This window comes from Cynocephalus volans, chromosome 5 (assembly GCF_027409185.1).
Source record: "Cynocephalus volans isolate mCynVol1 chromosome 5, mCynVol1.pri, whole genome shotgun sequence".
NCBI classification, from domain to species: domain Eukaryota; kingdom Metazoa; phylum Chordata; class Mammalia; order Dermoptera; family Cynocephalidae; genus Cynocephalus; species Cynocephalus volans.
In genome coordinates this window covers 52,486,604-52,628,937 of record NC_084464.1, presented here as the reverse complement: position 1 = coordinate 52,628,937, position 142,334 = coordinate 52,486,604, and the positions used below count along the sequence as shown (strand labels likewise).

The following is a 142,334-nucleotide window of genomic DNA, read 5'->3' as shown; positions in this document are numbered from 1 at the left end:
TTACCAGGTAAAGAGAGTTTGGCGCCTGTAGGGGTGCAAAGAATAACTGGGTAGGGGCCCTCCCACTTGGGCGTGAGAGGTCCTTTTTCTTCTGGGGAGTTGTAATATACTAGTTGTCCAGGGTGGAGAGGCAAGAAGTTTTGAGAGGAAGCAGGGTCAGGAAGAAGCCAATCTTGAAATTTCCAAAGTTCAGAGTGGAGATGGAAAAGGAGAGGTAAATTGAGGTCTGGCGGTATTGGACCCTGTGAGGGAGTGAGCCCTGGAGGTAAGAGGGGACGCCCGTACATTATTTCAAAAGGAGACAACAGAGAGGGTTTTTTGGAAGAGCCCTTATCCTGAGTAAGGCCAACGGGAGTAGCTGAACCCAGTCCAGGTGTAGTTCTAAGGATAATTTTGTTAAAATATTTTTAAGAGTTCTGTTGGATCTCTCTACCTTTCCGGAAGCCTGGGGACGATAGGGACAGTGTAAGTGCCACTGAAAAGAGAGAGCTTGGGAAACTTTCTGGGTCATCTGAGAGATAAACTCAGGACCATTGTCTGACTGTAATGAAGTGGGCATTCCAAATCTAGGGATAATCTGAGAGAGAAGGATGGACGCCACTGTAATAGCCCTTTTATTAGATGTGGGGAAGGCCTCTACCCATCCAGAGAAGGTATCTACAAACACTAGGAGATGTCTGGTGCGTCGTACAGGTGGCATGTTAGTGACATCCACCTGCCAATCAGCTGCAGGTGTGTGACTTCTGGCCTGGTGGGAGGGGAAAGGTTTAGGTTTTAAAGGAGTGTTGGGGTTAGAGCGATGGCAGACTTTACAAGTAAGGGAAATTTCCTGTAGGAGGGCTTTATCTAAAGGGGTGAGCGTAAAGAAAGTTTGTAAAAAGATGGTTAAAGTTTGGGGGCTAGTGTGGAAGAGAGCATGTAGAAGCTGGAACAGGGCCGTATTGCCCACGGGGTGTATGTCAGTGAGGGTGGCTAAAAGGCAAGCAGGTTTATGTTCGGGATTTATGGCCGCTGTTCGTGCAGCCGTGTCAGCCCTGGAATTGTCCTGTGTGATAGGGGAGTTGTCTTTCTCATGAGACTTGCAGTGAACTACTCCTAGCCGGACGGGCAGATGAGAGGCCTCTATAAGTTTGGTGATAAGGGATGAATTAGTGATTGAGTTTCCTTTTGTGGTGAGTAGGCCCCATTCCCTCCACACAGCAGCATGGGACAACAGGATGTGGAGAACGTATTTGGAGTCAGTGTAAAGCGTGAGGGATTTACCTTGGGCTAAAATACAGGCTCTTGTAACTGCTATAAGCTCAGCCTGTTGGTTGGTAGTGCCTGGGGGTAGGGGTTTGGCTTCTATGATTTCGGTGAGAGAGCTTACGTCATATCCTGCATAATGGGCAGAATCCTGTCTGAAAGAACTACCGTCCGTAAACCAAATGTAATCGGGATGAGAGAGAGGTCCTTCTGAAATAGAGGAGTGACAGGGCAGGAAGTTTTCTAGGGCCTCCGGGCAATCATGGGAAGGGGTGCCTATACCTGAAGGACAAGGTATGGGAAGTAAAGTGGCAGGATTTAAGGGGGAAGCATGGAAGAAAGGTGATGTCAGGGTTTTCAATGAAGGAGGTGAGAAGGGACAAAACCCTGGATGGAGGGAGGGATTGAAGTCCCTTGTATGTCAGGAGATCCTTTAAGTGGTGGGAGGAAAGGATAGTTAATGGTGCCCCGAAAGTTAATTTGTATGCCTCCCTTTGTAAGAGCTGTCCGGCGGCTAGGGCCCTTATGCAGGGTGCCCATCCACGGACGGTGGGATCTAACTGCTTAGAAAGGTACGCTACGGGAGCAAAGGTGGGTCCATAATTTTGTCCCAACACCCCGAGTGCCTGTCCGCCCTTCTCATGGACATACAAGAAGAAAGGTTTAGAGAGATCAGGGAGATGGAGTGCCGGCGCCTGTACAAGGGTCTGTCGCAATTTTAAAAAGGGATGGCAGGGGAAGGAGAGTAGGGGTTCATCAGGGGGACCCTTAGTTAGGTTATACAGAGGTCTGGCCAGGAGGGAATAATTTGGGACCCAGGCTCTGAAGTATCCAGCCAATCCCCAAAATGGCAATATTTCAGCCTTTGTTTGGGGAATGGGAAGGTCCATGAGAAGTTGTTTTCTGTTAAGTGTAATTGACTTTTTCCCTGGGGAAAGGAGAAAGCCGAGGTAGGTTACCGTTGACTGGGAAATTTGGGCTTTATGTGGGGAGACCCGATATCTTTTATTAGCTAAGTGATTTAACAGGTGAGCAGCATCTGTTTGAGATTGCTCCCACGAGGGGCTGCACAAGAGAAGGTCACCTACATACTGAAGAAGCATGGAGTCGGGGTGGTTGGCATAAGAATCAGGGAGATCCTGGGCTAAAACCTGGCCAAAGATGTAAGGACTGTCCCGAAATCCCTGTGGGAGAACAGTCCAGGTAAATTATCGGGAGTGTCAGGTGTGAGGATCAGTCCAAGTGAAAGCAAAAATGTCTTGAGAGCTTGGCGCTAGAGGTATAGAGAAGAAAGCATCCTTTAAATCCAGAACCGAAAAATCGGTTGTGGTGGCTGGGATGTTAGAAAGGAGGGTATAGACATTGGGCACTAAGGATAGGGATGACTGAGGAGTTAATGAGGCGCAAATCCTGCACCACGCGATAGGTCCCGTTAGGATTTTTACAGCTAGTATAGGGGTGTTGAAAGGCAAGTGAGTGGGCTGGAGATGGCCCTTTTTTTGTAAGTCCTGAATGATGGGGCAAAGGCCAAGAAGGACTGTGGTGGTCAGGGGATACTGGGCCTGGCATATAAACTTAGTGGGGTCCTTAAGCCTAATGTGTATTGGAGAACACTTTGCAGTGGAGGGGCTTGACGTGTCCCAGACAACTGTGTTGACAGGCTCAGTTAATGTTGGAAAAGGAGGCTGTGAGTCCAAGTCGTCGGCCAGGAGTGCTATAAAAAACTGTGTGGTAGGCGAGGCATGGGAGGTGATGCTGGTCATAACCCTGAGAAGGGAGAGAATATCTCTTCCCAGTAGAGGGATGGGACATTGGGGCATGACGAGGAAGGAGTGTGAGAAGGGTGTGGAAACATCTTGCATGGTGCATGATAATAGGGGGGTTTTACGAGGGAAAATTTGTTTACCTCCTACCCTGACAATAGGAGAGGTGGAAGGTGTAGTTGGGCCCCAGAACTCCCTCAGGACCGAAAAAGTGGCTCCGGTGTCTAAGAGGAAGGAAATGGGGCACCCATCCACCACAAGCCGCACCCTGGGTTCCTGTGTCATGATGGTCATGGTCGGGAACAGAGACCCAGGGCCCCATCAATCTTCTCCTGCTAGTCCCAACAGGTCGGGCCTAGATTGTGGGGTGATTGGCCCCTCTCCCCTTCGGGTGGCAGGGCAATCAGATCCCCAATGGCCCCTTTTGTGGCATTTGGGACAGGGAGTGGTTGGAGGCCGAGGAGAGGGGTAGGCTTTTGCCCAATGTTCCTCTTTTCCACATTTAAAGCAGATTCCAGGGGGCGGCTTATGGGTTTGTCGGCACCTGGGTTGCTGCTGTCCTTGGATTATTTGTGCAAGCATCTGAAAATTTGCCTGATCAGCTCTCTGCTTGCGGCGTTCCTTTTCCTCCTCTCTTTTATGAAAAACCTTAAAAGCCACCATAAGAATTTCAGTCTGAAGAGTAGCGGGCCCCTGCTCTAGCTTTTTAAATTTAGCCCTAATGTCGGGGTAGCTCTGGGCTAGGAAATAGGTCATTAAAACATGATAATCATCTGGGGTTTCTGGGTCTAGATCGGTATATTGTTGAAGGGCCTTGGTTAACCTGTCTAAAAATTTGGAAGGGGTTTCTTCCTTTTTCTGTATTACTTCCTGCACCTTTTGGAAATTTACAACTTTTCGAGCAGCCCATTTGAGGCTCGCTACAAGGCAGGAAGCAAAAACATCACAGGAATTTATGCCAATAGGGGTGTTATAATCCCATTGGGGATCCTGTTCTGGAACTGCATTGGGACCTGTAGGGTGGTTAGGATTAGTCCTGTGTGTTTCGTCTGCATGGGCTCGGGCCAATTCCCATACACGCCTTCGCTCCTCAGGAAGGAGAGTGTTAGCTATCAACATGTATATGTCATGGTGTGTGAGACTGTAAGCCTTCAGGATCCACTGAAACTCCCTAACATAGGTGGTGGGGTCAGTGGTAAAAGAGCCCAGTTTCTTCTCTAATTGTGTGAGATCAGAGATGGAAAAAGGTACATGAACTCTGATTACCCCTTCTGGGACAGCCACCTCTCAAAGCAGTGCAATAGTGGGAGGAACCGGAGGAAGCCCCTGTGATCTCGTCTGTGGAGGACTAAAAGGTTTTGTGTGAGGAGGGGAAACGGGGGGGCAGCTGTGGAATTGGAGTGGAAGGGGAAGCTGAAATGGAAGATGGCGGAGAGGAAACTGAGGCGGAGGGGGGAGTGGGAGTGGAGGGAGGTGGGTGGTCCGCAGGATCGAAGTAGGAGAGTCAAGAAGGGGTGGAGACTTACAGGCCAGGAGGACTTGGGAGGGAGAGCATGAAGAACAAAGATGGGGATTTTGTCTGAGGAGGCAAAAGGCCTCGACATAGGGGATCGATCTCCTTCCACTTTTTGAGGCACTGGCAATAGTTAAAAAGGTCACGAAGGAGGTCTGGGTCTAGGGATCCCTCAGAAGGCCAATGGTTTTGGTTGTCCAGGGGGTACCGGGGCCAATCTTGAGTGCAAAATCTGATCAAGAGCTTTGGCTTAATATCTGGTGTAAGGGAGAGTACAGTAAGGTTTCTGAGTAAGCATTTGAGGGGCGAGGTTTCCAGATGAGGAGGCTCCCATTGTGAAGTGGACAGAGATAAGGAAATCAAGAGGAAGAGAAAAAGAGAAAATGAGGAAATGAATCCCCGGGCCGGAAGTGGGTCAGCAAAATCCAGGAGGCATCCCCCAAGGAGTTTGTGAGCCACGGAAGTTCTATAGGAACCGGATTAGGAGGAGAGTGAGGGTCGTCACCCACACTTCAAGCTCCCAGGAGGCACAGTGCCAGAGGCCACGAGGAACCTAGTACTAGGATTTTTGGAACCCGTTTTAGCATCCAGAGATAGAGAGAGAGAGAGAAGCAGAAAGGAGCCTCCACCCTGAACCCTCACGCTCAAAGGCTCCTGGAGAGAAGAGAGTGGATAGCTGGAGGGCCCGCCATGACTGTAAAGGTCTTAATGGGGTGTAACTTTACATCTCTTAAGAGCGTCGGAGCCATGTTGATCAATAACTGCTCTGCTGTAGCCCAGAAGAGGGTGGCAGCCCTATAAGGGAGACTTACCCAAGGGTGGAAGCGGTGGTGAGTGCGAAGAGTCAGCACCTGAAAAGGTGGAGGAGGGCGAGCTGCCTTGGTTGAGACAGAGATGGGGCCCACAGTGGACAATCCCGCCTCCCGGGTTTCGGCACCAATGAAAGGAATAAAATTCAGCACCAGTTAAAGGATGAGACACAAATGCAAGGCAGCTTGCCGGAGAAGGTTTTTTATTCAGTGGGCACATCTGCTTTTATAGGGTTAGAAGAGAGCTGATAGGTTTGCTGAGGACACGGGACGTTCAGGGATTGGATAGATTGCATTGCTAAGGGGCCAGGAGCAGGGAGCCTGTGCTGATTGGCGTGCGATTCGCACCAGCAGGAAGGTATTGTGGGGCCGGCGGGAAGGAGAAGGTGGAAGAGAAGGGTAGCCAGTGCCATAATGGGGCGCAGCCGAAAGGGTACTCATACGACCTAATAGAACTCATAGACCGAAGGGTCCCAATGCCACATGGAATAGAAGGAGGAGTTCTGTCTATATCCTCATGCCTATTTTCCTTGTATCACACAAAGGGTGGGGATGGTGGGCTGACAAGGTCTCACCATTTAGGCTCCTGGAGGCTGTCCCCTAGGTGCTTCCCTGTCCCCCACTCTGCCTTCCTCTTCCTCTCCCAGTCTGCCCTGTGACTCCCCTTTCAGCTCCCATGCTCTCTCTGGTGCCCTCCCTGCCTTCCTGTGGAATAGGTAGGTATCCAGGCCCCACTGTGTCTTACAATCACTAACAGATTTAAATCAGGATTTTCCTGTTTGCTGCCTCCTTGGGCTCTAAAGGGGAAGGGACTCCATGGATAGGGAACGGATGGTGGGTCCTTCCGTTTCAATTCAGCAGTGGCCAAGGCCGATTTCTTCCTAAATTCCCCAAGAGCAAACATACCTTATCACATGCAATTTGTCTCACATTAGGAAAACATATTCCTATAATCAGCATAACTTTTCCCTACTCCTGTGAAAAAAACACCCTGATGCTAAGGTACAGTTCCCCCTTCCCGAGCCCACTTCCATCCCATAAGGACTTCCTCGTTAACATGAATACGGCTCTGTCTGGACCTGCCCAGGTGATGGCACAACTGATCCCACAGAGATTATTTCTGATCCCCAATTTTGAGTCTGTTAGAAGATACATGATGGGAATTCATTTCATGCTGCTGCTCTGGTGAAAGTCTTTGGGGAAGCACTTGATCCAGAAGCAGTTCATCTCAGCTGTCTATTTTCCTGTCTAAGAGAACCGAGGGCTCAGGCCATGACTGCGCAGCACACAGTGTTTGCATGCTGAGGTCAGTGGTCTGGGACCAGCAGGGTTATGGCAGTGTTTCTCAAACTGTCGTCTTCAACCACCTGCATCAGATTCTCTTGGGCATAAAAACAATGCTCAGAGTCCGGAGCCCCTCCAGACCTACTGAATTAGAGCATACAGTTCTCTTTTAGTGATTCTCAAGCTTCTTTCCAAAAAGTCATCATGCTCCTTACGGAACACCAGGACACATTCATATATTTATTCTGGAATAGCCAATTGCATAGTTTAGTGTGCTTGTATGAATAATTTAATAACAGATTAATGGTATTAAAGTTGCCTGAAAAATTACGTACTCTAAATTGGAAGACAAATGGTTTTGCTGGATACAATCCAGTTGGCACCTGCAGGCCACTCTCTATCCTTTTACTCCCTACTCTGTGCCTGGGAACCTGACCACTGTGGGCTAAATCAACAGGCTCCCTGGGCCACCAACTTCTGGGTAGCATGAGAGGAGAGCAGAGGGTGGGAAGAGAGTGAAGTCAGGGTTTTTATCCTCGGGCTTCCTTCTGGAGGGTGGCGTGAGTGGCTTCGTTCCTCTCTGAAGCTCCTTCAGGCCCCTCCACATACAGTGACTATCTCCAAGCTCACACAACTGCTCCACCTTCTTGCCCTGCGGGGCAGTGACTCACCCTGTTGCCAGCCTCAACGTATGGCAGCATCCCTTGCCAGTCTCCCCCAATTCTACTCACATCTCTATTAAACATTCCTTAATTACCCAGTTTCAGTGAGCCACCTGTTTCTGCTGGGATCTTGGCTGATACAGTAGTGTTGTGTGGTTAATTACACAGGCCTCAGATAAACCAGTGTCCAGGCTTGAGTCCCAGATCTGCTTCCTTGCAAGATGTCTGATCTTGAGTGACTCAGTTAATCCTAAGAACCTCTTGGTTCTCTAGCTCCAAACACCTTTTCCGTTCATAAGACATGCCCCAACGTGTGAGTCCCACTAGGATGCAGAGCTCTGCTTCCACTTCTATTGAGGATGGAAGAAGATATTCCTCCCACCTTCTCCTTGGCAGCTCTGATGAAGGCATGTGACTTGGTGCCAGCATGTGACTTGATGAAGCTGGGCCAAATGCCTGATTCTGATGCAGAATTCTGCATCGTGAGGGTGAGACACAAGATGCGGGGCCAGTTGGAGGTGACTAGGACAGAGGGAATTAGAACATTCAGAATCCAGGAACAGCATGGTGGCAAGAGATTGGCAGCTCCAAGTGTCTGGGGCAGGGCATCAATGGCAACATCACCACTGTCTCAGGCTGGGTCTGGTCTACGTGGAGCACCTGCCTCAGAATCACCTGGGCTGCTTGTGAAAATGCAGGTTCCAAGGCCCCTCACCAGACCTCCCAAATGGCATTTCTGGGGTGAAGCCCAGGCATGTGTCTGTGTCCCACCTTCCTGAGTGATTCAGCCAAGTGCCCACACTTGAGAACCGTGGCATGGAGAAAGGTGAAAGGAGGTGGCTTGTCAGAAACCAGGCGTGGAGGGGAGCGCAGTTTAGATGCACGCTATCATTTCCGATGAGCAGAATGGCAGGAGGGCTGTGGGACACAGTGGTCAGTGACCAGTGATGAGAATATCCTGGTGATCTGAGGAAGTGAGTGGAGTTGGGGGGGACCTCAGACGGTGGGTCTAGACTTGCTGTGGTGGGGAACGGGGAGCTACTGAGTGCTTCCCAGGAGGTCTGTGACATAATGAAGGCAGGAAGGAAGCTGTCACAAGGACAGCAATCGCTCTTTTCTTCATTTTCACCTTCTGCATTACCTGAGCTGATCCCTCTTGCCACAGTTCCCTCAGGGTTTCTCAATTGCAAAGCAACAGCCCAGCCTTTCCGGGAAGATGCAAACACTGATGTGGGGCAACACCCTCCAGCAACTGAGAGAGGGAGGCCCTGGCCTGGCCAGCAAGACGTGGATCCACTGTAGGGACAGAATGGAGGGGACATGGCTCTGGGGTGGCTAAGGCTGCTGCTGCTGCTGCTGCTGCTGCTGCTCGGTGTTTCAGGTAAGGAGAGGCAGGTAAAAAGGATGGGGGAGAGGACTCCAGGGAGAGCGATGTGGACAGCTCAGGGAGGTACGTACTGAGAGCAGTTTCCTCTCATCACTTTAGGGTGGACAGGAATGGGGTCGGGGTGTGTGCGAGAGACAGGAAAGGGAAAAGGCAGGTAATGGATGTGGACTGCGCTGGTCCACCGTGAGGCTCCTCTAGTGCATCTGGAAGCTGAGAAAATTAGGTGGAGTGTAGCGAGCAATCCCCCAGCACTGCACCGATGTCCTGGGAGATGTGAAGCAGTGTAAGACGAAGTCCCCCCTTCAAGGAATATTCTGTCATGGGGCGGAGGAGAAGGTCACTGACAACAAAGGACCAAGTAGCAGCACGAAGAGAGAATTTCAGCACGAGTCCCTCTGGCCAGGGGCAGAGAGGAGCGTGGGAAAGAGAGTGAGGGCTCTGGAACCAGACGGAGCTGGTTCAAGTCCCGTCTCTTCCTCTTTCTGCATATGTGACCTTGAGAAAGACCCCGAAACTCTGTGAGCCTCAGTTTCCTCCTTTTCAAATAGCATCTTCTCAAAAGTGTTCATCTGTAGATGGTACGTACTTCAGAGGGTTGTCCTAGAATTAAATCTCAGGTTGATGGAAGCTCTTGGCTCAGTATTTAGGGCAAAGTAGATGCTTAATAAAAGTTGTGGTGAGTGATGTTGATGGTGTTGAGGGGCAGGTGAAGCAAGAGATCAGTGCCCACTGGTAGTGTTCAGCATTCAACTTGGGGACACAAGGAGCTCATACAAAGGACTGTGTACCAGAAATCCAGGGACATGTCTGGGCAGCAAGTAGAATAGAAAGTGGGTGGTAAAACTGATGAAGTTGTTTTGTACCTCTTTTAAGTGAAAATTTTCCAATCTACAAAATATAGAAAAGATAGCCACCATAAGCTCATTGCCAAGATTACAACATTCAACCATGATCAGTTTTTTCTTGTTTGCTCCGTGAGTGTATATTGGTGGCACACATATACGAACAAACACATGATTGCTGAACCATTTCCAAATACAGACAGAAATCCTAGATCACCCTTAAATGCTTAGTGGAGCTATTAGTACTCTTCACCTGTGGTCCTGTGTCTGTGGTGGGGTCTGAGGCTGGGCACGCGGGGCTGATGGAAGAAACAACATGTGCTCAATGAATCGCTTTGACTCCTCATTCTAGGATTCCAAGCTGTAGGCGAACGGGAGGAGTCAATGTGTCTGCTAGAAGGAAAGAACATGACTGTGGTCTGTCCTTACAACACCATGAAATATGCCGCTAGCCTGGCAGCGGGTGGGGAGCCAGGGCTCCCCAGAGACTCTTGTGAGCACAGAGACTACAAACCCGAACCTAAACCGGGCCCACGTTGGGAGGTACCTGCTGGAGGATTTTCCCACTGAATCTGTAATCAGGGTCACGGTGACAGGGCTCCAGAGGCAGGACGTGGGGCTGTACCAGTGTGTGATCCTCCTCTCACCTCGTGACCCTGTTATCCTGCACGATCGGATTCGGCTGGTACAGTGCAAAGGTGAGCAGCAGTGACCCCGGTCAGGGAAGGGTCCTCTCAAGCACAGCCAGTGGGCTGGGACCCCATCTGCCATGAGCGACTGCTTTGGAGAGACAGTGCAGGGTAATGGGAAAAGTTTAGGACCACAAATCAGGGCACCTGGGCCTTCCTCTGTCTTGCCTTGTGACATTGAGAAAATCATAGCTCCTCTCTGGTCCTCTGTTTTCTCATTGTAAGATGAGGAGGTTGGACTAGGTGACCTCAAAAATCATCTTCCTTCGTGACAGAGAACCTGCTAGAGGAACCGGATAACTGAACGTGTACTATGTGTGAAACATTTAACTTGTTAATCTCCCTACTTGAAATGAGTTCTGCTGTCTCCACTGTACCAGGGAAGTCTCGCAGAGGTGAAGTTATTCACTATTTCATTCAGCAGATAAATGGTGCAGCTGGGGTCCAACAGGGGCTTGTCTGACTCAGTTGTCCCCGGTGAAACTGGCAAATGGACCCAATTTGGCCAACAGAAATCTGTCCCCTTTCTCAAGGGATTTATTTATTTACTTTTTTGTATTTATTTTTTTATTGTTTGTTTTATTATACATACATGTGGGGTACAACGTTGATTTTCAATAATTGTGTACAATGTGTGTGAAGGGATTTAAAAAGTAGTAGGTGAATGATAGATATTAACGAGCAAATAAAGGGCATTTCGCTGACCTTCACTTTGTGTCTCACTGGTGGTGCTAATTCCCCTCCTCTGCTGGAAATCCTGTCTACCCACAAGGGAAGATAGAACTGAGAGGGTGGAGCACACATTTGCCTCAAGTTTCTCAGTAAATGTTTTCTTCTGAGCTGGTCAGTTTGAGAGGTCCCCACTAGCACAGGGCCTTGCTCTGTCGCTGTCCATTATGTGACCTTGGGCACTGCCTGTCTACCCTGTCCCTTGGGAGGCTGAACTGGATGGTGTTGAACACTCCTTCTACCTTTGACTTTCTAGGACCCTGTGAACCTTTCTCTCCCAACTAGAGTGTGGGTCCTATGGCAATGAACTTATGACAGAGCTGCTTAGCCTGTAGGAGAAGAAAAGTTGTTCTAGGCTCCTTGGAGGTCTCTCTCAGCTCAGATTAGGTCAGCTAGGTTACATAGATGGCCTGGCAGGCTCCTGGTGTGCTGTCCCATCTTTGCCAAGCATTATCTGGCCCCCAAATAGGCTGGGCTAGGTCTCAGCCAAGACCCTGAAGAGCCTTTATCTCTTTTGGAACACGTCACTTACCAAACAGAACCAACCTGAAAGACAGTCTAAATGAGGGTTGCTGCACAGAGGCCAGAGCAAAGCAAAGTACTACTTTGGGATCATCTGGGACCGAGGCTTTCATCCCTGGTACAATCCAGAGAGCCAGGCTGAACCACACAGAGGACTGTCTCTTGCTGCAGCAGGACAACGGGGTCCTGAGCCCAAGTGGGCAGAATGACCTTCACTTTTATTTCTATCCTAAAGCCCCAATCCAAGGCTTGGATGTTACTACTTCAAGGCAGCAGAAGTCCCATCCACCAGCCCCCACAGAAGGGAGCTGGGGGCTGGGGTGCTGAGTGTATACAGATGTATTACACCCCTGCTGACAAGGCTTCACTACTAGAAAGTGTGGAGCAGTCCCAAATGGAAGCTGAGCAACCAGCAGCCTCTTCCTTGGAGTCAACAAATGGGACTGACAGATGTCCATCCCTACAGAGCAGCTCTTAGTAGCAAATGAACAGAGCAGGGTGACTCCCAGAGCAGCTGTCGGGAGTGGGTGTCAGAGAACACTCCCTGGAGGAGAACCCTTGGAGATGGATGAGAACTGACAAAGTGTGCCAGAAGGGTGGCATTTGTGGTGGCAGCAAGAGGGCATAGGTGGTGGAAAGGCCCACACATAGTGCATCATCTACACAGGTAGACGGTTTGGCTGAGTGGAGAGAGGAGATGGCAAGGTTAAAGCAGGACAATAAATCTTGGGTTATTCAGAGACTGGAATGCCGTGCAATCGTGTGCAGTTTGTGCTGTAGGCAGGGGGAGCATTAGGGTCCCCTGTGTCCCTTGGTGGAAAAGCTAGGGGCGCAGTGCAGACCCACTCAGTATCTTTGCAGGAGGAATAAGGTCGGCAGATATTAGAGGCAGGAGGCCAGTTAGAGTCCTTTGGGATGAGAGTGGGGGTTGAGATGGACTGGTGGAGGCTCCATCTTCAAGGGATGCAAAACTTGGCTTGGTTGCTCTCATGGCCAGGAGGCAGGGAGCAGGCTGGCTTCAGGGCAGAGCATTCAGCAGACACTCACCCTTTGGGATTCAAGAAGGTCAAACCCAGGGAGCTGACGCTCATTTGCCTTTGACCTCACAGAGCTGCCGGTGCTGGCCATTGTCCTGACGTGCGGATTCATCCTGAACAAGGGCCTGGTGTTCTCAGTCCTGTTTGTCCTTCTCTGGAAAGCCTGAGCCTCAGGTGAGTAGGGATTGGGGCCAGGCTTGAGGTGGAAAAGAATGAAGGAACAGAGGCACCTGCTGCAGATGCTGGTTAGAGGGACTGTCTCCTAGGGGATCCCAGAGCCTGTTGCCTGACTTCTCATGCCTTCTCTTCTCAAGAGGTCTTTGGACAGGAGCAGGGCCAGAACCTGGGACAGAGCGGGGCATGGGTCAGGATGCTGGGAATGATGAGAATAGGGCTGGGTTGGGTTCCCAGCATGGGATGACCTGGGGTGGGCGGGGCAGGGTGAGGTGTGGGCAACCCAGACTTTTCTCAGAGGAAGGAGGTAGACTCAAGCCTGGGCTGGCTGGGATTGATCTTTTTCCAACACTGTCTGTTTCCCTCATTCCTCAGGTGAGATTACCTCCTGAGGTGTCCCCAGCACAAGGTAAACCCTGGGCAACAGCAGAGTGTCCCCTCCAGGAGCCGAAGGGCATGCCTTCCTCCCCTAACAGTAGCACGTTCCCTGTCTGGTCAATAAAAGGCTTCCTACATTCCTCTCATGAGCTCTCTGCCCAGCATCACTCTGACCCTGAGGCAAAGAGACAGTAATGAGAATGAAAGTGTGGAGAGCCAGGTGGAAGGAGACCCGTGGGATGTCCTCAGAGATCACGGCTAGGGCCATTGATTTCGTCATTAACCAGAGCAACTGGGACTCACCAAGTGTAATTCAAAAGGACTTGATAACCGTTCCCCACTGCCTCCAGACTACCACTGCTGGAAATTTCTCTGGTCCTTGGATGAAACTACAAAGGAGCCATCACTCTTCTGGTAATTTACAAAAAATAAACTTAGTTTTAGAGCAGTTTTAGGTTCACAGATAAATTGAAGAGAAAAGAGAAATTGTTCCCATATACCTGCACCCTGTCCCCCAAGCACAGCCTTCCACACTATCAGCATTCCCACCAGTATTGGTCACCCCTGCCCCATTTGTTAGAGCAGATAAGCCTACACTAAAGCATCTTCATCACCCAACGCACATAGACTTCATTTGGGCTCCCTCTTGGTGTTGGACATTCTCTGGGTTTGACAAATGGGTAATTATATGTACCCACTGTTAGTGTCATACAGAGCAGTTTCTGTGCACTAAATATCCTCTGTGTTCTGACTATACATCCCTTCTGTTCTGGTCATTTTTAGATCGTAAAATGTTTATTCCAAAACTAGCGTCAGTCAGTAATTAGCGTAGAGAACACAAGGCTCCATTTAAAGCGAAAGCTTAGAACCCAAAGCCTTGGAATTTTGGCCCTTCGGAGGGACGGAGGGTCCAGGTTGGCTTTTCTTTCTTTGCTTCCCATCTCCGCCTTCCAGCTGCAGCTTGGGAGGAGTGCTTGCAGCAGTGCAGGGGAGAAGAGGAGGGAGCAGGAAAGGCCTTTGATGACTCGTGGGATTTAAGCTGATGTTCTCTCACAGGGCACTGCTGTGGGCTCTTCAAGCAACACCCTTGTCTATCATTTGCAGTCTCCTGGACATAGCAACTGGATCTCTTTCTTGGCTGGTTGCTCCTGGCTCCCCCTTCAGTCTCCAAGCACTTGGCCATCCACCTTTAGCTATTTCTCCCTGAGGTTCCTCCATCTCCAGACAGCCTTTTGGGACAGGATCAAGGATAAGCCACACTGGCTGCCTTGCATATCTGGTCCATGGACAACCCTCACCCACGTCCTTTAGCCTAGCACACTCATGGGACCCTGGCAGACCCCAGGCCGCCACTGCTCCTTCACTCTGTCATCAGGGCAGCTGGTCATCTGCAGCCTCTGCCTGCTGCCGTTCTTAGGTTTCAGTCAGACTCAGTCTGACTGCAGGGGACACTTAATAAGCTCCATAGTTGTAGCCTTGAAACCCCTCACCCTAGGCTTGAGATAAGGGGCAGGCATCCCTCTGTCCCCAGGGTCATAGCACACCAATAACTGTCTGAAAATCTTCCCCCAATCTTCAGACTCTCCACAATTTCATATGCCTGATGTAGATGAGGGAATAAAGGCAGCAGAAATGTCTTAGATAACTTTTTGCATATGCTACACACTGGTGTCCCACCTCACTCTGGAATATGGCATCTCTTTTTTGGGGGAACTTGCATCAATCAGTGTTCAGTTGCAGACAACAAAATCCAATCTACCTTTTTAAAGTAGAAAGTGATTTTTAAAAAATAGAATATTAAGTCATTTACAGAATCAGATCTACGTACTGGCTGTAAGTGACTCTCAAAGAGCCCATTGCTCTTGCCAGAGTCAGGGTCCCTGAAGAATCAGGAAACTTCTCAAATCAAGAAGCTACCAGCAAGGCTCTGGCTCCAGAACCTCTCCTTCTCAGCCACAGTCCATGCCAGCAAGATGGATGCCTTTTGACCCATCCAACTCAGTTCCAAATTTGTCTCATAAAAATGCATTTGATGGGTGAGGCCTAAAATATATCTGGAATGGTAGCTGCCAGGGAGTCTAAGAAATGATTTTGCAGACCTTTTACTATAGAAGGGCCCATGAGAAGGAGGTAGGAATGAAAATTAAGTCCACAGCATCTACCCAAACAATCTCAGCCAAAACGGAGATTAAAATAGTCCAAATTTTAAAGTTTTGTTGTTTCTTTTACTGACAATGAAAGACAGACATTATTAAGAGAAAAATAAACACCCATTCTTTGTTTTCATGTCAAATATACTCTATTATCTATTTATTATGAAAATTATAACAAGTTCCCATTTACCAATAACAATACCTTGGACATTGTGTAATTTGTGTAAAATTGATTTTGTGCTTTATTTTTATACAAATTTCACCCTATTGTATAAAAAATTTGGAATTCAGTAGAAAACTCTGCATTGTCTCTCAAAAACTCTTCCTTGTGTTTTCTGATTTTGATTCTATGAGAACAATTTTATAATTTGTCGATTGAAAGTAACTGACAGACAAATTTTGTTCTGCCATCCTTCCCCTCCTGTGGGGGAAAAATCCAATACTAGTTCTGTGGGACAAATGTGCCCTGCAAGAGTTCATGTGTTGGAAACTTGATCTCTACTGTAACCATGGTAAGAGTGTGGTAGATCTGATTATGATGTTTGAAAGGTGGGTCCTTTGAGAGGTGATTGGATTGTGAGAACTGTGCCCTCCTGAAGGGATTAATCCAAAACTATCATGGGGGTGGTTCTGGTGGATTTATAAGGAGAGCAAGTGAGCAGGTTAACTCTCTTGCCATTCTCCCCATGTGATACCCTGTGTTGCCATGGGACTCTGCAGAGACCCCTCATCAGGAAGAAGGCTCTCACCAGATGTGTTCCCTGGACTGTGGATTTCCCAGCCTACAAAACTGTAAGAAGTAAATTTCATTTCTTTATAAATTACCCAATTTCAGGCATTCTATTATAAGCAACAGAAAATGGGCTAATACAATTAGTTTGCTTCCTCCTGCAATTCATTTCATCATTTCATAACTCCACATACATTTGTGCCTTTTGACTTAAAAAAAAACACCTGGTTGTAACATCTGCCTGAGTATGAGTTATTGACTATTACTTAAATAAAAATTTTAACATGTGTTTATTTTTATCTGTATGAGAGTCAAGATTTAACCTTCTTTTTTGAAAATTATAGCTCTATTTATAAATTTTCACTCAATATTGTGCTTCTGAGACTATTCTTGTTGCTGTATGTAAATATAGGCTTTTTTTTTTTTTTTTTGCTGTTATGTAGGATTCCACATAATGTAACTATTTGATTTTACTTTTCCATTTTTATCTAGTTATGGACGTCTCAGGTGTTTCAACTCTTTGCTGCCAAAACAAACACACCACAAACATACCACACACACACACACACACACACGAACAGAAAAACAAAAACCAAAAATTTAAAATAAATATCCCCATTTGTGTTGCTGAAAGTCCTGTATAAGATTTTTTCTAGAGTACATACTCAATTGGCATAAAGCCAAATAGACCAATGAAACAGAATAGAGGGTTTGGAAATATACCCACACGTGCACAGTCACTTGACTGCTACAAAGATGCCTCCACGCTTTGGAGAGGAAAGAATGGTCTTTCCATCAAATGGTGAGGACCAATTAGATACCCACATAGAAAGAAATAGGCTCTTACCCCTTTCTCACACCATGCACACAATTAATTCAAAATGAATCATAGATGTGATATGAAAGAGAAAAACAATATAGCTTCTAGAAAATGTAGAAAACATGACCTTAGAGTAGGCAAATACTTTTATACTTTTTATGAGATTTCCTTTCTTCTGCTAGTTGATATTTAATAACCCCTAGGTTAGTTTACATATTAATCCATGGTCAGTTTTAGACATTGCAAATGTCTTCTCAGTCTGTTATCTGTTAATCTGTTGTCTGTTATCTGTCAATAACACATTGGACAATAGGACACTTTTAGATTCAAGCAGTTTATTACTTACAGAAACAATGAAAAAAAGACTATCCAAAGGGGCCAGCTCCTTGCGGTCCTTATCCCACACCCCAAAACAAAACGGGCTGGATAACTGCAGCGTGAGTTGTGCAGTATCCCATTGCGGAGGAGTCAACTTTAGACTGCAGCTGAGTGGTTTTATAGCCTGCAGCTCTATTCTACAGGATAAGGCAGAAAGCCTCTTACCTCACAGAACCCAGGAGATGAAGAGAAACTCTTCTAGGGTAGATAGGAGGAGACTGAGAGATGTTTTCACAGGCCTCACATCCTCTCACATTCCAGGAGGATTACAGGGAATTTTGTCATGTCTCAGATTAGTTGTAGTTCAAGTTATGATCAAGTCATCTGCAAATAAGAATAGTTTGACTTCCTCTTTTCCAATTTGGATGCTCTTTGTTTCTTTCTCTTTCCTTATTGGCTAGAACTTCTAGTACTTCATTGTGTAAGAGTGGGGAAAGTGGGCATCCTTGTCTGGTTCCACATCTCAAAAGAAAAGCCTTCACCTTTTGTCTATTCAATATGACATTAGCTGTGGGTTTGTTATATTGTCCTTTATTGTGTTTAGGTACATTCCCTCTATACACAATTTGTTGAATATTTTTATCATGAAACTGTGTTGAATTTTATCACGTGCTTTTTCTGAGTCTATTGAAATGATCATCAGGTTTTTGACCTTCATTCTGTAGATATGATGTGTCATATTAATTGATTCACATATGTTAAGCCATCTTTGCACTTCTGAGATGAATCCCACTTGATCACGGTGAATGATCTTTTTAATGTGCTTTGGATTTGCTTGACAGCATTTTGTTGAGGATTTTCACATCTATTTTCATCTGGGATATTGCTCTGTAGTTTTCTTTCTTTTTGTGTCCTTTTCTGGTTTTGGTATGTGGGTAATGCTGGCCTCATAAAATGAATTTGGAAGTGTATCCTCCTCTTTAATATTGTGGAAGGGTTTGAGAAGAATTGGTATTAGTTCTTTAAATGTTTGGCAGAATCAAGAGGCCCTCTGATCCTGGGCTTTTTGTTGTTGGGAGACTTTTTATTACTGCTTCAGTCTCATTACTCGTTATTGATCTGTTTATGTTTTCTAATTCTTCATGATTCAACCTTGGTAACTTGTGTGTATCTGGGAATTTATACATTTCTTCTAGATTTTTCAGTTTGGTAACATATAGATGTTCATGATAGTCTCATATGATCCTTCATATTTCTATGGCATCAGTTGTAAGTCTCCTTTTTTATTTCTGATTTTATTTATTTGAGTCTTCTCTCTTTTTCCCTTAGTCCAGCAAATGGTTTGTTAAATTTTTATCTTTTCAAACAATTAACCTTTGTTTCATTGATCTTTTTGATTTTTGTAATCTCTAATTCATTTATTTCTGCTCTGATCTTTATTTCTCTCCTGCTAATTTGGGCAATGATTTGTTTTTATTTTTCTAGTTCCTTGAGGTGTAATGTTAGGTTGTTTATTTGAAGTCTTTCTTTTTTTTAATGTAGGTATTTATTGCTATAAACTTTCCTCTTAAAACTGCTTTTGCTATATCCCATAGGTTCTGGTATGTTGTGTTTTCATTTTCATTTGTCTTCAGGAATTTCTAAATTTCTTCTTTGACCCATTCTTTGTTTAGGAGCATGTTGTTTAATATCCATGTATTTGTACAGTTTCCAATGATCCTTCTTTTATTGACTTCTAGTTTTATACTGTTGTGGTCAGAAAAGATAGTTGATAAAATTTCAATTTTTTTTGAACTTGCAAAGCTTGTTTTGTGGCCTAACATATGGTCAATCCTGGAGGATGTTCAATGTGCCAATGAAAAAAATATGTATTTTGCAGCTGTTTGATGAAATGTTCTGTAAATGTCTGTTAGGTTCATCTGGTCTATGGTGCCATTTAAATTCAATATTCCTTTGTTGATTTTTTATCTTGACGATCAGACCAATACTAAGAGTGGGTTGTTAAAGACCTAACTATTATTGGGTTGGTGTCTATCTCTTCCTTTAGATCTGATCTAGATCTGATAATATTTGCTTTGTACATCTGGGTACTCTGGTGTTGGGTGCATATGTATTTATAAGTGTTATATCTTCTTGCTGTATATCCTATTGCTGAGAAAGACTTTATTTCTCCTTCGTTTCTGAAGGATAGTTTGCTGGGTAAAATATTCCTGGTTCACAATTTTTTTCTTTCAATACTTTGAATGTATCATCTCACTGTCTCCTGGCCTGTGGGGTTTCTGCTAAGAAGTCTGCTGTTAGTCTAATGGGGATTCCCTTATAAAGAACTGGACACTTTCCTATTGTTTTTTAAAAAAATTCTCTCTTTGTCTTTAACTTTTGACAGATTGACTACCACATGCCTCGGAGAGGCTCTTTTGGGGTTTAATCTATTTGGGGACATCTGAGCTTCCTGGATTTGGATGTCCATATCTTTCCCAAGACTAGGGAAGTTTGCAGCGATTATTTAATTAATAGATTTTCTATACTTTTTTCGCTTTGTCCTTCTGGAATGCCCATAATTTAAATATTTATTCCCTTAATAGTATCCCATGAATCTTGCAGGTTTTGTTAATTTCTTTTTAAATTATTTTTTCTTTTTCTTTTGTCTTTCAGAGTTATTTAAAAAAAGCTGTCTTCAAGATCAAAAATTCTTTCTTCTGCTTGATCTAGCCTGTTGTTGAGACTCTCAGACATAGTTTTTTGTTAATTCAACGAATTCTTCAATTCCAAGATTTCTGTTTGCTTTTTAAATGATATCTACCTCTGTTAAATTTCTTATTCAGATAATGAACTTTTTTTTCTGATTTTGCTGAATTGTTTGCAAGTATTCTCGTATCTCAGTGAGTTTCTCTACCATTATTAATTTGAATTCCTTTTCTGGCAAGCTGGCAATTTCGGATACTTTGGGATCAGTTATTGGAGCATTACTGTGTTTCTTTGGTGGTGTCATGTTTCCTTGTATTTTTATGTTTCTTTTCCCCCTGCATTGATATCTGTTCATCTAGTTGAACAGTCACCTCTTTGATTTTCATAGGGTGGCTTGTGTGGGGAACGACTTTCACCTGCAAAAGTGTCCTAGGGTATAGATTCTGTAGGGTTCATTGATTTTTTTTCCGGATGGATGCAGTAGTGTAGACTTTGTGTAGTCTCTTCAGCTGTAATCCATGTTTGCTATATCTGCAAGTGCTTCAGTGGCCTAGGCTTGGGAGATTGTGGCAGTGGTGGCACGTCTTTGCTGAGGGTGGTCTTGCTGGGTTGGTTCTCAGGTCAGAGCTGTGTGCATGCACACTGTGGGTAACTCATCTCAGGAACTGGCTCACTGGGGATGAGGTTGCTGAGTTGTTTATCAGGCTGGGGATGTGGCTGTGTGGTGTGTCAGGGTCTCTGGCACTGATATGCCAGTGGCAGGGTCACTATGCTGATTCTTTGACTGACAGTGGGCCCACTAGGGGCACATCAGCAGGATTGTTTCTCATTTGGATGTGAGGGCATGCAATGGCTCAAAGACTCAAGGGCATGTCCACCAGGGCATGATAGCTGGGCTACTGCTCTGAATCAGGGGTGTGGGTATGCTTTGGCCCAGCTATCAGGGTGTGGGTCTGCTGGGGGTCAGTCCACTGAGCCACTTTGTGGGGATAGGTGTAAGTTCTTGCTTCCCTCAGCAGTTCAGGAGCAGGTCTCACAAGGGTGGGGCTGCTGAGCCACTTCTCAGGTAGTAGGTGGGGTCAGCATGTGGGCCTGCAGAGAGTGGGCTCAGTCAGCCACTACTGGAGCAATGGGTGAGGTCCCAAGGCAGGTGTGTGGAGGGCAAAACTTGGCCACTTCTTTGGAAAGGCGTGGATTGCTTTAGCTCTACCTGCTTGGAGGCATGTGCGTTAGGGTAGGGATCTGTGAATATTTTTTCCTGGGGTGGGGGCTGAGGCACACAGAACTCAGTTAACGGGTGTTGGTGGGGGGGGGAGGGCAGTCTGTGGGAGGCTGGTCTGCCTGCCTAATCTTGGGCCAGAGGCATGGTGGTGCATCAGTTCAGTCGGCCTGGAGTTGGCTTCCCAGACGTGCAGTACTGGAGTCACAGCTTCTCCTATGCCCAGGATCCAAGCCACTATGATCAGGGCATTGTAGCCCCTCCTGTGAGTGCATTGGAATGACAACAGAGCCTTAACACTGGGGAAGAACAGTGGCAACTGGCCCTCAGGGCAGGACATGCTTCCACAGTGGCTCTGGACTAACATCTTGCTGTGCTGCATCAGCTTGGGTCAGGAGGTTGGGGAGTGCACAGTGTGTGCTCCAGTTCTGGAGCTATGCAGTATGTACATTTTAAGTAGCTCCCCACACTTGGCTCCAGGCTTGCAAGGGCTGTGGAATCTTCCTGCAATAAGAACTGCAGCCTCTGTGGTGAGGATGGGGGTTGGTCTGGGTCCTCTGTCTACCTCTTTCCTGCTAGGGAATATCTTTTCTGCACTGATCCCAGTGGTAGAATTGTGGTGGCTGCAGCAGTGTGCCTCTCTCCCCTATCTAGGCTGCTGTCCTGGCCTTTTATACTCCACAGGGATCTTGTCAATTTCTTGCAGCACTCCGGTGCCCTCCCACCTAGGTCTGCTTCTTGACTGTCTGTTTTGCTTGCTGATTTGTATGTTTATCCTTTCAGCAATATCACCCTGTCTTGACTACTTCCTGTAGCTTTATAGTAAGTCTTGACATCAAATGGTGTTTCCTTTTCAATATGGCTTTAACTATTCTGGTTATTTTGCTTTGCCGTGTAAATTTTAGAATCAGCTTTTTAATTTCTACTCCCCACATCCAACAAAAAGCCTCCTAGGCCTTTGGTTGTTTGGGATTGCATTGACTCTACTGTTCACTTTGGGGGTGTCTTAGTCTGTTTTGTGTTGCTATAACAGAATACCTGAGACTGTGTAATATATAAAGAACAGAGATTTATTTGGCTTACGATTCTGGGACAGCTGCATCTGGCATGAGCCTCAGGCTGCTTGTACTCATGGTGGAAAGCAGCAGGCAGCTGGTGGGCAGAAGCAGATCATATGGCGAAGGGAAGCAAGAGAGAGCAGAGAGAGCAAGCAAGATAGACTCTCCTCTTCCTTTAAAGCCCTCAGAACCATGCCCCTGATCACCATTTTTAATCCATTCACTACTGCATGGTCCTGCAATCCAATCACCTCTTCAAGGCTCCACCTTTCAATTACCATGATAGGATTTCCCACCCTCTTAACAGTCACAGTGGGGGCTAAGTTTCTAATACATAAAACTTGGGAGACAATTCAAGCCTCAGTGAGTTTTGGGGTGACATAATTCAGTCCACTACAGGGGGTAAATAAATATCTTAACACTATTGAGTCTTCCAATCCATGAACAGAGTTTCACTCTCTATTTATTTCTTCTATCAATGTTTTCTACTTTTCAGCATACAAATGTTACACATACTTTGTTAAATTTCTACCTAAATATTTCATAATTTTAGGAGCTATTTAAAATATTTCTAGCTTTTTAATAAATCTTAAGGAGAAGAAACACTCAGAAGTTCTATAAATCGTTATTTTACTTTCTGGCCCATTTATGCTTTATTCTGGCCCCTTCTGCCTTTTCTTCTTATCTCTGGAAAGTGTCATTTTTATTTTTTTAAACCCCATATCAAAGGAGAGACACCACAAAATCTTTACCAATAACTAACAGCACATGGATATCAAATGCTCTTTTTTTGTACTTGTGCTAATTCATGGTTCAATTCCCTGACCCTCATATCTGAGCACGGGAAGATTTCTGCATCACCCCACTCCCAAGTGCAGAGTCCTTCCTTTTCTTTTGCTAAACCTGAGTTCAAAGCTGCCCAACACCTCACATTTGGGCACAGAGATTGTTTCCCTCTATCATCACAGCTGAACCTCATCATTCACTAATGTGTGCATTCATTCAACCACCACACATGTGCAGTCACTGTGCTAGAGAACTCAGGTCTCTTGGAGCCTCAGTGTTCCTGGCTATGATGGTGACCACTGCTGGGGAAAGCCCCAGATTCAGAGCATGACTGGACATGTGCCACACACCTGATGTCTAACTATGGCTGAGACCTCACAACTGCTGGGTAATTCTTTTCAGAATTCCTGGAGGCTGCTTAATAAATTCCCTATAGTAGCTGTCTAAAATCATCAAACACACTCTTCTTCACTCCCTCTCCTATTCCCTAGGAATAAATCAAGACTGTCAAATGTGAGCATCTTCACCCTCTTTCAGATCCTCCATTATCCTTCCATCTGCACTCTGGCCAACCTGAGCAGCCAGGAAGGCACCAGCCTCCTGTAGGACCATGGCCAGTGCTAGGCAGGGGTGAGGCTTTGTCTGGAACAGCTGGCACAGGAGCAGGCCTCTCAAAGCTGGAACCACTCAAACTCTACCAGGGCACACCATCAGCCCCACCTGGGAAAGCCCCTGCCCAGTCCTGCCTGAGAAGTGGTTTTTAGGGGGTGGTTGGCAAGGTCCACTCCATCCTGGTGTGTGATTGGGCCACCAACCCCATTAGTGGAGCCCACAAATGTCATTACTAATAAGCAGCCACTTAAGACTTCCCTTCCCGGTTCCCTCTTTGATTCTGTCCTGCTTTATTTGGTTTCACCTTCCTGGATCCAAACTTCTGCCTTCAAGTCCTGACCTTTATCTGACCTCTGACACCTTGTAGACTTAACCCCTTTTCTTACCTCTCCCTTTGTAGTTGTACCATCTTCCATTCTTAAGAATGGAATCTCATCTTTTATAAGTTGAGAATCTCAGACCCTGTTCAGGCCCATGACTCCCCTCTCCAAGGCAGGCCACCTCCTACGGGAGTGCGTGTATGTGTGTGTGTGTGGTGAAGCCAGAGGTCATGGGCAGGCAGACAATAGGCCAGTCTGGCAGCAGTTGGTGGGACCATGCTGAATTGTAGGTCCAAAGGGAAGATATGGCCGAGAACACAGGAGATGAGGGGCATTCTCACATATATCTCAGGCATCTTAGGGCAAAGGCACAGGGAACCTCACCTACTGCTTGATTGGATTAGAACTGATCCAGATTCTGACCAGTGTTATACTTTCCTCTGTGTAACTGAGACGGAGAAAAAAGAAAGAAAGAATTCACTCAAAGTACCATCAACGAGGCCTGGAGGGACTGCCACCCATCAGGGGAGTAGCCCCGATCCAAAATCAGCCTTCCTTTTTATTGACAAGACAAGTTTCACAAAGAAAATCAGTTGATTCAATCATCAAAGAAGGACATAAGGACAAGGGCAATGTTACAAAAGTATAGCTTAACAATGGAAACTGGTAACATCAGTAAAATAAAGTGACATTCCAAGGTGCAATTAGTAAAAAGCTAAGTTGGTCAAACTGGCTCATTATCTAAAGTATGACCTCTCCTTAAGCAAAAGTTGTAATGTATGTTCAGTCTTCCCTTTTGTTAATGAATTATCCATATTTTAAAAGTAAAGAGAAGGAAAAAATATCTCTGGGGTTGAAAAGACCTAACTTTGACCTGCTGCAGGCATGCAATCACTAATAGAAAGCCACCTGTGATTCTCTTACCGGGATGCATCTCCTTTATTAGGGAGTCCCTTGCCGGGATGAATCGGACGTCCTATTCTTCTCCAATGCTTGGCAGGCCAGCCTCCAATCCGTGGAGAATGTCCTCACATGGGGAACCATTTTGTTGTTTTGCCCCCCATGGATTTGTCACCCCACTTCTCCTGGGTGACAGAGCCACAAAGGATTACTCAAAGCCCATCTCTTCTGAAAAGTGAGAGACCCTGAAATGGTTAATCTCCCCCAGAACCCTCAAGCAAGAGTCATCCTTTCCTTGGGAAATTAACCCCCAATTGGGGTTCTCTTCCTGCATTTATTTTCTAGACCAGGAAGTTACAGGAAGGGAACACAGGTGGGGTTGTAGTTTAACAATATGGGCTAGTAACTTTCAGTGAAACAAGTCAGATGACATTCCACTAAACAATTAAGTGATCCATCAACAAAAGCTTGATCTTAGCAAATATTCCTTCTCCCTCCAGCAATTTTTCAGTATCTTCACATATCCATCAGTAACCTGTCTGTCCTTGAGCCAGCAACCTTGCTGTGCCACAAATCTTTATCTTACACCAGAGACTTTATAGCCTGGGGAAAATTTCCTGTTTCTTGCAAGGTCAATATTTGAAACTGCAAGGCTTTGGAAAACCAGGCCCTGTGAAGTACATATGCTTTTATGCATATTCCACAGACCAGAGTTGGGAAGGATGTCCAGCCTGCACATGGGGCAATCTGTGGGGACTGAAAGCCTTGGTGGGATGGAAACTGGAAATAAAGAGTAGGGGTTAAGCACACAGGCTTTGGCTTCTTACAGATCTGTGCTTAAACCTAGCTATGTTATTTACTAGCTATGTGGTTTTGGGCAAATTTCTCAACTCTGAGCTTGGCTTTACTATCTGAGTGTGGAAAACTATGGTGCATTACATGCTTATAAAAATAAGGTAGCTGGCATTATTTTTCTTCCTCATTATATTTCTCTCTAAAATCTTCCTCCCTTCCTCTTGCCTCTCTCCATACCAGGAGTCCTTTTCCTCTTCCAGGATGACCACTTTCTGTGCCCTGGATGATTTCCACCACTTGCTTTCTAACCTATGTCCTCCCTTCCAGTGTCTTTGATTTTTCCCTCCTCCCCGCTGCACCCCACACCTTTCCTTCCACCTTTCAAAGGCACAGACTTGTCTGTTCTAAAAAGCCCCTCATGCACCTCTGCTTCCCCTTCAAATGCTGCACTTTCATGGCCTGCCCCCATGAGGACTCTGAGTCCACCACGTCCACTTCTTCCCATTCACACACTTCTGCTTTTTAAAAAAATTTTCAGCTTTTAAATTATGAAATATTAAAAATAGATACAAAAGTAGACAGAATAGTGTGATAAACCCCAGCTACCAATCACCCATCTTCAACAATTTAACTCATGGACAATTTTATTTGGTCCGCCTCCCTTTCTCATGTATTATTTTGAAGCAGATCTCATACATCACAATCATTTCATCCATAACTATTTCAGCTAAAATTGCTCTTTTGTTAAAACTAAAATAAAACCTGAAGATTGCCAATTGTTTCAATAATGTCATATGTATTTCGCAGGTTAAAAAAAATTGGATCCAAATAAGTCTATGTATTACAGTTGGCTGATATGTCTTTTCTGTCTATTTTAATCTATAGCTTTCCCTTTCATCTTTTTCTTTCCTTTCAATTATTTGCTGAAGAAACCAGATTGTTTATCTTGTAGAATTTTCCACAGTGTGGAGTTTGCTGATTCATCCCCACAGTATTGCTTAAGTTTTTCCTCTGTTCTCTGCATTTTCTATAAATTGATACTTAGCTATAGAGGTTTTTCAGATTTTTTTTTCTGGCAAATACTTCATATGGTGGTGGTGTATTATTCTCAGGAGGCACCTGACGTAAGGGGATTCCTCTTTCTGTGATGTTAGCAACTGTTCTTGCTCAATGCCCAGATTCATTAATTCATCTGAGATTGCAAAAGTGATCATTTCTTCTTTCACGTGATACTGAGAATAGTTCAGTAAGTTCAATTCACTTACTTTCATCCATTGCTGAGCCTGTGAAAGAAAGGCAGGAGGAATACTTTATTGTTCTTTTCATTAACACATTTTAAAAATAGTGCATTGGTTCCTTATATATTAATCATTTTAATTATTTGTCAGATGAACAGTTTGCAAATATTTTCTCCCATTCTGCAAGTTGTCCTTTCAGTCCTTTTGACTGTTTCCTTCACCTTGCAGAAGATTTTTTGTTTGATATAGTTCTATTTGTCTATTTATGCTCTTGCTGCTTGTGATTTTAGTCTTACCCATAAAATTTTTTCCCTCACCAATGTCTTAAAACATTTCTTCTATGTTTTCTTCTGGTAGTTTCATGGTTTGGGGTTTTACATTTAAGTCTTTAATCCATTTTGAGTTGACTTTGGTAGATGGTGAGAGATAGGGGTCTAGTTTCATTCTTCTGCATATTAATATCAAGTTTTCCCAACACCATTTACTGAAGAGACTGTGCTTTCCTCAATGTATGTTTTCAGTGCCGTAGGGCTGGATCACAGACCCTTCTGCCCCATCCTGTACGGGTCCTGAGCCAGGTAGTTGAAAGAAAAACTGAGCAGCCACAGGAAAAGTGGACATGTTTTATTTTTAGAGGTTAGCTCTGCTGACCCATGGTCCAGAGCTGCTACTTTGCATACTGAAGAGTACACACAAGTGGCAACTAGCCAAGAGGTACACGGGCGTGCATGAGCACTAACTCTACTCCCACGCAACTTGTTTACCATGGATGTGCTGAATCATACCCAGCCGCATATGAGAGGAGTGGGCGTGACCAAATCAACTCCACTTTCCTCACAGGTGCCTTTGTTGAAAAGCAATTGCCTATAAATATGTGGTCTTAGTCTGTGTTCTCTAATCTGTTCCATCAGTCTATGTGTCTGTATTTATGCCCATACCATGTTTTTTGGGTTACTATAGATTTGTAGTATATTTTGTAGTCAGGTAGTGTGATGCCTCCAGCATTGTTCTTTTTGGCTGGGATTACTTTGGCTATTTGGGTTTTTTTGTAGTCTCATATGAATTTTATGATTTTTTTTTTATTACTGTGAAGGTGTCGTTGGTATTTTGATAGAGAGTGCATTGAATCTCTACATCACTTTTGGTAGTACAGTTATTTTCATAATATTAATTCTTCCAATTATGAACATGGGGTGTCTTTCCATTTTTTTGTGTCCCCTTCAATTTCTTTTTTCTTTTTTTCTTTTAAAGATGACTGGTAAGGGGATCTTAACCCTTGACTTAGTGTTGTCAGCACCATGCTCTCCCAAGTGAGCTAACCAGCCATCCCTATATAGGGATCCGAACCTTGGCCTTGGTGTTATTAGCACCACACTCTGCCAAGTGAGCCACAGGCTGGCTCTCCTTTCAATTTCTTTCATTAGTGTTTTATAATTTTTATTGTAGAGATCTTTCACCTCCTTGGTTAAATTTAATCCTAGGTATTTTTTTTTTTTTGTAGCTATTTTAAATGGTATTGCATTCTTGATTTCTTTTTTAGCTGGTTTGTTTTTGTTGTACAGAAATGTTACTGATTTTTGTATGCTGATCTTGTATCCTGCAGCTTTACTGAATTTGTCATTTCTAAGAGGTTTTTGGTTGAGTCTTTAAGGTTTTCTATATATCAGATCATGTTGTCTGCAAACAGGGACAATTTGACTTCCTCCTTTCCAATTTGGATGCCCTTTATTTTTTTCTTTTGCCTAATTGCTCTGGCTAGAACTTCCAGTATTATGTTGAATAAGAGTGGTGACAACTCAATGTCAAGAAAACAAATAATTCAGTTTAAAATGAGCAAATGATCTGTATAGACATTTCTCAAAAGAAGACATAAAAATGACCAGTAAGTATATGAAAAAATGCTCAACACCACTAAGCATCAGGGAAATGCAAATCAACACAACTAAATACCACCTTACCCCAGTTAGAATGGTTATTATCAAAAATAAAAAAAATAACAATTGCTGGTGAGGGATGCAGAGAAAGGGGAACTCTTATACATTGTTGGTGGGGTTGTAAATTAACACAGCCATTACGGAAAATAGTACAGAGGTTCTTCAAAAACTACAGATAGCGCTACCACATGATCCAGCAATCCCATTACTGTGCATATGACCAAAGGAAAGGAAATCAACATGTCGAAGGGATACTTGCACTCCCATGTTTATTGCAGCTCTATTCACAATAGCCAGGACTTGGAACCAACCTAAATGTCCATCAATGGATGGTTGGATAAAGAAAATGTGATATATATACACAATGAAATACTATTCTGTCATTATAAAAGAATTGAATTTTATCATTTGCATCAACATGAATGAGCATGGAGGACATTATTTTAAGTGAAATAAGCCAGACAGAGAAAGATAAGCACTGCATGTTCATACTATTTGTGGAAGCTAAACAAATTGATCTTATAGAAATGATGAATGGTATAGTAATTGCTAGAGGCTGGGAAGTGTAGGGGAAGAAGGGAGAGGGAAAGGTTGGTTAACAGACACGAAATTACAGCAAGGTAGGAGGAATAGGTTCCAGTGTTCTACAGCACTGTAGGGTGACTCTAGTTAATAGTAATTTATTGTATATTTTCGAATAACTAGGAGAGAGGATGTGAATGTTCTTAACACAAAGAAATGATAAGTGTTCAAGGTGATGGATGTGCTAATTACCTTGATACAATCACTACACATCATATACAAGAATTTAAATGTCACCCTGTACCCCATAAATATGTACAAATATTATGTGTCAATTAAAAAATAAATTAATTAAAAATAGCACGTTGGCTTACTAGTACTCTTCAATTGTGATAGATTTTAGTTTTTGGTTTAATAATAAATGAATGGTTTAAACATATCTGATACATTTTAATTCATTATAGTTATTATCCTTATTGATGTTCAGATTACTCTATTTTTGATCAGTGGTTTGTTCCTGGTCTTTTGGGTTGATCCAAGTAGTCTTTGACAGTTTCTTTGCCACCTGGCATGACAAGATATTCCAGGCATAATTTGTATATTTCTTGCTAGACCTGGGTCATTCATTTTTCAGAGAGCTTTAGTTTCTTTATAGCAAAAATTGATATTTCCCCAAAACCTCCCAGGTTCCTGAGCTGGGGCTGGGGGGTCCCAAGGGTCTCAGTCATGCTCCCCCAAACTGCGTTCGGCCCAACAACACCTGAGCAGATGCCAGAAACACCTTGGGCTCCCAAGCCAGAGTTGCGGGTGGCTGTGGGCCTTAGCCACCCCTCCCGCCTCTGCCCTCTGCAACCAGGCCAGAGAAGGAACCAGCCATGGGCCAGCCCTGCCTCCTTACTCCCACCTTTGTTTCCCTCTCCCCCTCCCCTGCTCCCTCCCACTGCTCCGCAATATCTTAGAAAGTAAAAAAATAAAAAATAAACCAAACCAACCAAACAAACAAAAAACTGGAATTTTGGGACCACAATTTGACCACTATGGATGCCCATTGCTACTGCGTTAGTCATTGTCTCTAGGCTTTTTTAGTGGGCAAAGGTATGAAATATGTTTTTGCAAAAATCAGTTCTTTGATATTTATCCTTATACTTCCAATACAAAATCAAAAGTATAGATAAAGCTATTATTTAATCTCTTGTATCTCAGATCTCCATCTTCTTTCTCTCACAGTGAGACTCTTGGTTCACAAGGACCCTGAATTGATAGAATTAGAATATCACATAATTACTCATTTGCTTTATCTCACAAAATGGCTCAACAGTCTCAGAATAATACTACCAATGCTCTCACCAACAATATGCTTACTGAAAACGTTAAAAAAAAATAGGTTTAGGGTTTACCCCTCTAGGGACGTACAGTTAAATCACTGTGTGAAGATGTTCATCTCTGTGTTATGCTGCCGACATGATATATAGTCAGGTTCATGTATTTGTTTTATTTTGCTTTGTTTTGTTCATTTGTTTTTAGGGATGGCTTTTGTGACATTGTGATATAATTAAAAATATCTATTTGGTCTCTGCTACTGGTTCCTGAGACAGAGCTCTTAATACCCTTGTAGATAGGGGTGCTAGGAGAATGTTTTGGTTCTAAGTTTTTCAAAGACTCTACTTTCTGACACAGAGATCCTAAATTCCTTAGAATTTCCTGGATGATAGGGGCCTCCTTTGGTCTAATGAGGCCACCCTTCGTGAGCTCCTAGATAGCCTCAAAATAGGTCTGGTGCCAGGGGAACCAACCATGTGATTAGAGTGTTGAAAATTTTAGCCCAACCTTCTGACCTCTGAGGGGAGAGGGGCTGAAGGCTGAGTTGATCACCAATGGCCAGTGATGTAATCAATCATATCTATGCAGTAAAGCCTCCATAAAACCCGAAAGGAGAGGATTCAGAGAACTTCCAGATTGCTGAACATGTGGAGGTGCCCAGAGTATGGTGGGACCAAAGGTGATGGGGAAGCTCCATGACCTTTTCCACATACCTTGCCCTGTGCATCTCCTGCATCTGGTTTTCCATCAGTGTGCTTTTAATATGCTTTATAATAAGTGGGTATTTTTCTGAGTTCTGTGAGCCACTCTAACTAATTAATCAAATCCAAGGAGGGGATGCTGGGAACCCTCAGTTTCTTTTCTATTTTTTTTTTTTTTTTTTTTTTTTTTTGGTAGCAGGAACTTTTTAATTTTTATTTTATTTATTTTATTTTATTTTTTAAATTTTATTTTGTCGATATACAATGTGGTTGATTATTGTGGTCCATTACTGAAACCTCCCTCCCTCCTCCCTCTCCCCCCTCGCACCCAACAATGTCCTTTCTGTTTGCTTGTGGTATCAGCTTCAAGGAATTGTAGTTGTTATGTCTTCTTCCTACCCCCCACCCCCTGGTTTTTGTGTGTGTGTGTGTGTGTGTGAATTTATTTATTTATTTTTAGCTCCCACCAATAAGTGAGAACATGTGGTATTTCTCTTTCTGTGCCTGACTTGTTTCACTTAATATAATTCTCTCAAGGTTCATCCATATTGTGGCAAATGACAGTATTTCATTCTTTTTTAGCTGAGTAGTATTCCATTGTGTGTGTAGATATACCACATTTTCCGTATCCACTCATCTGATGTTGGGCATTAGGGCTGGTTCCAACTCTTGGCTATTGTAAAGAGTGCTGCGATGAACATTGGGAAACAGGTATACCTTTGACTTGATGATTTCCATTCCTCTGTGTATATTCCCAGCATTGGGATAGCTGGGTCATATGGTAGATATACCTGCAATTGTTTGAGGAACCTCCATACCATTTTCCATAGAGGCTGCACCATTTTGCAGTCCCACCAACAATGTATGAGAGTTCCTTTTTCTCCGCAACCTCACCAGCATTTATCGTTCAGAGTCTTTTGGATTTTAGCCATCCTAACTGGGGTGAGATGGTATCTCGGTGTAGTTTTGATTTGCATTTCCCGGATGCAGAGTGATGTTGAGCATTTTTTCATATGTCTGTTGGCCATTTGTATATCTTCCTTAGAGAAATGCCTACTTAGCTCATTTGCCCATGTTTTAATTGGATTGCTTGTTTTTTTCTTGTAAAGTTGTTCGAGTTCCTTCTATATTCCGGATATTAATCCTTTGTCAGATGTATATTTTGCAAATATTTTCTCCCACTCTGTTGGTTGTCTTTTAACTCTGTTAATTGTTTCTTTTGCTGTGCAGAAGCTCTATAGTTTGATATAATCCCATTTGTTTATTTTTCCTTTGGTTGCCCATGCTTTTGGGGTCGTATTCATGAAGTCTGTGTCCAGTTCTATTTCCTGAAGTGTCTCTCCTATGTTTTCTTTAAGAAGTTTTATTGTTTCAGGGTGTATATTTAATTCTTTAATCCATTTTGAGTTGACTTTAGTGTATGGTGAAAGGTATGGATCTAGTTTCATTCTCCTGCATATGGATATTCAGTTATCCCAGCACCATTTGCTGAAGAGGCAGTCTCTTCCCCAGTGTATAGGCTTGGTGCCTTTTTCAAAGATCAGATGGCTGTAGGTGTGTGGGTTGATTTCTGGATGCTCGATTCTATTCCATTGATCACTGTGTCTGTTTTTATGCCAGTACCATATTGTTTTGGTTATTATAGCTTTATAGTATAGTTTAAAGTCAGGTAGTGTTATGCCTCCAGCTTTATTTTTTTTGCTCAGCGTTGCTTTGGCTAGGTGTGGTCTTTTGTTATTCCATATAAATGTCTGGATAGTTCTTTCCATTTCTGAGAAAAATGTCATCGGAATTTCGATGGGGATTGCATTGAATTTGTATATCACTTTGGGTAGTATGGACATTTTCACTATGTTGATTCTCCCAATCCAAGAGCATGGGATATCTTTCCATCTTCTTGTATCCTCTCTAATTTCTCTCAGCAGTGGTTTGTAGTTCTCATTATAGAGATTTTTCACATCCTTGGTTAACTCAATTCTTAAGTATTTTATTTTTTTGGTGGCTATTGTAAATGGGCAGGCTTTCTTGATTTCTCTTTCTGCATGTTCACTATTGGAGAATAGAAATGCTACTGATTTTTGTGTGTTGATTTTGTATCCTACAACTTTGCTGAAATCATTTATCAACTCCAAGAGTTTTTTTGTAGAGGCTTTAGGCTGTTCGATATATAGGATCATGTCATCTGCAAAGAGGGACAGTTTGACTTCATCTTTTCCAATCTGGATGCCCTTTATTTCCTTCTCTTCTCTGATTGCTCTGGCTAGTCCTTCCAACACTATGTTGAATAGGGGTGGTGAGAGTGGGCATCCTTGTCTAGTTCCTGTTCTTAAAGGAAAAGCTTTCAGCTTTTCCCCATTCAGGATGCTATTGGCAGTGGGTTTGTCATATATGGCTTTAATTATGTTGAGATACTTTCCATCTCTCCCTAACTTATAGAGGGTCTTTGTCATGAATGAGTGTTGAATTTTATCAAATGCTTTTTCAGCATCTATAGAGATGATCATGTGGTCCTTGTGTTTGATTTTATTAATATGGTGTATCACATTTATTGATGTGCGTATGTTGAACCAACCTTGCATCCCTGGGATGAATCCCACTTGGTCGTGGTGAATAATTTTACGTATGTGTTGTTGTATTCTGTTTGCTAGTATTTTAGTGAGGATTTTTGCATCTATATTCATTAAGGATATTGGCCTGTAGTTTTCTTTTTTGTTTATATCTTTACCTAGTTTTGGTATCAGGATGATGTTTGCTTCATAGAATGAGTGTGGGAGATTTGCGTCTGTTTCAATCTTTTGGAATAGTTTGTAAAGAATCGGTGTCAATTCCTCTTTGAATGTTTGGTAAAATTCTGCTGTCAATCCATCTGGTCCTGGGCTTTTCTTTGTTGGGAGCTTTCTGATAACAGCTTCAATCTCCTTTATTGTTATTGGTCTGTTCAAATTTTCTACGTCTTCCCGGTTCAGTTTTGGGAGCTTGTGTGTGTCCAGAAATTTATCCACTTCCTCCAGATTTTCAAACTCGTTGGCATATAGTTCTTTATAGTAGTCTCGAATGATTCCTTGTATTTCAGATGAATCAGTTGTAATATCACCTTTTTCATTTCTAATTTTTGTTATTTGAATCTTCTCTATTCTTTTATTTTGTTAGCCATGCTAATGGTTTGTCAATTTTATTTATCTTTTCAAAAAACCAACTTTTTGATTCATTGATCTTTTGTATCGTTTTTTGGGTTTCAATTTCATTCAGTTCTGCTCTGATCTTAGTGATTTCTTTCCGTCTGCTAACTTTAGGTTTGGATTGTTCTTGTTTTTCTAGATCTTGAAGGTGAAGGGTTAGGTTGTTTACTTTCCATCTTTCCATGCTTCTGAAGTAAGCATTTAATGCAATAAATTTTCCTCTTAATACTGCTTTTGCAGTGTGCCACAGTTTTTGGTATGATGTATCATTATTTTCATTAGTTTCAATAAATTTTCTGATTTCCTGCTTGATTTCTTCTTGGACCCAGAAGTCATTAAGTAGAATGCTGTTTTATTTCCATGTGTTTGTATAGTTTCCAGAATTTCGTTTGTTATTGATTTCTAGTTTTAATCCATTATGGTCTGAGAAAATACATGGGATAATTCCAATTTTTTTGAATTTGTTGAGACTTGATTTGTGACCTAATATGTGATCTATCCTGGAGAATGATCCATGTGCTGATGAGAAGAATGAATATTCTGAGGTTGTTGGATGGAATGTTCTATACATTTCTGCCATGTCCAATTGGTCTAGAGTATTGTTTAGATCTTGTGTTTCTCTGCTGATTCTTTGCCTAGATGACCTGTCCAATATTGAGAGTGGGGTGTTCAGGTCCCCTGCTATTATGGTATTAGTGTCGATTTCCTTCTTTAGGTCTAATAGAGTTTGTTTTATAGATCTAGCTGCTCCACCATTGGGTGCATACATATTTATGATTGTTATGTCTTCTTGATGCATCTGTCCTTTTATCATTAAGTAGTGTCCCTCATTGTCTCTTTTTATGGTTTTTAGTTTAAAGTCTACTTTGTCAGATATAAGAATAGCTACTCCAGCTCGTTTTTCTTTTCTGTTTGCATGGCAAATCTTTTTCCATCCTTTCACTCTTAGTCTATGTGAGTCTTTATGGGTGAGGTGGGTCTCTTGAAGGCAGCATATAGTTGGGTCCTCCTTTTTAATCCAGTCAGCCAGTCTGTGTCTTTTGATTGGAGAATTAAACCTTTTACATTAAGAGTTGTTATTGAAAGGTGTTGATTTATTCCTAGCATTTTATTGATTGCTGTTTGGTTGTCTTAGGTGTCTTTTGTTCCTTGCTTTCTGATTTACTGTTTGGTCTCTGTGTTTGTTGGTTCCTTAGGTTGTAGATAGCGTTTTTGTTTGTTTGTTTTCTCTTCATGAATGCCATTTTTATTATACTAGTGGGTTTAGATTTTTCTTGGGTTTTTATGGCAGTGGTAGTTATTTTTCAGGAACCAAACCCAGTACTCCCTTGAGGATTTCTTGTAAGGGTGGTCGTGTGGTGGTGAACTCCCGCAGTTTTTGTTTGTCTGAGAAGTATACTATTTGCCCTTCATTTCGGAAGGATAGCCTTGCAGGGTAGAGTATACCTGGCTGACTATCTCTGTCTTCTAGTATTTTGAATATATCATCCCATTCCTTTCTGGCTTTTAGGGTTTGTGTTGAAAAGTCTGATGTTAGCCTGATTAGGGCTCCCTTATAGGTGATTTGACGCTTCTCTCTTGCAGCTTTTAAGATTCTGTGTTTGTCTTTGAGTTTTGCCAATTTGACTATAACATGTCTTGGAGAAGACCTTTTTGGGTTGAATACGTTTGGAGATCGTTGAGCTTCCTGTATCTGAAGATCTGTGATTTTTCCTATACCTGGGAAGTTTTCTGCCACTATTTTGTTGAATATGTTTTCAATACAATCTCCGTTTTCCTCCCCTTCTGGAATACCCATGACTTGGATATTTGAGCGCTTAAGGTTGTCTGATATCTCTCTCAGATTTTCTTCAATGCCTTTGCTTCTTTTTTCTTTTTCTTTTTGTCTGCTTGTGTTATTTCAAACAGCCCATCTTCAAGTTCAGAGGTTCTCTCTTCAACTTTGACAAGCCTGCTGGTTTAACTCTCCATTGTGTTTTTTATTTCGCTGAATAACTTCTTCAGTTCGGCAAGTTCTGCTACATTTTTTTTCAGGGCATTGATTTCCTTGTACATTTCCTCTTTCAAGTCCTGTATACTTTTCCTGTTTCATCATGATGTCTAGCTGAGTTTTCTTCTATCTCATTCAGTTTCCTTAGAATTATCACTCGAAATTCCTTGTCAGTCATTTCAAGGGCTTCCTGTTCTATAGGATCTAGAGCTTGAGATTTATTATCTTTGGGTGGTGTGCTTTCTTGATTTTTCGTATTTCTGGTATCTTTTCTTTGATGTTTATTCATTGTGGCAGGGGGTTTCACAGTCCACAGGTTTGACACTATTGACTGAATAAGATGTTGCTGGGGTTGCCAATTTGGTATGGCTACCTCAGTGATTGCTCAGTTGGCCACTAGTGCCTTGCGTGTGTGGTTGCCTCTGGTCTTGGGCCTCTCCCGGGAGCCACCTCTCTGGTCAGCTTGGACTCTGCTGGGCTGCTGGGTGACGGGGCAGTACCGCAGGGTGTCACTCCTGCGCTGCCGCTTCCCCCGCTGCTGCCACTTCCGCCGCTCACTGCCGAGTTTCCAAAGCTTCTGATTCAAGAGTCCAGGCTCTATCTGCTGTCCCACATACTCTTTGGAGTGATAATTGCTTCTATTAGTGTTTCCCAAAGTCACATTTGACTTCCTCAGTGCCTTTCATGATGATGCCTTCTGTTCAGAATGCTTCTTCTGTCTCAACTTCATCTTTGCGCGTAAATCTTCATTGATGTGTCCCCCTCTCGGAAGGCGCGGGAACTCGGAACCGCAGAATGCCCCGAGAGGGTGCCCAACCGCAGTCTCAGCGCCAGACAACCAAGACCTGGAGGGAAGAATGGGGCCTGAACAGGGCCCCAGAGACTCAACCGAGACCTGAGGGTAACCCACGTGGCGTGCGGCACGCGCTGTCTCGGGAACCCTCAGTTTCTAGCAGATTGATCAGAAGTACAGATCACAACTGGGGACTTACAACTGGCATCTGAAGGGGGGCAGTCTTAGGGTCTGATGCTACCTCCATGCAGATAGTATCATGATTTAATTAAATTGTAAGACATCCAGCTGGGGTTGCTGGAGAATTGCTTGGTGTGTGTGGGAAAACACACTCATTTTGGTGAGCAGAGGTGAAGAATCTTGTGTTGAGTGTTGTGTGAGAGTAGGAAGAAGAGTTAGTTTTTTTTTTCCTATCTCACACTACTTTTTATTCATATTCCAGTAAGTCTGCTCCCTAAAAAGTCATGAATGGCCTTGTCCCAGCTCTCACCTTCCTTGGTTTTTCTGCTGCCTCGGACATTCTTGACCACTGTGTTGGCTATTCTCCATGCCTGCCTCCATCCCTGACTAAGCTCTGTTCTGCTCAGTCCTGCTCTGTCCCTGGGAGACTGACCCCTTGAATTCCATGGCCCAGGCTCCCAGCCCTCTGACTTCTTGCTGAGTCTGGCCAAAGGGAGACAATGGCAGGAGTATGGAGGGTAAGAGGAGCAATGAGTTGGGGTGTTTATTTCTCCCTATTTCCTCCATGCCTTGAAGTGGTTCATACAGAGGCTGATTTCCTCTATGGCCACAGCTCCTGTTGGTGGCTCCTCTTCCAAGGCTCCAGCTCTTACTTGGCTCCAGTAGGACAGCTCTCTCACCTCTTTCAAGCCTGTGGGTGTTAACAGCTCCCTGTCTTTGGATGCATCACCATCCCCTGCTGGTTTCTTTATTCTTACCCACTCCTGCATAAAAAGCCTCATCTAAATGATCAGAAGTTATACCTTTTTGTATGTGCATCCGTTTGGGAACTTGGCCTACAGCTACCCCTTTTTCTTGGCATTCCTTTCACTCTTATCCTAGGGACTGGGAGAGCCTGGAGCAGCTCTTCTCCAGGGGCACATTCATTCATTCCACAGATATTTTGAAAGCTCTTACTATCTGCCTGGCAACATGCTGAGTGCCAGGAAGGTGCTGCCTCTTTGCTGCTGGACATGGAAGTGATGTTAATGTTGTCATCTGTAGTGGCTGGATTCTAGAAGGGCAGTACTCTGAATTGGAGGAATGAAGGGAGGCCCTCAAATGAATCACCAGAGAGAAGTGGGACATGTATGGCCAGACCACCTCAGCCAGAAAGTCACATTTGGGCTTCTGGTCTGAGTGTGAGTTGAGAATGGAGCATTCCCATCAGGGTGGAAATGGGGACCCAGGCTTTGACCACAGAGATCTGCCAACTGGAGACTGGCCCTGCCATGGCTGGGTGCTTAATGCCTTAAAAATGATGAGGCTTATTACAGAATGCCTGCCTTTCTGAAGGGAAAGAAAACAGATCCTCCGGGAAGAGGCTGATTCCAATCGCCAGCATTAGTGGACCCCACAGATGGTGGCGCTGTTTGCCTGTAATGTCCTGGTCTGAGCTGGGTCACAGGTCCTTCCCTTTACACCCACAGCACACTGGGTGGCTTGGGACCAAATAACAAAATAAATCCTGAGACCAATGTGCATCTTAAAATTGTCTAACTATGAAACCCTTTTAAAACTATTCTAAATTTTTGGGACATCAGCAGAGGCTCTGGAGTTATAATTTGAGCCTGGATTAGAGTAGAAAGTAAAAACAGTCCTGCAGACAAATCAGTTGCTGCAAAATTTAATTGATTTTCCAAGAATCAATTTGGAAAAATTTAGAAAAATTAACTAATTTTAAAGACCTGTATATGGAAGTTATGACTTGAATTATGACAGTGCCTATTAAGTAGATGATGTATATCAATGACATGAAGAGTTGCTTGGTAAGTACTGTTTGTGCCATCAAAACATCAGACATTCAGGCACAGGCAATTCTCCCAGTGTCATCTGCTGTACTGAAATGGGGCACAGCTTTAAGAAGACACGGTGTCTATTACCTATACAAAAACACTTTAGCATTTTGAAAACCTTTTAAAAACTATTATAATAACTTCTTATGTAAAAAATACATAAAAATTTACTCTAAAAAGGTAAAAGTTGCCCGTAATGCCACCGGTTAAAACAATAGCATCTATTGCCTGCGTACTATGTGCTAGGCGTTATTGTAAGCAGTTTAGATTAGAACATCATTATGTATTCATGTAGTAATTATTATGTTAATGCTAATGAATGAATGAATTATGTATTATGCGTTATGCATTAATACATAAATAGGCAATATACTGCATCATTACTTATCAGGTAGGTAATATATTATTGGTTCAGGTAACTAAGATGGAAAGAAATTAAATATCTTGCCCAGGATCACAGAGCTAGTAAAAAGGTGGAACATAGATTTACAACCAGGTAGTCTGGAACCAGAGCCAGACTTCTTAACAATTTGATTGAGTGGAATTTTTCATTACTCATCTAATTCCATTACCCAGAGATAATCACTATTGATGGTTAGGTGTTATTTCATCCAGGCTTTTCTCTCTGGCTACACACACACAAATGAATTCATGCTAGGTGTTATTTTATGGCTTGCAGTTTTCCATTTAATATATCTGGGACATCTTTACATACCAACAGATACAGTTTTACTTCATTCTTTATAATGTATATATAATATTTCTTGGCAAAAATACAGCATAACTTATTTAATCAGTCTTATAATGGATATTTAGAGTTTCTAATATTGGCTATTGAAAATTGTGATAAACATGTCTTACTTTTCCTTACATTAAAACATTTGGAGAACACATGTTAACAACATGGATTATTTTCACATGATACTTATTAATGACTCTTAAAGCATTAATGTTTTGTGGAGCATTGGGAGGCTCATCTAAGTATGTTAGTAGACATAGCAAGCTCACTCAGCTTGGCTTGTGATCACTCCTCCTTATTCCAAGGCTACTGTCCTGTAGCAGACCCCACCTTTGGTCAATCTCCTGCTGCATGCCGCACATCTGCACAAGATCTCGACCACCTTAAACATGGCAATGCCTAAAAATGAAGACTTGGGATATCAGGGACCAGAAGCAATGCAGGATTAATATTTTCACCTACCTCAGGCCCAACTTGTTGATTTCTGAGGAGACTTGTCTTCTTTTGTGGAGACACTAATGACCTACCTGTGTGGGGGCAAAGGATTAAAGAGCCAGGAAAACTCAGCTGGAGGACACATTTGATTGGGAGATGCGAGTGAGAAGGTAGCTGTCAGGTGTTGACTACAAGATATGTACGAACTCTGACAACTTACACTTTGTGTTTCCTTGAAGGACAGAGTAAGTTTTAGATTATATTGAAGACTTTTTGTTGGTGTCAGCCTGGATTCCTAGAATGAAATTCCATGGAGGACAGCACTGTCATGAAGTCCAGCTGTACGTGGGTTACACGTGTGGTAGTTGCAGTAGGTGGAGGAAGGGGCTTGTTTGGAGACGGACAGTAAGGGCTGCAGAGGGAAAGCAGCTCAGGCAGGAGATGACTTAGCAGCAGTCAGGAAAGACAGGACAGGTCAAACTGCTGAACCCCAGGACAGCTTCCCGAAGGATTTAGAACTGACATTAACAACTTCTATTTCACAGTGTCTTGACTCTTGGAAGAGACTGAGTAGTTGTTCACCAAACTATTTCCTCCTGAGAGCTTAGCTGGGCTACATTGTCCAGCCTGTCTTGCAGTTAGAGGTGGCCACACGACTGGGTTCTGGAAGGAATCGGGTTCGCCCCTTCCAGGCCTGGCCCATAAAACCTCCTGTGCAATCTTCAGTTCTCTCTCCCCTCTCATTTGCTGATACAGAGGATCCAGTGGAGGGATCTGAGCCTCCTAAGGACAACCGTGTGTTTACTTGGAAGGAACCTGGATCCCTGAATGACTGTGTGGAGCAGAGCATCGTCATAAACCCACACTGTGCTGTGACAGGAGTGAGAAATGACCTTTTGTTAGGGTTTTTGTGACAGCTGCTAGCTTACCCTGATGGATACTCTGTGGAATACTGGTATTTCTCCTGCCTCTGTGGCAGCTTCTTTCTCTGTCTTATCTCTTGAATCTGCTGCTTTCTCTCATCACCTAAACAACAGTATCCCCAAGAGTCACAGCTCTTATGGCCACTTTCCTGTGGGTCAGCAAGTGACCCTGGTCCTGGTCTCTTTTGTGAGCTCCAGACTCTCATCCTCAGCTGCTTAAGCTCAGCTGTCCTGCAGGTGCGCACAGATGTAAGTGCTTCTAAACCTCATCTTCTTCCCTTCCTCCCTCCCCAAACTGGTTCTCCTCTAACTTCCCTTTCACTGTCACTCACTGGCCACTAGCTTCTCCTGTCAAACAGGCTGTATATTCCTCATGAGCCCCATTCCTCCCTCCCGTCCACAGCAGGCAGAGAGCTCCCTCCTCCTCCTCCCTCTCCCCATCCATCCCACGCCTCTGCTGTCCTCACGGCTTCCACTCTCCTCCCGCTGGGTGGGGGCAGCCCCAGGCCCCCTCCTCACTGCCTCTCCCTCTTCTTCAAAGCGCAGCACCCTGGCTGTGTCAGCTGTTGCTTGGACTTCTGCAAATGCTGTTTCTAAAAAGTTAAGAAACACTTTCAGTATATAGAAAAGTGTAGAGAATAAAGTGACTAACACTTGTGTCTATCACCTGGTTTGGTCAAACCTTAATATTTTGCTTTATTTGAAAATGAAGAAGAAAAAAAGGGAAAGACGGTTCAGATCTAGGAAATGAAAAGCTTATGTTATCCCCCCCCATTGTATAAGGTGGAATTTTAGAGTAAACTTACGTAACACTAAAATTCATATATAGTGCCATGTTTAAAGTTTTTCTCCTTTTCCATGTTTAAGTGTTGTTCTCTCCATGCTCCATTAAGTCTCTGATGTAATGCAAACCTGATAACAGCACAAACCCAAAGTGATTTTATGTGCTCATCTACAGAACAAATGCCATTTGAGCTGCTTCAACTCATCTATGGAACTATATATTTTTTTTTTCTAAAATTATTATCATGGACTATTGGAACTAGAAATTGTGAGGTCATCTATCTATCTATGTTTCTATGACTACATCTGTGTGTGCAAAAATAAAAAGTAAATATTTTAAAAAATAAATCATTACAGACGTATCTGAAGCCCCCAACCAGTCTGCTGGGTGTAAATGAATCCAGTACAGATTTGCATTTCCATGATTGCCTGTGAGGTTAATCATTGTTTGTGTGGCTCTGGTTTCTTAGGCTTCTTGTCTGTCTTGTTTTACCTGTATACGAGGTAAAAACGGTTTGTCCTTCTTATTGATTAGAATGAGCTCTTTATAAATTCTGGCTACTACTCCTTTTTCAGTCATGTGCTTTGCAAATGCCTTCTGCCTGTCTGTGGCTCGTCCTTTTCCTTTATCTCTGGTGTCTTCTTTCGTACCAAAGTTTTTCATTTTAACATAGTCAAATGTGGCACATAGTTTTACCCTTTACGGTTTGTGTTTTGGTGTCTTGCTGTAAAAAATCTTTCTATACTCTTACGTATATATCTAAACATTTTATTGTTTGGCTATTCACATTTAGGTTTATAGCCAATCTGGAATTTATTTTTGTGTAAGACACAGGTAGGATCTAATTTTACTTTCTTCCCATATGAATAGATAGTTGTGTCAACCCAATTACATATCCAATCCTTTCCCCCGATTCAGAATGCCTGCTCTGTCAAATGTCTCTAATTCTGACATTAACAACTTCTATTTCACAGTGTCTTGTCTCTCAATTCTGCTCCTTTTGCCGACTTTCCATGCCAGGATAGCAGTGTAATTATTAGAACTTTATTTTAAGTTTTGGTTTCTGGGAGGTTTAGGCCATGCCCTTCTCCGTGGCCCTGTTGTTCTTCCAATTCATCTTGGTTATTTGTTTTGATTGTTTGTTGCTGCACAGTGAACTGTCCCAGATTGTAGTGGCTTGAAACAACTACCACAAGACACAATATACAAGTCACGGAATGAAATCTTCACATATATTGTCATGTGCACACAGAGCCCTGGGAGGTGGGTGAAAGGAGGGCCTGCCTTGCACTGGATGTGCAGACTCTCAGGGGGAAGGTGCTGCTTGCACTGTGGGGAGCTCAGACATACGCAGTGCACCTAAACCTCCTGGGGCTGCAAAGGTCAAGGAGCAGCACCCTTCTGCATTCTGTCCTCGTCCTTCTCTTTGCATCACCTCCTATGGAGCCTGCGGTTCCAGGGTGGCTTGGTTGCCCTGGGAGCCTCAGGACTGAGACAGGGGAAGGGTGTATATTTCTGAGGTCACAACTGTGGAGAGGAGCCTCTAGGACTTGGGTGATAGCAGAGGCAGCCCCACTGAGGCAGGGTGGGCAGGAGAAACCCAAGCTGTCTGAGCTGGGGCCACTGGCAGTCAGCAGGCACCCATAAAGACCTGCCCACTGAATACAGAGCAGCCGTAACTCCAGGAGATCTAATCTCACCACATCCTTTGGGCTTGATGGTTCATGAGGAACCGGGTCCCTAGCATGGCTCCTGGTGCTATTGCCACAGAGTGTAGGCAAGAAACCAAGTCAGGGAGCACACGATGAAGATGGGCTCCCCCAGGGGTATGTGAAGAAGAAGATATAGACCGAGAGCAGAGGCAGTGTCCAGAGTATGGAACTATGGAGGGCTAGAGGTCAAGTGAGGCCATGGGTCAACCCCAGTGACCTCCTCAGAGCACGGCAGGTCAGTGGGAGGTCAGGGTGCAGCAATTGCCCAGCTACTAGCAGTCAGATCTCAACTGCAGGGGTGAGGACTCAGATGGGCAGTGCAGGGACCTCAGGAGCCAGGATGATATTCAGAGTGTCCTGTGCCCTCCCTGTTCCCGCCTCCTTCACCCCAGTGCCTGGCCTGGCAGGTCTGCATGGTCTATGTCCCCATGGAGTCACAGGCTGGGGACAGAACCACATCCTGGATACTGGGACCCTGGAAGGCAGATGATGGCAGCAGAACTGTCATAGTCAGAAGAGACAGGAGTTTACCCTCCTTCTTCCCAGGGGAATACCTCATCCTCACTGATCCCAAACCTTCCACCATTCTCCTCCCCAATTCTTCACTGCCTTCCTGGCCCTGGTGCAGCCTTGTCCCAGCCTGTGGAGAAGACTGACTCTCACTATGACTGAGGGCAAGCCAGATCTTGTCTGACAGAAACATTCACAACCAGCTTAGCAGGAGGTGGTGGCTCCCTGTCCCATGCAGGATGACAGCAGAGACTGTATGACTCTTACTGAGATTTGCAGAGAAGGTCCTGGCATCTCATGGGCAGTTGGATTCAGCAGCCTTTAACAGCACCATTGAGAACCAAGCAATCCTCTCATGATGTGGCAGGACACCACCCTTCTGCCCCCTTGGTCTGGAGTTCCCAGAGTTCAGAATTGAGAGCCCTTCCTTGGGGCATGTAACATAAAAGGGAGCCTGTCTCCAGAAGGCCCCGTGAAATGCACTTAGGCTAAGCAGGCGGCATCCCTTTCCCACTCTGCTTTACTGAGATGCACACGCAGAGCGGATAATGGTTTCCATAGAAGGCAGAGACGCCCAGATCAGTTCTGAAGGAGCCGGGTGGATGACCACTGGGAAGGAAGCTCCCTTGTCCCACCCTGCCAGGGAAGGCAAGGGCTGGAGCCTGCAGAGGCTCCCAAGCTGGGGGTGCTTGCCACACCTCAGGGATCCTCCTTGCAGGGTCGTGAGAAGCCCATGAGTGGGAGGGGAGTCAGCCAGGAGGCCAGGAAGGAGAAGAGGGAGCTGGGCTGGGGGGTGGGGACGGGCAGAACTTCCCAGCCAGGCTAGAGCCCTGACAGGACAGCTAAGGGCGGGGTTCTCCAGGAGAGATGCACTGCTAACAGTGTGAGAGGTGGGACCTTCAGAGGTGATAAGGTCATGAGGGCTCCTCCTTCCTGAGAAGATTAATTCCATTATCATTGGAGTGGGATCCTGGGATCTGAGTTCGGTCCCCTTTCTGTCTTGTGCTCTTGTTTGCCCTTCTGCTTTCCACCAGGGGATGACACAGCACAAAGGCCCTTGCCAGATGCTGGCACCATGCTCTTAGACTTCACAGCCTCCAGAACTGTGAACCAAATAAATTTCTCTTCATGACAAATTATCCAGTCTCAGGTATTCTGTTATAGCAGTAGAGAACAGACTAAGGTACCAATAGAGGAACTTGCACAGTTTGTCAGGATTTCATCGCCCCTGGTCAGGAAGGAAGTGCTAGTTACAGAGCAAGGCAAGAATTGGGTTACTCAGAGGCACTGGATACCAAGCCCCTGTCTAGTTGGACTCTGTCCTGGTGGCACTCTTCCCAGATCCTGAGAAGAGAGATGAAAGGTGTCCAAAAATTTTCTCTGTCATCCCCACAGCCTGCCCATTAAAGCCCTCAGACTCACAGCTTCTGCCCTCTGGCTTGGTGAGGACTTTCCTTTCCTTTGCTCCTGTTTCATCACCTCCCTTGCAGGAGGGTGTGGCCCCTGCTATTTAGCTGTCTGTGCCACAGGGAAGTCACCCATCTCTGGTGGAGCAGCTCTGTATCTGTGAGCATTAGTAAGTACTCACTGCCCACTGAATTCTGCCTTCAGTTCCTACGCTCCATCCTAGAGCAGCTGACTTGCACCCTGGCAAGGGTGGGGGAAAGCAAAGCTGGGGGCTGGGTACTCACAGGGGGAAGAGGGAGGGGAAGACAGGTACAGGAGGAGGTGGGGAGAGAGAAAGAGAAAGGGGAGTCTCACCCCACACCGTCCCCTCGCTCCCAGCTCCCAGCCTGCCCTAATCACTCCATAAGCCTTTGTGGGAAGATCCCCTATTCAAGCATTTTAAAACATCACTGTCATGAGATGACCTACAGAAAAACCATTGTCACAGGCTGTTTCTAGTTAATAGGTAAAGAAAAAAGAAAAGAAAAAAAAAAACGGTAAAAAAACCCAATGCAGCATGGCAGGTTGGGTTCTGGGGAACAGACTCTGAGGAGCAGGTGACACAGGAGGTTTAAAGGGCTCTGGGGACCAAAGTCTGGGGAAGAGGAGATAGGAGGCAGATGTGGCAGGAGAAGCCAGGCTGCAGCACAGGCCATAAGCAATCACAGCTGACCTTGGCAGCAGTCTGAAGACAGGATAACCCCTCACACCCGCCTGAGTGGGCAAGGGGGTGTCACATCAATCAGTCAGGACAGGTGGGGTGTCCTGGGAGGGGTCTGGCCCTGGCAAGGCGAATCTCTGCAGCTGCAGCAGCTCCCACAGAGGCTGGCACAGGAGGCCCTCTGCCGCCACTCCTCGCAGATCAGGGCGAGAAGTCCCTCAGTCCTGAAGGAGGAGCCGGCAGCCTCACGTGGCAAATGTCCACTCAGTTTGATCCACAGGGAAAAGCACACGTTGCAGCCACCAGGAGAACCTTACCAACGTCGCTTGCCGGGCTCTTCAGCAGGGTGTGTGCCTCCCATGGATTGACTTGTGTGTTCATTCCTCTGGTCAGGACGCTAAGCCCTTCCCAGGTGGGTTCTGTCTCCACAGCCTGCTGCTCGGGAGGCTTTGTCCTCTCACCCTAAAGTGAGCGGCAGCCCTGGGCCGCCTGATACCCGCCCTGCCCTGCTGCTCCCTGCCCTGCTGCTCCCTGCCCTGCTGCTCCCTGCCCTGGACCTGCGGTGGACCGGGGTCCCCTGGAGCTCCAGGAAGGAGGGTGAGAACAGGAAGGAGGAGGTGAGATCTCAGGGATTTGAGAAAAATGCCCAAGAGGAGCTGGGAGATGGGACGTGGGGTCTATGCTCCTTCTCAGCACCGTGTCCTTACCAGGGAGTTGACATGGAGCAGGCTCCTAGGGTCCAGGACCCCTCCTCTGGGCAAAACTGGACAGCTGGTCACCCTCACAGATGTTCTGCCAACCTCAGGACATGGTACAAGGCCTCTGCCTGGCCCAGCACCCACCACCTGGGGCCTGACCATGTCCCCTTCTGTCCATTCATAGCCCCTTCCAGTGGAACCTTCCCACGGCCTACCGTCAGCTCCCAGCTGCCATGGCGGAGCAGTCTCTGCACCTGCATTTCTGGAACCTCCTGCAGGGATCACTCACCTACCGACTCCAACCTGTGCCTCAGGCCTCAGGTGGAGCCCACCTCCTCCATGAAGCCTGTCTGGCTGGCCCGAGTCTGCAGGATCCCGGGTGCTCCCATTTCTGAAGGTCACGAGCACCTCCTGCCTCCTGGGCCTGGCATCTGGCCTGTGCTAAGTGTGGGGTGTCCCCAACAGTCCCATGTCTCCCCATCCCTCAGAGGCTATGAGCAGACTGAGCCGGTCTGGCTTCCTCTCCCTCCCCGCGTGGCCTGCCTCACTCGGTGCAGAGCTGTGCACATGAACTGCTGTGCACGTGCCGCTGACTCAGGAGGTGATGTACGAGGGACTTCAGAGCTCATCTCCACCCTCCTGGTCCAGACAAGGAAACAGGGTCAGGGAGGGACAGGGACTTGCCAAGATAACACAGAGATGAACCCACCCTGTACCCTCTCCAGAAACCCCCCCTCCTCACGAGAGGACCTCACCAAAGGGCTGCCTTCCTGGGTCCCCAAAGTCCATGAAGCCAGGACTGCTGGGGAGAGAGAGGACAAAGCAGAGATAGGAACCTAAGGTCTTCAGTGCAGAATGTGGGGGAACCGGAAGGGGCTTAAGGAACCACACGAGGCATTTTCTTACTTCTACAACGTTCCTGTTACTCTGTTTTATTCCGAAAGCAATTTGAGAGGTACAATTATTGTCCCTTTTGCAAGAGACTAACATGAGACAGGCCTGGTGACTTGGTGAGGGCGACACAGTGACAGAGGGGGGCACCCTGTCCCTGTTCCTGGTCCTAACCTGTGCTCCTCATCTGGGTACCTCGCTGTCAGGCAAGGCCGGCTGTCATGCTGCTGGTGCAGGGTCACTAAGAGAGGCGAGCTCCTGGGGAGCTGTTTGCCCAAGTGAGGTGAGCAACTGCTAGGCACGACCTGGGTGGTGGCCACACCCCCTGACAGGGAGAACAGCTGTCTTAGCAGGTTGCTGGCCAGAGAGATGTCAGTGTGTGTGTGTTATCTGTCTGTGTGTCTGTGTGTGTATTTATGTGTGTGTGTGTGTGTGTGTGTGTGTGTGTGTCTGTGTGCGTGAGTGTGTGTCTGGGACAAAATCTGTCAATTCCCCCACCTGAGTCTTCCCGCTACTGCCCCATTATGGATGCAGGAAGAGGTCCCTTCTCCCTGCTGTCCCCAGGAACTCCCTTGGCCCTTCCTCTCTCCTCCCATCCATCCTCAGTGGCCCTGACTGGCTGTCCAGCAAGCCCAGGCTGTGTCACTCCCCAGTGCGTTATGTCTGCTTTCCCACTGGGATGTCCTTGGCTCCTGGCTGAGAGTGCAGATGTCACCTTTATCCCCAGTGCTATTCCAGCCACTCCACGGTAATGGACACATCTCTCTTGGGGTGGAATCCAGTCCACATTCTCCAGCCGATGGGGTCTCAGCTTTCGTAGAAGGGTCCAGCAGGAAGGTGGCAGGGCTGGTAGTGTGGGCTCTGCAGCCTCCCAGGACAGGAGTGTCCAGCTGTCCTGTCAGGACAAGCCAGACAGGGAAGTTGTGGACAGCTCTGGGGGCCCCTGCTTCCGCCCCCTCTGTGGCCCATATCTTAGTCACTGTCTCTGCTTCTCTTCAGAAGGGGCCCTGGGACACCAGCTGTCTCTAGGGCTCATCAACCCTGACCCTGTCATCCCCAGCCTACAGGGAAGCCTGCAGGGAGCAGACGGAGGCTGAGGGCACAGTGGTCCCGGGTGGGGAGAGTGGCTCCAGCTGTCCCCCTTCCCTCACCTGGATAGTAAGGGGTCCCAAGGTAGATGGGAGCTGAGCCTCTCTGTCTGGAAACAGCACTCTCAGCCTTCTCTGCCATCATCCAAGGCCCTGGGGCTGTGGCTCTGAGCAGAACTGTCCAGGAGGCTCTCCTGGGACATCCTGCCTGGTGTCCTCTGCTCTGGGCCCCTCCCCAGATTCCTGGCAGCGCAGGAGAACTCTGTGGCTCAGGAAGGCTATGGGGGTGCAGCACAGTGCAAATCCTCTGCATGTCCAGCCACACTGCTCATTTCTCCAGCTCCTGGGACCCCCTGGAAGACGTTCCCTAACCCCTACTTAAGTGGTCTCAGACCAGGCAGGGTTCCACATGGGCTCCAGCCTTCTGGGTGGGTCCCTGCCGGGTTCCACAGAGTTGCTGCACATGCTATAGCATGCAAGCAGGGGGGAGAGAGGTGAAGAAGGGACACCTTTTGCTCATGGGCCCGATGCTCCTGTGCCAGCCCCAGCCCCTTCTCTGCCTCTGCCTCCAGGTCCTTCCAGCTCGTCCCCCTAAGGGTAAGGCTGGGTGCTCCCGGCCGGGTCACCCTCCTCCCTTGCTGGGGTCTCATGGTCATCTTGACTGGACACAGGCAAAGGACACAGCACCTGGGGATCCAGTGTCACTGCCCTAGTGCAAGTGCCGAGAGCTGCCCGTGGTGGCTGGGAGGCAGCTTTACTCACGTCGCCTGTGTTTCTTCTTCCAAAACCCATAGAGCATGACCAACATCACAGGCACGGGCAGGAGGGTCAGCACCAACACGAGCACAGTGGGGTAGGAATCCCAGTGCCTGAGGGGCCAAGACAGAGGGAAGGAGATAAGTGCCCACACCTCCCACCCTGTTCATGTATTTCTGCAGTTGCACTAGGGGATTCTGAGCAGGGGACGACGCCAGCCGCAGAAAACCTGACGGCACCCTTCTTGGCGTACATGGCCCTCCGTCCTTGGAGTCCCAGCTATAGGCTCTTAGAGTTCAGGGGAAGACATCCCTGGCTGAGGGGGCATCTCTCTACATTGGAACATCTCCTCCATTATGCCCCTAAATCTGTTTATGGGTGAGGACAAGGACTCTGAGAGACCCCACATGTGACCAAGGAGATAAAGATTCTTGCTCAGCTCACAGTGACTGAGGATTTCTCTTCCCCCTTGTCCTCTGTAGCAGGTGCTCTGGGCATCCAACTCTGCCCCTGCCTGTACCACTTCCCTGTCCACAGATCAGCAGCACCTTTTTCTTTTATTTGGCCTGAGGACTTTCTCTTGTCACTGGAGCCCCTGTGCCACATGTGGCTGCCAGCTGTCTGCCGATAACCCATAGCAGCAGGATACAAATACCCAGCTCCCTTGCCCTCAGAGGGTATATGACCTCGATTCCAGTGTCCCCAGTGGGATTCAGCTCTTGTTGCACACAGTGGGAGGTGGCTTGATGAAGGACCCTTTATGGGACCCTTTCTTCCCTGCCTCACTTCCCCACCCTTTTCCAGTTTCCAAATAAGACACTTGCTGGACTCAGAGTCTGCTTCTCCAGGGGAAGCCACGTTAAAGCGAACCCTTTCTCACCCCCTAATCCCAGAGCCACATCCTTGCCGGGTTGGGGTCCATCCCCTCTCCCGTCCACCCACAGATCTTCATGCACCCCATCCCCTGCCCCTCACCCATCACCACCGTCCCTGTGTCACTTCCACTCTCCCACGCCCCACTCAGCAATGGCCATGCTGAGTTCCTAGGAGCAAACGGGGAAGGTCAGATGTAGGATCTGCACTTCCAGGTCTGGTTGGGCACCAAGAGCTGGCGCCACATTGGTAAACATCACCTCGGGTACCTTGTGGCATCCAGGTTGTTGAGGAGAGAGGTGCTGGTGTGGCACATCCCTGTGGAGGGCCATCTGGTGCTGCGGTGCCCGGCTATTGTAGAGACAGAGTTTGGGCCAGCCCAGGAGGGTCTGGCATTGCTGGGAGATATGACTGCAGTCTGAGGTCCCCTGGTCCTCCTGGACCCTGTGGTGCTGGTGCTGGTACCTGTGTCACCAGAGACTGTCTTGAAGGTCAGCCTCGTGGCCCCTGAAGCAGTGGAGGGCAAGGGTCTGTCCATGGTGAAGAGTCCAGGAGTGAACACAGTGATGCTAGTGGTCAAAAGGGCATCAGGACTGGTTGTGGGAGCTGGGCCCGTTGTGACAGCAGTTTCCCTCCTGGGGACGTTGGCCAGGTGTGTGGGGGGAGTGATCCTCCCAGTTGTGAGGGCTGAGGGAACAGAGAAGGGGAGCATTAGACTGACACGGAGGCCTTGGTGCTGGGAGCAGGCCCTGGCAGACACACACTTCTCTTGACAGCTGGTGAGGCCCGTCCTCTTCTCCCCTCCTTGACCTTGGGTCTAGGACTCCACTCTGCTGAGTGCAGTGTGTGTACTGAGCAGGTGAGGTCAGGAAGGAAGAAGTAGGCATAGTGAAGAAGGGAGAGACTTTCATAATTTCTGTAGCTTCACTGTTAGGCCACCTGTCCCCACAGGACACCCATTCCCCATTCCCATCTCTCTCATGTCACTTCCCAGACTTTCCTCACTCCTGGGGGCCACAGAGATTTCTACAGTGTTGTTGAATGGGGACTGTTCCAGCTGCTTCATAATCAGCAAACAGGGTCTAGAGACGAACACCCTGGGCCCCAAGTTCGACACATCGCTGCAAAGAGTCGGAGTTGTGCCCTTTCCTAGGGGCCTGCTAAGAGACGTCTGACCTTTTCCTGCGCCCCTCATCCACCAACCCAGCCCTTTCCCACCATTTGGAGGTGCAGCCTGGAGGTTGGGTGGAGGATGAGGAGAGAGTCGTAGGAGTTGGGGGCCTCACTCTAGCAGGGAGTGTAGGTTCTGTCTCTGCAAGGGATGAGCAAATGGGAGAGAGGCTGCTGCGTCCCACTACTGTGCAGGACATGACACTTTCCTGAGGGCCAAGTCATCACCATGGGAGCTTGAGCCACTTCTCTGGGCAAGGACGCCCAGAACGAGCAGCACTGGCGAGGCTGGACATAGAGCAAGAGGCTGGCCTGGCCTGCCTAGTTTCAAGCTTTGGGGAAATTAGCCCACTAGGATGTGCTGTTTCTCCCTGTGCCCAAGAGGCCCGCTTCATTCTACAGTCTGCTGAACCCCAAACAATTTATTTCCGTTGGGAAGAGATGGCCAGGCCCGGCAGCAACAGTTTCATCTGGGGCTGATGCTGATGTCCGGCATCTTCTAACTCAGCAGAAGGGACACCCCCAAAGAACCCTTCAAAGAGCTCACACATCGGTGCCTTGGGAGAGCCCGCCTCACAGAGGATCCCAAAGGGGTGTCAGAAAAGGCCTGACCTCCTACAGAGCGAGCACTCCTACATCACATCAGTCATTAAGTTGCACGACCATTTCTCTGTCCCTCCTTCCTGCTCAACACATCAACACAGGTGTGTGGGATAGGGAGGACCAGGAGGAGGTGACATAGAGGAAAGCCCCTTCCCCACTTCAGGTGTCTTGGGCCATAAATCTGGTCCTGACCAGGTTGAAAATCATCTATTGTCAGAGGGTTAGAGTTTGTAACTGGGCTGAGGATTCTTTTTATTTCCAAATAACTGAAAAAGTTACACAGCTGCAATCTCCACAAATTGCCCTTGACAGGAAGAAAGAGAATTGACACAGCACGATTGGGGGAAGTTAGAGAAATGAAAACCGTTTCATCTTTGTGACCCAGAATGAAATCGTACCCTTATGGAAGGAGTTCAGTGAACTGGGTCCCATGAACCTTCCTCCTGACGTCACCTTCTGAGCGAACAGACACCTGGCACTCAGCAGAACCCTTCCCTGGTCTCCATCAGCTCTCGAGAGGGGAGGACTGAGAGTGGGCTCAGAGATGGCCTTTTTCCCAGTTCCCACCCCATGGAGGCTGGGACACACTTGGGTTAGGGGACAGGGAAGGAGGACAGTAAGTTTCATCATTGTTGGCTGCTGCTTTGAGACTGTGTTGCCGGCTCCTCGCCCTTTCCTCCCTTATGAAGGTGGGAGGACCTCACGGCTCGGTTCTCGGTCCTCCTCTCTTCTTCTACACTGAAGGGAGAGCTGTTACATCCTCTTGAGTCTTATGGCAGCATCGTTGAGATGTAATTCACATTCTGCACAATGCACCGATGTACAACGTAAAATTCGATGGCTTTAAGCATATCCACACAGTTGTGCAACCATCACCACAGCCAACTTTAGAACATTTCGTCAACTCGGAAGAAAACCCCTCGCCCTGAAGCTATCGCCCCTCCGTCTTCCTTTCTTCTCCCAGCGCTAAGCAACCACTAATCTACTCTCTGTCTCCATAGATTTCTGCAATCCCGTTGATGTTAATACTATCTTTACAGAGATACTTTTAAATATACAAGGGTACTCTAGAAAGATTGTGGAAAATAGAACGAAAACATAACATGACCCTTCCCACGAAATCTTTGAAGACCTTCGTACACCCAGGTCTGACCTCCCGCTTGAGCTCCAGGCCGCTAAGCCAACTCCTGGTCCTTTCTCCACTCGGGGCTCTAGGAGGTGCTTTAAACCTAACGTGGCAAAGAGAGCTCTTGATTTCCTCCTCCAATCTAGCTTACCCTGCGCAATAGCTGGATCTCCTGATGCAATACAAGAACCTGGAGTCGTCCTTGATTCCCACTCTTGCTCTCCTCCCACCCGAGCACATCCTGTCCTGCCACGAAACGCACAAGTGCAGAGAAAGTCCAAAACACTTGGATTTGAGCCCATCCGCTTCTCTCCTCCTCTAGTGCACACATCCTACTGCACATCACAGTCATTTCCAGCCAGACACACACCTGGGCCACTCTGCCCATGCTCCTTCCCTCTTGCAATCCATCCTCTACAAATGTCCACCAAAGCCTTAAAAACAAGCCACATGCACCTCTCTAAACTCTCCTGTGGCTTCCAGTCACACTGAGAATAAAATCCAAACTCACAGCATGTACTTCAGGGCTGCTGCTTGACCCTCCCAGCTCATCTCTCGCTGCCCCACATTCAATACGGACCAGTCATACAAGCCTTCCTTACACAGGCCAAGCTCCTTCTCACCACAGGGCCTTTGCACATGCAGCTCTCCCCACGGAGTGCCCTGCAAAGCACCCAGATTTCACCAGGACAAGGGAACTCTCGTTGCTTAGGACTGTGCGGGATGTCATCTGCTCAGGGAGGTATTCTCTGACCATTGGTACTTCAGTAGCTGTCTCATCACTGTGTTACTTTCTGGTTCATCACACTGTTTGATTTTCTTAACAACACTGACTGTTATCTGCAATTGTTTGTCTGGATGAAGAGCCACTGCCTGTCATTTCTCATAGGGAAGAATTGTGTCTTTTTGCTCACCGCTGCCTCCTCCGAACTTAGAACAGTACCTGGCACACATAATAGGGACTCAGAGAATGTATGTTGAATAGATGACTGAATAAAACAAAGCGTAGAGTGTTCTGAGTTTGAATCTCATCTCTGCCACCTGCTAGCTCTGTGACCCTGCACAAGGTCAGAGCCACATGGGGCTTCTCAGATCTCATTTCCCTTGTCTATAAAGTAATGCCCATGAAAATATCTGTATGGCACAACACGACTATCGATGGATGTTCTTTTTACATTTGATGTTAGTGGAGTGCAGGGCAGGGAGGACATCCCTTACCCATTCCAGTGTCCCACAATCCTGCTCACCTGGAGACACTTCCAGCAAGATGCCCATCAAGGGGTACAGGGTCCCGGAGGTCTTGCGCATGCACCAGTATCTGCCAGAGTCCTGGGGCTTGAGGGCCGTCATGGTGATGTTGACCACCTTGGCCTGGGCATCGTCCTGCAGCACGTAGCTGGGCCCCTTCACCCAGCCTCGGGTGAAGCCAGGCTCACAATTCTTCTTCCTGATTTTGCACCAAACTTTGCCCTCCACACGGTTTTTGCGGCCCTTGTAGGAGCACTGCACAGACAGAGTCTCCCCTTCCAGGTACTGCACTTTGGTGTACACGCTGTCAGCAGGAGCACCTGGGGAGACAGGACTTGCTGAGCCAGGTGTGTGGAGAGAGCAGGAAGAAGGCATCGTGAGAATGGGGAGCTTGTGGGGAAGGGAGATGAGGTGGATGTTGCCCTGTTGTCATGGAACCCACAGTTCAATTGGGAATCACAGCCCTACCTTCAGGAGCTCTGCCCAGTGTGAAGGGGAGATCCATAGGCCCTGCTGTCAGCTAGTTCCTGTACTATGGGGGAGTCACAGCCTCCTCCATCAGGGAGACCCCAGTCTGATGGAAGAATCTCAGCCCTTGTACTTGGAGCCCCATAATACACAGCCCCTTCATCGTGGTCTTTTTTAGTCTAATGGGAAAGTGATAAGCCCTGTCTCCAAAGATTCCTAGTCTTGTGGGAAAGACTGAGATGCTGCCTTCCATGAAACAGGTGCAGAGACACAAGTCACTGAGTTCTCAAATTTCAGAGCACAAGCAACTTAGAGAGATGAGAAATCCCATATTTGGTAAAATGATGAGTGGTTATTTATCTCACTGATAGGTTCACTGTACTCATCTTTTAAACAGCAATCTAGGCCATGGGACCTCTCCCAGCCCAGGAGAGTACACATAGCCCAGAGATGCCCCCCCAGAGACTCCCGAAAGCTGCCATGACCACGCACCCCAAGCCACCTGCGTGGAAACAGGTAGGCGCTACTGCTGGACTCCCAGCCCAGTCCAGTCCCCACGACCCGGAGAGGCTGGAACCTCCTGCCCACAGGCACTGAGGTGGCCATGACAAATTTGCAGTCCTGACAGGATCCTGGCCAGACAATAGGGTCAAATGTGTGGATCGTGAAATCCCCTGCCACAATGACTAAACACCAAAGGAAAGATACCAGAAATATGAAAAATCAAGAAAGTAAACCACCAAAGGGTAATAATAACTCTCAATCTCTAGATCCTATCGAACAAGAAACCCTTGAAATGACTGACAAGGAATTTCAGCGATACTTCTAAGAAAACTAAATGAGATACAAGAAAACTCAGCTAGACAGCATGATGAAATGAGGAAAAGTATACAGGACCTAAAAGAAGAAATGTACAAGGAAATCAATGCCCTGAAAAAGAATGTAGCAGAGCTTGCAGACCTAAAGAATTCATTCAATGAAATAAAAAACACAACAGCCAGAGTTTAACCAGCAGGCTTGCAGAAGCAGAAGAGAGAACTTCTGATCTTCAAGATGGGCTGTTTCAAATAACACAGGCAGACCAAAAAAAAAAAAAAAGAAAGAAGAAAAAAGAATTCAAAACATTGAAGATAATCTAAGAGAGATAACGGATACAGATAACCTTAAGCACGCAAATATCCGAATCATGGGTATTCCAGAAGGGGAGGAAAAAGGAGACTGCATTGAAAACATATTCAACAAAATAGTGGCAGAAAACTTCCCTGGTACAGGGAAAGACAGATATTCAGATTCAGGAAGCTCAAAGATCCCCAAACATATTCAACCCAAAAAGGTCCTCTCCAAGACATGTTATAGTCAAATTGGCAAAACTCAAAGACAAACAGAGAATCTTAAAAGCTACAAGAGAGAAGCATCAAGTCACCTATAAGGGAGCCCCAATCAGACTAACATCATACTTTTCATCACAAACCCTAAAAGCCAGAAAGGAATGGGATGATATATTCAAAATACTAAAAGACAGAGATTGCCAGCCAAGAATACTTTACCCAGCAAGTCTATCCTTCCGAAATGAAGGGCAAATAGTGTATTTCTCAGACAAACAAAAACTGAAGGAGTTCACTACCACACGACCATCCTTACAAGAAATTCTCAAGGGAGTATGGGGTTTGGTACCTGAAAAATAACCACCACTGCCATAAAAACTCAAGAAAAATCAAAACCCACTAGTAAAATAAAAATGCTAACAATGAAGAGAAAAAAAAGTTTACCTACCCCAAGAACCCAACAAATACAGAAGACAAATAGTAAGTCAGAAAGAAAGGAACAAAAGACACTTAAGACTTCCAAACAAAAATCAATAAAATGCTAGGAGTAAATCAACATTTTTCAGTAACAACTCTTAATGTAAAAGGATTCAATTCCCCACTCAAAAGACACATACTGACTGGATTAAAAAGGTGGACCCAACTATATGCTGCCTTCAAGAGACTCACCTCACCTATTAGACACACATAGACTAAGAGTGAAAGGATGGAAAAAGATATACCATGCAAATAGAAACGAAAAACGAGCTGGAGTAGCTATTCTTATATCTGATAAAACAGACTTTAAACCAAAAACCATAAAAAGAGATAAAAGAGGCCACTATATAATGATAAAAGGATTTATCCATCAAGAAGACATAACAACTATAAATATATACGCACCCAATGTCAGAGAAGCCAGATTTATAAAGCAAATGCTATTAGACCTAAAGAATGAGATAGACACTACATAATAGCAGAAGACCTGAACACCCCGCTCTCAATATTGGACAGATCATCTAGGCAAAGAATCAGCAGAGAAACACAAGATCTAAACAACACTTAAGACCAATTGGACTAGGCAGATATCTACAGAACATTCCATCCAACAACCTCAGAGTATTCATTCTTCTCATCAGCAACTGAAACATTCTCCAGGATAGATCACATGATAGGTCACAAATCAAGTCTCAACAAATTCAAAAAATTGGAATTGTCCCATGTATTTTTTCAGATCATAATGGATTAAAATTAGAAATCAATAGCAAACAAAATTCTGGAAACTATAGAAACACATGGAAATTAAACAACATTCTACTTAATAATGTATGGGTCCAAGAAGAAATTAAACAGGAAAACAAAAAATTTATTGAAACTAATGAAAACGATGATACATCATACCAAAACCTGTGGGATATTGCAAAAGCAGTATTAAGGGGGAAATTTATTGCATTAAATGCTTACTTCAGAAGCATGGAAAGATGGAAAGCAAACGACCTAATACTTCACCTTAAAGAACTAGAAAAACAAGAACAATCCAAACCCAAAGTAAGCAGACAGAAAGAAATCATTAAGATCAGAGCAGAACTTAATGAAATTGAAACCCCAAACACGATACAAAAGATCAATGAATCAAATACTGCCATTTGCAACAACATGGATGGACCTTGAGAGAATTATATTGAGTGAAACGAGTCAGGCAGAGAAAGAGAAATACCACATGTTCTCACTTATTGGTGGGAGCTAAAAATTAATATATGAATTCACACACACACACACACACACACACACACACACACACAAAAAAAAAAAAAACCGGGGGTGGGGGGAAGAAGATATAACAATCACAATTACTTGAAGTTGATACGACAAGCAAACAGAAAGGACATTGTTGGGGGGAGGGAGGAGAGGGAGGAGGGAGGGAGGTTTTGGTAAGGGGCAACAATAATCAACCACAATGTATATCGACGAAATAAAATTTAAAAAAAAGAAAAATTAAAAAAAATAAAATAAATAAAATAAAATGCAAAAAAAAAAAGTTGGTTTTTTGAAAAGAAATAAAATTGACAAACTATTAGCAAGGCTAACTAAAGAAAGAAGAGAGAAGATTCAAATAACAAAAATTAGAAATAAAAAAGGTGATATTACAACTGATACCTCAGAAATACAAGAAATCATTAGTGACTATTATAAACAACTATATGCCAACAGATTTGAAAATCTGGAGGAAATGGATACATTTCTGGACACACACAAACTGCCAAAACTGAGCCGAGAAGATGTAGAAAATCTGAACAGACCAATAACAATAAAAGAGATTGAAGCTGTTATTAGAAGGCTCCAAACAAAGAAAAGCCCAGTACCAGATGGGTTCACTGCAGAATACTACCAAACCTTCGAAGAGTAATTGACACCAATTCTCTACAAACTATTCCAAAAGATTGAAACAGGCAATTCTCCCAAACTCATTCTATGAAGCAAATATCACCCTGATACCAAAACCAGACAAGGATACAACAAAAAAAAGAAAACTACAGGCCAACACCCTTGATGAATACAGATGCAAAAATCCTCAATAAAATACTACTAAAAAGAATACAACAACACATATGCAAAATTATACACCATGATCAAGTGGGATTCATCCCAGGGAGGCAAGGTTGGTTCAACATACGCAAATCAATAAATGTGATACACCATATTGATAAAATCAAGCACAAAGACCATATGATCATCTCTACAGACGCTGAAAAAGCATTTGTCAAAATTCAACATTCATTCATGATAAAGACTCTCTACAAGTTAGGTGTAGAAGGAAAGTATCCCAACATAATTAAAGCCATATATGATAAGCCCACTACCAATATCATCCTGAATGGGGAAAAGCTTTCAGCTTTTCCCTTAAGAATGGGAATTAGACAAGGATGCCCACTCTCACCACTCCTAGTCAACATAGTGTTGGAAGTACTAGCCAGAACCATTGGAGAAGAGAAGGAAATAAAGGACATCTAGATTGGAAAAGATGAAGTCAAACTGTTCCTGTTTGCAGATGACATGATCCTATATATCGAACAGCCTAAAGCCTCTACAAAAATACTCTTAGAGTTGATAAATGATTTCAGCAAAGTAGCAGGATACAGAATCAACATACAAAAATCAGTAGCATTTCTATACTCCAATAGTGCACATGCAGAAAGAGAAATCAGGAAAGCCTGCCCATTTACAATAGCCACCAAAAAAAAAAAAAAAAAAGCAAAAAACTTAGGAATAGAGTTAACCAAGGATGTGGAAAATCTCTATAGTGAGAACTACAAACCACTGCTGAGAGAAATTAAAGAGGACACAAGAAGATGGAAATATATCACATGTTCTTGGATTGGAAGAATCAACATTGTGAAAATGTCCATGCTACCCAAAGTGATATACAAATTCAATGCAATCCCCATCAAAATTCCAATGACATTCTTCTCAGAAATGGAAAAAACTATCCTAACATTTATATGGAATAACAAAAGACCATGCATTGCCAAAGCAATTCTGAGCAAAAAAAATAAAAAAATAAAATAAAAATAAAAATAAAAATAAAAATAAAGCTGGAGGCATAACACTACCTGACTTTAAACTATACTACAAAGCTGTAATAACCAAAACAGCATGGTACTGGTATAAAAACTGACACATGGATCAATGGAATAAAATAGAGAATCCAGAAATCAACAAATATGCCTACAGCCATCTGATCTTTGACAAAGGCACCAAGTCTATACACTGGGGAAGAGACTGCCTCTTCAGCAAATGGTGCTGGGATAACTGCATATCCATATGCAGGAGAATGAAACTAGACCCATATCTCTCACCATATACTAAAGTCAACTAAAAATGGATTAAAGAATTAAATATATACCCTGAAACAATAAAACTTCTTAAAGGAAGCATAGGTGAAACACTCCAGGAAGTAGGGCTGGGCAGAGACTCCATGAATACGACCCCAAAAGCATGGGCAACCAAAGGAAAAATAAACAAATGGGATTATATCAAGCTAAAAGCTTCTGCACAGCAAAAGAAACAATCAACAGAGTGAAAAGACAACCAGCAGAGTGGGAGAAAATATTTGCAAAATATACATCTGACAAAGGATTCATATCCAGAATTTACAAGGAACTCAAACAACTTTACAGCAAAAAAACAAGTAACCCAATTAAATAATGGTCAAAGGAGCTGAATAGGCATTTCTCAAAGGAACATATGCAGATGGCTAACAGACATATGAAAAAATGCTCAACATCACTCAGCATCCAGGAAATGAAAATCAAGACCACTTTGAGATACCACCTCACTCCAGTAAGGATGGCTAATATCCAAAAGACTGAGAATGATAAGTGCTGGTGAGGTTGTGGAGAAAAAGGAACTCTCATACACTGTTGGTGGGACTTCAAAATGGTGCAGCCTTTATGGAAAATGGTATGGAGGTTCCTCAAACAATTACAGATAGATCTACCATATGACCCAGCTATCCCACTGCTGGGAATATACCCAGAGGAATGGAAATCATCATGCCAAAGGGATACCTGCACTCCAATGTTTATTGCAGCTCTATTTACAATAGCCAAGAGTTGGAACCAGCCCAAATGTCCATCATCTGATGAGTAGATAAGGAAACCGTAGTATATCTACATAATGGAATACTACTCTGCTGTAAAAAAGAATGAAATATTGCCATTTGCAACAACCTGGATGGACTTAGAGAAAATTGTATTAAGTGAAACAAGTCAGGCACAGAAAGAGAAATACCACATGTTCTCACTTACTTGTGGGAGCTAAAAATAAATAAATAAATACACAAACAAATGGGTCGGGTTTGGGAAGAAGACCATAAATTAAACATGTTCAAATGTCCATATAAACTCCCAATGGAGTGTGAACCAAAGGATTCTACAATTATTCACTGTTTATCTACAATATCTTTGCACTCTACACCTAGGAATAAGATACGGTCCATGCCCTTTATAATCCACGGTCTCTTGGAGAGACAGCAGGACTGAGGGGAGTGGGTGACTCAGGACAAAAGAAGGAGAAAGCAGCTTTGGGGCCCCCCTACTCCTCTGCCCACCATGAGCTTGGCACTTACTTCTCTAATAATGTCACTCCAGAGACTTCCATAAACACACACGTAAAAAGACTCTCCCCAGTCGGACAGAATAGAGAGCTCACATACTGGAGTCAAAATAAGCAAGGGTTAAAATCCTGGCTATACTACTTAACTGTGTGAACAGATCAATGAACATCTCTGCTTCTTTATCTGACGCTTGGAAATAATATCACTCCCCTCACATGTTGCTGGCAGAATTATGCCCCGGGACAGTGCCTTGAACACAGTAGGTGCTCGACGCATGCTTCCTTATCCCAGGTGCTGGTGGCTCTGGACTTCCCCAGTGGATCCCAGAGCTGTGATAATCAAGGGCCCAGAACCTGAGACATCTTTCCCAGATTCCAATCCAGCTGCCACTGTAGATGAAGCTCTGAGTAAGGTAACATCATCTCTGGGCATCGCTCTGTCCCTTGCAAACTAAACAAGATGATCCAACTCAATCATCTAATGGGCGAGCCCAGGATTTCTTAGCACAGGAGAGACGCCCTTCTGCCCTGGCAGAGAGAGGGGCCTTACTACCCTCTGTGGAGATACAGAGGTGGGGTGACCTTGAGATGGGTCTTGGGGTTCTGTGTTCATATTTCACTCCTCTCCCAGGCCAGGGAGAGTGGGTTTTGCCAACCCCCACCATGTCCACAACTGAACAGGAAGTGGTAAGTTGGTTGCTATGGCAGTGAAGGAGGTAGGAGAGGGTGAGGCCCCCTCAAGGAGCATTGGTAGCTGTGGGTCAGGAGAGGCCTTTAGGGATTGGTCTCTCCAGCACAGAATGTGGCATCAGCATCCGAGAAAAAGTGAGTTCAAAGCGCACACACATGATGCAATGATTCCTGTCAGAACCAGACAGGGCTTTCTTGACAGACGCCACGTGAAGAGGGCCATTTGTGTGAGGAAACTTAGTATCCGTGGTTCGAGGCCCCGAGGAAGCCTAGCAGATAAAGGGGCCAGCGCAGTAGTGTCCAAAGCTTTGTCTTAGCTTGTGAGGCCTGGGTTAGCTTTTTCTGGGGTATTAGGGTGAAGCATTCTCACTGGTCTCTGGTAAAGAGCTACTAAGTCAGCCCCAACCTCCTCCTCCTCCCAACCCACAAAACATTAAATAAGGTAATTGGGCAAGGAAAATCAGGGAGGGTACAGGAGAAGGCTCGGAGCCCCTGCCCACGTTCCCTCCCTCAGGGGCCGTCTCCTCTCACCTGAGACGCAGCCCTGTAGCCACAGCAGCAGCAGCAGGAACGTGGGGGCCATGCCTCCATCCAGGTGGGCAGTCACAGGCCCGGGAAGGGGCCGGGGCACCCAGGGATCCAAGGTCAGGGCCCAGGCCGACGCGGGACGTGCCACCTGGGTCTGCCAGGGAAGGACCTGGGGTTCTGAAAGTGAAGTTGCCCATTTAGGGAAGTGAGGCAGTGTGGCACGCACCGCCACCCGCAGACCGCAGACCGCAGGGGCCCGCAGAGCCTATCGCGTGGGCGGCACGGGCGGCTGTTCCCACCCTCTTCCTCGGAACTTCAGGCAGGTGTGGCTGCTCCACCCAGTCTGGGGCGCCCTGTCCCCCCCGGACTCCATCCCGGAAACAGATCTACAGGGGTGTCAGTCCGAGGCAGGGGATCCAGCTAGGGGGCTGGTTCTAGAAGCTCAGGTACAGATTTTCCTGGAATCCTCGGCTCAGAGACCCGGGGCAGGGGCTTTCAGGCAGAGGCGGGGTATGTTGAACCGCGCATTTATCACATACACACATTCACAGGGAAGTTCTTGTAAACTCCCATTCATTCATTCATTCTGTGCAGAATGCGTTCGTTCGGACACCCTGCCTCTCCTTCTCCCACACTCCTGTTGCTCAGAAGTCACTCGTGTTCATTGCAGCAAATCAACTCCTACAGGCCTACACACAACTTATTTTTCTCACAGGGAGAAAAAGATGCAAATTGTGAGACTCAGAGCATGAAGTTTGTGTTCAGGGTGGGGTTCTTGTGCCCTAACATGTGGGCACGTACACGTACACGCACACACACTTTCTCTCACACACATGTACGCACACATTTACACACATTTTCTCTTTCTCTCTATATCTCACACACGTGCACACACAACACTCTATCTCTCACACACACACGCGCACACACGCACATGAGCTCCCTCTCCTTTTTGCTATGTACATGCCTCCTGGTCTCTGTCCCTCTCTCTGCCTTGCCTTGTGTCGTCTCTACTCACCCACAGCTCTCCATAGACTCCTACTTCCTCTTGCAGGCTTCCTAAAGCCACCCCAGTGCTTCCCCTCACCCACCTCTTTTCAAGACGCCACTCCCCCTACAGCCCCTTCCTTCCCTTGCTGGCCTCCCAGCAGCCCGCAAATGTGCCCCCTTGACTTCCTCCCATGCATCCCTATCTCGCCTCAACAGCCACCCAGCTCCGGTTGAAATGACCCAGCACTTGGCTCAAGACTCCACCCAGTCCCCAGGGCCGAGAATCAGAAGGATCGACTTCTGACGTCCAGTAGCTGTGTCATCTGCTCTTTGGGATGTGGGGACCTGGGTAGACCCCATGACTATGTGAGCTCCCCCTGCCCACCTATGCCACCATTCTTCTCCTTAGATGGGACTAAAAAACCCTCAAGCTTGCATGGCCGCAGTCTTAAACTGAGCTTGAACCCCAAATCCCAAGCTAAAGGAAGTTACACCTTTGCTGACTCCAAGCTTTTATAGTCTCTTAATGCACTCATTCATTCATTCGTTGTTCATTCTTACAACCTCATTGCTATGCAAGGAATGAGGCACTGGGAATATGAACGAGATACAGTTATCACTTTAGACCTCCCAGCTCACGAAAGATGTCTTATGCTTTCCTTATTCACCCTTCCTTTTTCAATGCTTCTTCCCCAGTCCTCAGAACACTGGGTTCAGAGGCTATCTCCCCATCCCAGCACATGGTGTCGGGTGTCTTCCTTCATACCTTACCCCATCAGAACAGTAAGTGGCTTCGGAATTGGGGGATTTTTCTCTGTGAGGACTTCATGTGCCTGGAATCAGTGGTTCTATTAAACCTCTGCAGTGTGCCCAGTGCTGGGTGAGGCATTGTGAAAAGCGTGACATTGTGATAGTTGTGTTGGTGAGGGTGTTAATATCAAAACATTCTTATTTGCTGATAGAAGAAGTACACAATGGACTTAATCTTTCTTGAGGGAAATTCAAAAGTATTTACCAAAATCTCTAAAAATATGTATACATTAGACTTTTATGTACAAAATAATTTAACCCAGCATTATAATTTTACATTATATTTATTTTTGTCATTAAATTAAGGCCTAATTTGCATACAGTAAAACTCGCCCTTTTCAGTGGACTGTTCTGGGTGTTCAATAAACCCATAGAGACGTGAATCCACTACTGTAATCGAGATAGAGAGGATTTCCATCACACCCTAAAAGTCTCCCCATGTCCCTTGATAGTCAGCCCCTCAGTCCTTAACAAACACTGATCTGGTGGGCTTTTCCTATAGTTTTTCGCTATCCAGAATAAAAATTGTACAGTATGTAATATTCTTCGTATGAAATTTAACATATAATTCTTCTATAGATTGTATTTTCTTGTCATATCAAAGAAATCTTTGCTTAACCCAAGGTTACAAAGATTTTTTCATAGCTTTATGAGATATAATCTATGTAATGTAAAGTTGACCCATTTAAAGTTTATTCTCTGAGTTGTACAACCGTCACCACAATCCAATTTTAGAACATTTCCATCACTCCAAAAGGAGGTTTCTGCCTCGCTTATAATGCTTATGTGTGCCTGCCCTGATCAGAATTGGATGCTTAGATAGTTATTTCTTTTAATTCTTCAATATATTCTTATTTAACATTTATGTCTTAAATTTAAAGTTTATTTTAGAGTGTGAAGAGAGGGTAAAATTTAATTTTTTTCCAAATAGACATGCTTGGTTTCATTTGTTAGATAAACTCACTGATGTGGATAACTCTCTTTGTGAAATACTAAAATTATCTGCACATTTGGACTGTTTCTGGCAAACTTATCACCTCTATTTACCTCTGGAGCTTCCTTAGTGAAATCTAAAGTGATCCACTGATCCTCAAAAAGAAAAAAAAAAAAGAGTGGAGAATGAAAAATGAGAACATTAGAAAAATTACCAAGTGCTATGCCAAAAAAAACCCCAAAGCCCCCCAAACACAATATATTGAACAAATCTTTTACAGAGAAATAAATCGAACAATCTACTACAGAGGAAGCAAAACTAATGGAAGAACAATAGTTTAAAATAAGTATAATAAAATTCTCAAGGAGATAAGGGACAGTATTAGGAACATGAAACAGGAGCAAGCAATAATGAAAAAGAACAAATTAGACATATCGATTATAAAAAGGATAATTGTTGAGAAAAGGAGCTCAGTGAATGGAATGATGGGTGAACTGGTGAGGAGTCAAGCAAGACTCCCCAATGGCATGAGGAGAGATTAAAGTGAGAAAAACTGAGAGGTATGGAAGATAGACACAGAAATGTCAATATCACGTACCAGAAGGAGAAAAAAGGAGTAAATGCAGGAAAGGGACTTTTTGAAGAAATAACATTGAAAATTTCTCAGAATTGAAGAAATATGTAAGACATCAGATTGAATGTGTTCAGAGAGTTCCAAATAGAATGGATCATTAAATACTCCACTTTAAAACACATTTTAGTAAAAATATCAAAGAGAAAATTCTGAAACATTCCAGAGAGATAAAATGGGTCAGTTAAGACAAAGAAAACTAGATTGATATCAGACTTTTCCATAGCAACACTGGGGTAAAAGTAGGATCTAATCAATCATATGTTCAAATTTTGAAGAAAAATAACTTTTAGGTGTTAAGGCAGAATTTACCACAAGATTGAAAATAGTGGTGAAGAGAATGAAGACAATTTTGAGGTGAATGATGTTCACAAAAACTATTTAGGCGTTATAGCTAAATACTAGCTCTTAGCGTCTGGTTGAGAAAAATAAATTTTTGTTTCATCCGCTTTTATCTCGTTGCTAATGTTCTCTACATGAATCTCAATATTTCTATACTGTACAAGTGTGACCTTGTCCCAATCCACTGCAGTTGTATAAATGCAACAAATCAAGAAAGAATTGGATTTAGCCATATGCAACTGAAAACCAAATAATGGTGGCTTCAACATGGGAATGTTTACGTATTCTTTTTATTACAACAATTTCCAAGCATGCAAAAAAGTAGAGATAAGCATACATCTGACCCCCATGTACCATCACTCAGCTACATTTATTCTCACTTCCCACTTGGTTTTTGGCAAAACCATTCCATAGGTGGTGCTGTGTCATCATATAGGAAGCGCACGATCTCTAGTGGTTTAGATTAATGGTTCAGGTGACACAAGCTGGCAGAAAGATGTCTGAGATCCTACAACCCAGCTGCCCCACCTGGGTATAAATCCTAAAGGAGATCTCACATGATTCCATAGGAGAACATGATGGAGGACGCCCATCACAGTGTTGACTGCGATATGGAGAAGGGCACGGCAAACCAGCCTATGCACCCTGGGTTCCAGATGATGATGTGTGGGGAAGGAGGCAGTGGAGTGAGCTGCAGCCCTGCAAAGCAGTGGGCTGGGTGTGCCCCCAGCACAGACTGAAACAAGTGGATGAAAAAGGCACCTCACAATCTCTCTCACTTAATTTAAAAATCCAGCCACAGAAAAAGACACTAAGTGCTTCACTAAGTACATCCAGAGTCAAGGCTACATATCAAATGCATTAAAGGAGTTGGATCGAAGGGGCAGGTAGGTGGAGGTAGGGAACAAGGATAAAGAGGATAAATTGAAGAAATGAAGCATGGGGCCTCGCACGCACACACGATGATCATATACGTGAAGAAACTTTTTTCTTTTTGATCCTCCCCATCCCACAAAAAAGGAAAAGAAAATGGTCTTGGGTCCTGGGCTGAGCTGGCAGAATCAGAAACCTCTGTCATTGTTGTCCACACAGTGTACTTATGACCCTGAAAAAAGAGGATGAGGGGAAAATCTATAAGTTGAAGTGAATCCTCTCCCTGACCTTCTTTCCTGCCCTTTCTTTTACCCTGTCCTTGTTACCTGATCCTCCCTGCCACCTCCTCCTCCCTTTCACCTGCTCCCAGCTCCGCCCCTTCTTTCCCCTATACCTTCTACCTAGGCCCTCAGCGTTCTCCTCCCACCCCTTCCTCTCAGGATGGAGGCTGAGGCAGGGACTGGGGTGGGGGCTCTGGGAAAGCCTCTGTCCTTCTCTAAGGTCCGTTTCTTAGTGAAAGACCCAGATTGTGAGAAATAACAAGTATTTGAATCAGACTCAGCTATAATATTCCTGCCTCTGTGCTCTCTGGCTCCTTCTTCCTAACCAACCCTCCTGGGACAGAAGCTGGCCCCAGCTCCCTTGCTCCCCAGTCTAAATCCCAGCCCCACTCACCATACAGGACTGACAGCATCAGGCCGTTGGCCACCAGGAGTCCACACAGCACAGAGACCAGGAGTCTGGGGGCAGCCAAGCCAAAGCAGAGGGGCAAACTTGATTTCCTGGAGGGAGGAAGGAGAAAGGAGGATGAACTTGGGCTGGGATGTCACCTGCTTCTGCCAGTTCCTGAGCCAGGTCCCTTGTGGGCAGAGATTGTTTGTATAAGGACCCACCCTCGACTGATGATGGAGGGGCCATGGACACAGGGTGAGGGTTGGATCCACAGGGGTCTCTCTGGGCCTGAGAGGAGACCCAGCCATAAGGAAATCAGGAGTCTTGAATGGAAGAAAATGTTGCTGGAGTAAGAGCTGGGGTCCGGAGCTCAAGGGGTGGGAGGGATAGAGCTGGGCTGGGAGGGATAGAGACGGGGTGGTTCTCCGAGGAGCTCTCCCTGACCAGGTCAGAAGAGACAGGGCCATCAAGCTGACCCAGAAGCGGGAGGCTGCTGAGGCCGGAAAACAAAAGCAGATTTGCTGGGAGGAGAAAATCCTCAGAACCACAGTAGGCAGGCCAGGGGTGGGGGCTGCCCACAGGGGCTTGGGAGGACACGGACAGGGTGGGGGCAGCCGTCAGGAGGCCTGGGTCTTTGCCCTGTGCTAGGTGGCTGAGCAGGTCCTGTGCAGTCTCCGGACTCATTTTCTCAGGTGTGAACCTGGCTGATCCTGAAGGTGCTATTGGCTCTGGATCCTGAGAGGCTCTTCCCTCCCATTCGTGGGACAGTCAGAAGGGGGGCGGGGGGTCTGACAGTCCACACTGTCACCAGCAGCACCTCAGACTCCTGAGTGCCACCTCCTGCCAGCACCGAGCACTTACAGCATCCCCAGGCTGCTCATTGAAAAGGTATGAAGTGGCATTTCGTGGTTGTTTTAATGGACGTTTCCTTGATTATTCACCAGGGTGAGCATCGCTTGTTTGCCTTTTGGATTTCCTCTAATGTAAACCGCCTTCTGTGCGCTGTACCCACTTTCCACTGGGATTCCAGCCTTGTTCTTGTTGATGAGCATTAGTTCCTTGTTTGTATATTATACGTAGTATTGCCCTGTTTGTTTTAGACATTTTCAAATAATTTTTCCCATTCCGTCATCTGCTTGAAAACTTTTTTCCATAGTGTTATTCATTGAAGAGAATTTCTCAGTCTTGATGTAATCAAATTAATTTTTTTTTTTTTTTGCCTTAAGATTTGTACTTTTGAAGTTGTGTATAAGAAGTCCTTCCTCACCCCTAGGTCACACAGACATTCTTCTGCAGGATTTTTTTCTATTAGCCTGATAATTTTATTTTTCATGTATGTATAACTTGAATCCATCTGGAGTTTATTTTTGTACATACTTAAGTAGAAATCCATTTTTGGGGTCCATTTTTTAATATGTTCTACCAGTTTTCTGAAGGATGTCTACCAGATAATGTATGTATTGTATGTAATAATGCTCCTGTGTGTGCACAGATCTGTCTGGAACTCTGTCGCCTGTTCCACTGCTCCACTGATCAGTTCTTGCCCCAGCCCCACTCTATTATCAGTTATCTTATTTAATATTTGGTAGGACAACTCCTTTCTCTGCATTTTTACTTTTTCGAAGGTTGACTTAGGTAGTCATGCACCTTTATTTCTCCATGTAATTTTAGAGCAAATTTATCAAGCTTAAAAATTAAACTGAAGTTATGTTTGGGATTACATTTACATACTTTTTAATTTGAAGAAATTTACATCTTTTTAATGTTATTGTCTCATCAAAGATCATGGATTATTTTTATTTATTCAGATCACCTATGTCATTTATTAGCATTTTAAAATTTTCTCCAAAGAAGTCTTGGTTAGATTAATTTTTCCTAGATACTTTATAGATTTTTCTAAATAATTATTTCTAGTAGAGGACCACTTCTGATTCTTGTCAGTTGATCGTGTTTCTAGCAGCCTTGCCAGACTCTCTGGTGAGCTCTGATGGTTTGTTGCTTCCTCCTATTTTTTTCTAGATGTGCAATTGGTGACAGTTTTTGCTTTTGTCCAATCCTCCTTCCTCTTACCTGTTTTCTCTTTCTTCTAGCATTGGCCAGGACCTCTGATACTATACTAGCATTAGTGCCAACTGTGGAAATCCTTGATTTGAATTTATACATTTTGCACTTAGTAACATTTATTGTAGTCATTGATATATGATCTTTACCAAGTCATGTCTTCCAATTTTCTATTTTCTTGCAATATAAATGTGTTGAGCCTTCCCAAATGCTTTTTCTGCAGCAGTTGACTTTTTTTCCTGTAGTTTATTAAGTGGTTCATTTTCATTGATAGATTTTCTAAAGTTAAACTGTCCTTTCAGTCCTAGGATAAACCACACCTGATCATCATACACTATTTATTAATACATTGTTGAATTCAGTTAGCCAATATTTGTTTTGGTTTTGACTCCCTGTTCGTCAAGAAAATAAACCTATGATTTAACTTTCTTGTATTACCCTTAGCTGTTTTTTGAGACTAAGATGACCCTAGCCTGTTCACATGAGCTGGGCAGATTTGCTTCTTCTCTATTTTCTGCATCATCTTGTATAAAATATGAGTCAAATCTTTCTTAAAAGATTGGTGATATCTGTGAAACCATCTGAGTCTTAAATTTTCTGTGTGGATCGATCTTTATCTAACATTTAAATTTCTTTTCTATTTATTAATCTCTTCAAATCTATTTCTTCTTCTGCTAATCTTGGCATTTTATATTTCTTTTAAGAACTTACCCACTTCTAGGATTTTAAACAACAAGAATTTGTTCAAGGTTTGCTTATTAAAAAATCTTTGTAGAGTATGTAGTTATTTTCTTCTTTTCCTTCAGTTTGTTGTTTATTTATATCTTCTTTTACATTGTTCTGTCTTGAGAGACGTATGTCTGTTTTATTGAACTTTCCAAAGAATAAATTTTGGGCTTCTTTGATCTCCATTATTAAAATTGATTTAATTTATTTCAGCCCTTACCATAATTATTTTCCTCCTTTATATTTCAGTTGGTCTCACCTTATTACTCACATTCCATCTTCCTGAGTTTAGTATTTGCTCATTTATTTTTAATCTTTTATATATTCCAAGTGTACTTAAGGCTTTAATTTCCCCTCTAAATATTAGCTATGTATTCTAAATTTTGATACATAGTGTTTATATTATCATAATATATTTTATCACATATTTAATAATTTATGTAAGAATATATTAAACATTATTGTGTTTCAGAACATGCTATTTTAGCTTTACTTCCCTCATGCATTCTTAATTTTATTGCATTAAAATTAAGAGAATACGTTATCTATTATATTTGAGATACATTACTATATATTTGTTTGGAGAATATGTTATCTATTATATTAATTCTCTGGGATTCCTTCGAGCTTCTTTTGTGTCCTTGTACAAAGTCTACTTTTGTAAATATTCTCCATGTATTTGATAGAATGTATATTATGTTTTCATTTATGCAGAGTGTTATATATATTTGTGTGTACACATATAGTTTATATATATTTATAAATAGTGTATTTTATTAAATATTTATAATACATTTACATAGTTGAAAATATTTTAAATGTGTAAATTCATGTTATATATTTGAAAATATCTATTTAAAATATAATTAGTATATTATATTTTTATAAATATGTATCATAATATATCATAATATATATCAGGTAAATAAATAAACATAAACTAGGTAAATAATAAATTTCAGGTATTATATGCCATGTATATAATATCTACAACATAATATACACACATGGTAAAATATGTTTATATTTACAATATAAATATATATACATGGGAAATATATATACATGTGCATAAAATTGTAAATATTATATACATGGTATATAATACCTGAAATTTATTACTTACCTGATTTAGAACTTGGATTCCTTTACTTTTTTTTTTTTCATTGATCTTTGATCGTCTGAGAAGGATGTGACTCTCCAGCTACAATTGTTAATTATTTACTTCTCTTTGCATCTCTGATAGTGTTGCTTGATGTATTTTATAGTCAACTATTTGGGTACAAATAGGCTTATGACTGTTCTATTTTCCAGCTCAACTGTGTCTTTCATCAGTATGTATTTTATATCTTTGTCTTATAATAATATAACTTAAATTCTATTTTGTTCAATATTAAGAGTACCACAACAGTTTCTTTTGTTTCCCATTAGCCAGCTATCTTTTTTATTCTTTTTCTTTTTCGTTTTTTTTTTTTTTAGAGCTGCATATATATATATTTTTTAATTTTATTTTGTCGATATACATTGTGGCTGATTATTGCTCCCCATCACCAAAACCTCCCTCCCTCCTCCCTCCCCCCCACCCCCCCAACAATGTCCTTTCTGTTTGCTTGTTGTATCAACTTCAAGTAATTGTGGTTGTTATATCTTCTTCCCCACCCCGTTTTTTTTTTTTTTGTGTGTGTGTGTGTGTGTGTGTGTGTGAATTTATATATTAATTTTTATCTCCCACCAATAAGTGAGAACATGTGGTATTTCTCTTTCTGTGCCTGACTTGTTTCACTTAATATAATTCTCTCAAGGTCCATCCATGTTGTTGCAAATGGCAGTATTTCATTTCTTTTTATAGCTGAGTAGTATTCCATTGTGTAGATATACCACATTTTCCGTATCCACTCATTTGATGATGGACATTTGGGCTGGTTCCAACTCTTGGCTATTGTAAAGAGTGCTGCGATGAACATTGGGGAACAGGTATACCTTCGACTTGATGATTTCCATTCCTCTGGGTATATTCCCAACAGTGGGATAGCTGGGTCGTATGGTAGATCTATCTGCAATTGTTTGAGGAACCTCCATACCGTTTTCCATAGAGTATGCACCATTTTGCAGTCCCACCAACAATGTATGAGAGTTCCTTTTTCTCCGCAACCTTGCCAGCATTTATTGTTCAGGGTCTTTTGGATTTTAGCCATCCTAACTGGGGTGAGATGGTATCTCGGTGTAGTTTTGATTTGCATTATCCAGATGCTGAGTGATGTTGAGCATTTTTTCATATGTCTGTTGGCCATTTGTATGTCTTCCTTAGAGAAATGCCTACTTAGCTCTTTTGCCCATTTTTTAATTGGGTTGCTTGTTTTTTTCTTGTAAAGTTGTTTGAGTTCCTTGTATATTCTGGATATTAATCCTTTGTCAGAAGTATATTTTGCAAATATTTTCTCCCACTCTGTTGGTTGTCTTTTAACTCTGTTAATTGTTTCTTTTGCTGTGCAGAAGCTTTTTAGTTTGATATAATCCCATTTGTTTATTTTACCTTTGGTTGCCCGTGCTTTTGGGGTCGTATTCATGAAGTCTGTGTCCAGTCCTATTTCCTGAAGTGTTTCTCCTATGTTTTCTTTAAGAAGTTTTATTGTTTCAGGGTGTATATTTAAATCCTTAATCCATTTTGAGTTGATTTTAGTATATGGTGAGAGGTATGGATCTAGTTTCATTCTCCTGCATATGGATATCCAGTTATCCCAGCACCATTTGCTGAAGAGGCAGTCCCTTCCCCATTGAATAGGCTTGCTGCCTTTGTTAAAGATCAGATGGCAGTAAGTGTGTGGGTTGATTTCTGGATTCTCTATTCTATTCCATTGGTCAGTGTGTCTGTTTTTATGCCAGTACCATACTGTTTTGGTTATTGTAGCTTTGTAGTATAGCTTAAAGTCAAGTAGTTTTATGCCTCCAGCTTTATTTTTTTTGCTGAGCATTGCTTTGGCTATGCGTGGTCTTTTATTGTTCCATATAAATGTCTGGATAGTTTTTTCCATTTCTGAGAAAAATGTCTTTGGAATTTTGATGGGGATTGCATTGGATTTGTATATCACTTTGGGTAGTATGGACATTTTCACTATGTTGATTCTTCCAATCCAAGAGCATGGGATATCTTTCCATCTTCTTGTATCCTCTCTAATTTCTCTCAGCAGTGGTTTGTAGTTCTCATTATAGAGATTTTTCACCTCCTTGGTTAACTCAATTCCTAAGTATTGTATTTTTTTTGGTGGCTATTGTAAATGGGCAGGCCTTCTTGATTTCTTGTTCTGCATGTTCACTATTGGAGAAAAGAAATGCTACTGATTTTTGTGTGTTGATTTTGTATCCTGCTACTGTGCTGAAATCATTTATCAATTCCAAGAGTTTTTTTGTAGAGGATTTAGGCTGTTCAATATATAGGATCATGTCATCTGCAAACAGGGACAGTTTGACTTCATCTTTTCCAATCTGGATGCCCTTTATTTCCTTCTCTTCTCTGATTGCTCTGGCTAGTACTTCCAACACTATGTTGAATAGGAGTGGTGAGAGTGGGCATCCTTGTCTAGTTCCTGTTCTTAAAGGAAAAGCTTTCAGCTTTTCCCCATTCAGGATGATATTGGCAGTGGGTTTGGCATATATGGCTTTAATTATATTGAGATACTTTCCGTCTATACCTAACTTATAGAGGGTCTTTGTCATGAATGAGTGCAGAACTTTATCAATTGCTTTTTCAGCATCTATAGAGATGATCATATGGTCCTTGTGTTTGACTTAATTAATATGGTGTATCACATTTATTGATTTGCGTAGTTGAACCAACCTTGCATCCCTGGGATGAATCCCACTTGATCGTGGTGAATAATTTTACGTATGTGTTGCTGTATTCTGTTTGCTAGTATTTTAGTGAGGATTTTTGCATCTATATTCATCAAGGATATCGGCCTGTAGTTTTCTTTTTTGGTTATATCTTTACCTGGTTTTGGTATCAGGATGATGTTTGCTTCATAGAATGAGTTTGGGAGATTTGAGTTTGTTTCAAATCTTTTGGAATAGTTTGTAAAGAATCGGTGTCAATTCCTCTTTGAATGTTTGGTAAAATTCTGCTGTGAATCCATCTGGTCCTGGGTTTTTCTTTGTTGGGAGCCTTCTGATAACAGCTTCAATCTCCTTTATTGTTATTGGTCTGTTCAAATTTTCTACATCTTCATGGTTCAGTTTTGGGAGCTTGTGTGTGTCCAGAAATTTATCCATTTCCTCCAGATTTTCAAATTTGTTGGCGTATAGTTGTTTATTGTAGTCTTGAATGATTCCTTGTATTTCAGATGAATCAGTTGTGATATCGCCTTTTTCATTTCTAATTTTGGTTATTTGAGTCTTCTCTCTTCTTTTTTTTGTTAGCCGTGCTAATGGTTTGTCAATTTTATTTATCTTTTCAAAAAACCAACTTTTTGATTCATTGATCTTTTGAATTGTTTTTTGGGTTTCAATTTCATTCAGTTCTGCTCTGATCTTAATGATTTCTTTCCGTCTGCTAAGTTTTGGTTTGGATTGTTCTTGTTTTTCTACTTCTTTAAGGTGAAGTGTTAGGTTGTTCACTTGCCATCTTTCCATTCTTCTGAGGTGAGCATTTAATGTAATAAATTTCCCCCTTAATACTGCTTTTGCAGTATCCCGCAGGTTTTGATATGATGTATCATTGTTTTCATTAGTTTCAAGAAATTTTTTGATTTCCTGCTTGATTTCTTCTTGGACCCATATGTCATTAAGTAGAATGCTGTTTAATTTCCATGTGTTTGTATAGTTTCCAGAGTTTCATTTGTTATTGATTTCTAGTTTTAATCCATTGTGGTCTGAGAAAATACATGGGATAATTCCAATTTTTTTGAATTTATTGAGACTTGATTTGTGACCTAATATGTGATCTATCCTGGAGAATGATCCATGTGCTGCTGAGAACAATGAATATTCTGAGGTTGTTGGATGGAATGTTCTGCAGATATCTGCCAATTCCAATTGGTCTAGAGTCTTGTTTAGATCTTCTGTTTCTCTACTGATTCTTTGCCTAGATGATCTGTCTAATATTGACAGTGGGTGTTCAGGTCCCCTGCTATTATGGTATTAGTGTCTATTTCCTTCTTTAGGTCTAATAGAGTTTGTTTTATAAATCTGGCTGCTCCAACATTGGGTGCATACATATTTATGATTGTTATGTCTTCTTGATGGATCAGTCCTTTTATCATTAAGTAGTGTCCCTCATTGTCTCTTTTTATGGTTTTTAGTTTAAAGTCTATTTTGTCAGTTATAAGAATAGCTACTCCAGCTCGTTTTTCTTTTCTGTTTGCATGGTAAATCTTTTTCCATCCTTTCACTCTTAGTGTATGTGAATCTTTATGGGTGAGGTCGGTCTCTTGTAGGCAGCATATAGTTGGGTCCTCCTTTTTAATCCAGTCAGCCAGTCTGTGTCTTTTGATTGTGGAATTTAAGCCTTTTACATTAAGAGTTGTTATTGAAAGGTGTGGATTTATTCCTAGCATTTTATTGGTTGTTTGGTTGTCTTAGGTGTCTTTTGTTCCTTGCTTTCTGATTTACTGTTTGGTTTCTGTGTTTGTTGGTTCCTTAGGTTGTAGATAGCGTTTTTGTTTGATTGTTTTCTCTTCATGAATGCCATTTTTATTATACTAGTGGGTTTTGGTTTTTCTTAGGTTTTTATGGCAGTGGTAGTTATTTTTCAGGAACCAAACCCAGTACTCCCTTGAGGATTTCTTGTAAGGGTGGTCGTATGTTAGTGAACTCCAGCAGTTTTTGTTTGTCTGAGAAATATACTATTTGCCCTTCATTTTGGAAGGATAGCCTTGCAGGGTAGAGTATTCTTGGCTGGCAATCTTTGTCTTTTAGTATTTTGAATATATCATCCCATTCCTTTCTAGCTTTTAGGGTTTGTGATGAAAAGTCTGATGTTAGCCTGATTAGGGCTCCCTTATAGGTGATTATTTGATGCTTCTCGCTTGCAGCTTTTAAGATTCTCTCTTTGTCTGTGAGTTTTGCCAATTTGACTATGACATGTCTTGGAGAAGGCCTTTTTTGGTTGAATACGTTTGGAGATCGTTGAGCTTCCTGGATCTGAAGGTCTGTGATTTTTCCTATACCTGGGAAGTTTTCTGCCACTATTTTGTTGAATATGTTTTCAATGGAATCTCCATTTTCCTCCCCTTCTGGAATACCCATGACTCGGATATTTGAGCGTTTAAGGTTGTCTGATATCTCTCTCAGATTTTCTTCAATGTCTTTGATTCTTTTTTCTTTCTTTTTGTCTGCTTGTGTTATTTCAAATAGCCTATCTTCAAGTTCAGAGGTTCTCTCTTCAACTTCGACAAGCCTGCTGGTTAAACTTTCCGTTGTGTTTTTTATTTCGCTGAATAACTTCTTCAGTTCAGCAAGTCTGCTACATTTTTTTTCAGGACCTTGATTTCCTTGTACATTTCCTCTTTCAGATCCTGTGTACTTTTCCTCATTTCATCATAATGTCTAGCTGAGTTTTCTTGTATCTCATTCAGTTTCCTTAGAATTATCACTCGAAATTCCTTGTCAGTCATTTCAAGGGCTCCTTGTTCTATAGGATCTAGAGTTTGAGATATATTAACTTTTGGTGGTGTACTTTCTTTATTTTTTGTATTTCTGGTATCTTTTTTTTGATGTTTGTTCATTGTGGCAGGGGGTTTCACAGTCCACCGGTTTGAGATTATTGACTTACTAAGATGTTGCTGTGGTTGCCAATTTGGTATGGCTACCTCCGTGATTGCTCCGTTGGCCTCTAGTGCCTTCTGTGTATTGTTGCCTCGGGTCTTGGGCCTCTCCGGGGAGCCACCTTTCTGGTCAGCTTGGACTCTCCTGGGCTGGTGGATCACGTACCACAGGGTGTGTGATCTCTGTTGAGCTTTCACTTCCCGTGCAGGACTTCTCCCTGTTCCATGTGCTCTGGCCCAGGCTGTTGGATCGTGCAGTGGCGACCCCACAGGGTGTGTGGTTTATGTCGATTCTCCACCTCCCTCGCCGCATGTCTCCCCACTCTGTGCGAACTGGGCTGGGCTGGGACGTGTCTTCTGCAACCCTCGTCTATCAGCTGGTCCTTCAAGACCCTGCTCGGCACCGCCTCGCCCGGGAAGTCTACCAGGTTTCTGCTAGGCACAGACGACCGGTCGCTCTGGGTGCCTTTGTAGCACTGTAGATCTTTCTCGGGACTTGTTCACCTTTGTATCCCCCCGGCATGGACCGAGTCTAGCGCCTGCCTGCAATCAGCGCTCTGGCAGGTTCAAGCGGACTTGAGAACTCTCCTACCACACTATTCCCAACCAGAAATTGGTTAGGCGTTTTTCCAAACTGGTGGCCGCAGGGATGGTATCTGCCTCCCAGTAACAGGAAGTTTACCGGGGCCAGAGTCCAGGGTGTGGTGGGGTGACAGTCGGCCCCGCCCGTACTTTCTTGCCCTCCCAACACTGGCCTGGGACGCACCACGCCACCAGCCCCGCCAGAGAACTGTGGAGGGAGTGGGAGGGGAGGCCAGCCCGCAGGCCCCGGGAAGCCCCGCGCCGGGGCAAGCAAGTGGGAAGGCTCAGTGAGGAGTCGAGCGGGGTGGAGCTGCCAGCACCTGGGAAAATGGAGGCAGCCCCGGGGCAGTGAGTGGCCTGGTGATGCAGGCAGAAGCTGGGTGGGCGTCAGCTCCCCCCCCCCGAGCAGGGCCTGGCCAGGGGTCACTCACAGGGCTATGTCAGGTCGGGCACTCGCTCTCTGCCTCTGGTTTGTTGCCTTCCCTGTTCTTGGCCGCTGCAGCCTCGGGCTGCTTGCTCAGTCCCGTGGCGTGGCTCGGGTGTTTCCCAGGATGCCGGCCTGAAACCTCGAATCCTGAATAGGGCAGCTGGCCGCCTTCAGCGCAGCCCCGGCCTCCAGGATCCTGTCTGCGTCCACAGCAGCCCTGGCGCCGTGTTCCCTGTTTAGAGATTTGCTTTTGCAGCTACGAAACAGTTCTTTTCCTGCTCCATTCTTCAAAGCTGTTGCCTGTAAATGAGGCAGCCTCTCCTGCTGAGGGCAAAGTGGCAGTCAGCCCCCACGACCGGCCACCAGCAGCGGTCCTCCCTTAAGAGATGGCAAGAGGATGGTCCGTAAGTTTCCCGGCTGCCTGAGGCCCAGTGGCCGCCTTTTCCACCTCAGCTACTCTGCGCCAACCGCCGCAGCCACCGCCATCTTGAAAAATTCGCAAGACTCCAGCTATCTTTTTAAAACCTTTTTTAACCTTTTGAAATCTTTTTGTTAATGTGTCTCTTGTAGGCAATTTATCACTGGAATTTTTAAAAACTTAAACAGAGAGTCTCTGTCCTTATTTTCTGAGTTTAATCCACTTAAATTTATTAAAACTGCTATTTTATTAGCACTTATTTCTACCATTATATTTCCTTTTTTGCATTTACTGAGATTTATTTAAAAATGCATTTCCTATTTTCCTTTGGATAGAGTTTATTTTGCTGCTTAAAAGGGTATACATTCTATTTACTTCACAGAAGATCCATATCTATGCTGATTTACTCCAATTACCGCCTTAAACTTATCAATATCTACATATGGCCTCTCATGAGACAAGTCCTTAACCATCCTTTCATGGCCTTCTGGTCTCTCTTCCTCACCCCATGTTGATGGTGTCTAGAATGTCATTTTTCAATTGTCATTGATATATATTCTCTTTCTCTTCATTTTGCTTTTAGCTGCTTAAAAAAAAAAACAAAAAAAAAAAACGAGAATAAACTTTACCAAGATGCATGATCACAGTGACTTCTTCACTTCTTGCAGCATCTCCTGGATTTTGTTTTTCATCTTAATTGAGAGCTTCCTCCAGGAATGTTTTCAGAGGGGATCTTTGCATGTGAGTCCCTGGAAGTCCTAAAGTATTATGACCTCATATTGCAGTGACAATTTGGCTGGATATTAAATCCTAGATACAAAGTTTTTCCTGAATACTTTAAGAATGTTATTCAATTGTATTCTTGCATCGAGAATTCTTCTTTAAAAGTCTGATGTGAATCTAATTCTTATTCTTTTGCAGGTGATCTGAATTCAGATCAGAATTTTCTGTCTTTGATGTTCTTACATTTCACATAATGTGTCTAGGGGTGTGTGTGTGTGTGTTTCCTATTTTCCTGTCTTGGCAGTGTAGGAGTCTTTTTAATCTGAGATCTTTCCTTTTCTATAATTCTGAGAAATTCGTATTGAGTCTTCAAATATTTCTTCCTTTCCTCTTTTCTGTCCTACAAGAATTCTTAATACTTACATGTTTGTGCATCTACACGTACTTTCCTCCTTCATGACTCTTAACTTCTCTCTAACTTTTAAAATCTCCTAATCCTTTCCAGAAACATTCTATGAGATTACCTCACCTTTTGTCCAGTTCACTTTTCAACCAGACCTATCCTTCTTTATTACATATGTTGTGGTCTACAACATTTTTCACAACTAGTATTACCATTTAGCTCCTTTTAATGGCTCTTGTCCTTGATTCACATAGTTTAGGTCTTCCCTTACCCCTTTATCTTTACTTAGAATTGCTGTGGTTTCGGTTCCCGTTTTCTGCTTCAGATGGTTTCTACTGTTTGGTGAGTGGTGACTGTTTTAAAGAAGTAGTTCCTAAGATGCCACGTTCTTTTGGCCTGTGAATTCAGATTCCCCTGTTGTTATCAGATACCCAGCCTGGTCATGGGGAAGAACCGAAGGCTGAATCCTTTTACCTAGAGAGTTTTAAAAGAGAGAGGCAGAAGCCCCCCGAGCACGAGATCCCAGTCCCCTTCGGCTGGTTTTCTCACGCTCTGTTTAGGGTCTCACCTCTGAACTCATCAGGAGAGGCTCCTGGTGTATTAGTCTGTTCCTGTTGCTTATAACAGAACTGGGTGATTTATAAAGAAAATGAAATTTATTGCTTACAGGTTCTGAGGCTGGGAAGTCCAAAGTCCATCTGGTGGTGACAACAGTGACCCAGGGGTCTCACATTGCAAGATGGTGGAAGCAGAGAGAGCAGAGAGAGACAGACTATCCTCTTTTAAAGCTCTCAGAACCACGCCCTGACCACCATTTTTAGTCCATTCACTATGGCATGGTCCTACAACCCAATCACCTCTTCAAGGCCCCACCTTACAGTTACCTAATAGGATTTCCCACCCTCTTAACAGCCACAGTGGGGGCTAAGTTTCTAATACATAAAACTTGGGGGACACAACTCAAGCTTCAGGGACTTTGGGGGGGACATAATTCAATCCACTACACCTGGGTTTGTCATGTCCCTGCTTAGAGCTTGGAGGAGCAGAAGGGCAAGGAGTAAGTGCCCACGGCAGGTGTCATTTATTTTCATCAGTCCCTTGCTGCTTTTGCTGAGCAATGATCCCCTAGAGCACCTGTGACCCAGGCTGCTGCAGCCTATTTCTGCGGTGCAGGGGAGGTCATGATGACCTTGAAACCCATGACCGCAGGGTCAGGAATAGAAATGAAATGTTCCTCTCACCTTTTACTGCTGGTATCTCCAGCTGCCACCTACCCCAGCTGCAGTCACTCTCTCCACAGCCACCAAGAACATGCACCCACACACCCTCCAGTTCCCAAACTGTTGGGGTCCATTTTGTCAAACCAGAAATCTGTGTTTAACTGTCTTTTCTATAGCTCCTCCACAGTCACTGACCTGTGTCCTTCCCTTCAACTTTATGGCTGGGTTTGGGGGCTCCTCTGCAGTACCCTGGGTCCAAACACTTTGACAGGAATTCTTGGGTCCCCTCTCCCTGGTTCTGAGGCTGTGTGAACTATCTGACCATCCCTTCCCAGGACCCTCCGTCCCAGTAAGACCCCTGACCTACCTCTACTCAGAGCCATTGGTGGAAGCAGGGCCAGCGGTCCCCTCTGGAGAAGTGATTGGAACTAAGGAGGACACAAAGAAGACAGAGGCTGCCCAGGGGAACAGAATAGAGAATGGGATTGGGCCCCACAAACCCTGAGAGGAAGTGGAGAGGGGACAAAGCCATCTCCTTAGGGTCCCTCGGGCTAGGGGTAGCCGAGGGCCGAGATCTTTATAACCAGCTGAAGTAAAGTCTGGCACGAGGCCTAAAGGGGAGAAGTCTCTCCCCAAGCTGGTGGGAGTGAGGGGCAAGGCCAGGACACACAGGTGAAGGGTCTTCTGTGCAGGCGTGCCTCTTGGGATACCCAGTTCCTCACTGTAGGAACATGGCTGTTTCTGTCATCAGTTCAGATGATTCATGTTTATCTCCCTAACTTTTAAGCCCAACAAGGCCTGAATGTGGCTCCCACCAGCCCAGGTCCATAGGATCCACCCCAGAGGCAGACATGCCTGGTGCCTTCGTTCCTGAGACTGAGGCCCCCCCCAAGGTGCCTGGCCTCCCTCTTTCCTCCCCTCACTGAGACCCCAAACCTACTTGTCCTTGTTGAGAGCCAGGTGGAGGTCCATATAGGAGAAGTGGTCGATTCTAAAGAGAAAAGAGAGTAGACAACATATGCCCAGGGGCCCAGAAGAGAAAATGGGGTCTGGCCTGAAAGCTGTGAGTGGATGTAGGGGGCCCAGAGCCAGGCCATCAAGATCCCTTACGCCAGGAGTGACCAGCACCTAAGGTCTGTACACCAGAGCAGTCAAGACATGTGTGTATGTGTGTGTGTGTGTGTGTGTGTATGTGTGTGTGTGTGTGTGTGTGTGTGTGTGCGCACGCGCATGCGCGCATGCACAAGAGGAGAGCTGGTGCTGTGCCTGTGTAAAAAAAAGAGAGACAGAAACTCAGAGGGAGACTCGAGGTTCTGGTCCACTGATCCCTGAGCACATCCTTTACCAGTTGGGGCAGGATGGGCAGGGTGGAACAGAGGTTGGAGCCCAATGTGGCGACACAGGTCCTCACTTCCCTCCAAACACTGCTGCTCACCTTTGCACTGTACCGGCCGAATCCGAGAGTTCAGGACAATGGGGTCCTGAGATGCGAGGAGGATCACACACTGGTACATCCCCAAGTCCCGCCTTTGGAGCTCTGTCACTGTGACCCTGATTATGGCTTCGGTGGGAAAATCCTCCAGCAGGTACCTTCCGGCCTGGGCCCAGGTTAGGTTTGATTTTGTAGTCTTTGTGCTCACGAGAGTTTCTGGGGGGCCCTGGCTCCCCACCCGCTGCCAGGCCTTCAGGCTGGTGCTGTATTTCACAACGTTGTAAGGACAGACCATGGTCAGGTTGTTTCCTTCTAGCAGACACATTGACTCCTCCCGTTCACCTACAGCTTGGAATCCTAGAATGAGGAGTCAAAGCGCTTTACTGAGCACATGTTGTTTCCTCCGTCAGCCCCGCGTGCCCAGCTTCAGACTCCACCACAGACACAGGATGGCAAATGAAGAGTACTAATAGCTCCACCAAACATTTAGGGGTGATCTAGGATTTTTGAAGGAAGGTGTGTGGAAATGGTTCGGCAATTGTGTATGTCTGTGTGTGTTTGTTTTACCAATATACACACACATATGGAGCAAACAAGGAAAATGTCAATCATGTTTGAACATTTCGTAAAGCTGTTGAGTTAATGGCAGATATTGCTTTTACACTTTGTAAATTGTTGATTTTTCATTTAAAAAAGTTAAAAAGACCTTCGCCAGTTTTACCACCTTTTTTCTATTCTATTTGTTGTTGTCCAGACATATCCCTTGCTTTGTGGTATGCAGTACTTTATATGAGCTTAAATGAGTGTCCCCAAGTTGAATGCTCTTCCCAATCCTCTTCACCCCTGTCCATCCCATTTCATCTGATGGGAGTCTATCTGAACACTACCAGTGGGCACTGATCTCTTGCTTCACCTGCCCCTCAACACCATCAACATCACTCACCACAACTTTTATTAAGCATCTACTGTGCCCTAAATACTGAGCCAAGAGCTTCCATCAATCTGAGATTTAATTCTAGGACAACCCTCTGAAGTATGTACCATCTACAGATGAATACTTTTGAGAAGATGCTATTTGAAAAGGAGGAAACTGAGGCTCACAGAGTTTCGGGGTCTTTCTCAAGGTCACACATGCAGAAAGAGGAAGAGACGGGACTTGAACCAGCTCCGTCTGGTTCCAGAGCCCTCACTCTCTTTCCCACACTCCTCTCTGCCCCTGGCCAGAGGGACTCGTGCTGCAATTCTCTCTTTGTGCTGCTACTTGGTCCTTTGCTGTCAGTGACCTTCTCCTCCACCCCGTGACAGAATATTCCTTGAAGGGGGGACTTCGTCTTACACTACTTCACATCTCCCAGGACATCGGTGCAGTGCTGGGGGATTGCTCGCTACACTCCACCTAATTTTCTCAGCTTCCAGATGCACTAGAGGAGCCTCACGGTGGACCAGCACAGTCTGCATGCATTACCTGCCTTTTCCCTTTCCTGTCTCTCGCACACACCCCGACCCCATTCCTGTCCACCCTAAAGTGATGAGAGGAAACTGCTCTCAGTACGTACCTCCCTGAGCTGTCCACATCGCTCTCCCTGGAGTCCTCTCCCTGATCCTTTTTACCTGCCTCTCCTTACCTGAAACACCGAGCAGCAGCAGCAGCAGCAGCAGCAGCCTTAGCCACTCCAGAGCCATGTCCCCTCCATTCTGTCACTACAGTGGATCCACGTCTTGCTGGCCAGGCCAGGGCCTCCCTCTCTCAGTTGCTGGAGGGTGTTGCCCCACATCAGTGTTTGCATCTTCCCGGAAAGGCTGGGCTGTTGCTTTGCAATTGAGAAACCCTGAGGGAACTGTGGCAAGAGGGATCAGCTCAGGTAATGCAGAAGGTGAAAATGAAGAAAAGAGCGATTGCTGTCCTTGTGACAGCTTCCTTCCTGCCTTCATTATGTCACAGACCTCCTGGGAAGCACTCAGTAGCTCCCCGTTCCCCACCACAGCAAGTCTAGACCCACCATCTGAGGTCCCCCCCACTCCACTCACTTCCTCAGATCACCAGGACATTCTCATCACTGGTCACTGACCACTGTGTCCCACAGCCCTCATGCCATTCTGCTCATCTGAAATGATAGCATGCATCCAAACTGCACTCCCTTCCACGCCCAGTTTCTGACAAGCCACCTCCTTTCACCTTTCTCCATGCCACTGTTCTCAAGTGTGGGCACTTGGCTGAATCACTCAGGAAGGTGGGACACAGACACATGCCTGGGCTTCACCCCAGAAATGCCATTTGGGAGGTCTGGTGAGGGGCCTGGGAGCCTGCATTTTTACAAGCAGTCCAGGTGATTCTGAGGCAGGTGCTCCACGTAGACCAGGCCCACAGGAGCTCAGTGTATGGTCACATGGGCCCTGAGGAAGGCCCTGAGGTCACTTCCTATGGATGAGGTATGTGCCTCCTTGATCCAGCCAGTCAGGGCATGGGCAGGGAGACCACAAGTGTGACGGTCATAGGAGTAACTACCATGGGTTGAGTCCTACTATGTACCAGGTGCTTTACTCAGGTGATCTCATGTAATCTTGTCAATGTCAGGAGGTTGTTGGAAGGATGTTTTTCATCTCTTGGTTCTCTAGCACCAAACAGCTTTTAAGACATGCCCCAACGTGTGAGTCCCACTAGGATGCAAAGCTCTGCTTCCACTTCTATTGAGGATGGGGGCATATATTCCTCCCACCTTCTCCTTGGCAGCTCTGGTGCAAGCATGTGACTTGGTGCAGGCATGTGACTTGACGAAGCTGGGCCAAATGCATGATTCTGGTGCAGGATTCTGCATCTTGAGGGTGGGACACACAATGCAGGGCCAGTTGGAGGTGACTTGGATAGAGGCAACTTAAGCATTCAGAGTCCAGGAACAGCATGGTGACATGTGACGGGTGGCTTCAAATGTCCAGGGCAGGGCATCAATGGCAACATCACCAGTGTCTCATGCTATCACCTCAGCTGTGGCCTCGGCTGTCCAGTCCCTCTTGGTTTCTGCCCATTGTCTAAACCTAGTCTTCTAACCCTCTCATGGACTCTGTGAGTTACTGGTATCCTTCTAAAGTTCCTCTGTTGTTTAAGATAGCCAGAGTTGGGTTCTGTTGTTGGCGTCAAGAATCATGAGTGATTTTGGCTAGCATCATTATGCCCATTGAGGCAATGAGGAATGTCGAGACCCAGAGGATTAAATGAGTCACTCAAGATCAGACATCCTGCAGGCATGCGGAGCTGGGATTTAAGCCTGGACATTGTTTTAGTTCAATTAACTACATAGCACTATTGTATCAGCCAAGGTCCCAGCAGAAACAGGAGTCTTTAATGATGATGAGGGTAGAATTCAGGGTAGACAATAAGAGAGGGTGCAGTACCCTGAGGCTGGCAACAGTGGTAAGTCATCGCTTCCTGATGTTAGGGAAGTGTAGGGCAGGGAGGATACCCCCACCAATCCCAGTGCCCTGCAGGCCTGCTGACTTGGAGATACTTCCAGCAAGATGCCCATTAAGGGGTAGAGGGTCTCAGAGGTGTTACAAATGAACCAGTACTGGCCAAAGTCCTGGTGCTTGAGGACCACCATAGTGATGTTGACCACGTTGGCCTGGGCATCGCTCTGTAGCAAGTAGCAGGGCCCCTTCACCCAGCCCTGTGTGAAGCCAGGCTCACACTTCTTTTTCCTGATTTTTCACCAAACCTCACCCTCCACATGGTTTTTGCAGCCCTTGTAGGAGCACCGCACAGACGGAGTCTCCCCTTCCAGGTACTGCACTTTGGTGTACACGCTGTCAGCAGGGGCACCTGGGGAGACAGGACTTGCTGAGCAAGGTGTGTGGAGAGAGCAGGAAGAAGGCATCGTGAGAATGGGGAGCTTGTGGGGAAGGGAGATGAGGTGGATGTTGCCCTGTTGTCATGGAACCCACAGTTCAATTGGGAATCACAGCCCTACCTTCAGGAGCTCTGCCCAGTGTGAAGGGGAGATCCATAGTCCCTGCTGACAGCTAGTTCCCGTACTATGTAGGAGACACAGGGCTCCCCAGTCTAATGGAGGAATCTCAGCCCTTGTATTTGGAGCTCTGTAATACACAGCCCCTTCATTGTGGTATTTTTAAGTCTAATGGGAGAGTGATAAGCCCTGTCTCCAAAGATTCCTAGTCTTGTAGGAAAGACCAAGGTCCTGCCCTCCATAACACAGATGCAGAGGCACAAACACAAGTCACTGAATTCTGAAATTTCAGAGCATAAGCAACTTAGGGAGATGAGAAATCCCATATTTGAAAAAATAATGAATGGTTATTTATTTTACAAATAGGTTCACTATAGTCACTTTTAAATAGCATGATGCCTTAGTTCATTGTAGGCAGTATTTAGGTTTAAAATATTCTAGTTAAATAAACCCATAAATTAAGCATGTCCAGAAGTCCATATAAACTCCCAATGGGGTGTGAGCAAAGGAATTGTACAATTATTCACTGCTCCTCTACCACATCATGCACTCTATGCCCAGGAGTAACATATGGTCTATGACCTTCATAATCCACAGACTGGTGAAGAAAAAACAGAACTGGGCAGTGTGTGTGGTGGTGGTCAGAGGGTTGCTCAGTAGACAGAAGAGGGAGAACACTGCAGGGGGTCCCTTTACCCCTCTGCCCTCCATGAGCTCAGCACTTACTCCTCTAACAACTTCACCCCCAGAGCCTTCCACAAACACACAGAAAACACATAAATGTCTCTCCCCAGTTTGATGGAATAGAGAGCTCAGGTTCTGGAGTCAACATAATCATGGGTTAAAATCTTGGTTCTGAGTTCCAATCAACATGGTGGAATACACAGTCCCCAGCATCACCCTCTCCCACAATCAATCAATTTACAACTATTAAAAAGAAACAATGGCCAAGCTGGGGCTGCTAGAGCTCAAAAGAAGAGGAAGAGAGACTTTTGGAGTTCTTGAAGGCAGGAGAAGCTGTGATAAGAGAAACACAGGACCATTCTGACCATTCCAAGCCCCAGCCACTTCAAGCCTGGAGCTGGTGAGCACATGGACAAAAAGCTGGCAAAAGCCACAGCTGTGCCTTTTGTATGAAGATGCCTGGAGGCTTCAGGGGAGAAGAGGGCCTTGGAGGCCCCCAGGCCAGCAAGACCACCAACAGTGTTCCTATGGACTCACATAGGAGCCAGGGGCCAAAGACAATTGAGAAAAGGAGGCACTCAGAGGCTGGTAAGTCATTGCAAGGGATAGGTACATGTCCTGTCCCATGGGAAGTGTTTGGTGTATGGGCAGCGGGGGGAATGGGCCCAGCAGGGAAACATTGGGGCACAGCATGGACAGCTGATCTGCCCTCCAATCAGCACAGGACAATTCAGTGGAGACAAGTCACGAATACAGAACTGTAGCGTGGGCAGTTTGCTGAAAAGACTCAGGACCAGACCAAAGTTTTCGCAGAACCCAGGTGTACCAGAACTCACAAGACCCAGAAGTACTTACAAGGTCAGCAATTAAAACCTAAGCTGCACAAAAAGCCTTCCCTAGGGAATCAGCAGCAAAGCAGCATTTAGCTCAACCACAGGGCTTAAGTGCTGGTTCCGGCAGGAAGTGTCCCCATTTTAGAACTAAGCAAAGGACAACAAATTAGTTCCAATGTAGAGTTTAAGTGGTGGGAATAGTGAATAATCCAATATAGAACTGAAAGACAAAACAAAACATCACAGATTAGAGACAAAGTTCTGATATTAACCAGTAAAAGTCTAACACCACCAAAGAGCACCTATAAAACCTGGAAGGACTGGAAGCCCACTGGGCTCCCGAGCTGGGGTGATGGGAGGCCGAGGGCCTCAGCCATGCCCCCCTGACATCAGCATCCAGCCCAGTGATGACCACTGAGCCACCAGCAAAAGCCACCTGGGCTCCCCTGCTGGAATGAGGGAGGTGCCATGGGCCTTGACCACACTCGGCCTCCCTCCTTCCTGCTCCTCTCAACCTCTCCTCATCCTCCTTCCCCTCTCCCCCTCCTCCCCAACTGCTCTGCAACAACATCTTAGAATGTAAAATAAATAAATAAATAAAAAGATTTTCCCTAAACTAAAAAAAAAAGTCTTGGTTCCACCACTTAACTGTGTGAGTAGATCACTGAATATTTCTGTGTCTGTATCTGACGTGTGGGAATATTATCACTCCCCTCACAGGTTGCTAACAGAGTTATGCCCTGGGACATAGCAGGTGCTCAATGCATGCTTCATTTCCCCAAGTGCAGGTGGCTTTGGAGTACCCCAATGGAGCCCAGAGCTGTGATAGTCAAGGGCCCAGAACCCAAGACATCTTTCCCAGGTTCCAACCCAGCTGCCACTACAATGGAGGCTCTGAAAAAGATAACACCATCTCTGAGCTTCACTTCGTCCCTTGCAAACTAAAGAGAATGATCTAACTCAATCATTTAATGGGTATCTCAGCACAGGAGAGACCTCCTTATACCCTGGCTGAGGGAAGGGCCCCTCCACCCTCTGTGGAGGTACAGAGATGGGTCACCTCAGAATGGAGAGAGTGTCAGGACTCCTGGATGGGCAGGGGAATGTCCTCCCTGCCCTGCACTCCACTAACATGTGATGTAAAAAGAATATCCATCAATAGTCACGTTGTGCCATAGGGGTTTCAAAATGCCTTTACAGACATTTTCATGAGCATTGCTTTACAGATGAAGGAAAGGAGATCTGAAAAACCCCATGTGGCTCTGACCTTGTGCGGGGTCACAGAGCTAGCAGGTGGCAGAGATGAGATTCAAACTCAGGACACTCTACACTTTGTTTTATTCAGTCATCTGTTCAACATGCATTCTCTGAGCCCCTATTATGTGCCAGACACAGTTCTAGGCTCTGAGGTGGCAGACACAATTCTTCCCTATGAGAGATGACAGGCAATAACTCTTCATCCAGACAAACAATTGCAGATAACAGTCAGTGTTGTTAAGAAAATCAAACAGTGTGATGAACCAGAAAGTAACACAGTGATGAGACAGCTACTGAAGTACCAATGATCAGAGAATACCTCCCTGAGCAGATGACATCCCGCACAGTCCTAAGCAACGAGAGTTCCCTTGTCCTGGTGAAATCTGGGTGCTTTGCAGGGCACTCCGTGGGGAGAGCTGCATGTGCAAAGGCCCTGTGGTGAGAAGGAGCTTGGCCTGTATAAGGAAGGCTTGCGTGACTGGTCCATATTGAGTGTGGCGCAGTGAGAGATGAGCTGGGAAGGTCAAGCTGCAGCCCCAAAATACATGCTGTGAGTTTGGATTTTATTCTCAGTGCTATTGGAAGCCACTGGAGAGTTTAGAGAGGTGCATGTGGCTTGTTTTTAAGGCTTTGGTGGACATTTGTGGAGAATGGATAGTGGGAGGGAAGGAGCATGGGCAGAGTGGCCCAGGTGTGTGTCTGGCTGGAAATGACTGTGATGTGCAGTAGGATGTGGACACTAGAGGAGGAGAGAAGCGGATGGGCTCAAATCCATCTGTTTTGGACTTTCTCTGCACTTGTGCATTTCGTGGCAGGACAGGATGTGCTCGGGTGGGAGGAGAGCAAGAGTGGGAATCAAGGACGACTCCAGGTTCTTGTATTGCATCAGGAGATCAAGCTATTGCACAGGGTAAGCTAGATTGGAGGAGGAAATCAAGAGCTCTCTTTGCCACGTTAGGTTTAAAGCACCTCCTAGAGCCCCGAGTGGAGAAAGGACCGGGAGTTGGCTTAGCGGCCTGGAGCTCAAGCGGGAGGTCAGACCTGGGTGTACGAAGGTCTTCAAAGATTTCGTGGGAAGGGTCATGTTATGTTTTCGTTCTATTTTCCACAATCTTTCTAAAGTACCCTTGTATATTTAAAAGTATATCTGTAAAGATAGTATTAACATCAATGGGATTTCAGAAATCTATGGAGACAGAGAGTAGATTAGTGGTTGCTTAGCGCTGGGAGAAGAAAGGAAGACGGAGGGGCGATAGCTACAGGGCGAGGGGTTTTCTTACGAGTTGACGAAATGTTCTAAAGTTGGCTGTGGTGATGGTTGCACAACTGTGTGGATATGCTTAAAGCCATCGAATTTTACGTTGTACATCGGTGCATTGTGCAGAATGTGAATTACATCTCAACGATGCTGCCATAAGAATCAAGAGGATGTAACAGCTCTCCCTTCAGTGTAGAAGAAGAGAGGAGGACCGAGAACCGAGCCGTGAGGTCCTCCCACCTTCATAAGGGAGGAAAGGGCGAGGAGCCGGCAACACAGTCTCAAAGCAGCAGCCAACAATGACGAAACTTACTGTCCTCCTTCCCTGTCCCCTAACCCAAGTGTGTCCCAGCTTCTGTGGGGTGGGAACTGGGGAAAGGGCCATCTCTGAGCCCACTCTCAGTCCTCCCCTCTTGAGAGCTGATGGAGACCAGGGAAGGGTTCTGCTGAGTGCCAGGTGTGTGTTCGCTCAGAAGGTGACGTCAGGAGGAAGGTTCATGGGACCCAGTTCACTGAACTCCTTCCATAAGGGATATGATTTCATTCTGGGTCACAAAGATGAAACGGTTTCCATTTCTCTCATTTCCCCCAATCGTGCTGCGTCAATTCTCTTTTAACTTGTCAAGGGCAATTTGTGGAGATTGCAGCTGTGTAACTTTTTCAGTTATTTGGAAATAAAAAGAATCCTCAGCCCAGTTACAAACTCTAATCCTCTGACAATAGATGATTTTCAACCTGGTCAGGACCAGATTTATGGCCCAAGACACCTGAAGTGGGGAAGGGGCTTTCCTCTATGTCACCTCCTCCTGGTCCTCCCTCTCCCACACACCTGCTTTGATGTGTTGAGCAGGAAGGAGGGACAGAGAAATGGTCGTGCGACCTAATGACTGATGTGATGTAGGAGTGCTCGCTCTGTAGGAGGTCAGGCCTTTTCTGACACCCCTTTGGGATCCTCTGTGAGGTGGGCTCTCCCAAGGCACCGATGTGTGAGCTCTTTGAAGGGTTCTTTGGGGGTGGCCCTTCTGCTGAGTTAGAAGATGCCGGACATCAGGCTCCAGGCCAGGCCAGCCTCTTGCTCTATGTCCAGCCTCGCCAGTGCTGCTCGTTCTGGGCGTCCTTGCGAGAGAAGTGGCTCAAGCTCCCATGGTGACGACTTGGCCCTCAGGAAAGTGTCATGTCCTACACAGTAGTGGGACGCAGCAGCCTCTCTCCCATTTGCTCATCCCTTGCAGAGACAGAACCTACACTCCCTGCTAGAGTGAGGCCCCCAACTCCTATGACTCCCTCCTCATCCTCCACCTAACCTCCAGATTGTGCCTCGAAATGGTGGGAAAGGGCTGGGTTGGTGGACGAGGGGTGCAGGACCAGGTCAGACGTCTCTTAGCAGGCCCCCAGGAAAGGGCACGACCCCGACTCTTTGCAGCAATGTGTCGAACTTGGGGCCCAGGGTGTTCGTCTCTAGACCCTGTTTGCTGATTATGGAGCAGCTGGAACAGTCCCCATTCAACAACACTGTAGAAATCTCTGTGGCCCCCAGGAGTGAGGAAAGTCTGGAAAGTGATATGAGATGGGAATGGGGAATGGGTGTCCTGTGGGGACAGGTGGCCTGACAGTGAAGCTACAGAAATTATGAAAGTCTCTCCCTTCTTCACTATGCCTACTTCTTCCTTCCTGACCTCACCTGCTCAGTACACACACTGCACTCAGCAGAGCGGAGTCCTAGACCCAAGGTCAAGGAGGGAAGAAGAGGACGGGCCTCACCAGCTGTCAAGAGAAGTGTGTGTCTGCCAGGGCCTGCTCCCAGCACCGAGGCCCCCATGTCAGTCTAATGCTCCTCTTCTCTGTTCCCTCAGCCCTCACAACTGGGAGGAACTCTCCCCCCACACACCTGGCCAATGTCCCCGGGAGTGGAACTGCTGTCACAACGGGCACAGCTCCCACCTGCAACCTTGATGCCCCTTTTTCCACTAGCAAGACTGTTTACTCCTGGACCCTTCATCATGGACAGACCCTTGCCCTCCACTAGGCCAACCTCCATGACAGCCTCCAGTGACACAGGTACCAGCACCAGCACACAGGGTCCAGGAGGACCAGGAGATCCCAGACAGCACCCACATCTCCCAGCAATGCCAGAGCCCCCTGGCCCAAACTCTGTCTCTGCAATGGCCGGACACCGCAGCACCAGATGGCCCTCCACGGGGATGTGCCACGCCATCACCTCTCTCCTCAACAACCTGCATGCCATGAGATACCCGAGGTGATGTTTACCAATGTGGCACCAGCTCTTGGTGCCCAACCAGACCTGGAGGTGCAGATCCTACATCTGACCTTCCCCTTTCACTCCCAGGAACTCAGCTTGGCCATTGCTGAGTGGGGCGTGGGAGAGTGGAAGTGACACAGGGACGGTGGTGATGGGCGAGGGGCAGGGGATGGGGTGCATGAAGATCTGTGGGTGGACGGGGGAGGGGATGGACCCGGACCCGGCAAGGATGTGGCTCTGGGATTAGGGGGTGAGAAAGGGTTCGCTTTAATGTGGCTTCCCCTGGAGAAGCAGACTCTGAGTCCAGCAAGTGTCTTATTTGGAAACTGGAAAAGGGTGGGGAAGTGAGGCAGGGAAGAAAGGGTGCCATAAAGGGTCCTTCATCAAGCCACCTCCCACTGTGTGCAACAAGAGCTGAATCCCACTGGGGACACTGGAATCGAGGTCATATACCCTCTGAGGGCAAGGGAGATGGGTATTTGTATCCCGCTTCTGTGGGTCATCGGCAAACAGCTGGCAGCCACATGTGGCACAGGGGGCTCCAGTGACAAGAGGAAGTCTTCAGGCCAAATAGAAGAAAAAGGTGCTGCTGACCTGTGGACAGGGAAGTGGTACAGGCGGGGGCAGAGTTGGGTGCCCAGAGCACCTGCTACAGAGGACAAGGGGGAAGAGAAATCCTTAGTCACTGTGAGCTGAGCAAGAATCTTTATCTCCTCGGTCACATGTGGGGTCTCTCAGAGTCCTTGTCCTCACCCATAAACAGATTTAGGGGCATAATGGAGATGTGCCAGTGTAGAGAGATGTCCCCTCAGCCAGGGACATCTCCCTTGAACTCTGAGAGACTAATGCTTCTCCTAAAGCTGGGACTCCAAGGAAGGGAGGCCGTGTACCCCAGGAAGCATGCTGTCAGATTTTCTTTGGCTGGTGTCGTCCCCTGCTCAGAATCCCCTTGTGAGGCTGCAGAAAGACAAGGTCAGAGTGGGGGATTTGGGGACTCACCCCCTTCCCTCTGTCGTGGCCCCTCAGGCACCGGGATTCTGACCCCACTGTGCTCGTGTTGGTGCTGACCCTCCTGCCCGTGCCTGTGATGTTGGTCATGCTCTATGGGTTTTGGAAGAAGAAACACAGGCGACGTGAGTAAAGCTGCCTCCCAGCTGCCACGGGCAGCTCTCGGCACTTGCACTAGGGCAGTGACACTGGATCCCCAGGTGCTGTGTCCTTTGCCTGTGTCCAGTCAAGAGAATTGTGAGGCCCCAGCAAGGGAGAAGGGTGGCCCGGCTGGGAGCACCCAGCCTTACCCTTGGGGACGAGCTGGAAGGACCTGGAGGCAGAGGCAGAGAAGGGGCTGGGGCTGGCACAGGAGCATCGGGCCCATGAGCAAAAAGTGTCCCTTCTTCACCTCTCTCCCCACTGCTTGCATGCTATAGCATGTGCAGCAACTCTGTGGAACCCGGCAGGGACCCACCCAGAAGGCTGGAGCCCATGTGGAACCCTGCCTGGTCTGAGACCACTTAAGTAGGGGTTAGGGAACGTCTTCCAGGGGGTCCCAGGAGCTGGAGAAATGAGCAGTGTGTCTGGACACACAGAGGATTTGCACTGTGCTGCACCCCCATAGCCTTCCTGAGCCACAGAGTTCTCCTGCGCTGCCAGGAATCTGGGGAGGGGCCCGGAGCAGAGGACACCAGGCAGGATGTCCCAGGAGAGCCTCCCGGACAGTTCTGCTCAGAGCCACAGCCCCAGGGCCTTGGATGATGGCAGAGAAGGCTGAGAGTGCTGTTTCCAGACAGAGAGGCTCAGCTCCCATCTACCTTGGGACCCCTTACTATCCAGGTGAGGGAAGGGGGACAGCTGGAGCCACTCTCCCCACCCGGGACCACTGTGCCCTCAGCCTCCGTCTGCTCCCTGCAGGCTTCCCTGTAGGCTGAGAATGACAGGGTTGCGGTTCATGAGGCCCAGAGACAGCTGATGTCCCAGGGCCCCTTCTGAGGAGAAGCAGAGACAGTGACTAAGATATGGGCCACAGAGGGGGCGGAAGCAGGGGCCCCCAGAGCTGTCCACAACTTCCCTGTCCGGCTTGTCCTGACAGGACAGCTGGACACTCTTGTCCTGGGAGGCTGCAGAGCCCACACTACCAGCCCTGCCACCTTCCTGCTGGACCCTTCAAGGAAAGCTGAGAGCCCCATCGGCTGGAGAATGTGGACTGGATTCCACCCCAAGAGAGATGTGTCCATTACCGTGGAGTGACTGGAATAGCAGTGGGGAAAAAGATGACATCTGCACTCTCAGCCAGGGGCCAGGAACATCCCAGTGGGAAAGAAGACATAACACACTGGGGAGTGACACAGCCTGGGCTTGCTGGACAGCCAGTCAGGGCCACTGAGGATGGATGGGAGGAGAGAGGAAGGGCCAGGGGAGTTCCTGGGGACAGCAGGGAGAAGGGACCTCTTCCTGCATCCATAAGGGGGTAGTAGAGGGAAGACCCAAGTGGGGGAATTGACAGATTTTGTTCCAGACACACACACACATAAATACACACACAGACACACAGATAGATAACACACACACACACACACACACACACACACTGACACCTCTGTGGCCAGCAACCTGCTAAGACAGCTGTTCTCCCTGTCAGGGGGTCTGGCCACCACCCAGGTCGTGCCTAGCAGTTGCTCACCTCACCTGGGCAAACAGCTCCCCAGGAGCTCGCCTCTCTTAGTGACCCTGCACCAGCAGCATGACAGCCGGCCTTGCCTGACAGCGAGGTACCCAGATGAGGAGAACAGGTTAGGACCAGGAACGGGGACAGGGTGCCCCCCTCTGTCACTGTGTCGCCCTCACCAAGTCACCAGGCCTGTCTCATGTTAGTCTCTTGCAAAAGGGACAATAATTGTACCTCTCAAATTGCTTTCGGGATAAAACAGAGTAACAGGAATGTTGTAGAAGTAAGAAAATGCCTCGTGTGGTCCCTTAAGCCCCTTCCGGTTCCCCCACATTCTGCACTGAAGACCTTAGGGTCCTATCTCTGCTTTGTCCTCTCTCTCCCCAGCAGTCCTGGCCTCATGGACTTTGGGGACCCAGGAAGGCAGCCCTTTGGTGAGGTCCTCTCGTGAGGAGGGGGGTTTCTGGAGAGGGTACAGGGTGGGTTCATCTCTGTGTTATCTTGGCAAGTCCCTGTCCCTCCCTGACCCTGTTTCCTTGTCTGGACCAGGAGGGTGGAGATGAGCTCTGAAGTCCCTCGTACATCACCTCCTGAGTCAGCGGCACGTGCACAGCAGTTCATGTGCACAGCTCTGCACCGAGTGAGGCAGGCCACGCGGGGAGGGAGAGGAAGCCAGACCGGCTCAGTCTGCTCATAGCCTCTGAGGGATGGGAGACATGGGACTGTTGGGGACACCCCACACTTAGCACAGGCCAGATGCCAGGCCCAGGAGGCAGGAGGTGCTCGTGACCTTCAGAAATGGGAGCACCCGGGATCCTGCAGACTCGGGCCAGCCAGACAGGCTTCATGGAGGAGGTGGGCTCCACCTGAGGCCTGAGGCACAGGTTGGAGTTGGTAGGTGAGTGATCCCTGCAGGAGGTTCCAGAAATGCAGGTGCAGAGACTGCTCCGCCATGGCAGCTGGGAGCTGACGGTAGGCCGTGGGAAGGTTCCACTGGAAGGGGCTATGAATGGACAGAAGGGGACATGGTCAGGCCCCAGGTGGTGGGTGCTGGGCCAGGCAGAGGCCTTGTACTATGTCCTGAGGTTGGCAGAACATCTGTGAGGGTGACCAGCTGTCCAGTTTTGCCCAGAGGAGGGGTCCTGGACCCTAGGAGCCTGCTCCATGTCAACTCCCTGGTAAGGACACGGTGCTGAGAAGGAGCATAGACCCCACGTCCCATCTCCCAGCTCCTCTTGGGCATTTTTCTCAAATCCCTGAGATCTCACCTCCTCCTTCCTGTTCTCACCCTCCTTCCTGGAGCTCCAGGGGACCCCGGTCCACCGCAGGTCCAGGGCAGGGAGCAGCAGGGCAGGGAGCAGCAGGGCAGGGCGGGTATCAGGCGGCCCAGGGCTGCCGCTCACTTTAGGGTGAGAGGACAAAGCCTCCCGAGCAGCAGGCTTTGGAGACAGAACCCACCTGGGAAGGGCTTAGCGTCCTGACCAGAGGAATGAACACACAAGTCAATCCATGGGAGGCACACACCCTGCTGAAGAGCCCGGCAAGCGACGTTGGTAAGGTTCTCCTGGTGGCTGCAACGTGTGCTTTTCCCTGCGGATCGAACTGAGTGGACATTTGCCACGTGAGGCTGCCAGCTCCTCCTTCAGGACTGAGGGACTTCTCGCCCTGATCTGCGAGGAGTGGCGGCAGAGGGCCTCCTGTGCCAGCCTCTGTGGGAGCTGCTGCAGCTGCAGAGATTCGCCTTGCCAGGGCCAGACCCCTCCCAGGACACCCCACCTGTCCTGACTGATTGATGTGACACCCCCTTGCCCACTCAGGCGGGTGTGTGAGGGGTTATCCTGTCCTCAGAACTGCTGCCAAGGTCAGCTGTGATTGCTTATGGCCTGTGCTGCAGCCTGGCTTCTCCTGCCACATCCGCCTCCTATCTCCTCTTCCCCAGACTTTGGTCCCCAGAGCCCTTTAAACCTCCTGTGCCACCTGTTCCTCAGAGCCTGTTCCTCAGAACCCAACCTGCCATGCTGCACTGAGTTTTTTATAGGTTTTTTTCTTTTCTTTCTTCTTTACCTGTTAACTAGAAACAGCCTGTGACAATGGTTTTTCTGTAGGTCATCTGATGACTGTGATTTTTTAAAATGCTTGATTAGAGAGGTCTTCCCACAAAGGCTTATGGAGTGATCTGGGCAGGCTGGGAGCTGGGAGCGAGAGGATGGTGTGGGGTGAGACTCCCCTTTCCCCTTCTCCCTCCCCCACCTCCTCCTGTACCTGTCTTCCCCTCCCTCTTCCCCCTGTGAGTATCCAGCCCCCAGCTTTGCTCTCCCCCACCCTCGCCAGGGTCCCTCCCTGCACCTCCATTCCTGGATACGAATCTCCATCTTTCTCCTCTTCCACTCCAGTCCTGATGGAACTTCTAGGTCTCAGGCAGGCCTGGGCACGATGTCTCTAACTTGTTGGGATCAGTGTGGCTTGAGGTTCTGGTCAGACCTCCATAAAACCCCCTAACTCGGTCACCCACCTTCAGTGGGTGTTTTGCTTGAGTGAGGAGGAGAAATTTCCTACTGGAAAGGGAGGGTAAGACAGTGGGAGAGTGAAGAAGTGGTTTCTGATTTCACCATCGTTTCCTCCTGGGCTTTCTTAGGAGGAAACTTTCCCTTCCCCCAACCCCAGTGGGAGGGATGTGGCCTGAGAAGAGGGAAGAGCCTGGCCCAGGAGAGCCCAGCAGTAGCTCGAGTCTTCTGTAGCCTTGGTTTATTCCCAGGGATGAGGCCTCTCCAGGCCCAGATGCGGAGACTGCAGCTGGAGGGTCCCATATAGGCCAAGGCCTCCCCGTTCCTCCCCAGACCTCCTGCTTCCCCAAGGGAGGTCCTTGTCTTCCTCTGCAATTTGTCCCACACAGCAGGGGTAGCTGGCTTGGCTCTGGCTGTGGCTCTGGATCCCTTCCCCAGGGATTGCCTGCTCCTCACTGTCCTCCCCACCCCAGCTTAAGAAGAAGACCCATGGCCAGGGAGGTTACGTACCTGCTGCTGCCTGTGCTGCTGGTGCTCCTGGCCTCAGGTGAGGGGCTGGGGAGGGGCCAAGGGCAGGCGCAAGAAGGACAAGGTGAGAGAAGGGGAAGGTGGGCAGATGAGGTGGGCATGATGGGGCCGTGTGGGGGGTAGGGCAGGGAACAGGGTGGCACCATGGCCTGAGGACCGCTCTGGATCATACCACAAGGGCAGGCTTCCCCCTGGGGAGGGAGGCCTTCATCTCCAAGCCCTGCCGTGACAGGTAGGGGGAGACCCTGACCTGAGGGTTTCTTCGCAGGCCCCTGGGCACAGATGGCAGAGTTGCTGCGTGAACTGGAGGGTGAGACAATCTCTGTGAGATGCCAGTACCAATGTTACCAGGGTTCAAGGAGGAAAGTCTGGTGTAGGCAAACATCAGTGGACAGATGTGCCATATTAGTGGGCAGTTCCAGGCCCAGGGCTTGGGAGTCTCGACACTCCATCCAGGATGATCGCATCTCTTGCCACTTCACTGTCACCATGACTGCACTAACGGTAAAGGACTCGGGATTTTATTGGTGTGGAATCCATGAATCTTACGGAACAGTTATTCTCAGAATCATCCATCTGATGGTATCTCAAGGTGAGTTCTTCCCCTTCTCTTTTTAAAATTATTTTTATAAGTACATTCTAAGATGTTGTTGAGTTGGGGGAAGATGGAAGTGGGGAGCAGAGCTGGCCTGCAGCTGGCTCTGGCACTGGCCTAGTTGTGGTCGACAGTGGGTGGGCTGAAGCCCATGGCCGCCACCTCAGGACACCGGGGACTTCTGGTTCTGGCTCTGGCCTAGTTGCCTCTTCCCCTTATGTGTGAGTCAGACTTCCTGAATCACAAGATGTTAGAGCTGGTGAGGACCCTAGAAATCGTGTTCTTCAATCCTTTCTGTCATAGCTGAAAACTGAGGCACAGGAAAGAAAAGCCCCTTGCCCAGGTCACCTGCCAGTGAAGGGCAGAACCAGTGCCAGAACTCAGGCCTGCTGGCTTCTGGTAGGTTCTTCTTTCCACATCACACATTTCTCTTGACAGTTTTGCTGCTACTAATACGACTTCTCCATTTATTTGGAATGATCCTAAAGCTTCCCCATGCTTGAGCCCAGCTGGCTTAATGGTCCATCCTGAAAACCCCTACCCCTGACCCTAACTCCCAACCTTCTACCAAAGGGCTGTGGGGTCCATTGCATAGATGGACCACAGAGTAACGGGGGTGGGGGGTCAAGAAATGACAGACAGGAGACAGCTAGATAGTGAGGCAGACGTGGTGCTTAGGGGGTGAGGCTGGGAAGTGTAGCAGCCTAGGGCTCAGGGGCCCTGGGTCCTCACCCTAGACCTGCCCCTAACAATTGAGAGTTCTTAAACTTGGAATGAAAAGTTTGGGGTGACCACTAAGCATGAGGTCCCTGGGGATTCCTTCTGAAAATTGCAGAGTTGCAAAGCTCCCCTGCATTTACCTGTGGTGGTCAGGGCTTGAATGGCACCTCCCAGACCCCCTGAGCCTGCCCAGCCATTTGGTCACATGGGAGCCTATAGGACTCAAAATCAGCAACTGGATCATTCACTGCCCAAGCTCTGGCTTAGTGCACATTCCATGTAGGGCATGGAGCTCTGGAAGGGGAACCAAAAACCTTGATATCACATTCTGTGCTGATGGAACCCACAGCCCAGCCAGAAAGACAGATGTGTGAATACAGGCTTATGATACAGGGTGGCAGGTGCCATAATACAGGCATGTTGGATGGAGGCCCAGCAAAGGGAGGGATCACATTACTGGAGAAGGCTAAGGAATGCCCCTCATCCCTGGAAGACTCCACAGAGGAGGTGACACCACCCAGGCCTTGCAGGATGAGCAGGAATGTATCCAGGGAAGACAAAAGGAGTGTGGGGGGGAGGCTTTAGAGGTTGAAAGTGCATGACAGGTTCAAATAAAAACAGAGGAGACCACACAATATAACCAATATACAAGTGACAATGTGATACGTCATCTAAAGCCACTCGCACTGTGGCACTTCAATGTGAAGGAAATCCAGCACCACTCAGAGTAACTCTCCCATTTGTCTGCAGGGCATATGCTATCTCAGGGTCCTCACTTGGTCCAGAGATGTGTGTGGGTTCCTCCTACCCAGGCCTGGGGCTGGAAGTGGGAAGCCCTGGACTATGGGGCAAACAGAGGGTGCCCCACTCGCTGTCATCTCTTACAGCTTCAACTCGACCTGCCCCGAGGAGCACCAGAACACCAGCCCTGGCCTCTGCCACCAGACCTGTCATTGACAGGTACTGTCAATGACATCCCTACCCCGTCCTCTCAGCCCTCCATTTCCTCTCACTCTCTGTTGACTGTGCCAAATGCCCCCAACAACTACACTGCCACAGATGCCCAGCTCTCAGGGGAAGGGATGGGGTCAGATAGGTCAGCTCAGGTCTCTTCACCTGAGCCTCAGTTTCTTCATCTGCAAAATGGGGCCGATAACATCAGGGTTTTTGTAATAGAAGTGTGTTGACATTTGGAGCCAGATAATTCTCTCTTGTAGGGGCCTGTCCTGTGCACTGTAGGATGTTTAGCAGCATCCCTGGCCCTTACAAATTAGATGTCAGTAGCACAGTTTTCCCCTGAGCACTCATATGTGACAACCAAAGATGTCTCCAGACATTGCCAGGTGTGCCTTGGGGGACACAACTGCCCCCAGTGTGGAACCACTATCTTACAGGGTTGTTATGAAGGTTAAATGAGATTGTGGATTTGAAGGGACTAGCCCAGTGCCAGGCTGCCTGTTGGTCAGCCGAGAGGAGGGCACCTCAGGGGAGACCTGAGGTGGGATAGCCTGGCGCGACAGGGGAGGGGTGGCTTTCCAGGCAGAACACTGGGCGGAGCTCTGACTTTCATCACCTGTCTGGTCCTTCTTCCAAAGCCCCCCCAGCCACTGGAAGTTCATCATCCCAGGCGTGGTGGTGGCCACCCTGCTGCTGATGGCGCTTGCCCTCCTCATGGCCCTGTACCTCAGGAAAGCCCGAGGAAGAGCCAGGAAAGGTGAGCCCCCGTCACTGGCCTGGGAGGACGACCGAGTGCTTAGCCATATCTAAGGCAGCCCGAGAGCCACGGGACAAGGCTTACTACGCTCATTTTACCCTCAGGGAAACTGAGCCCGAGAGGTGAAATGGCCAGCATCCCCAGGAGCCCTCATGTCTCCCTCCCCTTTGCCAGAGCGGCAGGTGGTCCCTAGGGTGGCCCAGTTCTCTGCAGGGGCTCGAGTTCACCTGACCTGAAGCCAGTGCAACTCAGCAACAATTTGCCTGAATCTAGGTGTGCTCATATCCATTTTGGATCATAAACTTTGCCTTTTTTATTTTTTGGTTAAGGATTTTTCTTAAATTTATCTAAAGAACTTTCTGGTTAATGGTATTGCTTTTAAATTGTTGCTTTCATTTAACACTTTTGTCTTAAAAGCACTTCAAGGACTTTTTAATCTTCAAAGTTTTTAGCATTAATCACATGTGAAATATACAGCATTTTGTGCAAGGTTTATCAGATTGGTCCCTTTTGATGAATCCTGCCTCTTTTCTTGCTGTTTTTCATTGGTTGTTTTGTTGGGTACATATGTACGATGTGCTTATTAACCGTATATTCTAAAGATGTTTCTGTTGACAACATGACTGAAATGTGTGAGTGGGTCAGAGTTACACTGGCCCTCATTTGTTTTAATTTTTCAAGCTATAAAAATCCTAAGGGAGGAGTAGATTATAAAATTTCATATACATATTATTTAAACTGTGTAAAATCAATTTAGTGGGCCACAATAGCATGTTTTATAAAATGAAATAGAACAGCAAATCATCAAAATGCTTTGCACATTTTTTCACTGAACTTTTTTTCCAGGAGTGTGTGTGAGTGAGTGTGTGTAGATGTGAGAGACTGTGTGTATTTGTGTATGTAGGTAAATTGTGATTTGAATTGGGGTTCCTAGTTCAAAAAGTTTGAAAGACATTGCTAAACATAACTTCATCAGCAAATAGATTATACCTAAATTTGACGTTTAAATTTGTAATTTTCAGTTGACCTGGAATTCTTAATTAACTTTACTATCCAAGTTAACAATCGGCAGACAGTTGTTTTTCTCCTTAGCATCCTTGAGCAGTGCTCTGTGCTGGGCTCTTGGGACCTCCCTAGGCAGAAGTGTGTGCCCTGACCAAGCCGAGGCTTCTCCCCATTAGGGTCCCTTCTGCCCAGCCAGGACCCCCTGTCCCTCCCCCTGATTTCCATAGAAGCTGGGAAGGATCTGGTAGGGAGAAGCTGCCCTAACTTTGACTGTTTTCTTTGGAGGTGAGGATGGATCCCACCACGACTATGACAACATTGCAGCACAGAAGGAGCCCACAGTGAGTAGGAAGGACTCTTCCTCTGCACTCACAGAATCACAGCTTTCCTGGGTGCCTTTGTTGTTATTGTTCCTTTTTAACTTCCTGGCTGCTCTTACTCATAGTTTCTATTTACTCAAAATCTGGACTCCCACTGGTGACTGCTCATGCCCGTGCTGCCTCATGGCCTATCTACATGCTTCCTCTCCCCATATTTCCCAATCAAATCCCTTAGAGTGAGAGAAGTTGGCTAATCCAGCTTTTCACCATTAGCCCCATGGAGACAGCTTTTTTTTTTTTTTTCTCAAAGGTCATGAGCCAACCCATGGGTTGGCTGCCACTGGCCCAATCAGCTGTGAAGAAGGGTGTCACATGGCAAATGAAAAGGCTCCCTGAGACACTCTCTCAGCAGGGGCTGGGGACTGGGCAGTTTCTCTTGGGTGGGTCTAAAGATCTGAGACTCTTGAAATCACAGAATCACAGGACTGGGTAGATCTAAAGTCATCTGGGCCAACCCTCTGTGTAATGCTGGAGTCAACTCTACAAATAACATCCCTACCAAGTGCTCTTCTAGCTCAGTGCTACTCAAACCTGAGTGTGCGTAAAACTCACTTGGAAAACTTGTTAAGACAGAGTTTCTGGGCTCCACCCCTTGAGGCTTTAATAGGTCCAGGGTGGAGCCTGACTATGCAGTTTTAGCAAGCTTCCAGGTGACGTTTGTGCTGCTGGTCCACGGACCACATTGTGCACCCTTCTCTAGCCCATTCTTAAACATGTTTGGTGATGGCGACCTCACTGCCTTTAGCAGCAACTTTTTCCAGCTATTCATTCCCAGAGGTTCTGCAGAATCAATACCTGTCCCTGCCCTCCACCCAGCTTTCAGGACCTAAAAGGGCCACTGACCACTGAAGCCATGATCTATACAATGGACATCTTGTCTTCTTTGATTCCTAGGGCTTCAATCAGCAGATAGTCTCTGATGAGGACACTGGGGCCATCTGCTATGCCTCACTCATACACCTAAACCAATTCAGCCCTGAGGACTCCATCTATGCTAACACCAACCACAACTTGAAGCCAACGCCTGACCCGCTTCTGTTTGTGGAATATGCCAGCATTACCGGAAATGGTCCCCAGCCCTCAAAATCAGCAGCTCCAGAGGGGGAGCCAAGGAACTGAGGGCAGAATTCAGTGGGCAGTGAGCACTTACTAATGCTCACATGTACAGAGCTGCTCCACTAGGGATGGGTGACTTCCCTGTGGTACAGACAGCTACATAGCAGAGGCCACGCCCTCCTGCAAGGGAGGTGATGAAACAGGAGCAAAGGAGAGTCCTTACCAAACCAGAGGGCAGAAGCTGTGAGTCTGAGGGCTTTAATGGGCAGGCTGTGGGGATGACAGAGAAAATTTTTGGACACCTTTCACCTCCCTTCCCAGGGTCTGGAAAGAGTGCCATCAGGACAGAGTCCAACTAGACAGGGGCTTGGTACCCAGTGCCTCTGAGTAACCCAATTCTTGCCTTGCTCTGTAACTAGCACTTCCTTCCTGACCAGGGGTGATGAAATCCTGACAAACTGTGCAAGTTCCTCTATTGATGCCTTAGTCTGTTCTCTACTGCTATAACAGAATACCTGAGACTGGATAATTTGTCATGAAGAGAAATTTATTTGGCTCACAGTTCTGGAGGCTGTGAAGTCTAAGAGCATGGTGCCAGCATCTGGCAAGGGCCTTTGTGCTGTGTCATCCCCTGGTGGAAAGCAGAAGGGCAAACAAGAGCACGAGACAGAAAGGGGAGAGAACTTAGATCCCAGGATCCCACTCCAATGATAATGGAATTAATCTTCTCAGGAAGGTGGAGCCCTCATGACCTTATCACCTCTGAAGTTCCCACCTCTCACACTGTTAGCAGTGCATCTCTCCTGGAGAACCCCACCCTTAGCTGTCCTGTCAGGGCTCTAGCCTGGCTGGGAAGTTCTGCCCGTCCCCACCCCCCAGCCCAGCTCCCTCTTCTCCTTCCTGGCCTCCTGGCTGACTCCCCTCCACTCATGGGCTTCTCACAATCCTGCAAGGAGGATCCCTGAGGTGTGGCAAGCACCCCCAGCTTGGGAGCCTCTGCAGGCTCCAGCCCTTGCCTTCCCTGGCAGGGTGGGACAAGGGAGCTTCCTTCCCAGTGGTCATCCACCCGGCTCCTTCAGAACTGATCTGGGCGTCTCTGCCTTCTATGGAAACCATTATCCGCTCTGCGTGTGCATCTCAGTAAAGCAGAGTGGGAAAGGGATGCTGCCTGCTTAGCCTAAGTGCATTTCACGGGGCCTTCTGGAGACAGGCTCCCTTTTATGTTATGTGCCCCAAGGAAGGGCTCTCAATTCTGAACTCTGGGAACTCCAGACCAAGGGGGCAGAAGGGTGGTGTCCTGCCACATCATGAGAGGATTGCTTGGTTCTCAATGGTGCTGTTAAAGGCTGCTGAATCCAACTGCCCATGAGATGCCAGGACCTTCTCTGCAAATCTCAGTAAGAGTCATGCAGTCTCTGCTGTCATCCTGCATGGGACAGGGAGCCACCACCTCCTGCTAAGCTGGTTGTGAATGTTTCTGTCAGACAAGATCTGGCTTGCCCTCAGTCATAGTGAGAGTCAGTCTTCTCCACAGGCTGGGACAAGGCTGCACCAGGGCCAGGAAGGCAGTGAAGAATTGGGGAGGAGAATGGTGGAAGGTTTGGGGTCTGTGAGGATGAGGTATTCCCCTGGGAGGAAAGGGGGTAAACTTCTGTCTCTTCTGACTATGACATTTCTGCTGTCATCATCTGCCTTCCAGGGTCCCAGTATCAAGGATGTGGTTCTGTCCCCAGCCTGTGACTCCATGGGACACAGACCATGCAGACCTGCCAGGCCAGGCACTGGGGTGAAGGAGGCGGGAACAGGGAGGGCACAGGACACTCTGAATATCATCCTGGCTCCTGAGGTCCCTGCACTGCCCATCTGAGTCCTCACCCCTGCAGTCGAGATCTGACTGCTAGTAGCTGGGCAATTGCTGCACCCTGATCTCCCACTGACCTGCCGTGCTCTGAGGAGGTCACTGGGGTTGACCCATGGCCTCACTTGACCTCTAGCCCTTCATAGTTCCATACTCTGGACACTGCCTCTGCTCTCGGTCTATATCTTCTTCTTCACGTACCCTTGGGGGAGCCCATCTTCATCGTGTGCTCCCTGACTTGGTTTCCTGCCTGCACTCTGTGGCAACAGCACCAGGAGCCATGCTAGGGACCCGGTTCCTCATGAACCGTCAAGCCCAAAGGATGTGGTGTGACTAGAGCTCCTGGAGTTACAGCTGCTCTGTACTCAGTGGGCAGGTCTTTATGGGTTCCTGCTGACTGCCAGTGGCCCCAGGTCAGACAGCCTGGGTTTCTCCTGCCCACCCTGCCCCAATGGGGCTGCCTCTGCTATCACCCAAGGTTTGGAGGCTCCTCTCCACAGCTGTGACCTCAGAAATGTACACCTTTCCCCTGTTTCAGTCCTGAGGCTCCCAAGGCAACCAAGCCTGTAGAGGATTCATAAAGAAAATGTACTTCACAGGGCCTGGTTTTCCAAAGCCTTGCAGTTTCAAATATTGACCTTGCAAAGGACAGGAAATTTTCTTCAGGCTATAAAGTCTCTGGTGTAAGATAAAGAATTCTAACACAGCAAGGTTGCTGGCTCAAAGACAGACAAGTTACTGATTGATATGTAAAGATACAAAGAAATTGCTGTAAGAAGGGAATGTTTGCTAAGATCAAGCTTTTGTTAATAGATCACTTAATTGCATTACTGGAATGTCACCTGGCTTCTTTCAATGAAAGTTACCAGCCTATATTATTAAACTATAACCCCACCTATGTTCTATTCCCGTAACTTCCTGGTCTGGAAAATAAATGAAGGAATAGAACCCCAATTCGGGGTTAATTTCCCAAGGAAGGAATGCCTCTCGCTTGAGGGTTTTGGGGAAGTTAACCACTTGGGGCCTTCTCATTGCTCAGCAGAGATGGGCTTTGAGTAATCCTTTGTGGCTCCATCACCCAGGTGAAGTGGGGTGACAAATCTGTGGGGGACTAAGTAACACAGGCCATCCTAGAACAACAGGCTCCATAGGAAGTGATGCAAGGAGGAGAAGGACGGGGACAGTATGCAGAAGGGTGCTGCTCCTTGACCTTTGCAGCCCCAGGAGGTTTAGGTGCACTGCGTATGTCTGAGCTCCCCACAGTGCAAGCAGCACCTTCCCCCTGAGGGTCTGCACATCCAGTGCAAGGCAGGTCCTCCCTTCACACACCTCCCAGGGCGCTGTGTGCATGTGATAACATATGTGAGGATTTCATTCATGGACTTTTGTATTGTATCTTGTGGTGGTTGTTTCAAGCCACTACAATTTGGGACAGTTCACCATGCAGCAACAAACAATCAAAACAAATAACCAAGATGAATTGGAAGAAGAACAGGGCCACGGAGAAGGGCATGGCCTCAACCTCGCAGAAACCAAGACTTAATATAAAGTTATAATAATTACACTGCTGTCCTGGCGTGGAAAATCAGCCAAGGCAGCAGAATTGAGAGGCAAGAAACACAACTATGTATGTGTGGAAACATGACATTTGACAGAGCAGGCATTCTGAATCGGGGGAAAGGATTGGAAATGTAATGGTGCTGACACAACTATCTCTTCATATGGGGAGAAAGTGAAATTAGATCCTACCTGTGTCTTACACAAAAATAAATTCCAGATTGGCTATAAACCTAAATGTGAATAGCCAAACAATAAAATGTTTAAACAAAAACGTAAGAGTATAGAAAGATTTTTTACAGCAAGACACCAAAACACAAACCGTAAAGGGTAAAACTATGTGCCACATTTGACTATGTTAAAATGAAAAACTTTGGTACGAAAGAAGACACCAGAGATAAAGGAAAAGGATGAGCCACAGACAGGCAGGAGGCATTTGCAAAGCGCATGGCTGAAAAAGGAGTAGTAGCCAGAATTTATAAAGAGCTCATTCTAATCAATAAAAAGGACAAACCGTTTTTACCTCGTATACAGGTAAAACAAGACAGACAAGAAGCCTAAGAAACCAGAGCCACACAAACAATGATTAACCTCACAGGCAATCATGGAAATGCAAATCTGTACTGGATTCATTTACACCCAGCAGACTGGTTGGGGGCTTCAGATACGTCTGTAATGATTTATTTTTTAAAATATTTACTTTTTATTTTTGCACACACAGATGTAGTCATAGAAACATAGATAGATGACCTCACAATTTCTAGTTCCAATAGTCCATGATAATAATTTTAGAAAAAAAATATATAGTTCCATAGATGAGTTGAAGCAGCTCAAATGGCATTTGTTCTGTAGATGAGCATATAAAATCACTTTGGGTTTGTGCTGTTATCAGGTTTGCATTACATCAGAGACTTAATGGAGCATGGAGAGAACAACACTTAAACATGGAAAAGGAGAAAAACTTTAAAATGGCACTATATATGAATTTTAGTGTTACGTAAGTTTACTCTAAAATCCCACCTTATACAATGGGGGGGGGATAACATAAGCTTTTCATTTCCTAGATCTGAACCGTCTTTCCCTTTTTTTCTTCTTCATTTTCAAATAAAGCAAATTATTAAGGTTTGACCAAACCAGGTGATAGGCACAAGTGTTAGTCACTCTATTCTCTACACTTTTCTGTATACTGAAAGTGTTTCTTAACTTTTTAGAAACAGCATTTGCAGAAGTCCAAGCAACAGCTGACACAGCCAGGGTGCTGCGCTTTGAAGAAGAGGGAGAGGCAGTGAGGAGGGGGCCTGGGGCTGCCCCCACCCAGCGGGAGGAGAGTGGAAGCCGTGAGGACAGCAGAGGTGTGGGATGGATGGGGAGAGGGAGGAGGAGGAGGGAGCTCTCTGCCTGCTGTGGACGGGAGGGAGGAATGGGGCTCGTGAGGAATATACAGCCTGTTTGACAGGAGAAGCTAGTGGCCAGTGAGTGACAGTGAAAGGGAAGTTAGAGGAGAACCAGTTTGGGGAGGGAGGAAGGGAAAAAGATGAGGTTTAGAAGCACTTACATCTGTGCGCACCTGCAGGACAGCTGAGCTTAAGCAGCTGAGGATGAGAGTCTGGAGCTCACAAAAGAGACCAGGACCAGGGTCACTTGCTGACCCACAGGAAAGTGGCCATAAGAGCTGTGACTCTTGGGGATACTGTTGTTTAGGTGATGAGAGAAAGCAGCAGATTCAAGAGATAAGACAGAGAAAGAAGCTGCCACAGAGGCAGGAGAAATACCAGTATTCCACAGAGTATCCATCAGGGTAAGCTAGCAGCTGTCACAAAAACCCTAACAAAAGGTCATTTCTCACTCCTGTCACAGCACAGTGTGGGTTTATGAGGATGCTCTGCTCCACACAGTCATTCAGGGATCCAGGTTCCTTCCAAGTAAACACACGGCTGTCCTTAGGAGGCTCAGATCCCTCCACTGGATCCTCTGTATCAGCAAATGAGAGGGGAGAGAGAACTGAAGATTGCACAGGAGGTTTTATGGGCCAGGCCTGGAAGGGGCAAACCTGATTCCTTCCAGAACCCAGTCGTGTGGCCACCTCTAACGGCAAGACAGTCTGGACAATGTAGCCCAGCTAAGCTCTCAGAAGGAAATAGTTTGGTGAACAACTACTCAGTCTCTTCCAAGAGTCAAGACACTGTGAAATAGAAGTTGTTAATGTCAGTTCTAAATCCTTTGGGAAGCTGTCCTGGGGTTCAGCAGTTTGACCTGTCCTCTCTTTCCTGACTGCTGCTAAGTCATCTCCTGCCTGAGCTGCTTTCCCTCTGCAACCCTTACTGTCCATCTCCAAACAAGCCCCTTCCTCCACCTACTGCAACTACCACATGTGTAACCCGCGTACAGCTGGACTTCATGACGGTGCTGTCCTCCATGGAATTTCATTCTAGGAATCCAGGCTGACACCAATAAAAAGTCTTCAAAATAATCTAAAACTTACTCTGTCCTTCAAGGAAACACAAAGTGTAAGTTGTCAGAGTTCGTACATATCTTGTAGTCAACACCTGACAGCTACCTTCTCACTCGCATCTCCCAATCGAATGTGTCCTCCAGCTGAGTTTTCCTGGCTCTTTAATCCTTTGCCCCCACACAGGTAGGTCATTAGTGTCTCCACAGAAGAAGACAAGTCTCCTGAGAAATCAACAATTTGGGCCTGAGGTAGGTGAAAATATTAATCCTGCATTGCTTCTGGTCCCTGATATCCCAGATCTTCATTTTTAGGCATTGCCATGTTTAAGGTGGTGGAGATGGTGTGCAGATGTGCGGCAGGAGATTGACCAAAGGTGGGGTCTGCTACATGGCAGTTGCCTTGGAATAAGGAGGAGTGATCACAAGCCAAGCTGAGTGAGCTTGCTCTGTCTACTAACATACTTAGATGAGCCTCCCAATGCTCCACAAAACATTAATGCTTTAAGAGTCATTAATAAGTATCATGTGAAAATAATCCATGTTGTTAACATGTGTTCTCCAAATGTTTTAATGTAAGGAAAAGTAAGACATGTTTATCACAATTTTCAACAGCCAATATTAGAAACTCTTAATATCCATTATAAGACTGATTAAATAGTTATGCTGTATTTTTGCCAAGAATTATTATATATACATTATAAAGAATGAAGTAAAACTGTATCTGTTGGTATGTGAAGATGTCCCAGATATATTAAATGAAAAAGTGCAAGCCACAAGCTAACATCTAGCATGAAGTCATTTGTGTGTGTGTAGCCATAGAGAAAAGATGAGGTGAAATAACACCTAACCATCAATAGTGATTATCTCTGGGGAATGGAATTAGATGAGTAAAGAAAAATTCCACTCAATCAAATTAAGAGGTCGGTCTGGCTCTGGTTCCAGACTACCTCGGTCTAAATCTATGTTCCACCTTTTTACTAGGTCTGTGATCCTGGGCAAAATGTTTAATTTCTTTCAATTTCAGTTACCTGGAACAATAGGATAATTACCTACCTCATAAGTAATGATGCAGTATATTACCTGTGGTATTAATGCATTACACATAATTAATACATTTATTAGCGTCAACATAATAATTACTACATTAATACATAATGATGTTCTAATCTAAACTGCTTACAACAATGCCCAACGTATAGTGAGCACTCAGTAAATGCTAGTGTTTTAAGTGGTGGCATTCTAGGCAATTTTTACCTTTTTAGAGTGAATTTTTCACATAAAAATTTTTATAATAGTTTTTAAAAGATTTTCAGAATGCTAAGGTATTTTGTATAGGTAATAGACACAATGTCTTCTTAAAGCTGTGCCCCACTTAAGTACGGCAGATGACCTTGGGAGAATTGCCTGTGCCTGAAGTTATGATGTTTTGACTGCATAAATAGTATTTACCAAGCAACTATTGATATCATTGATATATGTCATCTGCTTAATAAGTTCTGTTATATTTAAGTGAGTCATAATTTCAATACATAGGTCTTTAAAATTAATTTCTCTGCATTGCTATTTTTTCAAATTCTACTTAAAAGTCTTGGAGAATCAATTAAATTTTGCAGCAATTGATTTGTCTGCAGGACTTTTACTTTCTACTCTAATTGAGGCTCAAATTACAACTCCAGAGCCTCTGCTGATGTCCCCAATATTTAGAATAGTTTTAAAAGGGTTTCATGGTTAGACAATGTTAAAATGCACATTGGTCTCAGGACTTATTTTCTTAATTGATCCCAAACCACCCAGTGCGCTGTGGGTATAAAGGGAAGGACCTGTGACCCAGCTCAGACCAGGACATTACAGGGAAACAGCGCCACCGTCTGTGGGGTCCACGAATGCTGGCGATGGGAATCAGCCCCTTCCTGGAGGAACTGTTTTCTTTCTCTTCAGAAAGGCAGCCCTTCTCTAATGATCTTTCACTTTTAAGGTGCCATGATCTGAAAGTTTGTCCCCTCCAAAGCTCATGTGGAAGCTTGATTCTCAATGTGGCAGTGTTGAGAACTGGGGCTTTTTGGAGGTGACTGAATTGTGAAAGCTATGCCCTCAATGACATCTTAATCCATTCCTGAATTAATAGATTAATGGGTTAGTGCACGAGTAGGTTGTCAGGGGAATGGTGCTCGTGGCTTTATAAAGACAGTGAGTGAGCAGGTTTAGATACTCTTGCTCAGCCTTTGCCATGGGATTCCCTGTGCTGCCTCCGGACTCTGCAGAGAGTTCCCACCAGAAAGACCCTCATCAGATATGCCCCTCAGATTGTGGACTTCCCAGCCTCCAAAACTGTAGGAAATAAAATTTGTTTATTTATAAATTACTCAATTTCTGGTATTCTGTTATAAGCAACAGGAAATGAACTAATACATAAGGCATTAAATGTCCAGCCATGGCAGGGCCAGTCTTCAGTTGGCAGATCTCTGTGGTCAAAGCCTGGGTCCCCATCTCATCCTATGGGCATCTTGACTTTTCTACTCACACTCAGACCGGAAGCCTGACTGTGACTTTCTGTCCTAGATGGTCTGGCCACACATGTCCCAATTCTCTCTGGTAACTGATTTGAGGGCCTCCCTTCATTCCGCTAATTCGGGGTATTGCCCATGTAGAAACCAGCCACTACAGATGTACAATATCAACATCACTTACACGTCCAGCAGCAAAGAGGCAGCACCTTCCCAACACCCAGCATAATACCTGGCACATAGTAGGTGCTTGGAAAATGTTTGTGGAAAAAATGAATTTGCCGCTGGGGAAGAGCTACTCCAGGCTGTCTCAGTCCCCTTGTAAGAGTGAAAGGAATGCCAAGAAGGACAGGGTAGTTGTAAGCCAAGTTCCTTTCCAGAAACAGATGTACACACAAAAGGATTTAATTGCTGATAATTTAAATGAGGTTCTTTACAGAAGAGTGGATAAGGATAAGGGAACCAGCAAGGGATGATGATATTCCCTCTGGGTCTGCACACTTGGCTGGGCCCACCAGCTGCTGTCAGACTAGCCTGTTGTCTGCCTGCCTGTGACCTAATCCAGCCCCACCACACACACACACACACACACACACACACACACTCCCCTGGAGAGGTAGCCTTCCTTGAAGAGGAGAGTCATGGCCATGAACAGGAACTGAGATCCTCAAGTTAGAAAATATGAGATGTAGGGCCGAGCCCGTGGCGCACTCGGGAGAGTGCAGCGCTGGGAGCGCGGCGACGCTCCCGCCGCGGGTTCGGATCCTATATAGGAATGGCCAGTGCACTCACTGGCTGAGTGCCGGTCACGAAAAAGGCAAAGAAAATATGAGATGTTAAGAATGGAAGATGGTACAAATACAAAGAGAGAGGAAGGGAAAAGGGTCAAGTCTAAGAGGGGTCAGAGATGGGATAAAGGGCAGGATTTGAAGGCAGGGGTTTGGATCCAGGAAAGAGAGACCAGTATTAAAAAAAAAAAAAAAAAAGCAGTACAGTATCAAAGAGGGAATGGCGAAAGGAAAGTCTTAAGTGGCTGCTAATCAGTGACTGACATTTGTGGGCTCCAGTGTTTGTGGTTGATGTCCCCAGTCAAGGGTGGGGTGGACTCTGCTGACCACCCCCTTGAAACCACTTCTCAGGCAGGACTGGGCGGGGACTTTCCCAGGTGGGGCTGATGGTGTGCCCTGGTAGAGTTTGAGTGGTTCCAGCTTTGAGAGGCCTGCTCCTGTGCCAGCTGTTCCAGACACACCCTCACCCCAGCCTAGTGCAGGTGCTAGCACTGGCCATGGTCCTACAGGAGGCTGGTGCCTTCCTGGCTGCTCAGGTTGGCCAGAGTGGGGATGGGAGGATAATGGAGGATCTGAAAGAGGGTGAGGATGCTCACATCTAAAGGTCTTGATTTATTCCTGGAGAATAAAGAGAGGAAGGGTGTAAGTGTGTGTTTGAGGAGGATGATGACTGGATAGCTACTATAGAGAGTTTACTAGGCAGCCTCCAGGAATTCTGAAAAGAATTGCTCAGCAGCTGTGAAGTCTCAGCCACAGTTAGACATCAGGTGCGTGGCACATGTCCAGTCATGCTCTGACTCTGGGGCTTTCCCCAGCAGTGGTCACGATCATAGCCAGGAACACTGAGGCTCCAAGAGACCTGAGTTCTCTAGCACAGTGACTGCACATGTGTGGTGATTGAATGCATGCATGCCTCAGTGAATGATGGGGTTCAGATGTGATGACAGAGGGAAACGATCTCTGTGCCCAAATGTGAGGTGCCAGGTAGCTTTGAATTCAGACTTAGCAAAGGGAAAGGAAAGACTCAGTGCTTGGGAGTGGGGTGGTGCAGAAATGTTCCTGTGCTCAGATATGAGGTTCAGGGAATTGAATCATGAATTAGCACAGGTACAAAAAGATATCCATGTGCTGTGAGTTATCAGTAAAGATTTCTTGGCACCTAACTTTTGCTGTGGGGTTTAAAGGAACAAAAATGACCCTTTCCTCAGGTAAAAAGGAAGGGGGAGAAGGGGCCAGAATGAAGCATAAATGGGCCAGAAAGATAAAGATTTATGGAACTGCTGAGTTCTGTTTCTGCCTAAGATATCAAAAGCCAGAAACATTTAAAGTATCACTGTTGTGAGGCACCCTCCCAACAGAAATGCACTTACCCGCCACTTGTGCAGAAAAGGGCAGTTTATTCACTCCAGCTGGCCAGCGACCACTTCCCAAGGAGCAACCAAGGAAGAGCGGCCCCAGGCCTTGACCTTGTGGGTTTTTTAAAGGCAAAAACTACATCCCGTTGGCACACGGGTTTGTCCAGGTGCACAAAGCAAGCTAGGGAGCTAGGTTACAGAAGCCAAGAATGAGCCGTTAGCGCAATCAAGCATGCAACTTTTCACTGTGTATGACTCCTGTTCCCATGTAATGTTTTTTGTTTCTATGAGGTCAATGGTTTTTCATGGGGGGGGGGTAGACTGCAGGTCAGACAGGGGGCAAAATGGAGTTACTTAGGTTAAGCAAGCAATTCTATAGAAGCAGATAGTGTACATTATGAGTGTATAGGGAGCTCTGTTTCATTCCCAACTCCTCTTTAGGAAGGAATCAAACCATTGATTCATCGGTACTTAATTTGTCATACTTAGTATGTAAAACAAGGAGTTTGACTGATTGTTCATTAACCAAGGTGACCAGGAAAAAAGATTTTCAAACCAATTTTTATTATTACTATATGACTCTTCTCTTTCTTTAATGTGTTTTCTGACTAATGCAAGGCTGTCTCTAATAACATCTGAATGGTTGGTATAGAAACAATAGGTTTTCCTAGGGCCATGTTAGTCTGATTGTGTGGATTATATATGGGTACAGCTGCTGCTTCGCATTCAGATATGCCCAGCCTCTGTGTAGGACACAATGACGACAGGAAAGAGGAAAAAATTAACTTTTTACAACATTGTCAGATTGACCACTTGGTGTAAATTTTTTTTTATCAAAGCACTTTACATTTTAAAATTGTTATTTAATTGGAAAAACTCTTCATAAACTAGGAATAGAAAGCACCTTTCTCAATCCAATAAAGTGCATCTACAAAAAGCCCACAGCTAACATCATACTTAATGGTGACAAACTGGGTGCTTTTCCCATAAACTGAGGAATAAGGCAAGCATGCCCATTCTTGCCATTTTTATGCAGCATTGTATGGGGCCAGCATTGTATGCTAGCCAGTCTGCTCATGACAAAGAAGTAGGTCCAGATTGGAAAGGAACAAGTAAAACCGTCTTTATCCATAGATAGTATTGTCCTGTGTGTAGAAAATACTGAGGAATCCATACAAACAGCTACTAGAACTAAACATGTTTGGCAAGTTTGAGGACCTGAGATTAAAATGAAAAAAGCAATTCTACTTCTATCTACTAGCAATGAACAGTCTGAAAATGAACTTAACAATTTCATTCATAATAGCATTGAAGAGAATAAAATGTTTAGGAACAAATTTAACAAAAGCATGCAAGACTTGTCTGTTGAAAACTACAAAATACTGCTAATAGAAATTAAAACAATCTAAATAAATGCAGAGACATTTCACGTCCATGGATTAGAAGACAATATTGTTAAGATGTCAATTATTCCCAAATTGATTGATAGATTCAATGCAACCCCTCTCAAATTCCAGGAGGCCTTTTTGCAGAATTGACCAATTGCAGTTGTTGGTGGGTAGGCCTCTCTGACCAAGGGGTGAATCTGGCATAGTACCTGTTGGAGAGCCTGAAGAGACTGAAGAAGGTTATGGTTCTGATTTCAGCAAGTTTATCATCTTTGAGGCAGGGCAACAGAGAGGGTGTAATTCTTTGTATGTAAGGGGTGTATTTAGCCCTTAGGAGGGCAAAGGGAAGGAGGCTTACCCAGTTCTTGCCAGTCTCTAGTTTTAATTTGGTAAGTGTTTCTTTTAAAGTCTGATTCATTCGTTCTACCTGTCCTGAACTTCGTGGCCTATAAATATAATGTAAATTCCAATTTATTTTTAATGTTTTAGCTAATAATTGGGAATCTGGGCTGTGAAAGCTGGGCCATTGTCAGACCCCAAGTTTACAGTTAGGTCAAATCTGGAGACAATTTCTAGTAACAATTTTTTTAGTGTTATCTGAGAGGTTTTAGTTTTGGTAGGAAAGGCCTCTACCCATCTAGAAAAACTGTCTATGAACACCAAAGGGTAAGGATACCCATATTGTCCAGGTTTTGCCTCAATTTCCCAGTGTTTGCCAGGGTTGGTTCCTTGTGTTCTGGTTCCAATGGACAGCCTTGATTTTGGCCCTGGATTTACTTGTGAGCAAATTTCGTATCTAGTAACAATGTCTTTTGTTATTTTGTCAAGATCTTGGCTGTAATAATATTTTTAAAAGTTCAGTTAATTTTGCAGATACGAGGTGTGTTCCTTGATGTATCTGTTTAATCAGCAATCTGCCTAGAGCCCATGGCAAATAAATCCTGTGGTCTGGCAGAATTTTCTAATTCATGGCATTGTTGGAGGCTTTTAAGATCTTAGCATGTTTTACTTCTTCTTTAGTATAATGGGGAGTTGGAGGCAATTGAGGCACCAGAATGACTATTAAAGAGCCAAATGGCCCCACTGGTTTTAATGTGGCCTCTTTGACAGTCAAATCTGTAGCAGCGTTGCCTTGGGTCTCAAACGAGTTATCTTTCTGGTGCCCCAGACAATGTATGATGGCTACTCTTTTTGGATACCATATGGCCTTAAGGAGGGCTAGTATCTTTTTATTATTTATTTATTTATTTATTTATTTATTTATTTACTGATATTAATAGTCCTCTCTGTTTTTATAAGGCCCCGTGAACATGAGCAGTGGCAAAAGCATATCTGTTGTCAGTGTATATGTTAACAGTTTTATCTTTTCCATGCTTTAAAGCCTGTGTCAGGGCTATGAGTTTAGCCTTTTGGGCAGATGTTGTTTGGCTTAAGGCTTGAGTCCAAGTGACCCGATCTAAAGTTACCATGGCTGTCCTGGCATGCCTGATTCCATTGGAGATGAAACTGCTTCCATCAGTGAACAGCATTTCATTAGGCTCTGTCTAGGGCACATCAGTCAGGTCTGGCCGGAGGCCTTGGAGAGTTTCGATTGTTTCGAGGCAGTCATGGACAGGCTTGGTTGGGTTGTCATCCCAGAGGAGGGTAGCCGGATTTAGAGCCATGGTTTTTAGGGGCTGATCTAAAGCCTGATACTGGGTGAAGCAAGAGTTGGTGAGCCAATGTTCAGGTGGGGGGTCAGCCATCAGAGGGTCGGCCATCACGACCAGTAACAGTTTTCAGGGCCTCCCTGTGGATCCACTTGTGTTCTTCTGACATGAAGAGAGTCTGGATCCACTTGCGTTCTTCTGACATGAAGAGAGTTTGCAGGAGCTGCTGAAAATCATCCCATGTAGGCTGGTGGGTAAAGAAAAATAGTCTCCAAGAGGGAGATGAGGCCCTGAGGTTTTTCTGAGAAAAAAGGAGTTCCAGGATCAGATGGGGGAGTGAGTGGGGGGTTTGGAGGAACATCAGGGAGTGGTGGTGCCACTCTGAGTACGGGAAAACAGGCAAAGAAAGTCCAGAAATACACCCATAGTTCTGGTCAATTGGTTTTTAACAAAGTTGCCAGAGAAATTCTTTAGGAAAAAGCTATGTGTATGCCCTGAAAACTATTTACACTACCATTTAAATATTTTATTTATATCTACCTAAACGTTGACTCTGACAACTGTTACACTGTGGAGTTAATAAGGCTGTATATTTTTTTAAAGTAATGAACAGAGTATGCTTTCTTAGCTGCCTAATTCACATTTTTCTGAGGTGTTTTGTCAGTTAATACTTTCAACCAACTTAAAAGCAATGTTTTCCCCATTTTCTCCATGAGCGGAAAGAATGCAAACAAACCTGTGTTTAACAATAAGGTCAGCACGACATAAAGTAACAAAAGCCAATAAATTGAAAATGAGTTTGATATCCTGGGACTAATCTAGCAGTCCTACAACAGTTTTTCAAATTCTTTTTCATAGCCTTAAGTCATTGTGGATAAGCCTTGGTGCAGCCTCCATGCAAATGCTGGGAGCTCTGCCTTGGAATGTGGTCAACTCCAAGGAGGGGAACAGATCCCTTCATATGATTTTTTTTCTTTTCTTTGGGTAAGGTATATTCAGAGATTAAATCATTGCTGTTATGAACTACTGATGTTTAACTTATCATCAACCTCCCCCAAATTTTTAGATCTTCTCCAGTGAAGGGAGAAGAAATTGTTAAAGGAAATACTCTAAGCTTATGTTCAATTTTTAAAGCCACCTTGGGTCTTCAGAGGCACCAGAGAATATGGGAGGAGCTGTGGGGGAGGCACTCTTCTTCAGAGAAGCTGGAAGAGAAGGCTTAGTTAAAAGCACAGATGGTGTTCTATTTCCATTCACCTTGGGACATTTTTTTTAAGACACCTTTTTAGTCATTACGGCTTGTCAGAGATTATATCAATCCAAACCTGTATGTAAGGGGGTTGTCCCACAGACCTGTTTGGAGGAATTTTTTCCCATTTGTTATATAAGACCACAGTTAATGACAGACAAAAACACACAACTGGCAACACACAAAAGATAGACAAGTGGCCACACCCAAAATTATTCTAAGATATCTACAGACACAACAATCACAACGACAAAGATGAACAAGAAACACGGAAACACAATTCCTACTGACTTGCAAGTCCCAAACCCAAATCCAAATTACCAATGGGCCCAGCAATGTCTCAGGAGCCCAAGGACTAGGGGAGTTAATGCTGCATCCAGGCTCCCACTAAGTCCAACAATTGGTTCACTGTCCCTTACTGAGATCTTACCTACTTGGGGAGAGAGTAAAGTGCCCCGTCTGCCTCCAGGGAGAAGAAGAACAGCTTCTCTATCTTCTCCTAGGAGATAAGTGCGGGGAGGGATATACTCATGAGAGAAAGAGTCTTGCTGGGGCCTCCAAAATGTTGTGAAGCACCCTCTCACAACAAATGCACTTACACACCACTTGTGCAGAAAATGGCAGTTTATTCACTCCAGCTGGCCAGCGACCATCTGCCAAGGAGCAACCAAGGAAGAGTGGCCCTGGGCCTTGGTCTTGTGGGGTTTTAAAAGGCAAAAACTACATCCCATTGGCACACGGGTTTGTCCAGGTGCACAAAGCAAGCTAGGGAGCTAGGTCACAGAAGCCAAGAATGAGCCGTTTGAGCAATCAAGTATGCAACTTTTCATTGTGTATGGTTCCTGTTCCCATGTAATAGTTCACCATGTATGGCTCCTGTTCCCATGTAATGTTTTTTGTTTCTATGAAAAGGTCAATGGTTTCTCATTCAGAAGGCGGGGTAGTCTGCAGGTCAGACAGGGGATAAAATGGAGCTACTTAGGTTAAGCAAGCAATTCTACAGAAGCAGCTAATGTATGTTATGAGGGTGTAGGGAGCTCTATTTCAACACAAAATGTCACAAAATATTTAGGTAGAAATTTAACAAAGTATGTGCAAGATTTGTGTGTTGAAAACTACAAAATATTGATGAGAGATACTGTAGAAAAAATGGAGAGCTAAACTATTTCTGCAGGTTGAAAGACTCAAAGGTATTAAGCTTCCAGTTTTCCTGCAAACTGAACCACAGGGTCAATGCAATCCCAGTTAAAGGCCTAGTGGGCTTTTTGTTGCTGGTGGTGTTTGATGCTGGAGGGGTTAGAAATCAACAAGCTGATTATAAAATTTACATGGCAAAAAGCAAAGTAAATAGAATAGTCAAAACCATATTGAAATAGAGTCATCACTTGATTTCAAAACTTACTGTAAAGCTACAGTGAGTAATCAAGACACTGTGATATTAGAGAATGGACAGACATTTAGATTAGTGAAATAGACCTTCATGTCAATGATTTTCAACAAATATGCTAAGGCAATCAATGGAGAAAAGACAACCTTTCAGTAAATGATATTCATACAATTTGACATCCATATTTAAAAAAAACAAAAGTAAAAAAAAGGAACTACAATTTATATTTAGGAGCACAAAATATATGCAAAAATTTATTCAAAATGGATCATAAACCAAAATGTAAAGCCTATAACCATAATACCTCTAATAGAAAACATAGAAGAAAATTTTTGGGACATTGAGGTAGGCAAAATTTCTTAGTAGAACATAAAAAGTACAAGTCATAAAAGAAAAATCAATAGATTGAACATCAGCTTCAAAATCTTCTACCTATCTGAACGTTACTGTTAAGAAAATGAGAAAACAAGCCACAGACTAGAATAAAATATTTGCAAATCACATATGTGATAAAGGACTGATTTACAGAATATATAAAAAATTTTCACAACTCAATAATAATGATAATAAACAATAAAAAATGGACAAAAGATTTGAACTATACCAAAAAATATATACAGATGGTAAATAAGCAATGAAAAGGTGTTCAACATCATTAGTCATCAGAAAAATGTAAATTAAAACCAAAATGAGATATTACCTTAAACCTCTTTAAAAGGCTTTAAAAAAAAACTGACAATTTTAGGTGTTGACGAGGATGCAAAAATGTTACAGCCAGTTTTGGAAAGAGTTTGGCAGCTTTATAGAGTTCAACATTCACTTGCATGTGACCTAGCACTCCCACTCCTAGGATTTTATTCAAGGGAAATGAAAACATATGTCCACACAAAATATATGTACATGAATATTTATAGTGGCTCTATTCGTAATTGTCTCAAACTGGAAACAACCCAAATGCCTGTGAGCTGGCGAATGGATAAACCACCTGTGGCTCACGTGTGCACTGAAATGCTGTTCAGTAATAAAAAGGAATGAATTACTGAGAAGCGCAACTTCATGCATGTTGAATGCATTAGGACAAGTGAAAGAAGACAGATTCGAAAGACTATATACTCCATGATTCCACGCATACGACATTCTAGAAAGAGCAGGAAGCTGTAGGAACAGAAGTCAGAGCAGTAATTGCCAGAAACTGGACTCGTGAGGAAGAGATTGGCTAAATGGGGCACAAGGGAACTTTTTAGGCCGATAGAAATGTTCTATATTATGTTGTCTGTTACACAGACATTGTGATTGTGATGATTATTACATAGATGTATGAGTTTGTCAAAATTCATACGACTGGACATCTAAAAGGGGTGAAATTTTGTGTATGTAAGTTATATGCCAATAAACCTGACTTTCAGAGAAAGACCTTAGTAGGGTGCCTAGAGAGTGATCTTCAGGTGTTCTCAGACCTCTCATCCCCAGGCCCTGAGGCCAAGGCTGGGCAGGTGGATCTCTAAGGGAAGGACTGTCTTCTGTTCACAATGAACTCCCAAAGTCCAAGCACATTCTCTGTCCATATCATAGATGCAGAGTAAATATGAGTAGATAAATGAATAACAGATCAAATAAGTGAGTGCTTGCAGGAAACTAAAGTAGACCCTGATAACCCACCCACAGGCCCCATGGGCTTCTCCAGCCTCACCTGCCACTGCCCCCAGAACAACTCAATTTCAACATGCTCCCATTTCTCTTCGTATCAAATAAATCTTACACCTTTTGCAACTCAATTTCCTGCCCCTGGGCATTGTTTCCAGCCTCCCCCTCCCCACCCCTGACTCACTGGGCCACTTCACACCCTTGTGCTTTTGAACATGCTGGTCCCTGTGCCTGGATCACCCTTCATGGGAACTCACACCTGTGGGAAAACATGTCCTCACCCCAGAACCACAGAAAATGTCGTGTCTTGTCATGTAGGATGGTCGGGAGTTCAAGTCTGTGTGTGCACAAAATAAATGCCCATGTGAGCGTGTGCACACAGGAGGCACCCAGCTGTTCAAAGGAGGCTAAACATGGATAGACAATTCCAGGTGGGAGAGAAAATTCTCCCTCTCATGGACAGCCCATTTTCCCTTTTCTCTGCTAACTAGGGTAATAGTAATAATTAATACTTGGGTGCTTACTGTGTGCCAGGTCCTGTTTGAAAGTGGTTTATCGGTAGCAATACATGTCATCCTCGTGATAACCCTATGCACTATCATCAGTCCCATTTTACAGATCTGGGAACTGAGACACAGAGGGGTTATGGATGTGTGCTTTCACACACAGGAAGTGAGAAGGAAGGACTTGAAGCCAGGAAGTCTGGCTCTAGAGCTGTGTTCTTAACTGCTGCCACACTACGAGAAGGGTCTGAGTGAAGGTCCTGGCCTCTGAGTGGAGCAGCTGTTCTCCATCCCTTACAAGGCTGGAACCAAAAGATGGCAGGCACTGCAGCTGGCAGAGGGTTTGAATACAGCTGTGAGGATAGTGATCCCTGGGTGAAATTCCTCTGCAGGGAGACAGAGGCAGCCACCAACTCTGACCAACCCCAGCCGGGTGGGATCTCACATTCTGAGATCCTCAGCCTCCTTCTGCCAGCACCGACTCCTCCTCTCTCCCCTCCCCCGTCCCACACTCTCTCCCTGAATCATAAAGCCAGACCCCAGTCCCGACTATTGCTCAATCCCCAGGAGCCCAGTTCCTGTGGGCAGTGCCTGACGTGCATGACCCTCTCTTTTCTGCAGCCCAAGGGAAAGAAAAATCTTGCAAAAGGCACCCTGTGTCTGCCCTCGGTGGGGAACGGGGCATGGAGCCTCTCCGGCTGCTCATCTTGCTCTTTGTCACAGGTAGGATCCCCTTCCTCGCCTGTGATGCCTCTTTCCTTCTCCTTCCTTGAGCATATGGTTGGGGGAGCGGGGAGCACTGAGCCAAACTATGAAGGAGGTTGAAACCCTGGGCGTGCCCAAGCACCCTGTCCTGCACCCCTCTTCCTCCCTCCCTGGTACCAAACCTGCCATTAGATTCTCCCTGCAGTGGAAATATGAGGGGCTGGTGGACTCTGGCCACCTGGGAAGGAAAGGGGTGCTCACACTGGCATGTCAGGCACCAGCTAGCAGTTGGGGGAAGTTTTGAGAGCACTGGTAAGAGCCCCTAAAATTATACAATTCTTAAGCATAAGACCAGCCTCAGAGGAGTGGCAGCGTGGGAGAGGGAAGGAAGGAGGAAAGCACCTAGGGTTGTAATTGACATCTTTGAGGAACCCCCGCCCATGCTCTGAAGGTTCTCTTGTCCTCAGCTCCTGAAAGGAGGCGAGGGGGCTGAAGATTTCTTTTCTTTTCTTTTTTTCTTTTTCATTGTTTTTGTGACCGGTAAGGGGATTGCAACCCTTGGCTTGGTGTCGTCCGCACCGCACTCAGCCAGTGAGCGCACTGGCCATCCCTATATAGGATCTGAACCCGCGGTGGGAGCGCCACTGCACTCCCAGCGCAGCACTCTCCCGAGTGAGCCACGGGGTCGGCCCAAGATTTCTGTTGCTCAGTTGGGGAGGATTGGCATGCCTAATTACTGCACACTACTGCTCTTCCCATTGGGAGAAAGGTACCTCTTTCTCCCCCAGAGCAATACTCAAACCTGGGCTAGAGGTGAGGTGATACCAGTGGAGTCTTTTTCCTGCAGCTTCTTAGCTGGAGGTGGAGAGGGAGAAAGGTGCGGTGGGTTGGTCTGCCCGGAGGCTGAGGGATAAACTAGGTGAAGTGTGAAGAGGAGCACTGCCCATCAAGTCTTCCTAGTTTCAAAAAGCAAGCCACCAGCTCCCTAATCCTACTTTTCAAGTTTCTGTCCAATAAGTTGAAGATGGGGTGAAGGGAGGAGGGCTAGGAGAGGAGGAGTGGAAGCAGAGGGCTCTGGCTGATTCCCCTGCAGCCCCTGCCCTGGCAATAGGATGGTGCTCTAAGCCCATCTCCCCCATCCCAAGGAAGGTCCCCAAAATAGCAGCCTCGTGTCTCCCCCAAAATAGCTTTGAGACGAGTCCTTCCTGAAGGGGGAACAAAGCCACAGAAATAGGGAAGCTGGAAGCCAAAGGTCAGGAAAGAGCATGATGTAGAGTTAGTACAAGTGTGGGCGGCTGCAGAGCAAGCAAACGTGGCTGGGGCAGGGAGGGGTGCTCAGCCCAAGCCCCCGTGGAACCAGCCCCAGGCCTGAGAGGGTCACTAGCCCTGCTCTCTTGAGGTAGAAAGTGGAGAAAAGAGGTTCTGGTCACATATGACAGGGAGAAGATGTGCGGAATAGAACTGGAGGGGACTTTAAGGACAAGTGTCTCTGGAAATAGGTCCAGAGAGGGTCTGTTGCTCCTCCAAAGATGCCCAGCAAGTCCAACAGTGAGAAAGCCAGACCCGGGACCCAGGTTTCCTGGTTCCCAGTTTCCCACAAACACATGTCTGGGCTATGCCACCTTTTCCCAACTTGTATAAGAATCTCATCTCCTCAAAGGCAGGATTTCTGTCTGTTTGGTTCACTGCACATAGTAGGTGTTCAATAAATATCTGGTAAATATATGAAGGAATGAATGAATGTCTCCTCCCCAGAGTTGTCCCAAGCCCACAACACCACGGTGTTCCAGGGAGTGGCAGGCCAGTCTCTGAAGGTCTCCTGCCCCTATGACTCTGTGAAGCACTGGGGGAGACGCAAGGCCTGGTGCCGCCAGCTGGGCAAAGAGGGCCCATGCCAGCGTGTGGTCAGTACACACAACTTGTGGCTGCTGTCCTTCCTGAAGAGGCGGAACGGGAGCACAGCCATCACAGACAATGCCCTGGGTGGCACCCTCACCATTACACTGCGGGATCTTCAAGCCCATGACACAGGCTTCTACCAGTGCCAGAGCCTCCATGGCAGTGAGGCCGACACCATCCAGAAGGTCCTGGTGGAGGTGCTGGCGGGTGAGTGGGGCTGCTGATGGCACCTCTGGCCTGTGCCTGGGCCAGGCCTCACGTTTTAGACATCTGTGTGCCAGACCACCCCCTGGGCTCTCAGAAATCCTAGGAAAACTCTCAGCGTGGGTCTTGTTCTACCACTCAGGGCCACCATGGATGGTTGTGCAGGTTGTTCACTGCACAAGGAAGCCAAAATCCAGCCCGGGCTCCTCTTGCCAGGCTGTGCTCCCTGGTGCAGAGCTGCATTACCTGCAGGAAGGGCACCTTTCTCTAATTTGCATTAAGGCACTATCTGATCTAGCCTTGGCCCTGCTTCCCCAAACAGCTTTATCCATTTGACAGCAGTTAGTATGTGAACACGATAGGTGGTCTTTAAGGAGTAGGAGGATATTAATTTATTACCTCAGACAACTGGACCTATGGACCTATCAACATAAATTAAGTACCAGTCTGGGGGAGAAAAACACCCTAGAAAGAAATACTGCTTGTGCTGGGCAATGTGCCTCACTTCTCTGGGCCTCCACTTCCTCAGCTTTAATGGAGATAATGAGTCTGTCCTGCAGACTCCACAGGATTCCTGTGAGTTCTTGGGAGTGGGAGGGAGGGAATAACTCTGCTCCAAGCCTCCCGATACTGAACTGACTTCAGATCTTCGTATCAGGCCTGAGTGGGTGAGATAGGACAGCTCCTTCCCACCCCTGAGCTTTGCATAGGGACCACCCTCCAGGAAAGCCTCTACTATGAGAAACTGTGTCCCAAAAGACAGATCTGGGGTTACAGATCCTTTTTCTGACCCCCCCCCTTTCACAATTTCTCCCCTCAATAAGGCCCTTTATCATAGACATGAAGGTCAAGGTAGCATTTCCCTGAGATGAGGCGGCCCGGGGAGACTGCCAGTCCTATATACAAACCCCACTTCCACCATTTTTCTAATGGGGGGGATGGTTAAAGAGACATGAATTTTCGGTCCTACCGTGCTCGAAGGCTCAGCCCACTCCCAAGAGGGTAGCAGGAAAATAATATAATAATAGCAATCATAGCTTAGTAGACAGCTTCAGAGTTTACATAGGATTTAGAATACATTCTTTATTCCACATGCTCTTCACAGATGCTGTGTGATGGGAGGGTGGGAGTTGTCGTTACTGAGCTCCTGTGAGGTGCTAGGCACTCACTGAATCCTGGCAACCCTGTTGTTAAGGAGGTGTTCCTAAATGTAGGCTCAGAGAGATTAATGAATTGATCCACCAGAGCCCAGAGGGCCTCACCCCACCCACAGGGATTCTCGCCACTAAGGCAGACTGCCTCGAGGAGGACGGGAGCTGCAGCTCTATTTCCCACAGACCCCCTGGATCACCAGGACACTGGACATCTCTGGGCCCCCAGTGAGTCTGAGAGCTTTGAGGCTGCCCACGTGGAGCACAGCATCTCCAGGTATAGTGATGGGTCCACCCTGCAGAGACTGGCTTGGGGTGGAGGGTGGGGGTCCTGGAACTACAAATTCTAAGACAATTAGAGCAGGAAAGGGCCTGGATATATAGTCTTGCCTAAACACCCCTCCAACCAGCTAGTATGGGTTACAGTGACTGTGCCAGTTGTTAAGATATTGAAATATCTCCATAACAGTTTGTAAAGAGCTGCTATTCTAAGATTCCTGAATAGACAGCCTCCTGCCCCTCCCCTGGCAGCCCCCAGACATCCCCACAATTCAGCAACAATGAAAGTTTGAAAGTTTCAGTGCTTTGGTACAAAACTGGGATCCCAGATCCCTGCTCCTTTGATAGGACCAGAATAACTTCTGACTAGTTGACACCTGTGTGCTGGTGTTTAAACACTGTTATTATAACCCGAGTGCATGCACACATGTACACGCGCGCGCACACACACACACACACACACACACACACACACACCATGGCATATCACTGTGTACAGCAGAAAACTGCTCAGTAAGGGAAGGTAATGTGTTTAAGTGCACTCAGCAGGTAAGTGGCAGATCCATGCCTAGAACTCAGGTCTCCTGACTATGCGCTCCTCCAAGACCCACAAAGCCCCATCCCAGGGATGGTGCTAGATGAGGAGGTATCCTGAGCCCCTAAAAAATCCTGGTTTTTCCCCATTCCCTCTCTGAGGGCAGACTTCAGTCTATAGGCCACCTCAAGGCTCCAAACTGACCTCCTTGTCTCTCCAAGGAGCTTCTCAGAAGGAGAGATCCCCTTCCCACCCATTTCCATCCTTCTCCTCCTGGCGTGCACCTTTCTCATCAAGCTTCTAGCAGCCAGCGTCCTCTGGGCTGCAGCCTGGCACAGGCAGAAGCTGGGGACACCTCCGGTCAGTGGGCTTGACTATGACCACAACCCAGGGCACCAGCTCCAGACCCTGACAGGTGAGCTGACAATGGCTGGGGGTGGACCCAGCAGGAATGGAACACGGGGCTGAGAAAGGCCAGGTGAGAACTCGGTCTGTTGCAGGGCTGAGAGATGCATGACAGAAGAAGTCCCCAGATGGGAGGAGAAGTCCAGGAGATGTGCGGTCAGGGACCACCACAGCCTGCATGCTCAGTCTTCAGCCACCAAGATTACCAGTTCTGCTCTACCTGCACCCTGCTTCCCCTGGCTCCTGGAAAGAGAGATGTGTGTGCATGTGTTCGTGCATGCGCGTGTGTGTGTGTGTCTGGGAGATGGGAAAGTCACCTGTCAACTTCTGGACATTGGACATTAAGCACTCACAAATAAATCCACTTTCATATCTAACTGGTTAGTTTGGGGCTTCATGAAGGTATTCTCTTTTGTTACAGAGCTGGGAGAATGAATTTAGATGAGGAAAAGACAAAAGATTTCTATACTTGAGGCCTAGAGTTTTAGGATACCATATAGTTCCATTCTCACGGGCTCCAGTCTGGCTAGTCAGTCTTTTTCTTCTCTCTCCCTTCGCTAGATCTAATCACCAACCCCGCCTCCTTCTCTGGAATTTCCCCAGTATCTATACTCCTGCCGCTCTCCTCCCACTGTGTTCGCCCTCTTCATCAGCTTCCCTTGGATTGCTGCTGGCCTGCTGCAGGCCCTCCTCGGCCTGGCACCCCCGATCCACCCACCCACCCACCCAAGGCCATCCACCTCCCAGGTGAGTTATCCATTCTTCTCCTTAGAACTTAGCTTTCATCATGTTACTTCCCTTCCAGAGAAATAGCAAGGGTTTGAGTCACAGAGTACAGCATGTCAGAGCTGGGAGCTGACAATTTAAGCCCCTCATCATATAGAAGGGAAACTGAGCCTCAAAGAGGGAAAGGGACTTACCCAAGTTCCCCAGGAAAGCCTGAAAATCCAAATTTCATTTAGCATTCAAGGTGCCTTTTCCTCTAGCTCAATCCCACTTATTCATTCATTTAGTCAACAAAATTGTTTTTAAGCATCTAGTCTGTGCCAGGCACTATTCTGGGCACTGCAGATACAACAGTGAAAAAAATAGACAAGAGTTTTGCCCACATGGAGCTCATGTTCTAGTGGGATGAAGGAGGAGACAGACAATAAACACAATAAATAAGTAATCTGATAGTATGTTAGAAGGCAAAAAGTGCTGAGAAAAAAACTAAAATAAAGCAAGGTTAAGAGTATTGGTGTAGAAAGGTTGGGGGATGATGCCATTAACAGGGGGATCAGAAGGTTCCACTTGATAATCTCTTGAAGGAGGGGAGGAAATGAGCCCCCAGGACATCAGGGGGAGGAGTATTCAGAGCAGAGGGAACAGCAGGGCAGCTTGTGGACCTCAACTCTCTCTTCAAAACATACCCACCACCCAGGCCAAGAGTAAGGGGAAAGCCGGGGTGAGACTTTCCTGACGGAGAGCAGCAGGGAGGAGGAGGGAACGAGGCAGCTACATCCTCAGGCTCTCTGTACAGGGCCTCAGAGAGGTGGACACCCAGGAGCTTCTCCGGTCATGGCCACATGGGGCTGCTTTGCCACCTTACCCGGGCTTGGACACCTGAGGTTTTGAATCACTGGGAAGGAGCCCTTGGCACGACCCTTATGTTCCAGCCTCACGTCACCACATCACCCCTGGACCCAGCCACGCCCCAGCACTGCCTTGCCCACCCCTGCACTTAGCTGCTCCACTGGTCCCTGCCCTGGAGCTCTGGGACTCTGGTCCAATCTGTGTTTCCTTGGCCTCCTTGACTGAGGAGCACACTGAACTTCCTCATTGCACCCTGGGTCAGTTGCCTCCTTCCCACAGATCTAAGACTGAGCTGAGCCCCAACTGAAACCTTTCCACCTACTATCAGTGGGCACAAATGCTGATGAAATGGGCATGGGAGGCTCCCCAGGGCATGTCTGGCACTTGAGCACGGTGGCGGTCCCAACCAGAATTGAGATGTCCTCCTTTTGTGAGCTTGGCCTTTTCTCCTTCCTGCTATGCAAGGTCAGAGACATCCACCTCTGGATTGGAATCAGTGTTGGGATCCTTGCCTTGGACTCTCTGAGGGCACACTGGACTATGGGGAGTGAGAACATTTGGTCTCAGATTTTAACTCTGCCTCCTGCTAAGACACTTTAGGCAAATTTCTCAACTCCTCTCAGCCTCAGTGTCCTCACCTGTAAAAATAAATAAATAAATAAACAAGCAAACAAACAAATGAATAAATAAATAAAACAAAACCCCTCCTATTTCACAGGGCTGATATGAGGTTAAAAGAAATAAAATTTCTGAAAGTTTCTGGCCAGGCATCTGGCCCACAGCAGGTCCTCAATAAGTGCTGGTTTCCTCCATCTAATGTTCAGTAACATGACACCTCCCTGGAGGCCAGGATCCTGCCTGGTCACCTCTGTTCCAGTACCCAGCAGCAGACCATAACCATCTGAGGCACTCAGTTAAATGCTGAATACAGTTCCCCTCTTCACACCACACTCTCAGGTAGCTTGTTAGTATCAAAATAACTTTCTTGTAAGGAAATCAAAGAAAGCCTGTTACGTATTGGTAAGACAGATAAGAGGGTACCTCAAAATTTTGTGAAAAAATGGAATTCAAAGATAATACTAATCTTTCCATAAAGTTTTTGAAGACCCCTTGTATAAGTACTTCCGCATCACCCACAGGGTGACCCACCTGTCAGATTTTCCCAGGACTTTCCCAGTTTTAATATGGAAAGTCCCATGTTCCAGGAAACCTCTCAGTCCCAGACAAACAGGGGTAGTTGATCACTCCATCACCTGCTCCAGTGAGGCTCAGCTTAACCCATTAGCCAGCTTTCTCAGGCTCCTGGTCCAAGTTTTCCATTCTCAGCTCCCTTGCTCCCAAAGGAAGGAAGGAGAAAAAGAGGGAGGAAGAAGCAGAGAACAGAAGGGAGAAGTGAGGGAGGATGGTTTTTCCAGTCCCTATTCTAGGTCTTACTCTCCAGATCAGGGCAATGTGTCCCTCCCCTTTATCGCCGCTGCTGCTCTAGTCTCTCTGACCACTAGTGTTTCTCCCTAGTGTCCAAGGTCAGTCAGTTTATTGCTTACATTCTGTCCAGATTCCCCAGAGCCCAATTCCCCAGGGTGACATGAATGAGGGTCAGATGCCTCCTGTGCAGGCAGTGGGTTTGCATCATAGGAGAGGAACCCGCAAGTTATGAGACTTGGAGTTTCTGTAGAGCATCTGTCATATTGGCCCTTCTTCCTCTCTGGAGAGAGAAAAAGACTGAGTGAGAGTGAGATCAAGAACGTGCTTTACTCTGGAATGTAAACAAATCTCCATGAGGGAAGGGGACAGACACTGTCTCTGGAGCATATGCTGTCTCTAGCTTCCAAGGCATGTTTGCCATTCAATTACTATTGAACAAAGCATAGGCAGTGCCCTTTCCTTCTTTCCTAGGGCCTTAAAGCCCTAGGGCCCCCAAGAAAAAAAGAAAGAGGAAGGGAAGGAGGGAAGGAGGGAAGGAAGGAAGGAAGAAAGGAAAGAAAGAAAGAGGAAAGGAAGGAGGGAAGGAGGGAGGGAAGGAAGGAAAGAAAGAGGAAGGGAAGGAGGGAAGGAAGGAAAGAAAGAAAGAAAGAAAAAGAAAGAAAAGAAAAGAAAGAAAGAAAGAAAGAAAGAAAGAAAGAAAGAAAGAAAAGAAAGAAAGAAAAGAAAGAAAGAAAGAAAGAAAGAAAGAAAGAAAGAAAAGAAAGAAAAGAATCCCCCAAAAGCCCCCCTGGCCTGGCTTGACCTGCCTCTAAGAGAACCCCCTGGCCTGGCCTTCCCAGCCACTAATGGTGCTCCTGGCCTGGCCTCCTCAGCCACTAATGATGCCCCTGGCCTGGCCTCCCCTAGGGCCCCCAACAAAGAAAGGAAGGAAGGAAGGAAGGAAAGAAAGAACCCCCATAGGGCCCTCCTGGCCTGGCCTGACCTGCCACTAAGGGCTGTCCTGTCCAGGCCTGCTACTAAGGGCCCCACTGCCACTAAGGGTAGGCCTGGGCAGGCCTACAGAAGAGACCCACTGGCTTGGCATGCCTCAGTGGCCCTGTTTTAGTCCGTTTTGTGTTGCTATAACAGAATGCTTGGAACTAGGTAATTTATAAAGAAAAAAGAAATTTATTGTTTACAGTTTCTGAGGCTTGGAAGTACAAAATCCATCTGATGATGGCAACAGTGACCCAGTGGTCTCACATTGCAAGATGGTGGAAATAGAAAGAGCAGAGAAAGACTCTCATGTGCTCTTCTTTTAAAGCTCTCAGAACCACACCCCTGACCACCATTTTTAATCCACTCACTATGGTATGGTCTGCCCCTGGCCCCCCAAAACTCATGTCCTTTTCACATGCATTCATTTTATCTCCAGTCTTAACTTGTTTCAACTCGTGAGTCCAAATTTCAAATTCCCATCTGTGAAATCAATACAAGTTATCTACTTCCAAGATAAAGTGGTGGAACAAACATAGAGTAAATATTCCCATTCCAAAAGGGAGAAATAGGCCAAAAGAAAGGGGCATCAGGTCCTAAGGAAGTCCAAAATCTAGCAGGACAGGCATTAAATCTCAAAGATGGTGAATCATGGACTCTGAGTCCATGATCCATGGCCTCTGCATGCTGGTATGGCAGTTGGGTCCCCAAGTCCTCAGGCAGCTCTGTTCCTATGGCTTTCCTGGTTGCAGGCCACACTTCAGCTCTCCCAGGCTGTCGTTCCACTCCATAGCTCCACACGTCCATGGTGGTCCTGCTCTCATGGCTCCACTAGACATGGTGCTGATGGGGTTTCTCTGCTGCAACTCTGACCCCATGTTCCCACTTGGCATTGCTCTAGCAAAGGCTGCCTGTTGCGACTCTGCCCCTGTGACAGATCTCTTCCTTAGCCCCCATACTTTTCCATACATTCTTTGAAATCTGGATGCTGGCTCCCAAGCCTTTCAAGCTCTGGCATTCTGTGAGCCTGCAGACCTAACACCATGTGGACTCCACCAAGGCTTCTGGCTGGTATTTTCCAAAGCTGCAGGTCCATCCACACCAGGGGTCAATTTAGCTACAGCTGGAGCAGCCAAAGCAACCAGGGTGCTAGTGCTAGAAGCAGTTTCCAAAGGTGGCCCTGAGCAGTGAGGCCATGGAGGGCTCCTGGAGCCAGTTCCACAAGACCATTTTGTCTCCCTAGATCTTTGGGTCTGAAATGAAAGAGTTGGCCCTAGAGGCTTTTGCAATGCCTTCAGGGCTTTTTTCTCCTTCTCTTGATAATCCTGTTCTTTTGTGTTAATCTTCTAAAACCATTTAATTTTCCTTCTGAAAATGCTCTCTGCTTCTCTAACACATGGCCAGGCTCCAAAATTTCCAAATCTTTACACTCTGCTTCCCTTTTAAATTCTGCCTTTGCTGCCACAACTCAGAGTAGGCTGTTATAAGTAGCCATGCAGCTTCTTTAATGCTTTGCTGCCTAGAAATTTCTTACACCAAATACTCTGGTTCACAACTCTTAAGTTCCAACTCTCACAAAGTCCTAGAGCATGGACACAATGCAGCCAAGTTCTTTGCCAGTTCACAGCAAGGGTGATCATTGCCCATTTCCAATGAACTCCTTATTTCTGAGACCTCCTTTGAATGGTCTTTACAGTCCATATTTCCGTAAACATTCTGCTCACCACTGTTTAACCGGTCTCTAAGGCATTCCAAACTATTCCTCCTCTTTTTCTCTTCTTCTGAGTCCTCCAAACTCTTCCAAACTTTCCTCAACACCCAGTTCCAAAACCGTTTCCACATTTTCAAGTGTCTGTTATAAGCACCACCCCACTCCTGGTACCAATTTTCTGTTTTAGTCCATTTTGTGTGGCTATAACAGAATACTTGGCACTAAGGGCCTCCATGTCCAGGCCGACTATTCAGGTTATCCCTGCTGCTAATGGCTCCCCTTCTGCTAGGGGCCTGCCAGGCCTGCCCCAAGTGCTTCCTTTGCCTGGCCTGGCATTAAGGGCTCCCCTTTCTGGCCTGCTCCTAGGGCTCTCCTGGCCTAGCCTGGCCTGCTCCTAGGGCTCCCCTAGCCTGGTCTAGCCTGTCCCTAGGACCCTGCTGGCCTGGCCCAGCCTGTCTCAAGCCAAGGAACCCCCTGACTTGTTCTGGGCTGTCCCCAGGGCCCTGCTGGCCTGTCCTGGCCTGGAATTATGGGTCACCTCTTTCCCAGCCTGATATGCTGCTGAGGGCTCCCCTTCCTGGGCTTCCCTTCCACTAAGGGCACCCATGGCCTGGCCTGACCCTAGGGACCCTGTGCCCTCACCTGCCACTAATGGCTGCCCTGGCCATGCATGCTGCCAAGGGCTTCCTACCACTAAAGGCCCAAGGAACCCACTGGTTGCCATGCCATAGGGCCTACCTTTACTGGTCTTCCCCTAGCAAACCAGTGCCATAAGGGCCACCCTGCTACTAAGGGCATCCCTGCCACTAAATGCCCCCCTTGACCAGCCTGTCCTTGGGCCCCTTTGGCCTGTCTTGGTGCTAAGAGCCCCCTGGCCTTCCCTAAAATCAGCTGGCCTGGCTTGTGCTGCCACTAAGGGCCCTCTTTGAATGGCTTGGCCCACAGCCCCCTTGGCCTGCTTAGTGCTATGGCCCCCTGGCTTGGCCTGCCTACCTGTCAGAGACCCCCTGGACTGGCCGGGACTGCCCTGGGGATCTCTCAGAAGCAGGTCAGGCCAGGAAAGGACAGCAGGCCCAGCCAGTGGGTCTCTTCTGTACACCTGGTCAGGCTCACCTGTAGTGGCAGTGGGGCCCTTTACAGCAGGCATGGCCAGAGCACCATTAGTGGCAGGCCAGGACAGGGGTACCCTGGGGGGGGGTGTCTTTCTTTCTTTCTTGGAGGCCCAAGCAGATGCCAGGCCAGGGGTGCTGTTAGTGGCAGGGCAGACTAGGAGGGACCTGGGCAGGCTACAAGAAGGAAAGAAAGAAAGAAGAAGAAAAGAAGGAAAGAGAGAGAGAGAGAGACCCCAAAGGAAGAAAGAGAGGGTGAAAGGAAGGAAAGAAAGAAAGAAGAAAGGAAGGAAGGAATGAAGGAAAGAAGGAAGAAATGAAATAAGAAAGGAAGGAGAGAAAGAATGAAAGAAGAAAGGAAGGAAGGAATGGAAGAAGGCAGGAAGGAAGGAAGAAAGGAAGGAAGGAAGAAAGGGATGCCTAAGGAATGATGGAAAGAAAAAAAGGAAGCAAGGAAGGAAGGAATAAAACAAAGAAGGAAGGAAGGGAAGAAGGCAGGAAGGAAAGAAGAAATGCCTAAGGAAGGAAGGAAAGAAGGAAGGAAGTTAGGAAGGAAGGGATGTCTAAGGAATGATGGAAAGAAAAAAAGGAAGCAAGGAAGGAAGGAATAAAACAAAGAAGGAAGGAAGGGAAGAAGGCAGGAAGGAAAGAAAAAATGCCTAAGGAAGGAAGGAAAGAAAGGAAGGAAGGAAGTTAGGAAAGAGAGAAGGAAGGAAAAAAGAAAGGAAGAGGGAGAAAAGGAAGGAAGGAAGGAAGTTAGGAAAGAGAGAAAGAAGGAAAAAAGAAAAGAAGAGGGAGGAAAGGAAGGAAGAAAAGAGAAAGAAAGAGCCCCAAAGAAAAAAGAAAGGAAAGAAGGAAGGAAGGGAAAAAGGAAGGAATTAAAGAGGGAGGGAAGGAAGAAAGAAAGAAAGAAAGAAAGAACTCCAAAGTAGAAAAGAAAGAAAGAAGGAAAGGAAGAAAAAAAGAAAGAATTCCAAAGTAAAAAAGAAAGAAAGAAGGAAGGGAAGAAGGAAAGAAGGAAAGAAAGAAAAGAAGAAAGGAAAGGAAGAAAGAAAAGGCAGGAACAGAGGGAAGGGAGGGAAGGCTGGATGGGAAGGAAAACAGGAAATGAGGACAGGAAGGGAGAGTAGGAGGGAAGGAAGAAAGGGAAAGCAGGAAAGGAAGGCAGGAAGGGAAGGCATGAAGGGAGGCAGAAAGGCAGTGAAGGAAGGCAGGGAAGGAAGGAAGGAGCCTCCCTAGGGTCCCCCTGGCCTGGACTGGTCTGCCTCTTAGAGACCCCCTGTTCTGGCCTGGTATGGCCTTCAACTAAGGCCTCTCCTTGACTGGTGTCCCATAGGGCCCACAAGAAAGAAATAAGGAAAGGAGAAACAGAGAGAGAGAGAGAGAGAGAGAGAGAATTAAAGAAAAAAGGAAGGAAGGAAAGAAAGAAAGATAGAAGGAAGGAGAAAAGAAGGAAAGAAAGAGAAAGAAAGAAGGAAAGAAAGAAGGAAGCAAAAAGAAGAAAGGATGGAAAGAAAGAAGGAAGGTTGGAAGAAAGAATAAAGGAAGGAAAGAAAGAAAGGAAGGAAAGGAAGGGTAAGCAGGAAGGCAAGACAGGAAGGGAGGGAAAGCAGGGAGGCAAAGCAAGAAAAGAAGGAAGGGAGAAGAAAGAAAGAAAGAAAGAAAGAAAGAAAGAAAGAAAGAAAGAAAGAAAGAAAGAAAGAAAGAAAAAGAAAGAAAGAAAGAAAGAGAAAGAGAGAGAAAGAGAAGAGAGGAAAGAGAGAAAGAGAGAAAGGGAAGAAAGAAAAAAAGAAAGAAAAAGCCCTGCTGTGGCCCCTTGGCCTGGCCTGGCTCTAAGAGAGCTCTTGGCCTCACCTGCCCTGCCACTAAGGGCACCTCTGATGTTTCTTGGCCAGCCACTAAGGGCTGCCATTGCCAGACCTTCTTCTAATGGTCCCACTGTCACTAATGGTGGGCCTGGTCAGGCCTACACCAGAGACCCACTGGTCGGGTCTGCTTCAGAGCTGCTCTGGCCCGGGCTGGCACTAAGGGCCCACCTGGCCTAGCATACTTGGTGCTAAGTGCCTCCGTGGTCAGGCCTACTATTCAGGGGCCCCCTGCTGCTAAGGGCACCCTTCTACTAAGGGCCTTCCAGGCCTGCCTCAAGTGCTTCCTTGGCCCAGCCTGGCCCCCTAGGCCCCCCCCAGCCTGGCAGGACTGCCCCAAGTGCTTCCTTGGCCTGGCCTGGCACTAAGGGCCCACCTGGCTGGACTGACATTAGGGCCCCCCTAGCCTGGCCTGACCTGTCCCTAGGATACTTCAGGCCTGACCTGACACTATGGGCCCACCTGGCCTAGACTGGCCCAGAGACAAGGACCCCCCCTTGTCCTGTCCTGGGCTGTCCCCAGGGCCCTGCTGGCCTGGTCTGAAGTGGCCCTATGGGCCACCTCTGTCCTGGCCTGATCTGTTGCTAAGGGCCCCCCTTCCTGGACTTGCCTTCCAGTAAGTGCCCCTACGGCCTGACCTGCCCCTAGGGCCCCTGTGCCCTCATCTACCACTAAGGGCTACTCTGGCCAGGCACGCTGCCAAGGGCGTCTTATTGCTAAGGGCTGTCCTGGCCTGTCCTGCCCAAGGAACCCACTGGTCTGACCTGCCATGTAGTCTCCTTTTACTGGTCTGCCCCTAGCAGACCACTGTCATAAGGGCCACGCTGCAGCTAAGGGCACCCCTGCCATTAAGTGCGCCCTTGACTGGCCTGTCCAGGGACCCCTTGGCCTGTCTTAGTGCTAAGGAACCCCCTGTTCTGGCCCGGCCTGCCTCTAAGACACCCCTGGCCTTGCCTGGCCTGACCTGCCACTAAGGGCACCCCTGGCCTTCAGGCCTGCCCTAAGTGCTTCCTTGGCCTAGCCTGGCACTAAAGGCCCCCCTGCCCTGGCTTGACCTGAAGACCCCCAGCCTAGCCTACCCAAGGGACCAATTGTACTGGTCTTCCCCTACAGGCCCCTGAGGCTGGACTACTTGTAAGGACACCCAGCTGCTTTCTTTTTTTGTTTGTTTTTCCTTTTATTGTTTTTTCTTGTTTTCTTATTTTTTTATTTTTGGTTTTTCTTTTATGGTTTCTTTCTTTTTTATTGTTGTTTGTTCTCTCTCTCTCTCTCTCTCTCTCACTCTCTTTTACTATTTTTCTTTGTTGTAGTTTTCTGGATTTTTTTGAATTTTTTAGTTTTTTGTATTTTTCTGTACTCTTTTTTGTTTTTATTTTGTTCCTCTTTCTTTTTAGTTTTCTTCTTTTTGTTGGGGATTTCTTTTCTGGGGAGTGGTCTACTTTTTTCAGGTGGTTCTTCAGGGGGTGTTTGTTTTTGTTAGAGTTTTCTTGTTTTCATGGGAGTTTTCTTCTTGGGGAGTTTTTGGTTTCCTTCTTTATTTTGGTTTTCTTCTTTTTGTTGGGGCTTTCTTTTGGGGTGTTTTCTTTTTGTTGGAGTTTTCATTTCTGGGGTTTTTTTTGTTGGGGTTTTGTTTGGTGGGAGTTTTCTTCTTTGGGGGCTTTTGGGGGGGGTTTGTATTTTTATGGGGATCTTTATCTTTTGAGGGGATTTTCTTCTTTTCATGGTGGGTTTTCTTCTTTCTGTTGGAATTTTCTCCTTTTCTTTGGGATTTTGTTCTGTTTGGGTCTTTTTCTTTTATGGGTTTTTTTTTTGTTAGAGTTTTCTTTCTTGGGGGTTTCTTTTTGTTGGGATTTTTCTTTTTGTTATGGTTTCCTTCTTTGGGGGTTCTCTTTTTGGGGTTGTTTCTTCTTTTGGGGGTGGTTTCTTCTGTTCTGGAAGTTTTTTTTTCTTTTCAGGGTTTTTTCTTCTTTTTGGATATTTTTCTTCCATTTGGGGGGATGTTTCTTCTTTTCATTTTGTTTATTTCATTGGGTTTTGTTCTTTTCATTGGGGTTTTCTTTCCATTGGAGTTTTACTATTTTGGGAGGTTTTACTTCTTTTGTGTACTTTCTTCCTTTTACTGGCATTTTCTTTTTTTTGTTGTGGGTTTCTTCTTTTGGGGGATTTTTTTACTTTTTGTTTGGGTTTTCTTTTTTGGGGGAGTGTTTTCTGAGGGTTTTTTCCTTTCATTGTAGTTTTCTTCTTTTCACTCCTCTATTTTTGTTGGGTTTGTCTTCTTTTGGGGGGCTGTATTTTTGTGGGATTTCTGCTTTTTGTTGGGGTTTTCTTAGTTTGGAGGGATTTTTCTTCCTTCTCTTGGGGTTCCCTTTGTTGGGGTATCTTCTTTGGGGGTTTTTTCTTCTTCATGTTGAGGTTTTCTTTTTTTATTGTGGTATCCTTTTTTTGGGTGTTTTCTTCTTGTGGGCGTTTTCTACTTTTGGGGGTGTTTTCTTCCTCTTTTGAGTATTTTCTTCCTATGTTGGGTGTTTTCTTTCTTTTATGGGTGTTTTGTTCTTCTTTTGGGCATTTTTACCTTTTGGGTGTTTTCTCCTTTTTGGTGTTTTCTCCTTCTTGGTGTTTTCCTCTCTTTTTGTGCTTTCCTCTTCTTTTTTTTTTTTTTTTTTCTTGTTATTTTTTTTTCTCTTTTCTGGCCCAACTTCTTAGCCAGCTCCATCTTCACATACTGCCCCAACTGCAGTGCACTGGTGACCTACATGTTCTAATTGGTCTGGATAGAGAGAAGCAATTGGAGGCCACCTAATGCAGCTGGAGACCCATGGCACAGGGAAGGGGGCACAGGGCACTGGCTCATAGGGTGCCTTCTCAGGTACCATTTCATGTGAGGTCTCCACCATCCCATTTACAGGTGGGTAAACAAAGGCCCAGGGTCTGAGGGTGGAGGGTAGGCTGTCAGGGTGGGTGGCACACCAGCCTGATGAAGCCAGCCTACAGCTTAGTCAGCTGCTCCTGGAGCTCAGAGGCCTGGGACAGCATGCAGTTGGTGGTGGTGTGGTGGTGCTGCATGCCCTCCAGCACCTGCCTGTGTGGATTGCCTCAGAGTCCAGCAGCCCACCCACGCTCCTGTAGCCCCTCTTCTCGCTCCCAGTTCAGTGGCTCAGGCCCTCATTGTCCTTTACCTGAGCCTGGAGCTGACCCACCAGGCTCTCCAGCTGCTTCTGCAGCTGCTCAGCCTCCACCTGCAGCCACAGTTCTTCCTTGCTGGACCCTGCTGGAGGCTCCAGGGGTGGAGGCTCAGCTAAGAAAGGAATTGGACGATAAGGGCCTCTGGCCACTAGAGTTATAAAAAACCGTCTTCTCGACCCACAGCTCCTAATCAGGCTCCTTGCCCCAGACTATGGCTTCCTAGCTAATCATTCCTCAAGCTCAGATGATGGTCAATCATTCAAACCACTTTCAAATAGAGTTCTTCACATTCTTGTGCTCAAGACAACTGTGGGTGGCTGACAATGGGCACTCCACCTCTCTTTGCAGACAGAAACACTGAGGCTCAGATGAGCAGACCTGCCATCTGCTTGTGCACACCTCTTTCTCTTCCCCCCGCCTGCTCCCAGGCTGCCCCAGCCCCAGCTTACCTGTTTGCCTGCTCACATCAGCCAAGCAGGTCTCTGGCTCCTGGACCTGACTTAGGCCATGCTCCTCCCTTGAAGTATGCACCTGCCCAGAGCACAGTGGTATGAGCCATGGAGGGAGTGGCTGCAGAATGGACAGGCTGCCACCTTCCTCTCTACCCCCAACCCCACAAAACCAAAATCCTGTGCTGTAGCCACTCGTTGTGTCAGGAGCTTGGATGTCTTGAGCTTTTTCATCTGGAGCTGCAAGGCTGCCTTCTCCATCACAAGGACCGAAAGCATCTCATTCAGTTGAGACTGGTGACACTTGAGGTCCTCATAGTTGTTCCTATGGCAAGAGGTGGTGGAGAATGGAAACAACAAGGAACAGAAAGGACCACTTTGGTGATCAATGCACTGACTTTGACACACAACCAGAGGACTGTGACATGGGAAGGGGACTCCAGGAATCAAAAATCACAAGTGCCAGTCCAGAGAGTGGACACGAATTGCCTGAGGCCGCACAGGAGTCACTGGCACAGCTGGGGCCAGAGCTTGGTTCTGTACATGTCCAAACCTGTGTATCCACCTTGTCATGCTCACCTGTATCCCTCCCACCTCCCACCACATCACCCATGCTGAGGCCCCCCAGACCTGCCATCCACCTTCTCCCTCCTACTTGTTGTACTCCAAGTGCAGGTGGACAGTATCTCATTCTTTTATCAAGAGGTGGTAGGACTACAAATACAGAAAGGTGAAGTCAGAATTTGGCAGGGAGAAGATGTAGTCAGGGCACACTAACACTGACACCTACAGTAACCATTCAGCAGTAACATTTACTCCCCCTGAATCACACTTGACATATTTTTCAAGGCATTTCCAAGCCATATTCTCAGTTGGTTTTACTAAGAACTCAATAAGCACAGAGGAGGCAGGGAAAGAGATCTGATTTACAGCTGGCTGACAGAGGCCCAGGGATATTGGGTCATGTTGCCACTGTTATTACTATCATCTCCATCATTTGACTCTGTATTGAGCATGTTACCAGGTGCCATGCTAACAATCCATTGAATCCTCACAAACACCATAGGAGGGAGTTACTATTATTATCTCCATTTTGTAGATGAACTACAAAGTATTAGAGGTTAAGTGCTAAGATAATTTACAGCTGGGAGGTGAACATCCAGGTCTATCTAATTCTCTAAGCCCATTTTTTCCTCTGGCAGTGGAGGCACAAGCATGAGGGCAGGTGGCTGGGCTCACCCTCTTGGCTTCCTGCTGTGCAGAAACAGCAGTCAGATTCCATGGCAGCTCTTTTTATGCTGCTCACGTGAGCACAGGTAGTTTTCCAGATGTTCACGCTCCCCTGGAATGACAGAGGTCAAGGTGGAGCCCAAAGGACTACCACAAAGGCCTGCCAAGGCACCAGGCTGAGGGAGGAAGGGTGTCCAGATTTGCACCTGCTTTCTGCCAGACCACATGGTGAGTATCAGCCAGGGCTTTCTATAACTGTGCCTTTTCAGACAGTAAGATATCAGTGATCTGAATCTGAGCCTTTGGGAGAAAAGCCAAACAGGTGCAGAGAGAGAGGGAAAGGAAGGTTCTCTAGGGGATGTGAGGGATGCCATACAGTCCACTCACCTGCGGTTGTTCCTGCAGGGAGTTCACCTGCTGACACCTACTCTCCTGCTATAGGAAGAGGAAAGAATAATCTCTTACCGGGGAGGCAGAGATGTAACAGTGAGGGACAGGACCCCAGAATGCCACCAATGGCCCAGGACAGGCCCGCCAGTGAGACCAGATTCTCAGGAACCTTGTGGGGCTGAGGGTGGGGTGCATGGGGTGAGCCTTCTCCAGGTTGGGAGTGGGCAAGACAAGCCTGTGGCCTCTCCAACTGAGTCTTTCCCCAAACCCATCATCAGACATGGAATGAGCAAACAAAATAATCAAGTTCCTCTTTCCAGTTGATCCAGAGTCTCCTGGTGCCATTTCTTCTGTGTGGAGAGCCATAGGAAGATGACTGAGGTTGTCCCCCTCAGCTCCATTCCCCAGACAAGGATGGTGGGCAGGGGACAGGAATGGATTTTCAAGGGAAAGCTCTTAGACCTTATGGGGATGCGAATTGACAAACTCTCCTTGAACTCCCAGGAAAGAGAACTTGGGTCTTTGTTGGTTTTTGCTCATAGCTATAGAGCTGAATGTCTGAATCTTAATTCTCTTTAAAAGACAACCACAGAAACTTCTA

At 46.2% G+C, this 142,334-nt stretch overlaps 5 protein-coding genes and 1 pseudogene across 5 annotated transcripts; 4 read left to right on the top strand and 2 right to left on the bottom strand.

The window, feature by feature from the left end:
- Nucleotides 1-8,596: 8,596 nt before the first annotated feature.
- LOC134379036 (triggering receptor expressed on myeloid cells 3-like) lies at nt 8,597-12,649 on the top strand. Its single transcript, XM_063098300.1, is given in 4 exon segments — nt 8,597-8,657; nt 9,858-9,954; nt 9,956-10,203; nt 12,555-12,649. Coding segments are annotated over 4 exon segments (501 nt in total).
- Nucleotides 12,650-49,390: 36,741 nt separating this feature from the next.
- Nucleotides 49,391-63,104, bottom strand: LOC134379035 (trem-like transcript 2 protein). The gene is made up of 5 exons (XM_063098299.1): nt 62,897-63,104; nt 54,788-55,108; nt 50,902-51,328; nt 49,782-49,881; nt 49,391-49,492 (listed from the first exon to the last, which is right to left on the bottom strand). Exons 1-5 carry the CDS (start codon nt 62,946-62,948, stop codon nt 49,391-49,393), a joined length of 1,002 nt encoding a protein of 333 aa, XP_062954369.1. The 5' UTR covers nt 62,949-63,104.
- Nucleotides 63,105-67,192: 4,088 nt separating this feature from the next.
- Nucleotides 67,193-84,578, bottom strand: LOC134379034 (triggering receptor expressed on myeloid cells 3-like). Its single transcript, XM_063098298.1, has 5 exons — nt 84,521-84,578; nt 82,899-83,252; nt 68,367-68,433; nt 68,149-68,255; nt 67,193-67,299 (listed from the first exon to the last, which is right to left on the bottom strand). The coding sequence occupies exons 1-5, from the start codon at nt 84,576-84,578 to the stop codon at nt 67,193-67,195; spliced, it is 693 nt and encodes a 230-aa protein (XP_062954368.1).
- Nucleotides 84,579-91,868: 7,290 nt separating this feature from the next.
- LOC134379033 (trem-like transcript 2 protein) lies at nt 91,869-94,661 on the top strand (annotated as a pseudogene).
- Nucleotides 94,662-98,801: 4,140 nt separating this feature from the next.
- LOC134379032 (trem-like transcript 4 protein) lies at nt 98,802-104,373 on the top strand. The gene is made up of 6 exons (XM_063098297.1): nt 98,802-98,859; nt 99,109-99,432; nt 101,043-101,115; nt 101,751-101,869; nt 103,160-103,215; nt 104,149-104,373. Exons 1-6 carry the CDS (start codon nt 98,802-98,804, stop codon nt 104,371-104,373), a joined length of 855 nt encoding a protein of 284 aa, XP_062954367.1.
- An 18,953-nt stretch (nt 104,374-123,326) lies between these two features.
- TREM2 (triggering receptor expressed on myeloid cells 2) lies at nt 123,327-134,330 on the top strand. The gene is made up of 6 exons (XM_063098295.1): nt 123,327-123,366; nt 125,104-125,454; nt 126,789-126,879; nt 127,638-127,831; nt 128,383-128,568; nt 134,266-134,330. Exons 1-6 carry the CDS (start codon nt 123,327-123,329, stop codon nt 134,328-134,330), a joined length of 927 nt encoding a protein of 308 aa, XP_062954365.1.
- Nucleotides 134,331-142,334: the final 8,004 nt, after the last annotated feature.

Coding starts and splice junctions, on each gene's coding strand:
- LOC134379035 (XM_063098299.1), bottom strand. CDS start 62,948: ATGGCCCCCACGTTCCTGCTGCTGCTGCTGTGGCTACAGGGCTGCGTC. Junction 55,109..62,896: donor GCTACAGGGCTGCGTCTCAG/GTGAGAGGAGAC, acceptor CTGTCTCCCCAG/GTGCTCCTGCTGACAGCGTG. Junction 49,493..49,781: donor GGTTTTGGAAGAAGAAACAC/AGGCGACGTGAG, acceptor CTCTCCCCCCTG/CTTGCATGCTATAGCATGTG.
- LOC134379034 (XM_063098298.1), bottom strand. CDS start 84,578: ATGGCTCTGGAGTGGCTAAGGCTGCTGCTGCTGCTGCTGCTGCTGCTC. Junction 83,253..84,520: donor GCTGCTGCTCGGTGTTTCAG/GTAAGGAGAGGC, acceptor TCCTCATTCTAG/GATTCCAAGCTGTAGGTGAA. Junction 67,300..68,148: donor GATGCTGTCAGTCCTGTATG/GTGAGTGGGGCT, acceptor ACTGCTTTGCAG/GGCTGCAGCTCACTCCACTG.
- LOC134379032 (XM_063098297.1), top strand. CDS start 98,802: ATGGCCAGGGAGGTTACGTACCTGCTGCTGCCTGTGCTGCTGGTGCTC. Junction 101,116..101,750: donor ACCAGACCTGTCATTGACAG/GTACTGTCAATG, acceptor CTTCTTCCAAAG/CCCCCCCAGCCACTGGAAGT. Junction 103,216..104,148: donor CAGCACAGAAGGAGCCCACA/GTGAGTAGGAAG, acceptor TTTGATTCCTAG/GGCTTCAATCAGCAGATAGT.
- TREM2 (XM_063098295.1), top strand. CDS start 123,327: ATGGAGCCTCTCCGGCTGCTCATCTTGCTCTTTGTCACAG. Junction 125,455..126,788: donor CCTGGTGGAGGTGCTGGCGG/GTGAGTGGGGCT, acceptor TATTTCCCACAG/ACCCCCTGGATCACCAGGAC. Junction 128,569..134,265: donor CAAGGCCATCCACCTCCCAG/GTGAGTTATCCA, acceptor GTCTTCCCCTAG/CAAACCAGTGCCATAAGGGC.